General features: G+C 39.2%; 1 protein-coding gene across 2 annotated transcripts; it reads left to right on the top strand.

Annotated features, from left to right (window-relative positions):
• The first annotated feature begins 36,468 nt into the window (after positions 1-36,468).
• On the top strand, positions 36,469-124,080 carry cdh11 (cadherin 11, type 2, OB-cadherin (osteoblast)). Of its 2 annotated transcripts, XM_026191194.2 has the most exons (16): positions 36,469-37,003; positions 75,189-75,246; positions 92,798-93,212; positions 95,115-95,254; positions 95,924-96,218; positions 99,943-100,062; positions 101,583-101,750; positions 107,374-107,561; positions 114,760-114,873; positions 114,991-115,130; positions 115,567-115,703; positions 117,542-117,663; positions 117,804-117,921; positions 120,943-121,194; positions 122,682-122,833; positions 123,140-124,080. In XM_026191194.2, exons 3-16 carry the CDS (start codon positions 93,062-93,064, stop codon positions 123,503-123,505), a joined length of 2,463 nt encoding a protein of 820 aa, XP_026046979.1. In that variant the 5' UTR covers positions 36,469-37,003; positions 75,189-75,246; positions 92,798-93,061; the 3' UTR covers positions 123,506-124,080. The 2 variants fall into 2 exon arrangements, with proteins under 2 accessions (XP_026046979.1, XP_080144342.1); XM_080288216.1 differs by lacking the exon at positions 75,189-75,246 and having other exon boundaries at positions 36,500-37,003.
• Positions 124,081-144,179: the final 20,099 nt, after the last annotated feature.

Raw genomic sequence — 144,179 nt, 5'->3', positions numbered from 1 at the left:
GTGTGTGTGTGTGTGTGTGTGTGTGTGTGTGTGTGTGTGTGTGTGTGTGTGTGTGTGTGTGTGTGTGTGTGTGTGTTTATGTTTGCATGCATGGAAAAAAGTACATGTGTTTGTATGTGTTTGAGAGCAAGCATCAGAGGAAGACAGCTGCAGATGTTGCAGGACTGCTGAATACACACACACACACACACACACACACACTTAGGGTACAAGAACAGTAAGTCATTCAAAAGAATAAAGCAGATGTATGGGTGTGAGTAGCTGGTGTGTGTTTGTGTTTCTGTGTGTTTGGGAGATTATTGTGAGCTCCTTTCCAAAGTTTAAACTGTCAACATACTGATGACCAAATTCTCACTGCTAAATATAGTAAATGTACATATGTTGACTGCAATTGTTGCCTAATGTGGAAAAAGGAGGGGAAGATTAAAGAAAAGCAACGAAACGGCATTGGCCACATCGTTTTCTCATCCTTTTTAGAATTTCAGCTTTCTAACTCATAGCCTGAGGGCCAGAGTGCTTTCTGTCTCTCACACACAAATGCTCACATACATACACAACACACTTACTCATTAAAACACACACACGTTCTGACAGACTGGCACTTCCCCTCATTGTCGTGCCATGAATTATTAACTAATTGTGCTGGTTATGAGTGGTATATGATAGCATCTGTAGCAGCAGCATATGTTGGGCTTTTTGTCTAGCTAATGTTAATGCTTCGAAGCAGTCTTAAGATCCAATACTAAGCACAAGCTCAATTTGTAGCTACACAGTTTAGGAATATCAGTCTTCATTCAAATGATGCTTTTGTGTGACACAGCTTTATGTTGCAAAACAATAATTGCATATAACAGATAGTGCAAATTTACATTAGACAAGCTAGCTGCCATGTTTAGGACAATGTAAACGGCTTTGTGAGACTTGGGGAAAAAAGGCTTTGGTTTTGTTAAATCCTCCTAATTACAAGACATATCTACATGTTACTGAATATGATTACACAGTTCTCTACCAAAATGGTTATAGCAGTTATATTTCAGTTATGTATATATAACACAGCCTATTTACAACTAGAGTTTTATTTACTACCAAAATACAATCAAGGCATGCTGGTTTTACAGTCGGGTTCCACTTTCTACCTTAGTGGTTTGTATCACAGGAAAGATGGCTTTGGAACAGGAGACTGTCATCTTGCGGGCTTCAGTGTAGCATAAATTTTATAAGCTGCGTCCATGACTGCTTAACTCAATAGACAACTTGCACTGTATAAGATGGCATACAAATCTTACTGGGTGAAGCGAAACTTGTACTGGATCTCGCAGATCATTCAAAACAACCTCTTCCATAGTTGATGCTTTTCATTCAGCTAATTATGCCACTTCTTGTCCTCGTTCCTGCAGCCTGAGACTTAATCACTGAGGATTTTACAGGCATGTAAATGTGTTTCATAAGACAAGGGGTGAGGACAGGTCAAGTGGAGCTAGAATGTGTAGGCTGCAGTTTTTGTTTCAACTGACTGACAATTGGCCAACTTAATCTGTAAAAAGAAGTATACTGCAGTTGCAGAAACTAGCAATACTGTTATAAAATAATTTAATGATTGGAATACTAGATATTGGGCCAACTACCTAGAAACTGGAATAACATTTAACATTCACTGGAATTTAATAATTTAACATAATAAGCATTTAAAATTATTTATGTTTATTTGTAATTTATCAACCTTCAGAAGTTTGTGAACCAGCAAGAATCAAAGGTTACAGATGCTGGTTTTTCTTTAATAGCCAAAAAGATTTTCTTGTCTTCTTCTCGTGGTATTTTCAGATCAAATTCAGGAAATGTCAGTCCAGATATATATCTATATATCTATACATAGTCCCATTGGTGTCAAGGTGTCTGTTAAGCTTTACCTGAGCTAATTTAAGTCAGTGAACTGGACTTCTGATGTGGGTTAGTTTTGGAACGTTTAACTTGCTCTTTGGTTACTGTACTAAGCATGTCTGAAAAGATTGGTTTGCCTGACATATTTTACAAGGTTGTACTGCCTTCGGTCTTCAGAACTGCTTTAATTCTTCATGGCATAGATTCAAGAAGATGCTGGAAACAATCCTCAGAGATCTTTATCACTATTGACATGATAGCATTAAACAGTTGCACTGCACATCTGTTCATGCAGTCTTACACAATATCACCTCCATTTGGAGGAGTCAAAATAGTCATATTGGTAGTGAACATTGTTTCTTTTGCTGCTTTCATTAATAAAACTGCAAAGTGCTTTGTACAGTTAACAAAACAAGACATGTGAGTGTGGGAACCCTGTTCCCTCGCCTCTCCAAAATTACTGATTATTATTGGCTTCCATTTCTGTATCTGAGCGCCCATTTTTGTTAAAGCTTCATCTGTTGCATCTTCCGGTACCAGAGATAGTTTAGAAAGTAAACTGCCAAAATACTTAACCAAATGCCAGGTCAGGTCTTAGAGCGCTACTAATGAGCTTCATATCACATGTCTACTCTATAATAATCCCCTTGGGCATCATGTGAATCTACGAAGCCAATTTGATACTTAATGTTTTGGGCTCTAAAATTATGTCAGTACAGAATACAGGGACGAACCACAGATTTTATTAGACTAGAATAAAATATCAGACATAATGTCTTCTTCTATATGTGAATTTAAAACTATTAGTTTTACCAAGTTACATAGTAATGTTGAATGAACTAAGTAACTTGATGAAATAAACTATATTAACAACCAAGAATATGGTCCGTTCATATGCACCTTAGCTCTGCTGCAGAAGCCCCGCTCTCTTTAGGCTCTATTTGGACTCAGAAAATGATTCAAAATGCCAATGACACTGAATCACTGGGATATTTGCAGGCCTGCCCAGCCAATCTGCATCCTGCTGGAGTACACCGGTGAAGAGCATGAGGACAAGTATTATGTTTGAGACCTTTCTCGGTCTACTCTACTTGCTGGATGGAGACAGGAAGACAAGCAGAGCAATGCTATCATAAGATACATTACTCGTGTAGGCATAATAGACTAAGAAGTCACAAAGGATGAAAGGATTTGAGTGAACATCATGATGAAACAGGCATTGAACTTAAATATCCATTAAAATTGCTTGGTTTTTTTTTTGGTTTTTTTGAGTACTGAAAGGGACTAAAAAGAGAGAGCATATTTCTTGCATATCAGCTTCTCTTCTTTGGCAAAGGTTAAATCCAAAATTGAACTTAAACACAGACCCCATTTTATCTTTAAGACCTCATCACCCCAATAGAGCACTTTGGTCTAAGACTGCTGGTTCCCTGTAGTTATAGGGTATTACAAAGTATAATGGGAGGCAGAGCATTCAGGTTTCAAGCCCCCCCTTGGACTGATCTGGTCAGTGGACTGATTCCTATATAACACTTTTCTACTCTTCCGGAGCACTCAAAGTACTTTATACAACATGCCTTATACACCCATTCACACTTAATCACACAGGCACTTTTTCTATGTTTAAGTGCTTCAAGAACATTCACACTCTGATGGATTCAGTGCAGAGAAACTTGGGGTTAGTATCTGTAATGTCCCCAGTCCTCAAACCCAGCACCGCAGACACACACTACGATGTCTGCTAGTTGTGTTTGTTTTATTTACAGTGCAGTTTCTGTACAGAGCAGCTTTCCAGTCACTCCTTGTTGTCTCCGTGCCGGTCACTGCGGCACTGATCCAGACTCCTCTCTCCCCCAGGTTCTGGTGTCCTACTGAAATAAGGGGAATTGTGATTAGATGACTGATGTCAGCTGCGGCAGCCAACCTTCCTCCAGCACCACACCATGAACCCTTTGCTCCACCCCTCCACTTTTAATATTATACTTAAAACTTTCCTTTTTGGTGAAGCAAATAGTGAGGGGTTGGATCAGGTGACCCTGAACCCTCCCTTAGTTATGCTGCAATAGGCCTTGGCTGCTAGTGGCTTTCTTCTTAACTCACCTTGTCTTTACTCATAATGCGTGTCTATGCCACTTTATATTTAGTGATTAGTTATTATTAATCTCTGGCTTCCTTCCCCAGTGTTTTTTTATCCTGTCCGGTCGTGGCAGATGGATGCACAACCTGAGTATGTTTTTTTTTAGTGGGTTGATTCTGTTTTCTTCTTGCCATCGCCAAGTGCTCATAAGTGCGTATTGAGTGTTGGGATTTTCTCTGTATTATTATACAGTCTTTACTTCACAATACAAAGGAACTCTGATTTGGCAATATATAAATATAAAGAAATTGAGTTTAATTGAACCACTCTGTTTACACATTTGCTGGCTTTTAAAGATTAATTGAATTAGACATGTTTAAACAATGTAAACAAAACAAAAACCATTACAGAATTTTATCCTGCATGAATCTTACTTTTCCTGCTCCATACTTTCCAGTCTCCCTTTTAAATGCTTTGGCCTGTAAATGTGTTAGCACAAAGTCTGCCTCCACATCTCCCGTGTCATAATTTCTGTCCATTTATCTCATGCGGTTTCTTCCCATCAGCACAACTAAACGATCCAGAAGGGTTCTGGATTACTTTATATCAATTCCATCAATTCATTCTGTTCTGCTTATCCAGTTCTTGGTTGCAGCGGGCTGAAGCCTGTCTCTCTGGAATAGGGCAAGAGGTAGGGTAACCCCTGGACAGGTCACCAGTCACAGGGCTAACACAGAGAGACAGACAACCATGTGCACTCAGCTTTACTCCTACAGCCAATTGGGAACCACCATTTAGTCTAACCCAACTAACTGTGGGAGAAAACCCTCACAGACACTGTGAGAAAATTCAAACTCCCCATCTTTAAGTGGGGACCAGCAGGACGTTACTGCTGTGAGGCAACTGTGCTAACCACTTTGCCACTATGCTGCCCCACATTAAATTTCAACAGTATATAAAAGTAAAACATTTAGGTCTATCCAACCCTAATCAGGTTTTTGGCTTGCAGATGAGGAGACCTGAGATTAGCCTGATGAAAACTTTGCACACATGTGCATCTGCAGCCAACCAATAATATTCACAGGACACCAAATGAAATCTATAGATATGCATCAGTTAAAACATACCAAAAGAGAAGCAGTCTCTCTCCATAGAGCTCAAACAACATCCATAAATTAAATTACTACCATCTTTTCCCTGCAGTTGGAGAGTTGCAGTTACTACCATCTACTGATAGCTAGCTGTGCTACAAGCTATTGGAAAATACTAGTATAGTTCTAGCTTTTTTCACAAGCTTGTCTATGTCCCTTCAACTAATACTGTCACTGGAAAAGCCACTTTTTTATTTTTGATGTGTGTATGCATGTGTATTAAATCAGTGGTCTTTCACTACAGAGACCAACATAGTAGACAAGCCACTCCTTAGCTTGCATGGCTCTGAAATCAGTTACAATAAACACGGCTTTCTCTACATGTGTAACAGCGGAAGCACTAACGAGTAAACAACAAATTATGCTGTGATTTAAAGCTAGGTCAATAACTGTTTGGACAGTGGAACGGTTTTAAATTATTACATTTTGTCTACTTACAAAACCAAAGTGGTTTTTTTAAATCAAACAATCAACACGTGACTGGAGTGGAATCTTCTAGCTGTAATTCAAGTGGTTTATCACATGTGTTGTTTTTGTGTTTTGGGAATTCCAGCCATTTTTATACACAGTCCCCAATTTGGGGGACACAAAAATCCCCACACAACAGTTACATGACAAACATATGACACATTTCCAGATTAATGTAGATTCAACTGTTTTCTCTGCTTGGCTTGCTTTTCTTTTGAACCGGCTACACAAATGGTTCATACTATAGTTCATTCAAGGAAAAAAAGAACCAAATTTTTATGCATTGAAATATCAATCAATCAGATGGCATAAGTTAGAAAACTAATGTAAATGTAAATATTGAGTTTAAAGAGTGACACGTAACTGAAAACAGAGCTTTCTCGCCTTCACTTGCTCTTTTTATTTCTATCAATTTAGAAACTCATTTTATCACATTTCTTTGTGCTGTGTCATAAACTGTCTAATGTCATCTTTACAAACACTTTTTAGCAGCCATTATTAGAAACTAGGTTGTTTTCGGGGGTGGGGGGGTGTCCTTGAATGCAGTGTTCCTTTCTATCCAATTGATTATTTCTATGAACTAATAGCATAGAAAGCACTGCTACTGGTTCTTTCCTCTACACCCCTCTGTTCTTTCCACATTCCCTTCTCTGTCTGCCAGACTTTTCATGCATAACAATGAGAGGACCACGTTTCTGTTCCCACCACTAACCCCTTTCTAAAATGTATGCAGACTTTCTTCCCCCTTTTCTTTGCTTCTCATTCACCAAATCCCCACACTGTATGGGTATTAAAATATTCGTCGCAAGAAGGAAAGAAAGCAAGAGAGAGACGGTGAATGAGGGAAAGAGGAATGACACAAGAATATGTGCATGCTTATGACTGTGTGCAAGAGACAGGGATGTTGAAGAGTGAAAAGAAAGAGGAAAGGGAGATGGAACGCGCTTGAGACGGCCTGCTGGAGACAGCATGTTCGAGTTGAGGAGGCAGAGGGGGAGACGTAGACAGCAGGCTCAAACCGAGCTCAGTCCTCCCTTGCTAGCTTGTTAATCTCCCTAGACTTGACATTTGAAAACCTCCACCCCTCTCTCCTCCCTCTTCTCCTCTTCATCGCCCCTTATGTCCCCACACCCCCCATACTCCCAGCGCACTGATGTGTGTAAATCCAGCACTACCACTGAATAGACTACACCTCTCCTTGGCTCTAAATCCCTTTTGAAACCTGGTAGGACAACTATTTCTCAGTGGTAAAATTCACCTTGAACAAATGACTCTGGCTTTACATAGAGACTGTGATATTGTAATTGGACAAATTATAGGCAATGGCATACAGGTAATTTATGGACATGAGCAGTGTTGCCTCCAGCCCAGTGTCCCTAAGACGCATTCATACTGCAAATTCTGCATGATGCAGTGTGCTCTTTACATAGCAAGACTGAAAATAAGGATGTAGAGGATGGGAGAGTTGTTGGGAACGTGTCACCCTTAGCGTTCATGCTAAAGATCAGAGTTTTCATCAACCAATAAACCAAACCAATGAACGACTTTGTTCATCTTTTTTATTATTTTTTGTGCATAGATTTATATATTTTTCTGTACACTTTCAGGAAGGTCATCAACATTAAAGTTTATTTTGATGGACAGTAATGGATGATGTTTACAATCTAATAGGAAAATTCAGTTAAAACTAGTTTTAATTGTGCTTTATATATTCTGTTGTCTAGTGCCAACAGAAGCCCATCCACAGCATGTTAACTCTCTACATAGTAGAATAGCAGCTGCTACAACCAGAAATTCTATATTAAAAATGGATGTAGACACTATAACATTGTTTGTTCATTTATTTACTACCAATCTAAAGCCCGCAGTACAGGATTTTGGCTCTTGACATATTGGGTGTGTTTGCTTTAGAAGGTGGAGCTTATGAGCTAGCACTGTCACAGTGAGCAAGATGCTTTATTAACTGTGATCTTAATTAGGATTTGGCAAGTATTAGACACTAAACAAAAGATGCATGTGCCTTGTTTTTTGGATGCTCCCTTTAGGGATTGCCACTGTAGACCTTCTCACACTATCCCTAACATCCTCACGCCAACCCTCTCCTCCTTTACTACATCCATTAACGTTCTCTGTCATCTTTCTTTGCACTTTTCTAACTTTGTCTCCACTCCACTCAACCCTCTGACCACTCATTTTTTTTGTCCCGCCTGGTCATTCCCAGGAAAAATCTTAGCATCTTCAACTCTGCCATCTCCACCTCCTGTGTTTTCGTCACTACATCACAATCCTCTATATTGTCTATAACCAAAAAGAAGTGAAAACAAATTTATGCTGAAAGTATTTAGACACATAGATTGTGAAAAGCTCAGTGATAGGCAGGAGGATTTGGCCAGTTGAAAAGTGTGATAAAGAAGATCCATAATACAGACGCATATAGCCAGTACATTCTTCCAAATGCCCAGTGCTGGTCCACAGAGACCTAAAGCACAGAAATACCATTTGTTTTTTCACTCAGCACCATCTCTATTGAAAATATCTTTCTATCATTTCACATCATTAACACTATGTGACCAGTGAATTCTGGTATTACTTTGCATTGATCAACTAAATCCAGACATTATATAGAACAGAGGGCGGATGCACACAGAAAGGAATATAATAGAAAAAAGTGAACCTCAGCACTTTAAATATGGATGTAGTCTATCATCAAAGATGATACTCCCTTTTCATGCACATTTCCTTTATCTATGACAGAGATTCTGTAACAGACACGGTCTGATCCCTGCAGTCAAGGACAAATTACAGTCACCCTTTTAAAGTTTCACTTCATTACTGTTTGGTGTCACTGACATTTCACTTTTTTAAAATGCCGGCTGTCTAACTTGAAATTAAAAGCTGTCATGTGTTGTCAGAGTATTGCTCATTACTCTTGAATTAATTTACAAAACCAATTGCTGTTAGTCTGTTGGCACAGCTAAATGACTCTGAACAACAGAAGAATTTTAAAAATGCTTTGCACGGTGCATACAAGTTTGGGAAGTGTTTAAATGTAAAACAAATAAAACAAATAAAATTGATAAAGGATCTGCAGGAGGTTATCAATGTGCAACTTAAACAAAATAAATCGATTGTTTAGGATTTTCTAACAACATAACAACAATAATTAATTTAATAACATTTTCTGGCTTAGTTTGGCCTTGAGACGTAACAATGTTGGATTTCTGTGCCAATACAAACCCAATATTCCTATCCCGAATTGAGAACGTGAACTTTGTGCACAACCCTGCTGACATGTGATACATTTTCTTTATGCCATAAGTCATCTGTGCAGGAAAAGCATGAATGGTTTGTGTGAGTAGAATTTAAAGAAGTAGTGATCAGAGTCCTGCTATAGATTCAATCATCTCAGTGCTGTGGTGTGATATAAGAAGTGGCATTCAGATTGAAATGGTCCCATAGATTTTATCTGTGTGTGTGTGTGTGTGTGTGTGTGTGTGTGTAGGTGTGTGTGCATGTGTGTTTCATCTTCAGTGTACAATGACCTGCTTACATAATCATATGTAACTGAGCTAGCAGAGACTGATGCATGAATGTTCACTACAAAATGAATCCAATCATGTGACAACACATACACACATGCTTGCATACACAGCTGTCAGGCACAACTCCAGTTAGATCACTGAAAAATTCCAGATGGTATTTAGGAATCAAGTACATAGTTTTACACTGTATCACAAGCAAAAATAGGTGAGAATAAAAATAACAGTAACATTAGTGATATTGGCACTACAGTTTCTGAAAAATTGAATCACAAACTCAGTGTTCTGCTGTAAATTGAATCTCCCCAAACTGGCCTATGTTTTCTGTTTTTCTTTTTCTAAACATAAGCCAAGCCAGTAAAGTTAGCTTATATCCCTTCACTGTATATTCTGATAGGTACATGTTGCTAGTACTGGCTTAAAGCCCCTTTTGCCTTCACAGCTGCTTTACTTCTCTGTGGCATAGATTCAACGAGGTGCTAAAAACATTTCTCTGAGATTGTGCTCCATATTGACATGGTAGCATCACACAGTTGCTCTAGATTTGTTAGCTGTACATCCATGATGTGAATCTCCCATTCTGCCACAGTCATCCCAAAGGTATTGACGATCAAGAAACTAATTTGAGTTGATTTGAGCTGTGTGACATTGCTCGTTATCCTGCTGAAAGCGACCTTCAGAAGATGTGTTCATAAAGTTATGAAAATGCTCAGCAGCAATACAGAGAAAGGCTTTGGCATTTAAACAAGCTCCACAGCATTATACAGCCAAAACTACTCTGAACTTTCAATAAGGGTGGATCCCAGTTTTCATGTTATTTCTGACCCTACCATCTGAATTTGGCGTCAGATATCAAGCCTCATCAGGACAGGCACCATCTTCCTGAAGTTCTTTTGTTGAATTTTGGGGAGCCCATATTCCATCACTTAGTTAACAGAAGTGACATTCAGTATGGTCATTTGATGCTGCAGTATAGATGCACCAGTATGCAGAAGATCAGAGATGCTGTTCTACCTACCACGTTTGTAACGAGTGGTTATTTGAGTTGCTGTTGCCTTCCTGTCAGATCAAAGCAGTCTGGACATTACCTTAGACATGAACAGGGCATGTTCACCCAGAGAACAGACATGGTACTGGATATTTTCTTTTTTTTCTGTAAGCCCTAAATACTCACACCAGCCTGCCTGGCACGAACAACATTGCCACACTCAAAGTAATTTCTTAAATGACCATTTTCCCATCTTCACAATAGGTAACATAGTTGAAGTTTATACAGTAAAGAAATGCAAGAATGTATGGTTAAATATATATGTTATAAACTACAAAGTTTCAGCATGATGACCCTGAAATACCTGATGCGTTTCACTCTAGGTGAACAGCAACAGTGTAAGTGCAAGAGAGCTGCACTGTTCAATAGTGTGGTCTACATCAAAGACTCTACATGCCTGGCTGCAGCCACTGATTCTATTTTTTTTTCTGTCAGAATAGACGGTAAATAAAAGGACTGAAAAATAATTTCTGCTGAACTTCCCTTAATTTTTCTGAAACCAGAGTATTATGTTTTCCCAACTTGCAAGTACTGATAGCATTAACACATACATTATTGGTGGCACCAGTAGGTGACGGTACACACGGTCCTCACCCTCCAGATTTAACACCATTACTGCTACATTGAGCACTAAGATTGCTGGTTTGCACTCAATGCATCTTTCTGTCTCTTGCAGTCTATGTATGGTTTTTATCTAAGGCAGTTGGATGCCAGCTGTCATTCACTTAGATAACTGGCCTGACCACAAGCACACAGACAAACACAGGACCACCCAGGGCCAATATTTTAATGTGTGTGTCTGCATGTGTGTGTGCCGTGTCAGTGTGAGTGAGAGAAAGACAAGCCAGTTGTTTTCCATCCAGCTGAAGTCACTGGCCCTCACCCTGAGCCATCCATCACTAGACAGATAAAGATAGAGATCTAGCCAAACATAGAAAGAGACATAAAGAGAGTCAAGGGCTACTAAATGCTTGGACAGAAGGAGACAGTAAAGGAGGCAGAGGAGTGAGCCAGAATATGAGACAGATACACAAAACCACCGAGTGAGAGTGAAGTTACTCAACACTTTATCAAAGAAGACAATAAAAGAGGAGATAGCGAGACACATACCAAGAGAAAACTGTTTGTTTACACAACCCTTCTTCAATTTGGGGCCATGCAACTGAGCATCAAAATGTTTGTTTTATAATTAAGAAGTCAAATGCCAAGAATTCTTTCGAGGCCAAGCTGTAAAATGTCTCTCATTTGTGTGTTATGTTCCAGCTGGGGACTGCAAAAACAAAATCCACTGTTGTAGGGAAAAAAGAAAGAAAGAAATAACCATCTACAGTATGTGACTGTATTACAGTTTATTTTCTTTATATTTGTTTGTAGTGATTAGTTCTGAGCACTAAGAGCGTTAGTGACTGCTGACATTCTTTTAAGCAGTCATTGTACCCAGAATACGTCCCCACCTCAGTCCAACCAAAAATATTCCTCTCCTGATAAGCCAAGGATAGTCTGGGAAAGTGCCTTTACTTTTTTAATCTTGTTTCACTGCATATATTTTTGACCACAATCTACACTGATCTCACTCACTAAATTTGACTCGTTATCACATCCATCTATTCTACTTTTAAAGTAGACATAGGTCCTGGGCATAGAATAGGACTTCAAGGATGCAATCAAATATTACCAGCTACACTGAAAAGTTTCAAGTGTGCAGAAGAAGATAACCTTGTAAGGGACACTTGCCAAATCTAAATTAAGTGACCTTTGTGATTTTTACCATCCAAGTTCAGGAATTTTATAATCACCCTGTACTTTTACTGAAAACTACACTGGTGTTTGCTGTTTGTGCCCTCTCAGAGACCACTAATTGTAGCACCAAAGCCCAGGTGCAGATATGTTACTTAACTGTGATATAATTTACTACTACAGACGAGGAGCACTTACCAAAAAATATAATACTTTTCCCTGAAAAATAAGGTTAGAAAACGTGTGTGTGTGTATGTGGGGGGGGATCTTTATATGAGGAATAGACAATTACATTCTTACAACCTACAGAGAGTGCTGAATTATGTATTGTAGCCTTTTTGTTGCTAGGCAAACGAGTGCTTTCAAGTCCATTTACAGTGAGCCTTTCATAGTTAGTCAGCCATAGAAACATTTCATTAGCCTAGTTGAACCTCCTGGAGTTTCTGAAGGTCTGAAACTTTTTTTTTTTTTTTCCTGGAAATCAGTTCATGATGAATGCAAATGTCTTCTGTCATCTTTCCTAGAGAAAAGAAAAAGGGGTGAAATCAGTGAAACACACGAGAATTGCAATTGTCACCTATGATGATCAGGAGGCAGTGCTGATACAAAAAAATCTAATTTACAAAAACATTTATTTCTCAAAAGTCATAAAATTGTCTTACAGACAGAAATCAAATGGGTTCAATCTTTTTTCATTGTATATTATACAATGTTTTTTTTGTTTGTTTTTGTGTGTGTGTTTTTTTTTATCTTGGACACTTAATAAAATAACTAAAATATCTGTTAATAGAATATGTTTGCCACAATAAATTTCTTGTTTTGTATCAAGTCCTAACATGTTTGATTAGGAAGCTTATCCAGAATAGGGCCATTTATCTCCTCGTTGCTATCAGCGGTGAACTAAAAAGAGATATCACAGTGCACAGCTTTATTTTAATGATCGGGTATTTCGATGGTCTGCAAAACAATCAGCCCTACATTGGTTAGTAGTGAAAAACCCCTTTCTGTGCCCAAGATATTACGTGTTAACAGTATGTTCTGAAATGTTTTTTTAATTAAAAATGCATCACTTACTTTGGCAGAGTAAGTGATGCAACTTTTCTGGGGCATTTTCTTCACTCATCTGTTGCTGGCTATACTGTTCTTGAGAAGCAGACAGCTATGGTTAAAGAAACATGTTTAAAAGTGCTTGCTGAAGAGACACACAAAGCTGTCTGACAGAAACACTTCAGGTAAATGGGAGACATGCACATTGCTGCTTCTATCACACCTCGTGGCACTTGAAAACAATATCAACTTCTGATTCGATTTTCCAATTGACACCCATGCAATTCTGGCATTTTTCCTTTAGCAGTGGCTGTCTGACATTTTCTCACAGTCACTGGGTGCAGCGAGAGGGATGAATGCTAATCATTTCAACACTGCACTGGGATAGTCTGCGTCTTACACAAAATGTCGACACAAAGATGAATTTTAATGGATAAAAATGAATAAAAATGGCTGATTTGCTCCTACAGCCCACGTTCTTTTTCTTTTTTTATACTTAAAGCTTTCTTGAGGGTCTGAGCTTTTGCACAGAGGCGTGCTCTAATGATTTCACATTGTCCTGTCATCTGATCAGTGGCCTGTGGCAGGCTCATGTACCCAACATGCCACTTTTATTTATATACTTATTTGTGGATATGTGTGTGTCAGACAGAGAGAGAGGGCGTGACTTCTTATGAGGTTCTACACGGCAGCTTCATAACTCAACCAATTCCAGTGGGTGGCTGTGTTATGCTATTGTGTTACAAACATGACAAATCGCTAACGCACTGCTCACTAATTGTCCCTCGAGCCTGGAATACAAGCGCTTGTTGTGAGCTAATTGTCACCCAAAGGGAATGCACAAATCCGCTGAAGTGAGTTGAAACAATAAGCACATGGCTAAAACACTGTCATTAAAGGCAAATCTATAATAGATTTTTTTAAAGCTCTTAATGTAATGCAGCTGGTTTGATTGTACTGACCCTCAAAAATTAATTGAAGTTAAGTTCAGCTGAACAGTTTCATCTAATTTGCACTCTCATTCTAGTCATCTAAAGTGGCAATTAAGTGCTGCCCATTGGGAGATGCCTCATTGGAAATAGGAACGGTTGACTTCAATACTTTGTTCAAACAAAAGCATCTTATCTTTAACATAACCCCTAATACGCAGATAATAAATCTATCTGCGGCATCATTTGGGGGGTATTCAATATAAATGGCATGTTTCTGAGGAATCCCAACCAGTTATAATTCTTCAAGATCAAGATGGGTTATTGTGCAACTAATCTTTTAAATGTGACCTTTCAGACTTATTCTTTGTTCCCTTGAAGATTTGTATATTCACTTATTACATTTTAATTGTATAATCTTTCCCCTGGGTCAGTAAGCAGCTATTACATGTCCCGTCTTTTCTGGACAAATCCCACACAAGCACAAATGCATTAAAACACAGATAAAAACATGCTTACAGAGTATAACATAAGACAACTTAATACAAAAAAAGGTTTTTCTGTTACTTCTTCATTCCTCACTTTTTTTAAAGTCAGTCTTTCTCACATTAATGTGGTCCTCTCTTCTTCTTCTTTGTGTAAATGTTAGTTTTAACCCAGAGATGTCTACATCTTGCAGTTCTTAATAAGTGTGATTGTTTATGTATGTGTGAGTGTTTGAGTGTGTTTGTACAGTTTGGTGGTGTCTTGCTGTTAGTTGCTCTAGATGTGAGCCTCAGAAGGTTCATGTTATACAACACTTCATTAATTATTCTTTGCTACAGCATCTCCCACAGATGTCTGCCATGATAAAAGTGTAATTCTCAAATTAAAGAATAAAAGAAAACCACAGGATTAGATTCAGAAGATTTCTGTATGTTTATATGCCGAGGTTGCAGACAAAGCTTTCAGCGGATATCAGAATGAGTCATCACTCAATCACTTTATGTAGGGAGAACATTTTCTTAGTATAAAATCAATGCCATTTTATTATTCAGACACAAGACCTAAAAAACTTTGTCACATGGTCCCACAAAACCCTGACTACTGAGGCTCTGTTTCCACAGGTGGTGCCAGAATCATCAAATCTGCTTAGGTCAAATATGGTTAGGTCCATAATTCGATTGATTAAGACAGCATATTTTAAATCAAACAAACAAATCAATGAATTAAATCAAAGTGCAGATTTCCAGTTTTAATTCAAGGACTTCTGCAAAAAAAAAAAAAAAAAAATTAGCATTAACGGTTTAGGAATTACAGACATTTTTCTACATAGGCTCTCATTTTCAGAACCTCAAATTTAATTGAATAAGTTAACATAATTTTAAATATAAGAACTGATATAAATATACTTGGATGACAATCCTTCGTAGTCAGTGACTGCCTGAATTCAAATCTCATGGACATCACCAAATGCTACGTTTCTTCCCTTGAGATTTTGTTCTGCAGCCACCCCCAGCTGCTGCTTGTTTGTGGATCTTGCGCTGGAAAGCATGCCCTACTGGGCTAAAATCAAATGACTTTGTTGGCCTCTGAAGAGTATTCGTTTTTTTTTGCCTAAAGAAATTCTTAGGTTACTTTTGGAGTATGCTGTTTTTCCTTAACCATGGAAACAATTCTGTCATCACATACTTTCGGTGTAGCTAAGCAGAAGTTTATTGATTTGAACATGCCTCATTTTTATTATTTTTTTCAGCCTGATGGCAACTGCTCAACAATCTAACTTCAAATATTGTGCCTGCTTAAATTATCATCTTACTTGGCCATGAAACTGTTTTCCAGTCAGTCAGTTATTTGGCAAATTAGTTAAAAGTTCAAATTGTTCATTCTGAGCTTCTGAAAACAGAGGTTTAAAAATTACTGTAAATCCTCAACACGCAATTTTAAAAAAAAAAAACCCCTGCATTAAAATCTGCAGATCAATCACATCTTGACTGTTTGATTTAAAATCCACTGTGGTTGTATACACAAGCAAAACTGCAACACTGTTTCTTTAGCCAATAAATCAACAGACCTAACTGTATTATTTTCCACTGAGGCATGTTTAAGATATGACTTTTCTAGAGCTCATGCATAAATTGTATGATTCAATGGGTCAGCATCTGTAGCTTCAAAGTGATATTTACCTACAGAGATGAAATAACAGTCAGATGTTTTAGTTGGAGCAGTGGTCTGTGGCCAACAACACAAACCTGAACTCTTTTTAGGAGTTTCTTTATTTGTCTTTTAGCGGTAGGAGCTGTTTAAAGAATTCTGCTTGACCACAGGTATTAGAAGTGTCTGTCTGGGAAAAATGTGGGTGGGGAAAGTGAACAATTAACATCTAAGTGCATCTGAGCAAGGCAACACACCAGTGGAGTTGCTTAGAGGCCAGTAGGAGTGGGCAGTAGTTACACTGAGCAGTCCAAGGGGCAGTGATTTGCAACTTTACTCTTTGCCAGGAAAATAAACTGTGTTGTTGAGAAGAAAGGGCATAAATGTGCTATAAACTAAGTGTTCATGAAGCGAACTAGCCAGACAAACAGAGAAGCAGACAGTTTAAAGGAGGAGGTGTAGCAGCTCTGATGGATATTACGAAGAGGGATCAAGGTGCCTGTGTTTACTCATTCATTCCTTTTTTTTATCAGCTTCTCTCGCACATATGCAGGCATGCTCCACTCAGCCATCAGTGAGGGATAAGATAATGACAGGAGATGGACGGAGAGAGGAGTCATGCTGTGAGAGGAGATGCAAGAAAAACACAGGAGTGTCTGTGTGAGTGTGTGTCCTGTTTGGCCTGTGCTCAGCAGGGGGCTACATCTAAAGAAAACAGAAGTGTTTTTCACACATTAGCCAGTAACATACAACACACACACACAAGGAAGCACAAGGCACTTTCACACGTTAACTAGCCTAGTGGAAAATCAGATCTAAAGGAAGTTTTCTTTTTTTTGCTAGTTTGATGGTTATATTTCCGATTAACCTCCAAGTTTAATCAAAGTTGGTACTCAAATTCACTTTGCTGCTTTTAAAATAATCTAAACTCACAACCTGGTGAAAATCCAAACACACCTTTCACATCATCAAACTGAGTGGCTGATCATGTGATAACATGTGGGCATTTTGACAGCTTAAAGGTGGGCGTTCTGTTTTTCAAAGCTAGCTCAACAGTGTTGGCAAACACTGAAGAGTTTGATTTTAGCTGCTTGTTATTTATTGATGAAGGCAAAGAAAATCTCCCCTGAAGGGAAGAGTGTCCAGGTCTTAGCATGAACCTCTTTGTCTCCAGGCTATTTGTGATGGTGAGATTCATAAATACTGACTTGCACTTATGTGTAGTGATTTACAGTGTCAGCTGAATGCCTGAAAAGCAAATTTGCTTACCATCAGCTTAAGTGCAATGCAGTCTTTGTAAGCAAAGCCTTGACTTGAGCAGTAAACTGCACTTGTGCTCTAAAAGTGGTAGATTGCAACAGATCCAACAAAAGTTAATGTAGCTCTTAACAGCACTTTATTATTATTTCTAACCACATAAAATGTTTTAATTATTTTATCTAACTGTGAACCAAATACCCTGTGGTGTTTTTATCACCTCCAATTTTCTCAAAGACCTCATCACAACAGGCTTAGACAAGAGCAATGTCTGTTGTATGTCACATATGCAGCACACACACAAATCCCTCATTATTTATGCTAAAGTGAGAAATAAGTTGGTATTCATGTTGACATTAAGCCACTGGCAAAAGTTTGTTTTTCAAGGTTATGCAGAGTATCAGCAGGAATGAGCACTTCCACAGGAATTAGGAGTTGGCGACTGTGGCTCGATCAATTTTGGAAAACATTTACATCTAGTTTGTTTTTGGATCCCCATTGACTTCCACTAGAAAAATGCCAGCCACCTGCTGAAAGCTGGTATCTTTTAAATAAGTTAACCTTTGTTGAAGAAATGGAACAACTGAAGAGAAACCAAACAGTGTAAATGAAACAGCTTGCATGTGGCTTTGAGAGCGAAACACTTTGGTTTCCTATTGACAGTGACTACCAAATGCAAATTGACCACTGCTGCCAACTTCTCAAGCACAACAGCATGAAAATATGTTACATGTCTGGAAGAAAAGTGTGGTTTTAGTGAGGGGGGGGGTCATCATGGTAGGAATCTTTTCCTACCATGATGATGGGGGTATGTGAACTTCTAAACATACCCCCAACCCGTTGCATAACTCCAATGAGTATCAGCAGCGAGGCCCAGTCAATATTTTCTAATTGGGATGAATTGAGGTAGAAAATGGTAAAGGTCATGCTGTGTCTCTAAATGTGAGAGGAGCGAAGGGGGAGAAAAAGTCAAAGGGAGATAGATGGAGAGAATGACAGACCAAGACAAGGAGAGAAGGGTGGAGAGGCTGGATTAAGGTGAAGGGAAAGAGAGTTGCTATGCAGAGAATGATACTTAAACTGTGAAATCCAATTGTCAATATTTTGTCAGAAGCCTAATCTCCCATGTCTGGTGAACATATGAGAATCTCTTTTTTTGTACGGTGTGGTGTGTTTCGTTTGGTTGTGTGTGTTTGAAAGTGTGTTAAAGGAGTTTGTTTATTATGTCCCCGTTTCTTCTCTCCCTCTAGGATTTTAGTTTTATCTTGTAAGAAAGCCAGTTCTTGTTCTAACCCCTTGGATGGGTGAAACCTTGTAAGAAGTGTTGTTTTTATAAATATTATACTGTGTTGTTTTTTTAACGATTTACATTAAAAGTGTGAGGTGAAGACTCAACACCACATGTATTTGTGCAAATGTGTTAGAATATATAAGTACACCATAGTGTTGTTTGCTGCTTTCTGCTTTAGGAAGCGCTGGCCTAATTCTCACACCACTGTCTAACCAGCCATTACGATAAGAAGACAAGAACAGAGAGAAACAGACAGACGAAAAAACAAGTGCACCCACTGAGCGTCCGGAGCACAGATTGTTGTGCAGAACCAAGCAAGTTTTACTAGAAGAAAGAATAATTCAGTCTAAAAGTTAGGCACAAAAACTAAAGCTGAAATAAAGCATATGTGAAAGCACCTGAAATGCATTGCTGGAAAAAGCTGACAACTTAATTGCACTGCTTAAAACAAACTAGAAAACTTGCTGAGGTGCATGAGTTAAAGAATGCTCTCCAGAGGGTTGAATAAAAGCTGAAGTGCATGGAAACTGTTCGAGTTTCTTAGCAGTTGGATTGTAAATAAATGGATCTGGCTAAATCACATTCTCAGCAATAAGGTCAGAGCGACCATGACCTTTGACCTCCAATATCATGACAATTCATGCTCGAGTCCAAGTGAACATGTCTGCCTTTTTTGAAGAAAATTGTCCAAGGTGTTCAAGAGAGGGGTCTCCGTACCTCTATAAGAGCTTAAATATCATACTGTTGTCACGAAGACAGGCTGGAATTTAGAGTGGGTGCCTTAAGCCACGTAATGTGTGTTAAAACAGCTTTAAAGATTAGCTAGACTTACTGTATAGCGTTTAGCACTTGAAGAGACGGATATTTCTGTTAAAGTTGTTGAGTTAAAATCATTCACTCTAAAATCTCACTCACTCAACTTTGTCTATTTTAAGTGTCCTCTTTTCTCCAAGGTGAAGATTTGCCTTCATTTCCAAAAGCCGTTCCTTCTTCTATGAGTTGTACTGAATGCTATCCTTTAAATGCATCATTTAACAGTTTTAATCTGTATTATGTATTCAATTTATTTGTTTCACACCATAAACCGTATTTAGAATTTGTGTTTAAGTCTATCCACTATTGTAACCATTTATTTATTCTTACTTCACGTCAGGTTAACCCCTTATTCAACTGGTTGACATGTTTAGTAAAGGAGAGCAACACGTCAAAAGCCTCTTTCCTCTCTGTCTGTTCCTTTCACTCTCTTTTTTAAAAATACATCTCTTTAAAGCCCACTTCTCCCCTGCCCTTTCCATGAGGAAAAAGAGAAGACTTACACATAGTTAAAGTTCTCATTAAATGAGCTGAGAGTGTAGGAGGAGAGCTAATGTTTAGCGTTGTCTGTCTGATTAAAGCATAGCTAACAAGTGATTGCTATGCAGCTCTGCTCCTCACTGCTAACTCACACACAAGGCTTCTCTCTGTTCTCTCTCTCTCCACATCTCTCTGTCTCTGTCTTTAATTCTCTATGTTTGCCCCTCTGCCTGACTGATTCTCTTTGTCACTCTGATTTGCTATCCCTAAAAAGAAAGCTTCATTTCCATCTCACCATCCCTGTTTGCTTCTTCTGTTGTTGTTTTTTTGGGTGGGTTGGGGGTTTGTAGTCTTTATAAACTTCATTACAAATTTAAAATACACATAATATGAAGATATGAATCCCCCCCCTCTCTATTACTACTTCCTGGCTTCATGATCAATTCTTATGTGTCTTCCTTCTTTGTCTAGCTCCAAATGAAACTCCATCTCTCTCCATTGCTCTGTCCACTGACAGTCCCAGCTCCCTCAATTTCCTAAGCTCAGTTACCGTGCCGGCAGCCCAAATTCAATTACTGCAAACTGTGTGATAATCCCAAGCTACTGATTGGTCACTGCAGGCCTCCATTAAGTTAACACAGAAGGGAGGACAGAGGGGGATAGAGGGTTAAGTCAAAGAAATTATAAGTAAAATGTGAAATTTGACAAAGAGGGAAGTAAGAAAGGACAGAAGAAGGGAAGGGGTAAGTTAAGGCATAGGTTAAAGGAATAAAACAAGATTTATGTTCCACTCTTTTGTTTTTATCTCCTAAATCTCCTGGTATCCTTCAGGCCCAAGCTTAAACAAACAACCTTGCCCTTAAAAGCCTAGTTCATAATCCTTGTGTAATCATTTAGGCAGCCTCACCACATGTAACCAAAACATAAGACTAAAAACAGAGAAATACATATGTGTTTTTGTTTAGAATGAACTGGCTGGATTCAACATTAAAGGCAGAAAAGCTGAAACATTATATCATCTTGAACATTGGTTAATTTGAAAGCTATAGTTTGTTTTGCATGCGGCATTTGCAAAATATCAAAAAAGGGGGGAAACAGGAGGAAAAGGCTATTAAAACTACAAGTTGTGGGGAAAAAAATCTGAAAGCTTCCATCTTATAGACCAACTGGGAGCACACCATTACTTTCCCCCGCAATGCGGTCACCTGTATTAAGAGAAAGCTCAGTCTTTTTATAGAAACATGTCTAAATGACGTCTGTTTAGGTATCTGGAGAATAGTAGGAGAACATATTTTTTCTTCTTATATGGAAATATAAGCAAAGAGGTGTTGAAAAGGGTTAAAGACCACAATGGTAACATAATGCAAAGATGTTAACTTAGCAACAGATTGGTACACTAGTGCATGTGGGTTTTTAAAATGAATTTTATATAGCTATGGTTCCATTCATCAGACCATTTTCTTTTTAAGAATCTGTCAAAAGCAAACCTTTTAGGTTTGAAAGGTCCGGTAATGCCTTTTGCAACAAATATTATTCTTTTGTAAGATTTATGTCCCATTTTAAGCACTTTGTGTCTAACAAACATATAAACTATAGTAAACTCAGATTGCATAAAAAATAGACCTTTTAGGAAACCACTCAGCACTATATCGACTGAGCTTTTATTCAAATAAACTAAACCCACATAAATAGTTTCAAATGTCATTTCAGCCCAAGACAAAAACAAAACAATGGGAAACTCGAGCTAGTATCTACGGACTTTTGATCAACTATTTCCACAGGTTAAGGTGTTCAGGCACAAAAAGGTGAACATTTTAAAGTGCAACTTTAGACTTCACACAAAAATTTTGAGATTTGGAGCTAATTTTATTGCGTAATATGTTTTCTTTTAGACCAGCCACATTTGGCTGCTCCCTTGTCACAGGGGATGTCCGCAGTGGGTCACTCCATGTGTTTGATTTGACAGAGTTTTATGCCGAATGTCCTTCCCGACACAACTCATATTGTTTAAAAGTACTGAGCCATCCCCCATTCCCTCATACTTCCATCGTAGGGAGCATGTGATCAATTCAGTTTGTTTGTTTGCATGCTTGTTGGCAGTCTATCATCCAGAGTTTTCAACATGTCATTTTCAAATGTTTTACGATGGCACATACCAAAAACAGTTCAAGATGGTTTAATTTTGGAGGAAATTGGGTCAAGAACCAAGGTCAAAGTTGATCATGAAAAAAAAATTAAAGAAACCATATCAAGTAATACAAAACATGTTTTTATTTTTTCAGTACAACACTGTACAGTGTCACGATGATACCATAACAGGCTGATGTCATCATGTTGTAAACAAAACAAAACAAAAAAAACCAACAGGCTGACATCACCATGCTGTAATAAAAACATCAAAGTTTTGGTATTGTCCCTGACCTCCAGAGAGAGATGCGCTCTTTGAGTGCTCTTCTTAATTTATATTTTTCTTTCAAGGAGTTTGTTCTTGTTGATCTCCTTAACACTTATTTCTCAATAACTGAATTATGATTTCAAAGATAAAGTAGCAGGCAAAAGAAAAAAAAACAATAAGATATGTGGTCTTATGGAGTGATAAATCCAAATATTAGTCTAAGTCTAAGTCTTTTTGCCTCATAACTTTTGCACTGTCCACTTCCTGCTGTGACAAAACAAATTTCCCACGTGTGGGACGAATAAAGGTTATCTTATCTTATCTTATCTTATCTTATCTTATCTTATCTTATCTTATCTTAAGGAGCTTGGAAAGAAAGCTCCTTGGACTATGATGAACTGGATGACTGAGAACCTTCACAGACAAATCCAAATATTACTTTCTTTTTTTTTTTTAACTCATCAGTACAGAGGTCAAAACAGAGCAATCTACGAAACACCGTGGAGGTTCTGTTATTGTTTGAGATTGCATTTCAGTCAGTAGTGTTGGGAATCTTGTACAAATTGGTGGAACTGTGATTGCAGAAAAGGACCATCAATTTGTTTCCCACCATGTAAGAGCATCTGGGAAATGTCTGATTGGCTACCACTTGTTCTTTTTACATGACAATCATTTCTAACACAATTCCAGCACAATGAAAGCATACCTGGACAGAAAAAGGGGGGGAAAACACAGATTGGAACATCATTACTGAAGCAGTGTGGAATCAGAACAAAAGGAAGCCCACATTCAAAGAAGAGCTTTTGAATGAAAAAAAAAAATCTGGAGATCTATTCCTGAAGATTTCTTAAAGAAATTACAATAAGGGATGTTTAAGTGAGTTCAGGATGTGTTGAAGAATTAAGGAGGTCATACCAAATACTGGCTTTCAGGTTCAAATGCACCCATTTCCTATTTTCCCAGTAAAATACAAAGAAATAGAAGGTGACTCGTGACTTTTGCACAGTACTATGTATGTATACAGTATATAAAGTATAATTACCACTGTTTAAAAATACTCCAGTAAAAGTTGAAGTACTGATTCAACTTGTTTACTCAAGTAAAAGTGAAAAGTAGCTCTTTGAGCAACAAAAACACCGGCCCACTTTAACCCCTGACTTTGGCACAGGTAATCTCTTTTTATGCAGGATCCTCTGGTGAGTAATACACAAACAGGACTGCCACTCATATGTTACCATTTAGGATCAAATCGGTTTGATGTTTGAAGGCAGGTCAACGTGACAAAATAACTACCCTGAAATGTGTTAAAGCAAAAGTAATGAGCCTGTTCTGAAAATCTAAGGAGCAGAAAGTACAGATGTGTCATGTCCTGGGTCGTTGACCCAGCGTTTTGCGTTTTTTCTGATCTGTATTAGTTAGGGTTAACCTGAAGTTTGGTGTATTGTCAGCCCTACCTGTGTCTGTCCTTGGTGCTCTGTTCATGTCCCCGTGTTGTGTTGTACATCAGTCTGTTTCCTGTTTTATTTTGAAGGCTCGTGTTCTGGATTTCCTGTTCTGTTCTGAAGGTCTGTGTCTGTTGTTATTGTGTTCAGCTTGTCTCCTCCGGTCCCCAGGTGTATTAGGTTCAGCTGTTCTTCCCTCCTGTGTGTGATTACCTGATTACCTTGTGTGTGTATATTTAGTGGGTGTCGGTCTGTGTTCGTTGTCGGCTCGTCTGCACTCATCCGTGTATTTCTGCGTATCGCTGCATTCATCTGCGGTCCATGGTGTCCTGTCTCTGCGTCCCTCTGCCCCGCACCCCCTTTGTACGGTCTCAGGTTTGCTATTTAGTTTCTCCCAGTTTAGGTTTCCGTTTGTAAAGTACTCATACCTCGTTGCCTGTTTTTGTCACCACCACCTTTGTAAATAAAACATCACTTGTATCATCAGTTTGCTGCATCTTGGGTCCTCCTTTTCCTCCACACCACATAGCTCCCTCCGCCAGCCGTGACAAGATGTTTGTTTAAAAATGTAGACAGTAAAAGTAAAAAGTAGACAGAAAAAAAAAAAATTCAAGTACAGATACCTGTTCTTAAGTACAGCAACAAAGTATTTGTACTTTGTTGCTTCCCACCTCTGATTGTTTTCATTCCAGCTGTAAAGGGATTTCAGTAGTCATTCTCTGCAGCAGATCAATTAAAACTCACCTGTTCTTGCACCGTACAATGATCCATAAGTAAATGGCACAACTTTGTCCAAAAGACTAGCAAGATGGTATTAATGAATCTGAGGCTTAAATATATGAACATGACAGGATTAGTTTCACATAAACATACAAACATATCACTGTTTATTACTTAATACTCCCTTTTTTTTTCTTTTTTTTTTTTTCTTTTCCCCTTCCCTTTTTTCCCTCTTTTTGGGGGAGAAGGGCAAAAGACAAAAACCAACAGAACGGGCAGAGAAAAAAAATGCATATATCAATCACCTGGGTCACCTGCTGAGAAAGAAAAAAGAAAGCAAGCAGAAGAGGACAAGAGTAATAGAATAAACAACATCACAATGATATATGGGAATATGACAGTAAATACTAAATGTTAAACATTATTGTGCAGCACATAAGATCAACAGAACACAGTGTGCTTTGAGGTAGGAGCCAAAAAGGGTGTAGTTTGTGGGTGTGATCACCCGTGTGTACACCTGTGAGCATGGACGCGCTTGTTTTTTGTTTTTTAAAAGGTTCCTTCATGTAATAATCTGCTAGAGGGTGTGGGGGGTCCACAGCCCCGCCCTCCAGGGCATGAAGCAGGTGTGGAGGAGATCAAAACTCCAGACATCCAGAGGCCCCCAGAACACAAGAGACCAAGGAAGACCAACAGAGGGGCAGCTGCGCCACTGTCCCGGAAAGAGCTGAGGAGAGTCCCAGATGAGAGCTCACTCAGCAGCCGCGGAGCAGAAGCCAGGGGGAGTTGCAGTGACGCGCCCGTGAGCTCCGCCGGCAGCCAGCTGCGCCTGAGTGACCGAGCCCCAGGCCGAGAGGCTGAGGGCACCCCACCTCCGAAGTGGCCCGAGCGAGCCCCAGGCTCCAGGCCCCGATAAGCGGCCGCCAAGGAGTGAGCCGGTGTGTACCTGGACGCCCACCCCCGGACACAAAGAACCACCAACGCACCGATGTCTGAGGGGGTCCGCCACTGGCAGGGGAAGTGGTGGTAGGGGGAGATAGGCCTCCAAACCTTGGAGGTCCTGAGATGTCCCCAGAGAGGTGGCGCCTGACACCCAACCTGACATATAGACACAGACATACAGGCACACACAGATACAAACATCCATTCCCACCCTCATGCTCTCATATGCACTTACTCCACACTCAACCAACGTGGAGACAGACATAAAGAGACGTTGTACACACGATCACACTCCCCAAGCGTACTCTACAAACCGGGTCTAGGTGCCCCCGCCCCTGGAGGGGGGAACTGCACCCAGACCCAGGTGGTGTTTCCCTTTTCCCTGCGGTGGGGGGAGGCAGACCGCCCCGACTCCGCAGCAGCAGGAAGGCTCCACACTCCAGATCGCAGTCGGACGGCCAACTCCTCCTCCTAGCCCCCCCTGCTCCAGCAGGTCGCAGAGAATGGGGGTGAGAGAAGACTCCAAACCTCCCTCCAGCCGCTCATTGTAATGTTGATGCATGTGTGTTCTAAGGTGCATTTAAAACCCAGGAGGGCTTGGAGCTACCTGCCAGAGAGCAGCAGGTAAGCGCATGGTCCCTCCTGCTAGCCCTCAATGTCTACGTGTATTTAAAATTGAGAGGTGGGCAACGATGCCAGGGGTGGGGTGTACACCCTGATGGTACTTTGGACTCCGTGTATCGTGCCCACCCCCAAGATCCTATATGTATGTGTAATGAGAGTGTGAGTAATGTGAATGTCTAAGTTGTGGGATAAAATTGAGGCAGAGGCAGCCAGAAGGGGACAGAGGGGGGGGTAGCCTCCTCTGCACCCTGGTGACATACCCCTACTCCAAGGCCCTGCATGTGTGGGTGGTTGTGGTGGAGCGGGAAGAGGGAGGCAGCTGGAGATGGGGAGGGAAGGAAGGGAGGGGCAAGTGACCCCTCCCTGGGGCCAGCTCCCCCGCTGACCCCAGTAGGCACCCCCATACTCCGCGACCCGCCAGGGAAAGGGGGCCCAGGCCCATCCAGACCGGGGCCCAGTGCAGCAGCGCCGTCCGGCCCCACAGAGCCCGGGACAGTCCACCCAACCCCACCACAGAGAAAACTGCACCCACCCCACCATCCACTCATCTTCCAGACTACATAAGACAATAAACACCCAGGCTGAGATCTTCCTCCACCTCTCCTGTATCTCCCCCTCCTGCAGAGGGAGCTCCTGAGGAGAGGAAAGCTCCTGCAAGATGTGACAATCTCCCCCACCAGTTGAAGAGCCCCCCAGGTGGCTCGATGCACCGGCGGCACCCTGCTCCAGGGCTGGGCCCCCATGCACCCACCCGCCCACAACCCCGGCAACACACCAACCAGGACCCAAGCCCCCGAGGCCCGGTCCGGGTCCCAGCCCAGAGACGGAGCGCCCCCAGAACCTCACGCCCATCCCGGACCCACCCAGGGGCAGCCAGGCTACCAGGTCAGTAACCCACGTCCGTCAGCACAGACCCTCCCCTAGCCCCGCTGCACGCAGCCGCGAGGAAACAGTCACCTGAGAGCCAACAGAGCCCCTAACCGGACATGACCGCTACCCCGGGTTGAGCCCCCCAAGGAAGATGCCTCCGGGGAACCCCCCGACACCCTAAGCCTGTCCCTACCCCCACACCAATCACACCAGTGAAGGCGGGACCAAACTATGACCCCCCACCCCCACTAGGTGATGGAGCTGATCAAAGGAGCCCAGAGCAATTGATCTGATGTGGTGGCAGAGGCTGTATCAAGACTAATGTAATCTAATAGATAATTTCTATATTGGTTAGAATTAAGATTATTTTTATTTTTCCAGTTCATGAGGACTGTTTTCTTGGCTATGCATAGGGCAGTGAAAACCATATGGGCTATATTCTTTTCTGAAGTGACATTATCTAAGCTGCCCAACAAACACACTAAGGGGGAAGTTGGAATGTTACATTTCAGACACTTCAATAAGTCTTCACATATCTCGCGCCAAAACTTCTGAACTGGTGGACAGAACCAAAGAGCGTGGATATAATTGTCCGGTGAATTGGTTTGGCAGTGTGAGCAGTTGTTGGTAGACGTAAAGCCCATCTTGAACATCCGATGACCTGTATAGTGCACTCTATGTAATATTTTGTATTGAATTAATTGAAGACTGGGATTTCTAATTAGATGAAAGGTTTTTAAGCAAATCTGAGACCAGAAGTTTAGGTCTAAATTAACTGATAAATCCGCTTCCCATTTTGCAATAGGAAGTGATATTGATTCATCTGTTTTAGAAAGCATTCTGTATATTTTGGATAGTAATTTGGGGGGTTTAAGAGTAAGAAATTGAACCACACTTGGTGGTGTTTGTAGTTCAACTTGACCCGGTTTAAATTTCTTTTTTACTATGGATTTAATTTGTTGATATTCTAAAAATCTTGTTGATCCCATATTGTGTAACTAGTCCGTCAAATGAAATAAATTCTGTTCCTTCTAGTATATGTTCTAAATATTTGATTCCTTTATCACTCCAATCTGAAAAGTTTATCATATTATTGTTTTGTAATATGTCAGGGTTGTTCCAGATAGGTGTACGTTTGCATGGGATTAATGAAGACGCCGTCAATTTTAGAAACTCCCACCATGCTGTCAGAGAAGAGCTGATGTTGATGCTTTTAAAGCATTCATGTCGTTGGATGTTTGAGCTGATAAATGGTAGGTCTGAGATCTCTAGATTATTGCAGAGTGCTTGTTCTACATCTAGCCAAGGTTCATCTAAGAGGGTGTGTTTTAGCCATCCTGAGATAAACTGAAGCCTGTTGGCTAAGAAGTAGTGCTGAAAGTTAGGCAGTTCTAGTCCTCCTTTATCCTTGGTCTTTTGTAGTGTTTTTAAGCTTATACGTGGGGGTTTATTTTTCCAAAGGAATTTGGACATACATGAATCTAGAGATCTGAACCAATCTTGTGGCGGTTTAGTTGGGATCATTGAGAATAAATAATTTATTTTTGGTAAGACCATCATTTTTATAGCGGCAACCCTTCCCATGAGTGATATGGGTAGACATTTCCACCTAGCCAGATCATCTTCTACCTTCTTTAAAAGTGGGATATGGTTTAATTTAGTTAGATCTGCAAGCTTGGGAGAAACATTAATACCTAAATATTTTATATTTCCCGATTGCAGTGGTGTAAAAGAGGAATTATGGAAGGAGCAATTAATCGCTAGGACTGTAGATTTTGACCAGTTAATTGAGTAATCTGATATTCTTGCAAAAGAGTTTATCAATTCAATCACCCCAGAGATATTGGTTTGTGAATTTTGGAGAAAGAGTAACACATCATCCGCATAAAGGCTGATTTTATGTTCCACGTTCTTGCATTTTATGCCCTTAATTACTGAATTCTGTCTAATTGCTGCTGCTAGTGGTTCAATAAAAATTGCAAATAGTGAAGGGGAGAGTGGGCATCCCTGCCTGGTGCCCCTCAAGAGACAGAAGCTGGAGGATGTCTGGTCATTTGTTCTAACACAAGCTGTTGGGGAATTATATAATATTTTTAACCAGTTTATGAAAGAGGATCCAAAACCAAATTTGTGTAAAGTTGCAAATAGAAATTTCCAGTTAACTCTGTCAAATGCTTTTTCTGCGTCTAAAGAGAATATTGTATTTTCTAGGTTTTTACTGTATGAGTAGTCTATCAAATTAAGTAATCTACGTGTATTTGTTGATGAGTGCCTACCTTTTATGAAACCAGTTTGGTCAGGATGAATTAAGAGGGGGGTTATTTTCTCCAGTCTCTTTGAGAGAGCTTTGCAGATTATTTTAAGGTCTACATTTATAAGGGATATTGGACGATAGCTTGAGCGATATACAGGGTCTTTGCCTGGTTTCAGCAAGAGATTACTGTTTGCAGAATTCATATTTGATGGAAGTCTGCCCTTTTCTTTAATTTCCAACAACGTTCTGTAGAAAACTGGTGCTAGAATCGACCAGAATTCTTTGTAGAATTCTGCAGGAAAGCCATCTGGACCTGGAGCCTTATTATTGTGCATACTTATCAGGGCTTCCTGGAGTTCACCTGGTGTCAGTGGTGAATCCAGTGCCATTGCTTGAGTGTCCAATAATTTTGGAAGAGTTATGTTGTCCAAAAACTGATCAATTTCTTTTTTAGATGGGTTTATTTGTGGTGAATACAACGTTTTATAGAAATCCCTGAAAATGTTGTTTATTTGTGTCGGTTCATATAATGTGTTCCCAGATGAATCTTGAACAGCACATATAGTTGTTTTTTCTTTCTTTATTTTTAGCTGGTTTGCTAGAAATTGACCGGATTTATTACCATGTTCGTAATTTTGTAGGCGTAGTCTTTGTACTAAGAATTTTGTTTTTTTATCAATTATCTCATTTAATTCTAGTTTTGTTTTGCTTATTTTGTTCAATGTTTCCTGATCTTGGTGGGACGCGTAGGCTTCTTCTAGTGATTTGATGTTTTTTTCTAATTCCTGAATATTTTTGTTTTCTTTTTTCTTTTTATGTGATGAGAAAGAAATTATTTTACCTTATTACTATCACTGTCCATATCCCATCTTCCAGGAACAGTGATAATGTTTTTCCAGAAAAAAATATATTTTACCTGCTGATCTTTTATTTCAAACGCAACCTGCTTTGGAGCAGGTTATGTTCTGGAGCAGGTTAGGTCTGTGGCATTAGTTACCATGATGATGAACCCCAGTAAGAAGTAACCCACCGTCATAACACTGAAAACCTAAGGTTGAGCATGAAGTTAGACACCTTCCTAAATCCTAAGCCTGATTCATCATACACGGCTCTTGTGACTGCAAAGGCCATATGATATATTTTACTTCATTTTCATAGTCATTAAACCTCTCATGCCCTTTGAATTGGGGAATTTTCATCCTTGAAAGGGCCATTGCCATCAAGATAGAAATGGTCCATAATAGGATAAAGGTGATAACTCAAAACAACTTTGTATTGATTTGCAGTGTCCCCTTTGTAAGAAAACTACTGAACCCAAACCATGGCAGCAAAAGACCCCAAAAGCCCAAAGTATTGCCTTACTGTAGGGTCAAACACTCATGTTTTTCCATTTAACTTACGGGCTGTAGCTTAGCGTGTCACCCTTTCACATCCTCTGTATTTATTTTGCCTGCTCTTGCACTATTTCCTTATGTCTATATTGATTTTTATCTTGTGTTTCTGTTATTTTCAGTAAGTCCTAGTGTCTGTTTATTTATATGCATCTTTGTATGCGTGTGTGTGTGTGTGTGTGTATCCTGTGGGTGGCCCAGCTCACGGTGAATAATCCCTTACTGTTTGGGGTTTGTGGGTCAGCATGTACAACAACACACATCTTTCGTCTCCAGACCTCTCAGAAGTGCTGCCTCAGCTGAATGCTTACAACACAAGACTGCAAGCTCTCATTGTGGCCACTGCATATAGCATTACTGTTCTTATGAGCAATATGCTCACAGGTTTTAATTAAGTTCCTCTTCATCACATACATTTAGCATAAGCACCATGTCTCCTTAGAGTCAGTGATCACGTAAAGAATTAACAAAAAAAGCTTGGAGTCAATAGGTGGTATTGAATTTTCAGGGAGGATTGAAATACTATTTCATCTTTTTAGCCATTAGTCTGTTTTTTTTTTATTGAAAAGATGCTGATTAGAAAATCAGTTCTATCAGCAGTTCTATTATTTTATAAAAATGCTTGCCATTGTCCATCACTCCATTATGAAAATCAGGTAAGCAGAGGCTCTAGAAAATTAAGCTCAAAGCCATTCATGGCAATTTGTTCCACACAATGACACTCTAATAAGTCAGGTTTCTATTTAATTTTGGTTTACCCCTGACACAGCAACCCTCACTATATATGGCATTATTTTATTCTGGGATGCATGTTGATAGACACCAACAAGAAAACAAGTATGTCAGTGTCACACTGAATGTAGCATAAATCCTGAATGAAAAATAGTTGTATGTGTCACGATAGGGTGCAGGTGAGGGATGAAAATTGATGATGAGATTGTTTTTTATTAGAATCAGTAGTTTTGATGGATGTGTTTCAGAAAAGGAAATACAGGCCTACCTTCTGAAAGAACTTTTCTAAAATATTATAGAAAACATATATCCATAGTCTACAATAGGATACGGGAGGGATGGCGATGGTACAAAAATGCATACACACATACTGACATCTCACTGACAGGAATTTGTGTCTCATTTGGAACCATATTTAACTTTCTTATGTCATTTGCTCTTTTGTGTTCCCTTTCCTTTCCTTTCATATCGATTAATTAAAATGTATTTATATAGCACTTTTCAAAGATTAAAAATCACAAAGCGCTCCTCCCGGCCTCTGGGCCTGCGGCTCGGTTCACTCTGGCACAGCTGGCTGCCGGCAGAGCCGGCGGGCATGCCGGTGCAGCCCCCTCTAGCTTCTGCTCGGTGGCTACTGGGTGACGCCTCGTCTGGGGATCCTCAGCCCTTCCCATGAGGGTGGCACGGATGCCCCTCCGGTGGTCCTCCTTGGGCTCTCGCACTCTGGGGCCTCTGGATGTCTGGGGCCTGGATCTCCTCCATGCCTGCTTCATGCCCTGGGGGACGGGGCTATGGCTCTCTACATCCTCTTGCAGACCATTACATGTGGAAACCATTTGCTTTGGGTTTTTTTTTGCTTGTTTTCTATTCTTTTTCTCTCAACAGGTGATCCAGGAGATTTTTTTTCTCCCCCCCTTTCTCACTGTCCCTCTCCCCTTCTGTTTTTCTTTTCCTTCCTCTTTCTTTCTCCCTTTCCTCACTTTCCTCACTCATGTCTGTCCCGTCTGTAACATCTGAAAATAAAATAAAATAAATAATAAAAACAAAGGTCGATCAAATGGACCAATACGGCAATGCCACGATGATCCATTTGGCAAAATAAATCCATTGGGTATCCTTGTTGGTCTTCAGACAACAATTCTGATGGCTAAAGAACCAAATGGGACAGGCAAAAGAAAAAAAAAATCACAAAGAGCTTCATAATAAAACCAGAAATATAAAGTAATAATAGTTGAAAACAAGTTGAAAGTTGAAAACATAAAACACATTACTTTAATCTTACTTTACTTGATCAACAGCAACCCACAAAACTATTTAGTAGAGGATAAGGAAAACATGTTCTATCCGTCAATTTTTTCCCCATTATTCCAGTTCAGGTTTGCAGCAGGGCCTGGAGACTTTCCCAACTGTCACTCACTTTGTCAAGACAAAATTCTGACTTATTCTAACCCCACTACATCCATATTGCACACTTTAAAAAACAGAGCATCCAATATTGCTGCAGTCAGGGCATAAAAGCTCAGATTTCAAAAGAAAATGTGTTTTCATTATTGTAACGGTAACGGCTTCTGACAGAACGGCAGTATTAGACACACCAGGATGAGAATGTGTTAGTTAAAATGTACTGTTTTACATAGTTAAGCATATGTTACAAAGTTTGTTTTCTGTTTCCAGAGTGACAAGTTCCTCCTCATCACACATTCTACAGTGACTTTTTCATGTGGTCACTGGAGGTCACTTACCTTACATCTTCTATCATTTTCTTCAGCAAAAAGAACCTCACTGTAAATTTCTAATATGATCTTATCTCAGGGCATAGGATGATGAAGTCTCAGCAGATGTCACCTGCATCTCTCTGCTATGAGCAAGTTGTCCATTGGCATTTGTGCCTGGACATACCAGCCACAGACATATTGGCTGCTGAGAGATAATTGCCCTGCTTTAGAAACCTATAAAGTTCACATAGCTAGACTGGAGGAGTGGTGCTGGAATAACTCACAGGTGGCATAGGTCCCGGGTTTTTCGGCCAGGATAATGGCTTGCGCCCAGCTTGGGCTTATGTATGTTGCACTTGGTTTCCCTTTATTCAACTGTGTGTTTAGTCTTATTTTCACTGTCTTTTTACTTACTGTCGTTGGTCTTTGGTCCTGCCCGAGTGAGGCTTTAGCAATCCATTTTGATCACCAGCTGTTTCTGTAGCAGCAATTATGGCAACTGATGGTTGTCAGTACGTCACCAACCAGTCTTCTAGGTTAAGCCCATTTTCCATTGGTACCTTCTCAGCTTGAATGCACACAGCTCACCACAACTCGACTTGGATCAACTGGTTTTCCATTACGGTCGAGTACCACCTAATGTATGTGGTCAATCATTATAGCAAAATGACAAAGCATGCCATAACATCATATGCAACACAAACTTTACAACAAAGGTGGATGTTGAGGTGATGATACACCTGTTGCTCGGTCTGTGACTTTTTGTCTGCCTCGGGGAACACGATGTTATCTTTTGTAGACACTTCCCTCGTTGCCGGAATTCAAAAATGGTGGTTTTGATTTTCTTGAATGAGATGCTCTCATGACGCCACTGATCAGCCAATCAGTGGCATGCAGTCTGACGATGTCACATTTTAGAACCTACTTGAATCACTTCTTCCCCTTTTCATTAGTACCTACTTGGATTGATTTGGCATGGTTTTCAGGATTTTCCATTAGGTCATAGTACCTGGTACTTTGGTTTCCAAGCGATCTGAGCAGGTACTAAAATGTGACGTTGCCAGACTGCATGAGACCGATTGGCTGATCAGTAGCGTCACTCGATGAGTCATGAGATCGTCTCGAAAATCAAAACCGCCATTTTTTAAACTCAGCAATGAGGGAAATGACTACAAAAAACAATGCTGTGCTCCCCTGAGTCTGACAAAAAAAAAACACAGACAGAGCAGCAGGTATACATTTGCTTCGACATCCATCTTTGTTGTAGCAATTGTCTCCCATATTAATTCCATCGCGGAACACGCAGACGAGAAGCACGCAAACAAGGTACTACTGGGTTGTAATGGAAAACCAGTTGATCTGAGCTGAGCCATGTCAGTCCCTGGAGAGTCGATCCGAGTAGGTACTAATGGAAAAGGGGCTTAGCCTAGAAGACTGGTTGGCGACACACTTCCAACCATCAGCTGCTACAGTATCAGATATGCCAGAAAAAAGAGAATAGCCTAATATTTCTGTCTTTAGCTCACTAACCTTATCCCTCTACAGACTCATGAACTACCAAGCTTACATCAAACAAACTGCCTTTTTTTCAAAAATAAAAAATAAAGATTTTCCAGATTATAACATGAGATTTTCACAGCTGTGGGGAACCTTCAGAATAACCATACAGGAAAGCAGATAACCCTTGAGTTACGGTTGGTTTACAAATCCTTCTCTACATGGAGCTGCTAAGTTAAGAATAGAAAGAAAAATATATGGAAGGATTAAGATGAACTGTAAGCATGGTTTGATTCCATGTTTTATGTTTAATTTTAAACAAACAAAGGGTTTGTGTATTTTTTTATTTTATTTGAAACAGTATCTTATATGAAGAAAAATCCAGCTACAAGCTTTACCTTGAAAAAAATATATATCAAAATTTAAAAATGTAAAACCAATGAATTATGGCCTCAATGTTTGCTGTGCTGAAAATTTCCAAAACCATTTTATCCTCACTCAGCAGCAGTGAGAAAGGTGAGTGTGCATATAACTCCCCAAAAAACATGAAACTTCTCTGTCTTTGAAGAAGAGAAAAAAGTCCATTTCTTTTGTAGCATCACCTCGCTGTCCCTTGCAGGCTGTTGGCATGGAAAAGACTGGGTTTTGAACCAGAAGTCAGTGTGCATTAAGAATTTCAAATACATTCAAAGGCTGACTTTTTTTATTGAAACGTACCAGACTCTATGAAATGAAAAATTGTGTGCAAAAGGCTGCAGTTGTTTACATTTTCACTCATTATGGCCAGAAATACCCTGTAATTACATTTGACAACCTGCCCTTTATCTTAATCTAATTATGTCATTTTGCATCCAAAGTAATAAAGGCCTGCTGAATGCTATAATGAAAATATGCATTATCATCTACTGCTCCCCACTGAATGAGAACCCCTGCAAGTGAACCATGCTTGTGAGCCTTTTTTTTTACCCCTGCCATTAGCATCCAAAATACATACAGAAATTTACGGATGGGGGTGAGCAACTGGCAGCTGATACAGGCATTTATGAATGGCTCGATGTGGCACTTATGTGTCATCACTTGTGAAAGCTGTGGTTAAGATTTTGTTAGGACTGGCCAAATAAACAACTTGAGTAGGCTGAAAAGTCATGATGGGATTCCAAGTAAAATGAATCTTCCGAGAAAGATAAAACTATTGGAAATGTATTGGTTTAAAGGCTTTAAATTATTGTTTTATAGGTTCTTGTGTGTGTCTATCTTGTGTGAAATCGCTTCATTTAAGCAGACTTTGAATGTTTCAAAATATCAAAACATTAATATCAAAAGTAACAATCATTGGGTTAGTGTAATTGACACACTATCTATTTTTTTCTGAGACTAAGGGATCCATAATAGCAGATGTTTACAAGTCGAGCGTTGCTTTACGAAATACTCCTTCAAACCATTCATAATTTAGTTTTCCAGGTGTGGGTTTTTCCAGCTTTTTTTTTCATGGCCAATTACATCGTTTACACTGGACTTTTGTAGGCGACACTCTCTGTGTATAGCAGGCCTGCCGTCCTCTCCTTTCATTGGCTCTCTGTGCAATTCTAAATCTCTGCTGGTAGCGGTTGGAAGCTCCTCTTAGCCAATGAGGAAATAGCAACTGTTGCATTCAGTTACCCTCCTGCAGGGCTTCTTCTGCTGTAACCTCTCAGGGTGGATTTTGATGTGGGAAGGGTGTACAGTGTTACAATACAGATAAGGCTATAATGTGGCCTAAACCTCATTAAACAACGTATCCTTCTCAGTGCAAATGCTTTTTGCAACCACGGTCAAAAATAACTAAACAAATTATATTTCTACTGTAATAAAATCTGAAAATGTTAATGTGTATTGAGAGGTTTGCCCCACTTGAGTTTGTCATTTGAGGTGCCACTTATTTAATTCCGACGAATAACAAAATTACTACCGATACAGGAGTAAGAGGAGAGAGAGGATTACCAGTTTCATACGCCCTCCAACGGCAGCGACACCTCTCTCTCTCTCTCTCTCTCCCTCCCTCTCTTCTCTCGCTGCTGCTGCTGCGCGCCGTTCAGTTTCCCTCACATCGCTTCCGATGCTCCAGGAGGGAGGACGGATAAACGGCGCTGACGGTACCGGATTTGTTACCCGAAGGAGGGAGGGATGCTACGGTGATTTCCTCTCTTTTTCTCTTCCAACACCCACCTCCTCACCATCCCCTCCACTCCTCTCCATCACTTCAGTCTCGGACCTCATCAAGACGCATGACTGCTCTTTCATTTTTGTCCTCTCTTTTCAGTTTATCTTTAAATTCGCTTGACTGGTTTGTTTTTTTTTTTTATTATTTTTTGCCACTGAGCTCCAGCGGGAAACCCACTTGGCTCAGCTTGAATTTCTACCCTCTCATCTCCAAGCGCACGTAAACATAGAAAAACTGGGCTTTTAATCAGTGGATGTGTTGGACATCTGGTAAAAGAAGCAATACTACTTAAGTCAAGTGGCCGATCTCTACTGGCTTGTATGTATTGAGGACACTTGGGTGAACGAGCTGCGCACGGAGTCTCACTTCCAAGGTAAGACCACTGGAGTTTAAGGACTGGGATTTTGCCGTAGTTACATCAACACACTTCCATCGTATGTCTCTCTTCTCACTATCCGCGCATCTCTTCTGCAGAGGCTTTCCTGAGCGCAAAACACACGAGAGCCAGCGAAGTTAAAGGTTTAGGTTCCCGGGATGCTGGGGAGATTCTGGTTAGACTCTTGACTAAACCAAACTGTCGCACAAACACTTCTTATACATTATAGGAAGATTACTCGGAGATGATATCGGACTTGATTATGTTTGATTAACAATGGAAAATCTCACAAAACCCAAAGATCCTTTGCGCATTAAAGACAGCACTTGGTTTTATTTGTTGTGCTGCTGCCAGTAACAGTGCAGACTTTATTCGTTCCTCCGGGCCACTGGACGACGGTTGGATCTGTGTGGTTTTCGCATAACAGAGCGTGGATTCACTAAAGTTTCTCTTGCAGTGTTTCTGCATATTTTTACTTATTTGGTCTGCGAGTGCATCCAACTGCGTTTGCGTATTTGTGAGTCTGCCCACGTAGCCTATAGTAGCTAATCTAGGAGTAAGCTCCCTTTCGCTGTCTCCGTGTCTCCCGGCGGCTCCGCGTAACTGCGACGCAGAACTTTTCCTTGGATCACCATCAACAGAGTCTGGATGTGTGAGGGGGGGTTGCGGTCACATAATTCGGTAAACAGATAAATTCACTGCGTCCCTTTAGCCCACTCCAGGAAAGAAATATTTGTTAGTGTTACAGTTAATCTGCATTTATTTAACATATTTCTTCCTGTTTCTTCCAGAAAGCGTTTTCCCCCAACTTATCCTCCTCCTGTAAAATCAAAACGGCATATTTAAAATTCTCAATCCCCAATATTTTCCCCTTTTTCGCCATTTCCCCTTCTTTCATTCTTTCTCGTTTTCTGGTTTTTGCGGGGTCATTACTGATTTGGAAGCTAATTGATTTTGTGATTTTGAAATGTGAATCCCTGAAGACTCCACGCAGCTTAGTATTCAGTCCGTTTGAATACTTGAAGCGGAGCGGCGTTCTTGCCCTTTTGGTGTGCGCCAGCGCTGGTGAAACTGCATAAAAAATGCATACAGATCACTTGCCCATAGGCTCATTCAGGCTCGTTCTGCACTCAATTAGGTCCGTGCGTTTGGCTTAGCATCCCTGTAGGGCCACATTAGATCATTTTGTAAATTGTTGCATAGACATCCAGTGAAATTTGCTCAGTAGAGTAGATTTGTCCGTACTGGTTGGGTCTGTGCGCATGCTGGTCTGATATGAATAATTACAGATGGATTTGGAACTGGTCTGCTGCTCAGCCGCTTTCAGCAGAGAGTAAAAGAGATATCGGTGTGTAGTTTTGGGCATCTGCAATTCCGCTGCGTTTTCAATGGGGGAGCAAAGAGAGCTAGAGAGGTGTGTGTGTTTGGGGGGGGGGGGGGGGGGGGCGTTAACTCCAGGGCTGTATCTTTGGTATTCATGGCACAACTCAAGATTGCTGCTCTCAAGCAGGCAATAATCTCTCTCTCCCTCTCCCCCTTCTGTCTCCCACACTGTTGCTGTATAAAATGTCTCCCCTCTCTCCCGTACCTTTGCTCTCCCCTTTGCATTTCAACCCCCTCCAACTCACCATTCTCTCGCCCTCCTCTTCCTCTCTCTTCATTTCTCTACACAGCAATCTCTCCGACTCTGTCTGTGCGCTTCAGTCTTATGGGAGCCATTGAGAAAATCATTTGCTGCTGTTGTATTTATTCGACAGGGGGTTCCTAGCAGCCAGGCTTGGCTGGAGAGATGTTTTCTTGTGTTGCCTTGAAAAAAGTCTGCAGTCTACAATGGAGCAGGAAAGATGCAGAGAAATGGATCCATTAGATGCTCTAACTGCAGTTTAGTAAATAAGGGGGGAAAGGGTTTGGAACTTATTGTGTTATATTTTCGACAGGCATTTTTTTTTCATTTTTTAATTCCCTTCTTACAAGTGTTGTAACTGTGCTGTTGTGGTTCCCCCCACACTTCCTTATTATGTGGTTACTTTTCAGAGAGCGTTTCCCTGTTTATTTAATGTTTGCCAATTAGCCTACAGACCAGTCACTGCAGCGAAGAACAGCAGAATTCCCCTTTTTTATATTTAGTTCTGAGACACTGTGGCTCACTGGCCACTTAAAAGACATATTACACACAAAGAAGGTCCCTAATTTAGTAGTTTTGAATTGCTGCTTCTTATGTTCACTTAATGACAGAGCTCAACATCACAGCTGTCGCTCTCTGGCTCCACAAAGGGTTTTTGTAAGTAGCACAACAGTATCACTCAACTTGTGCTTTTGGATGTTTTCTTAATTCACCAATTAATTCTTCATTCTCCCAATATTTCACTCAAACAATAATACAGTGTGGGCAGAGTAAAAGAGGAAAAGATCAAGAGGCAAAAAAAGAGGTGCAGGAAAGGAAATGAGGGGATGTGGTCTGCAGAGGAGATGAGGTGCAGGGCAGAGAGAAACAACGGGGCAGACGGTCGGAGGAGCAGCAGCTGAGCAGAAAAGAGCATGACTCCTATCAGGATGTGAAGCAAAGGAGGAGGTGGTGGACAAGAGAGGAGGGCAGCGTGACGTCTATCAGTAGAGTAGTCAGTCTCATTCCTTTTTGAGAGTCACTGCCGTATGAGCTGAAATGAGACATGCGAGTAGAAACTGCCTGCCTTCACTTAGCCATTGCAGGAATGAACAGTTCCCGCAAAAATGTGGTTTTATGTCTGCAGAAGTGATTGTATACCTTAAAAGCAGGGCAGACACACATAATTCCCTTGTACCAGTACATCTTTGTGCTATTTAGGGTGAGCAGCATACAGAAACCTGGCTTGGATGACAGATGAAAGCGGGGTGGGAGAGGTATCAGATTTTTTCCCTGATGTTCAGCCAAGAAATTGCACAGAAACTGACACAGAAATGTCGTCAGATTTGTTGGTTTTTACTGAAGTGGTTTCAGAACCTGGCACTGGAAATACTGTGCATCATAGCTGTGCTAGTTATAGTTAGTAAAGATAGAATTAAGCTTAACGAGCTTTAGCATTTCTTCTGGAATGTGTGATAGGACATGAGAAGGCCAGAAGATATTTAGGTTAAGTTCAAACTCTCTAACTCAGAATTCAATCTGTGGGAACTTTCTCATGACTTATCTTAGACACTATGCACATTAGACACTATGTTTACCTATTATGTATCTATAGACTCAGTCCAAGTGTGTAGCAATAATTCCTGTTGATGTTATTTGACGTTCTTCAGAGTTTCACAAAAGAAGGAAAAAGAAGCAGCATTTGAAAATGTTCTTTAAATTAATGGCAAATGCAGAAAAATCAGACAATATAAAATTTGCTTTTTACTTATAAGTATTAATTTTGATCAGCTTTGAGTGATTTTTTAAAGATTTGATGGGACTAATTATGTTGATCTTTCCACATTCATGAAACGAGTAAGACAGAATCTTAAAAAGAGAATGAAAAGAAAACAACCTTGCTTTCTGGATTGAGTTTAAAGGCATCTGCCTGCAAGCAGTGCTGATGTAGCACCCTAGGGAGGAAACAAAATAGAGGGATTAATTTATTACACTGTAATCATTATATTTATTTTTAATTAGGCACCAACTGCTCATCCTCGTAAGTTATGTGATCGTAAAGTAGTTTTTTTAAATAATGAAAGGGAGGCTTAAAAGATAGAATAAAGTTGTGATCCTGCAGATAAAGAAACAGGACTCAAAAAGAAGACAGTAAAGGGGAAAATGAATGGAAGAGCTACTGGACCATTTCTAGATGACGACAGAGGGAGCTATTGGGCTTTGCTGCAGTATTGGCTCCACTGCTCCTTTTCCTTCTTTCTGCTCTTTATTTCTAATTCTTTTTCCAATCTCTCTCCTTTCTCCTGCTCTGTCTGTCTCTCTCAGGGGGCCAGTCAGAGAGATGGAGAGGTAGTTAGGCTCCCCAGGGATACAGGATTCAATATGAACGCCCCTAACAGACAGACCCACACGCGCACACACGCACAAATCTTGTCTGTCTGGATAAGCCTGTCCACTGTGACTGGTTTCTCTTACCTTCACATTCACGTTACCTCCCAGTGAGAACGGGGTGGGGGAACATTGGTGGAGAATTGAGTTCTGCCTTCTGCTTCTGGACTTTTTTTTTTAAATTTTGTTTTCTTCCAGCCCCTTGCTCCATGGGCTCAATAGAAAGCAGAGTCAGCACACACAACTGGTTAAACGTCAGCTTTTTTTCTCTCTTTCCCTTAGATCGATCTTCATCTATTTAAAACAGCAGAATGTGAGGCCAGATTGATGTTAGGCTGATATATAATTTCCTATGGCAGCGGAATGGGATTATAACTCTAATCTTTCATCTCAACCGGACTAAATGGCAGAGTCAGTAATTAGTGCCTTTGACCTCTAATCCCCATACTTGTTCTCTAGCGGTGTGTGGGGTGGGGGTGGGGGGTGGGGGGGTGGAGGAGGAAAAAAAAAAAGCAAGTTAATTTGTCTGTATTTGATGATTTCCTGGGTATTGGTGCACGTGGGGAAGAGTGAGACAACACAGGTGGCTTAGTAGTGTTGACATAGTTCCCATGCAGCATGACATACTGGGTTTAGTTTCTTTGGCCTTAAGCATGGCGTTTGTATGTTTTTTTTTCTTTCTTGAGCTCATGTGGTTTCAATTATTCCTCAATTGGTCTACATGCCAGCGACTTTAAATTACAGTGCACCCGTTCCAGTTCATGCACTTTAGTCTGACTACTCTCTACTTTTTGGCCCGTTTCCCTTCCTTCAACGTAGCGCATACTGTGTTTTGATTCCGTTCTCTGTATCCCTAAAAAGGAAAAGAAAACCAATAACTTGAATATCAAGTGAAAAATCACTAAATTGGAAAATGTTTTCAATTTTGTTGACCGAAACAAACTAACAAGCAGCGTGATTCATGAATGTGTCCCATGCTCTCATTATTTGATAAGCAAAGTCACATTGAAGTAATTTAGGCAGTGCAGACTAAAGCTGGATGGGATGCATGCAAGTACTCAGAGATGGGAAACTGCACCACAAGTAATACCACAAAGCAACAAGGACACCAGTTAGAGCAAATAAACAAAAACATGTGGCAGCACAGAGAGACTACAGCATCAATTAGGTGTTCACTTTTAATTGCCCTCGCATCATGCGCACCTAAAACGACATGCTGCAGCTGCAGCTGTGTTGGTTTCCAGTATTAAAGCTTTGTTAGCTGAATAGTGATCCTCGGCATGGTCGACCTTCTCACTCCTGCATAAAAGAGCTGAGCACTGGCAGAAAAGGCTGCGTGGATTTACTGCTAGGCGATGAGGCTGCAGTTTAATTGCAAAAACAGTGGAGTCTGGATCAATGTTAATTCAGGATTAATGAGTGATTTCATCGATTTTACCATTGATGATCGGAATACAGGGTTGACACTGATATTGATTGTATTGGAAATTGATTATTCGAGACAGCGATTTATATTGATCAGAACACCTTGTATGGGCACGTGTATAGGCACCTGAACTTTTCATCCAGAATATTCATTTGTGAAATCTAATTGATTGCAAATGTGATTCTTTTAACAATGGTTTTGTGTGTGTATATATATATATATATATATATATATATATATATATATATATATGCTTTAGATATATTGTATAGATGTAGGTGTATGCACGAGTGTGACAGAGTGGGCCTGAAAAATAAGTGTAATTTGTTTTCTGTGACAGTCCTTGGGTCCAGTCAGGTGCTCTGCTGTCTCGTGGACACCAATCATATTAAGGAAAAAGAAAACCATGTTTGTTATTTTATTTTAAACAGTCAAATGTAACTATATTTCTGCTTTGGCAGACAGCATGTCACAGGCAGAGACACTGAAAAAGAGTGAGGGAGCGAGAGGGAAAGGAAATAAGGGATGAAGGTCGAGAACAAAGTTCATCTCAATTATGAATTTCAGGAGATTTTCTTTACTTTTTGCGGTCGCTCTGGTACAAAAGTACTCGGGATTGGGGTCAAAGAGAAATTTGGGCTCTTTCTTTAATGCCAATTAATAATTCACAGCTGAAAAGGCGTCTGGTTTGACAAGTTTTGTATGAGGTACTGTAGAGTCAGTGAGAAAGAAAGAATGTGAGGAACAGTGGCTAGTTTCTGCGTGCGGGTCAAGGAGAGATTTAATGAGTCATTTGCTTCTCATTATTCAGGATAATAATTAACTCTGTGTGTGTGTGTGTCTGTACTTGTCCAGCTATCATAGTGAGCACCAGCTTGAGTTTTAGAGCATTGGTATGAGGACATTTTGGAAAGCAGAGGACCTTTTGGGTTGCTACCACATTGTGATAGTTGTTGAAAAGCATGTTTGATATTGAAGACTTTAGGCTTTATGTTTATGTTAATATAAGAAAACGCATTAAATCTATGTCTAAGAATATCCTCAGCAAGATAACCATTAAGTATTGTCATAAAGTTATTCATAGTGGGCTTGTCCACCTTTTTCCCTCAAACTGATTATGTTTTATAAGTTACTACACTTGTCATCAATTACTATGTTGTGATACTACATGCAACAAGTCATGGAAAAAACTTCCATAGCCTAAAGCAGTGTCTTCTAATTACTTTTAGGTATTTTTGTTTAACAAATAACTTAAACAGTTAATTGACTTTTGAACTTTATTTTATTTTAAATCACCTGTCAAACTCAAGCTATCAGTCTCATTCCCCATCTTTCTTTTTTTGTCCGTACCATCATTTTCTCACTCCCTCTATCATTTATCTCCACTAAACTTGTCAAACACGCACAGGCGCGCACAGGTTTGAGCATGTACCTGCAGTGGGTGTGCTGTTGATTACCATAATTAACACGGTTATGTTAATTGTAGCAAGTTAATTTTGCTGATGGAACACATTTATAAAGGTGAACTTTATGGACAGTTAGCTATGGTTTCAAGGTACAGTGTGTGTCCATGCTTTTCTGTTTGCATCCTGTTTGCATCATACTTTATATATGTGAGGATATGTGCACATTAGTGGCTGACAAATCAGTTCAAATCAGTTCAAATCAGGTTTAAATTGTGGAAAATGATTTATTTTGCAGGACACGTGCTGACAAAGACACAGCAAGTGGTGTCGAAACCAGAAGCTGAACGTACACACAAACACACAAAGTGTCAGTGGCCGGCCAGAAAAGCAAATGCTGCATATAGCTTATCTGATTATAAGCAGGGTTAGATAGAGGACTCTGCATTAGAGGGAGTGTTGAAGAGACATGCAGATCAGACTGATAAATAGTTTAACTAAAATGTGGCATTTCAGTAGCTCCACAGTCTAAAAACCATGTTACTGTGACCTCCATCTGGCCAAGAACATTCATCATTTGTCCCTCCCTGCATGTATTTCTGTTGTTTTTCTACTGTTTAAGAAAATATGAACATGAGAACTGAAACTGGATGACACAATTCATATGCGGCATAATGAGCTTTCCGAAGATGTAGCTCGAAGGCGGAATACACAAAAAAGTAGTTAAGTTTGCAGTCTTATGTCATCGAGAGAGGAAGGGCTCTGGCACCTATTTGCCGAAACAGGCTCTGTGAACATAAGTAGCGTAATAATCCTGTTGCATACGTTCACTTATTTCTTATCTTTTTATTTATGTCACATTGTATGCCTTCATATTTGGCTTATTTATCAGTAAAATTGCTTTTTAAGGTTGAATTATTTTAAAACAGTTTAAACAAACACGGTAATGGAAACCAGTTTTTCATGCAACAAATTGGCTCTTTGTCCTGTCTGCTGGCATATGGGGCTATTTATGACGGAATTGTTTTTCTTGTATTGTGATGTGAATGATGTGGGTGTTCAGTAATGGGATTTTAAACCACGATTTACCTGTCTTTAAGGCACATTAAAGTCATTAGATGGAGACAATCAGAATGCATGTAACTGTTAATGGTTGGACAGCTGCAAGACAATTAGATGTGACCATAGGTAGTTAAAATGTTTATCACTTTATAACGCATTAATCTCAATATGTAAATCCCTATGAAGTGGACAAATATGAGGAGAAGCTTCTTAGCCACACATATTCTAATATTTCAAAGTGTTTCTAGCATTAACCAGTCAGTATGCTGGCAAGGCCTGCATTTGATGTCAAAGTAATGCTTTGATCACACTGGGACTTATCTACAGCTTCTCATCCAGTTCTGTCTCATCCTCTCTTGTTCTCTCCTTCCTTCTTTCCTCAGTCCTCTTCTTCCTCCCCTTCCTTTCCCTCTTTACTTATCTCCCTTCTCCTGTCCTCCACATTTCATTCTCCTCCTGTCCCCTTCAGTATACCTCAGCCCCCTCACCCCCACCTGTATTTATTCCCACTGTGCTTCAAATGAACACAAGTGTTACTCTCTGAAAAATTTCCAAAAATAAACCCGGCCTGGAGAAATGTATTACATAGAGTTTTTTCCCTTATAACATATAGCAGCTTTCTGTGTAATTTAACATGATTGCTAAATTATGCACCATATTAGAATGCATGAATGATACTTTTTTCCTAGCTGCATAATTTGTGAGTTCACTAAATGAGCCAATCTCGCAGAACCCTGAATTTCTTCGGAATCCTTGCAGAGATACTGCGATCTGAGAGGCGAAGGTGTGTCTGTTTTCTGTGCACATCCACTCACACCGGTGCCACAGAAGAACCCATGAGATTAGATTAACTAGGTAAAATCTACATTTTACCAGCTTTGGTTTGATGGTGTCACGCCAGACGATGGCTCACTGACACGTACATAAAAAGACATGGGGGAAAAAACGAGATAACAGTGTACATGTGACGCTGACACATACTGTTGTACTAAGCCTATAGAGAAAAACCCAGTTTTCTTTTCTACAAGACAGCATTACTGCAAGCTTGACCTCTTTAGCATAATAACCTCTCTTCATTTTCCTCCCTCTGTCACTTTCTGTTTTGCTTCTGTTTCATTATTTTGTTTTATTTGCTGTTCTTTCTCTGTGTCATTACTTTTGGCTAAAACCCTGCATTCCTTCTTTGCATTTTTACTCATTTTTTTCTGTCCCTCCCCTTCTTTCTTAAGGTCCTCCACCCCTTTGCTATACTTTCTCTCTTTTTTCCTCTCCGTTTCCCTAGCCATGCTTCATTGACCGTGACACGTATAATAGTGTAATATGATTGAATATGACTGCAGCTTCTTCATTGGACACTATTAATTTCACTTTTTTCCATTCGACTGGTTTGACTTCAGTATATTCCCTCCCCGCTCCATGCCTTAATCCCTGACCATGGGTCAGTTTTATAGAGCAACATCATTTTTTTTTCCTGTCATCTCTCCTTGTAAGTTTTCATTTTTATTCCTCTCTTCTTTTACCTGTCTCCCCTCATCTAAATAGTTTACATTCCTCATCCTCTGACTTTCGTTAGCTCTCTCTTATACTTTCTGTTTAGTTGTGCTGTGACTGCATTGACCTTTTCAGTGAAAAGAGAAGAGTTGAGCAAAATGTATTGCCACTTCTAGGGCTGACTAATTGTTATTGCGCTACAGAAGGCCATAGCTATATATAGGGAAAGGTACAAGGACTGATATGAGGCAGATCCTCTTCTATTCAGTCACTGACACTTTTTCTTCACACTTCCACTAATCCCTTTGTGAAAAGTACTGCATAGGAGGAAAATGAAAACAAGGTTCTATGGGTTCTTTAAACATGAAGAGAATTTAAGCGAATGTTTAATTTCTCTTAACTTTAACATAAGCCAAAGCAGTGCTGACAATAAAGTAGGATTAATGTGTCACTGTAGAATAACGCACTATCACAGATTGTTTGTACAGGTTGGAGATTTTTACATTTAACCCAATATTTACACCTCTAAATATTTAACATTTGCTATTAGATGTTTAATATTCCTTGTATTTTTAAATGATCTTGCAAAATGGCAGTGGTCGTCATTACCACTACACCCAGTTGAGGTTATTTTTAAATCCAGTGAAGTAGCAGTTCCTCGGGGCCATTATCAACTATTGCGTTTTCAGTGTTTATGTGGAATGACATCACATTTGTCACAGCCATGTTTATTTTTATTGTGATATCGTGAAAGCAAATGTCATCAACATTGTTTAGATTCTAGTGGCCACGTTGAAGAAACAAGGTCACCATGTATGTGTGAGCGTTAGTCCAATGTGTCCATGCATGTGAGTTTTTTTCAGATATTATTGCTAAAGCTGACCACACAATGTCACACACCCTCTGCACGTTCGTGTGCCCATGCCCTTGCACCTGAGTATCACCATCAGCAACAAATAAAAGTCATTTCAGGCAGTCTGTCTGCATGAGCCCATGTCATCTGAAGGTGCAAGGTCACTCAGTGCTCAAACGTCATATGCAAGGCTCAGTGTGGGTGTAAGTCTAAGCAAGCATCTCACTTTACTCTTATCTTTACAGGAACCAGATGACTCCAAAGGCACAGAAAGACTTAAAAAATTCCAGACAAGGTTGAAGCTTTGAACAAAGTCTTCTGAGATTGTTGAAGTAATGTAGCATTAGGTTGAGTGGTGAAGGATACTGTGTGTATTAGGAGTCAAAGTGGATGTAGTCTGCATAAAAGTCCCTGCAAATATACTGTAATAACAGTATATTTGCGAGTGTGTGTGTGTCTGTGCTTGTGCTGGAGGGCAGGCATACAGCGGTACAGATCACTCAATGTATAAACAGATGTTTTGACCTTTGTATATAAGGAAATACTACCGATGTTTTATTCACTGAGCATGTTTATATTTTACTCAACCAGACGATGCACCAATCTTTAAGCTCTGTTTAGCGCAAAAAGAGCTGAATGTCATCTGGTTTCATTCTCAAGATGAAAAGAAGTATATCAAAGGAAATATCTTGCTGTGAAATTTTGAAGTGAAAAATAACCTTCTTATTTATTAGGATTTCCATTTTCGCTCGCTTTTATTCATATTTCAGGTGGAGTAACTTTAACACCTTCATTCAAAACAATTTACTTTAGCAGGTTCAGGTACTTAAGGACACTTTTTGAGTTTCATAAAGGGGTTTTACAGTCCTCAAGGATACAATGGAATTTCAAATATAATGTAGAATGAATAAGAATGAATTGTTTAAGTTGTTTCCACAGAATTTATACAGTGATTTTGTTATGTTCTATGCAAATGCATGTCTTACTTTATCTCTTTGCCTCTCTGGGAATGTTTGACTGTCAGTATAAATTTCAAAAAGATCAGCTACTACAACAAACATCAGTTTGGGAGAAGTTTAGCAAAAGGGACTGCTCTTGAGGAGTCGTCCAGATTGTTGGGATACGTATGGGTGTCTTTGCCTTGAGGGAACTTTGAGAACCAACAGTGTAGGCTTATTGAGGTATGGAACAACAAAGGTCTCTCTGTGTTAACCTGAAGAAATAAGGGAGGGGACTTGGCTTCACCAACCATGTAGGAATGAAAAACAAAAAAGGGGTGGGGGTTACTATACTGAGAATAGAGGCAGAGAAAAGAGGGGATCTTTTAGCATGGGAGGATGTTTTGGCACAATGACCCTTGTGTCTTCCAGTCTGTCACCGAGTCAAGTGGTTTGTGGGTAATGGGTGGGATATATGAATCAGAGTGGTAATAAGGGTCATTACACATGCATGGTAGATGTAATGGTCCGCAACACTGCTGATCAATTTCTACTGCTTACCTCCACCCTCAGTTTCTGTCTACTCGTTCATCTTTATAGAGTCGATTCCAAATTAAGTCATTATTTGAAAAATACGGGTATAGATGGTATATATGTTCAAGCCAAGCAACTAGACTCTACTAATATGGTATGACTGATTGATGTCATGTTCAAATGAAGCCTTAAGGCCAAATCGATCAGGAAGCAAACTATACTGCGAAATATACTCAGGCTTATTGTTCTAGAACTTGTTCTAGAAATTAGAAATGTTTCTAATTTCTAATTTTATTCCATGTTAAGCGCAACCGACACTGAGCAACTGACATGAGAGAATAACTGGCTATTAAATATTAATGAAGATTGTGGCTATCTCGAGGCCTTTACGAGTTTAATGATGCACATGCATCTTTGAAAATAAATCCATCTTCACACATTATCATTATGAATAAAAACGGCTTCAAAGATCTAAACTCACTAATGACTTCTAGGTGAACAGATCATGACCTGCCTTTGAGGCAAAGTTTTCAGCCTGTAAGGTCTCCATGGGCTAATTTGAATGTAAACAGTGTGCGTCAGTCACTGGATAAATACGATGGGGGGAGTACATCCAAGGCTGAAGGGTGGTCTTTAAAGGCTTAGTGATATCCACTAAGACCTTATGTTCTGCCCCTTGCCTCCTCAATAGTGCAAAGCTAATCTGGGGCTGCTTAGGGCTGCTTTTTTCGTCTGTTGGGGTGACCATCTCCCTCCCTCCATCTCCCTCGCTTTTCCATTTCAACCTAAGAGACTCAGCGTCTCGCTCAAGGACACTCCCGACTGGGCACATGCTTGCTGATGCACATGTATTGCAGTGAAAGAAGTGTTCACCTTTGAGCCAGGAATTCATCTGTCAAACCACTTGGCAAAAGCCTGCTGTTAGTGCACAGAGGTCTGTTTATTCTGTCTTCCTCTCTGTGCACACTGTGGAATACAGGTAATGTCTCCCAATTACTACACACAAATCACTGAGTCAGATAGTTCCAAGGCACTACAACAATACTCTTTCATTTGATTTGAGAATGATCCAAGAATATGTTATTCCAATGAAAATATTCCTTCTTATCCCCCCTCACTGGTTCATCGGGGTCACGGTGTCAGATGTTGGACAATAGGACAGCTGTATCCAGATCAGCTAAAGAGCCACAAACCCCTGGGGGTGGGATTAAGCCAATTAGTAGCTGTCAATCACTATGGCGTATCATGGACAGCTAAATCAATACTTGGATGAATGGGGAGAAGGAGGGTGTGGGAGAAGGTGGGACAGACACATGCATAGAGGCTGACGGTGAGAGATGCTGGGTGTGTGGATAAACTAAGCAGCAAATGTGGTAGGATGGAGGTATAAAAAAGTGGAGAAAGAAAAGTGAGAGGGATAATAGAGATTGGAAGCATTTGTGGACTGAAAAGGGATGGATATAGTATTGGGAAGGACACAACTCTGGAACACTAGTGTTCATTTTTTGAACTGATTTACAATGCAGAAAATTAAAGAAATTCAGGGACCGTGTAAGATATTGTTACTCATGAAATAATTGGGATAAAACACTGGGAATGATTGCTGCAGTACAGATAAATGTATATATGAAACAAAAAGATGGATCCATGAAAGAAAACTGCAAAAACGATTGTTGTGGAAATGAAAGGGGCTAATGCAGAGAATATCCAGGGAGATAAATAAAGACATGCGCCACAATAAAGCCTAGTCTCCACTCAAAACCCCAAGAGATGCAAAAAAAAAAAGAAAAGAAAGAAAAGAAAGAAAAAAGAATAGGTGTGCAAATCAGTACCGCCTCCCGTTTTCCATCTTTTCTGATCATCACTCTCTGTGTCCCATCTGTTTTGATTTCACCTATTTGTGGGTGTGTGCTCTGTATTCCAAAGAGGTTTGCAGGAGACACACAATTTGTTTATCATGGCTGGGGACATCAGAAGATCCCATCTCCTTCTGACAGCTGAAAGACGGGGGAAAAGGCCCCAGCAGAGAATCAATAGACCTCAGAGAAAGAATGACAGGCAGAGAGAGAGGAGGTGGTGGATGTAATGGGAATACGGGGGAAGGGGTGGTGGGGTGGGGGCGAGAAATGATGCAAAAAATGAGAGGAAATGAGAAAAGCGAGGAAATGGAGATGCAGATGGTTAATAAAAAAAAACATGCCATGATATTCAAGCAAGGTTTGGGAATGATATGAAGGATGCATCTACGCAGTCTAAAGCCTGTTCAGTCAATTAAGTCAAGAGAGACGAAAGAATCAAGAAAATAATGATAGACTAGCATGAAGGACGAGACATGAAGAGGAGTGGAAAAGGAAGGATGACGATATTAATAAAAACCTTTTTTTTTTCTTTTTGCACATCTGTCAGATCCAGAATATAATGAAATAATTGTGAATGGGTATGCTTTCACTACTAAAAAGCTGCTGTTCCTTTTTACATTTTCAGCTGATTGAGCGAAAAGTGAATGGACTGTAGAGTTAGACTATAGGGCTGCATTGATAGAAAAGGGATGGGGCGGAAGAGGAGAGGAACTGAAGAGGAGATGGATAGGGAAGGGGAAGAGAGGCAGAATAAAGGGAAGGATGAGAAGATGGTTTACAAACAACCAAACAAATTGAAGATGAGGGAGCAAGAGAGGGGTAAGAATGGAGCATGCCAGAGATACAATGATAACAAAAACACAAATGGAACAAAAATGAAGAAAATGGAGTGAAGAGGAGGCTTTTAAAAGCAATAACGATGAATACAAGGATGGGAAAGGAAAACTGCAAGATTAGGAGAGGGGTTGGAGGGGGTTCTATAAAAGAAAACAAATGAATAAAAGGCCAGATGAGTGAGAAAGGGGGAAGGGGAAACGAGAAGATGAGATAAAGGAAACATGGAAGCAAAACAATAAGAAGAGGATGTTGTTGCATGAATATGGAGCTCGGAACATCTGGTGTGACTTTCAAAAAGTTCTACGGCCTTTTGAATGTGTGTGTGTGTGTGTGTGTGTGTGTGAGTGAGAGAGAGAGAGAGAGAGACAGAAGTATATTAGGTGGGGGGGGTTTTAGTCTAAAGCAGCCATGCACATAGAGGCACACCGAGCAAGCCTGCCATACTCACTCATATACGCCTGGATGGATACAGAAAGAGAGATCAAAGCATTAAGAAAGGAGAAGGCTGGCTAGGAGACAAAAGAGATGCTAGATGGGAAGAGAGATGGATGGAAAGAAGGGACAAAAATAGGGAGGAGAAGGACAGATGGAGGGGAGGAGTGGGAGAGAGATGGGGAGGGAAGGGGTTTTGGTAGAGAATTTATTTTTTTATTTTTCTGATTGATTTACCTTAGTCTCCAAGGCCACCGAGTCATGTAATCATCGGAAGGATTTTTGATCGTTCGTCTTTATGGAAGAGATGTGTCATTTCATCATTTCATTCATGTGTCTGCTTGGAGGTGACACACAGGCTGTATTTTCCTTCTCTGACATTTAAAAAAATAGTACTCATCACAACTCTCAGATCTTCATAGAAATACTCTCTTTTTATAATAAAGTTGAAACATTTTAAACAATTTAATGCTTTCTGGTCTTAATTTCCCCATTTTTGGTTGTTGTTGTTGTTTAGTTTTTTTAATAACCCTTGAGAGTTGGCATTACGTGTTCTTTTCGTCATTCATTTTGTCCTTTAGTAAATTATATATTTTATTATATTGAATTCAAAAACTTCACAAGTGATATTTTTCCGCCTGTTTTCACTCTTATGGAAGCACTGAATAATTCATGTAGCATATTGTTCTAACTTTTGAAGGACAAAATACTCATCGTTTGTTGCTTTCATTTTGAAACCTTGTCCATCTGTTGTATATCTTAAAACCAAAAAACTATCTTTGATAAAAAAAAAAAACATTTTCTAAAACAGATTCCTTAGTTTTTGAAAATTTCTACCCTTTTTTTTAACCCTTCTTCAAAAGTGTATTCTTCCTGGTCCTTGACATCTTAACAAGCATATTTTCCGCCTGTTTTAACCCTTAAGGAGGGGCTGAATAATTCATTGGGTACTGCTCCCTCTAGTTTTGCTAACGGGTCAGTCACAAAGCCATACATTTGTAAATGAGGGTAATCTACCTCTATGAAGCTGTGTGCATGTGTATGTGTGAGTGTTGTGTGTTTAGACGGGTCAGGCTTTAAGACAAGGAACGTTTTGTCCGATAAGAATTGTGTGTGTGTGTGTGTGTGATGGGGGGGTGGGGTGGGGGGTTGTGTGTAAGTGTGTGTTAGCTGTTGAGTGCTGAGGGCTGCCGGGATTTGTAGCTATGCTACCACAATGCCCCTTTCATCCGAAGAACCATCTGATTGTGTGTGTACGCGCTCGTGCGTGTGTCCATGTGTGAGGGAGTGATTTTTGTAGGCCTCTTTTCTGTGTGATCTCTTTATTTGTCCAGAACAATAAAAGATGGAAGCCTGAAGGCACAGACACTAATAGAGAAAGGAAAGACACAGACACACAGCAGGAGGAGAGGCAGGCAGACAGAAACATGACTTAGATATACTGAGGTGTGTAATTCAGGTCACTGGTATGGCCTAAACACACATAATTTTAATCGCAATATGTGATATACATGATATCTGCTTCCTTATCTCACCTGAAACTCAGCTGTCTTTAAATGGAAGTGTTACATTGTGTGAAAGATCTAATATCAAAGCTTTTCTATTCATCAGAGGAACTACACAATCTCAGAGAATGCTCTTGGGAAAAAACAAAAAATCGTGTCCAGAGTGTGTGTTTTACACGGAACTGACACTCACAGCAATAAAAAAATATTGTAAAATTCATAGATTACAAACATCAGCAGCATTGAGTACTGAGAAGTGTAGTGAGTCAGAGCCACAGGAGGGAAATGAGAGCAACGCAGTGAAGTAGAAAAGCTTTTAGCTGCGAGATAAGAGCATATTAGGGCAAATACAGGTGGGAAAAGACGGGGCTGAAACGCTTTATTAGTTCTTGATGAGGCGGGTTTTCAACCAACAAGAATGAGTGACGAATGAAATGAATGACTGGAGATGTGACTGGAAAGGTTATTTCTACATCCGTGAAGCTAAAGAAAGATTTGACTTAAACCGCATCTACTCAAAATTATATATAGCTTTTTTAATAGCTACTAATCAGAATTTTCCATATAATTTTGGAACAGGAATGGAAGAAATATACGTAAGGGGAAGAGGAGGAGAGAGAAACAAAAATACATAAAATGAGGAAGGAAAGGGTGGACTACAGAAATGGAAAAGAGAAGAGACAAAGAATAGAATGATGCAAAAAAGGAACAAAGTGCAGGCGTTGCTTGATCACTGGCCATCTAAGTGTGGTGTGTGTATTTCAAGTTTCCAAGTTACCAACACCTCTGTTGAGGCAAACCAAGCCTGACAGCAATCACACACTCATACTACCTCCTTTGAGCTTTGAGGGGATGCCATTTTGACTTTTTTTTCTTTCCGTTTCTTTTTTTTCTTGCAGACGTGTTTTTTTTGGCCCTCTCAGACTCTAATTTGATGAGTTTTCCATGGCTGGGGCCTCCAGTTCTTCAACTTGCATGAGCGTGTGTGTGGTTTTGGATAACGATCAAGCTATTTTTGGCATTCCTGATTGGTTGGACATGCTAAGAAAAGTCTGGGTTTATTCACCACCACTGTTTCTCATATTTCATACAGTCTGTTGATTTCTTGAAATCTTACCTCTCCACTTACCTACTTTTAGACTCAAAATATAACCATACACAGTGCGGTGAAAGAAGTGGCCTTTGCTTTTAATAAAAGATCGATGGAACCGATTGAAGCACATACAATATGAGTAAGAAAAAAAATACTTTTAGACCTTAATTAATACCTTAAAGATAACGGAGCACTGTCCTCATCTGCATTCAGTCACTGCTGTGCAAAGTGCATCATGTGCACCATCACTCAAATGTGAACAGAAGTCCAGAATCTTCAAGATTTCAGTGAAACAGAGGCAAACTTCAAACTGATGAATAGAGTCAGGGAAAGCCTTTATGAGAAGTTTTTAAATGCCAACTCTAATGTCACCTAATTAGATTTTTGCTCTCAGCAGATCATTTGCCTTTTCAACATGCCTTAAAGAAACAATGAAGGTTTGTGCAAGACTGACCTATTGGTCACCTTGGCTGCTACACAATAAGAACAATCTAATCGATGCTCCTCCAGAGTTCACAATAGCAGTACAACAAAACACATAGAAATTAGAATGTAGCTAAACTTTAGAAAAACAAAAACCTTTGAGTTCACCTGGCCAAAGAGCTGGAACTTAATGGACACTGAAATTTATTATGTCAGTAATAACAGGAGAGTGTGGGTGGTCTTGCAGGAGGCGGGCTATCGTTATGGAAACAGTGGTTGGTTAAGACTTCCTACCAATTCATATTAGTGAAGGGTTGCTATTAAAGACAAAGCTGTAAAGTAGGAAAGAGCTTGGTGTGTGAGAGATGTCACTCATTTACATAACACTACTGCAGTCAAAGGGACACTTATTTTAACCCTTGTATGGTGTTCGGGTCTGTGAGACCCGTTTTCAGTTTTTCTCAAAAGAAAAATTAAACAATTAATTATTTTTTCAACCTGAAATTCATTGGCTTTGGCTTATTTTCTGTGAAGAGCATGAATCTGAACAAATTTTCAATGACCTCATACTGTACCTCCCCCCACGCATTTACATTACATACAAGGTGTTCGGGTCCACTGGACCCAGGCCTAATAAAAGTGTTGAAAGTGTAGGTCCTGTGTTCCCACACTCTGTCTTCCTCCTTTCTGGTGCTGCTGATAGTGTTTTCTTCCCCTCCTGCTCGCGCACAAAGTTGCAACATTATTGAAAATTCAACTATCAACACCGTCTGCTCTTACATTCCCACACATTTTACCCTCTTTCTTGAGGGATCCAAATTTTATTTTCTCATACCCTGTCCCACCTGCAAATTAGGGGCATAATACTATAAATAAGACTTTGCCAGTGTGGTTCTTTATCACAACTGATCAAGATGGCAAAAGAATATCTACTGCGAGGGCCATCCAATTGATTTTGGAAGAGAGAGGGGCTTCGGATGATGATGTTGACAAAGAGGTTTCAGAATATTTCACATTTCTGAAAATTCAGAGTCTGACAGTGACTTTGAAGAAGAGGATGAGGTTGAGCACCATTTAGTAACAAAACGAAGACGAGTACCCCATCAGCAGCCAGCTCCAGGACCAGAACAAGCCCACCAGACAGCAAGTGAAGAAATATGGATGTCAATAACTGGTGAAATTGAATGGTCTTCTTGCCCAAGAAATGAGCCACCCTGCAGAGCTGTTACTGTAATAAGCCAGGGCCAACACGGCTGACAGTTACTCATGTGCAGGACATCAAGTCTTCATTTGAGCTTTTCATCCCAGATTCCATCCAGAAAATTATTCTGGATTGCAGTAATCTAGAAGGAAGGTGTGTTTTTGGAGAGAGGTGGAAGGAGATGGACCAAATCCATCTAAGAACCCCAAAGGCCTACTTTGGGGGTTTTATCCTTGCAGGAGTTTTCAGGTCCGAAAGGGAATCCACAGAATCCCTGTGGGATGCAGAAACCGGCAAGAACCTTTCCGTGCATCAATGTTTCTGGAAAACTTCCACAAAATTTCCAGGATTATCCGTTTTGATAACCGAGACGACAGACCAGCTCGACGGCAGAGAGACAAGCTAGCTGCCATCAGGACAGTGTGGGATAAGTGTGTGCACCACCTCCCCCTCTTTTACAAACCTGGGCCTAATGTCACCATTGATGAGCAGCTGATCCCATTTAGTTGTGAAACATATTGCTTCACGTGTAAATGTGTTGTGTCTTTCCACTCACTCCACTTGATTATAACTGATTTATTTTTTTATAACATTTTATTAAAAAAAAGAACAAAAAAAAAACAAGAAGTACATTAATTCATAAATGTGATCTAACAAAGGTAAAGGGAAAAAATTAACCATGTTTGCTGTTCATATGGTTTGTAATTGGGATGAACTAAACATCTGTTGAGTAATTTAACATAAAATTGTTTGATAGTGTTAATTTGGAAAGCCAAAACTCTAGCGGGTCCACCAGACCCATGAACACTGGCTGAGTAACAAAAATATGAACACCACACAAGGGTTAATAGTACGTCTGTGTGTGTGGGTGTGTGTGTGCCAGACCCGCAGGGAGACACAGTAGGAGGTTAGAGAATACAACACACACAAATAGTAAATGGGTAACAAATGAGTTGACTGTGATGTAAATGGTTGTCCTTTTCATGGCCTTTTTTATGTCTGTTTGTTCCTGTTGAACAGTCAGGAGCAGCTCACCCTGTTCCCCCTGTCATTCAACCTTTACCCTCCACAGTGACAGAGAAGAAGACAGACTGTCTGCATTACAAAGCATGTGAATGTGTGTCTAAATATGAACAGTCTTTTCTATTTGAATTCTTTGTTTGGTCACCTAGTGTATTGCAACACATCAGAAAAGGGAACTTCGTGTTGTATCAAAATACAGTGGGATGCGCATTTGAACAGAGGTTGACTGTTTGGAGAAAGCCCTACTGCCCTGCACCTGTACAACCAAATTCTAAATAAAAGATTAGCCATAGATGTGACAAGTGTAGAAAACTGATGCTTTCATTGCTGTGTTGGCGAATTATTTGAGAACTGGAGCTGCTCTTGTAGAATTATGCTGAAGTTTGGGCTTTTTAATGAAACGGCAAATCACTTTATAGAATTATAAACTATGTTTTTAATGCAAACAATGGGATCAGCTACTGGCTCGTTTTAAGGTAGGGTTTGCAGCATATTGTACATCAGTATTTGGTAGGAGATCAGGCAGAGATGTGAATAGATAGGTATTGCATATGGATGTCATCATACTTACTTGCACTCACAGGTAATGATGCTTCTCCCCTTATCTTTGTCTTTGTGTGTGTCAGAAAAGTACGACACAGGAAGACAAAGTAGCCTTGTTCTACACATATAAAACATTTCAAAAGCGTTTGTACACTCACCACAAAGGGACCAGAGAAAACAGTAAGGTGTGAGTGTGTGTGTGTATGCGTGTGTGTGTGGGAGTGTGGAGGTGTATGAGTAGCACAGACAGAGAGCTGAAGTTTTGAGTCACATTAAAAAAGCCAGCGTTTGTAATTATGGTGTCCTTGGAGGAGCTATTGGATGGCTCTCTGCTGTTTTTTCCTTTAATTGTTTCACTTTTCCTATACTTGCGTCACATCTACTTCACACACACACACATGCACACACAGCAAGTTAACGGTGAGGCCATGTTATTCATCATCACAAGGCCAGAAAAATGACAACTAAAAATAACTGCCAGTTATTGCTGTGATGTTCTGCAACCACTTTGATTGACTCTTCCTTGGGTGGTTACATCATTCTGATCTGCAGTTCAGCAACTTTAATCCAAAAAGAGTGCATAACCTGGGTGTTTGAGCACATCTGTATGGATACAATGCTACTAGACAGTTTTTTATTTCGCTTTGTGCATGTTTCAGTCTCTGTTTTTAATACAAGTAACACTGTCTCAGCTCTTGGCATGTCCTCCAGGTGTTGGCTATTATCATGGCTACAAGCTGTCCACTGGCTGGATTGATTAGAAGACGACTGAACTAGGCTTTTGTTTTAAGACTACAGTGGAGCAAGAACAGCTTTGGGGATTTAAAATACCTCAAGCTCTAAAATAGCTCCAAAACAATCGGCAGGTCCCCAGAAAATTACATGGGATTGCAAAATATGGAGTGAATGTCCTTTAATTCTCTATTACTAGAGGCTGAAAACTCTTCATGCTCTAACACATTGTGAAAGAAAACTTTTCTCCAAATTAATTTCATTTATTAAATGTTTTACAGCATTTTTCACCTGTCTAGATGAGAATTTTTCAGTCGTCTATTGTGAAGCAATTTCTTTCCTAAGCGAACATTATTCTAACTACATTTCACTTGCCTAAAGCAGCCATATCAAATAAAATATTGGCTACCTTACTATTAGAGATTACACTCTAATGAGCTATATAGGTCTATGTAAAACCACTGAGGTAGAGCACGGAGAAAATTAGTTTCTTTGTGTGTCTCGGTGACTCCTCATCTGAATTCAGTGTCACTTCCTAACTGACACAGATAAATAACAGCCTTAATATCAGTATCTTCCTTGAAAATGCTTGGACATGTAGGAGTGTGAACCCACTGTGAACCTCCCTTAGATTGGTTTGATCTCTGGTCCTGTCCCTCCATAATCAACCTCTAATACTTCAAGCTCAGTCAGTTCCTGAAAGGGCTTCATTTCAAAAGGTTGTAGATCAGCAAACGCTATCAGGGATCCTAGAGGCCACCGCTAACTCGCTAATAATCTCACCGTTGTCTTTTAGCAAAGGTATAGATCCAAACATGCACAATTATTTTATAAGAAGGAAACTGGCATGTTAATCATGCACTTTTTTATGATACCAGGCTGCCAGCTAATGTCACAATTACCCTTAAGATCTGGTCTAATGGCCCACTAAAAATAGATAATTTCGCTTGGAAACGTAGGAGTGGGAGGAACAGGTGTTTACCCTCCTAGTGTGTTTTGTCCTGATTTTCATTTCCATAGCACAACCTCTCTGTGCTTATCTAGGGCCCAGGACACACCCAGGATCTCTGCTCGCTCTTCCCCCTCTTTATCTTTCACTCTCTCCCTGGATCCCCTGAGGCTGTTTAGAAAGGATCTGTGACAGATTCTACTGTGTGTGTGCGCGTGTAGCACTAGTAGCTCTAGTAGTAATGACAAGCAGATGGGGTTATTCATCACCAGCCAAGTCTCTGCAAGCAAAGCAACCATCCCTCTCTCTCTCTTACTCTCTATCCATCTATTTATCTAACTGATGTGTCTGAATAATGACAGATAAAAGAAAATCCTCTTTACTTTACTCCTAAGCTCTTTATATTCTTTGTTCGTCTTACACGACCTTCTGCGGTCGCAGGAGTATTCTCAGTCCACTGCAGTTCTTAACATTACTTTTTTGTGTGCTGTTTAAAATCAATTATAAACTCAGTCAATTCCACAGTCACGTGGTTGTAAACTGTAAATTAGGTTTATTATATGCAAAATCCATATGGGACAACTTAAGAAATAATTGTGAAACATACTTTGTATGTGTGTACATCCAAATCAGAGCTCGCACACCTTCTCACGCTGTCCATCTCAAACACACATTTGCACAACTGTCCTTGCAAATAGGTCAACTGCTTTTGTTGACCACAACCATTTATTGCATCACGGCTGTAAAACTACAAAATTGCACATTTTCTCACACAAATGCACGCACATACACACACTCAGTTACGCACATTCATAAGTTTAAAAAAACCTCCCACACATAGCAATGTACACTTACATGCTTCAGGGCTGCCACAGCTCCATTATTTTTCTGAAGTGCTTTTCAGTTCCATAGCTGGTGCTTGAGGGAGTGTGTGTATGTTTGAATGTGTGTGAGATTGTATGATACTGTGATGGGTGCTGGGTGTGTGCGTTGCTTGACAAAGATTGTGACATAAACCATTTATAGTGCTGCCCTAGTGTTTGAGTGTGTGATTGCTATTGACATTAAATCCTGTGTTCGGGTTAGTTTGGCACAGGGCACATGGAATGATGAGATTGTTTTTTAATGGGAGAGGAGAGGAGAGAAACTATGATTAGAGTTGGGCAGAGGGCGTTAGGACAGAAAACAATTTCCTGTATTTTGCTTTGAAGTGAGAAAAAAAAAAGACGTTTCCCATGTGCAAACTATGCATTTGCAAAAAACTTCCTACTTGCCACGGTGCATTTAAAAGAGACGATGATACATATTTACTTGTTTAAGCAAAGGTAGGCTTACACCTGCTGCATCACCATGTGTAGATAGCTTCAGGTTCCCATTAACATTACAGATGGATAACTGGCAGTTAAATTTCCAGACAGAAGAGAAACATGACAAAGTGTTGACGTGAGGCAGTATAATAGCAGCCAATTAAGTGGAAAAATATTTGACACTTGCAGGGTGTTTGGACCTGGCCTGTAGCCTTTTGATCAGGCAAATAAGAAAAAAAAAGAAAAGAAAAGAATTAAAAGCAGTGCAGGATAAAGCTGAAGGACATACGCAAACTGAAAGCAAATCTACCTCATACACAAAGTCTTGATTTGGGCTGCATGGTGCAGCAAAATGAGTCTTTGACTTCAAATTGCCCTGCTGTTATCTGTTTTATTCCAACAGAAAACACATCAGCTGGATATTTGGGAGCAATGAAAGTTGGGACATAAAATTTAAAAATTGAAGAGGGTCTTTTATAGCTTTTCTATATATAGCTACAATACTCAGTGTCCATATTAAACACGACCAACGTTGTAACCACAACTCATCTGTTGTTTAAATGTTTTTATTTCTGAAGAGGGGCAGTCATATCAGAAGAAATTTGGCTTAAAGGAAAAATGGCCCTAAAGAATGAAGAGCTGAAATGGCTTGTTTCAGATGATGAACTGAGATATCCCAAGTTCTCACTCGATACAATAAACTATTCATTGTATGTGAATAAGTTTGGGCATAACTCAGTGATATCTCAGTGGTTTAAATGTAATTTTTTTTCGGGCGATCTCTTTATATTTAAGCAGCGTTATCAAAATGAAAAAAAAAATTCATATGTGGCCGGAGATGCTCCAGTGGCTGATGTTTTATCATTCCAGCAGCAGTTAAGGTTCTAATTGATTACAACGATCCCTATTTTCTAACTGCAGTCTCTTCATTGATCCAGTTACTGCTGCTGCTCAGTTCTCTACGAGTGATTCTCCGAGTCATTACTGCCAAGAAGACGACAGTTTCAATGTGGCTCCAAAACTGACTTTAATGCAAAACCACAATCAACTCCTCAGCAATTCTTAGGTGGAGTAAAACAAGTTGATCAAAACCCGAAGACCTGTTGGAGGTTCATCAAATTAAACACATTCAATTAATTAAAGCTATTTCTTTTAATAATGCCTATAATGTGCAAATTAATTTCATTGAGGATGAAAACATTTTCCTCTTTTGTCATACATCAAGTATCCAAAGTTTATCAATTAGTTTGCAGGGAGAAATGTGTAGATAACATGAATTGCATTAATGATTTTCTAGGGCAGATTATATGTGCAGTTTATATAATAATTGGAGAATAGAATACAAAGGTGTGAGATCGAAGTCACATTAGCATTATGTTCTCATGTTCTGATACTTTACCTTGAAATCAATTTCATGTTCAGTTACAGTGTGTGTCCTCTAACAGAGGTCATAACCTCTACCTGCTGACTGCATCTCTTTTCCTAAATTAAAAGACTGCATCATATTACATGCAGATCCCCAACACACATACACAAATTGAAAACTAAGTGCACACACCACATCGTATTACCTGTATAAGGACAGCGCAAAGAAACTCAATAGGCTTTTAACAATCATTCAGCCTGGACAGGAGGGCTTACTATAGGTATACCAACTAGATCTGATAGCACATACAGAATGAGAGAGGCAAGAGAGATGAATCACAACTGACTTCATGGTTCAGCCTTCTGACAGGAGCTTATAGAGAATGGGGATGGGAAAGGGAAAAGAAAAAGGGTGGCCGATGAAGGAAAAATGACTAAAAATGTATCAATATGCTAAAAAAAGAGAGATACCTGAGAAGCAATGTTGTGTTGGGGTGTAGATCTACTCAGTGCATACTCAAAAAGCCAATAAAAGTAACAGCAAACAGCCTGACGAAGTAGATTTGTTTCCAGATTTACTGCACTGGAACACAGTAAACTGTCCTGTTTTAGGCTTTGATGCCTGCAGTGTGGGCAGACTAGCCAGCTTTTCTCACAGCCTCTCTAGTATCTCTCAGTGCATCCTCGCCTACAATGGGTGAACATGATTTCTGTGTTCATCATTGTGTTTTTGAATTTGTCTGATTCTAATATGCTGATTTCTGTCTTTGAGGAACTGGCTAGTCGTGTTATAGCTCTCACTGCAACTTCCAAGTTGCTTCAGTGGCACAGACATCATTATAGGAAAAGATCTGGAGGAGCAATGAAAATACTGGCATTTGCTTCCAGCACTATATTCGACAGCAGTTTGAGAACATGCCAAATTCAATTTAGTTAGGAGTTTACTGCCTGCCTCAGGTTAGAAGAAAGAGCGGGAGACAGAGGAGAAGTATTGCCAGAGATGTAGAGAAAAGCAGGTAAAGTAAAGAGAAGATTGAAAGTAATCAGGAGAGATAAATGAACATCTATAAACGCCGTCCAACTCAGCTGTGCTGCAGTGAGCAGCTGAATTATAGAACAAACATCTATGCATCTAATGGTCCTTTCTCATTTCTACTACTTCTCTAGATTAGGACCAAACATAACTCAAAAATAGTGCGGGTGTGTGTATGTGTCTCTTTGAATGTATATTAGTGTCTACGTGTAGCGTTAGATATCAGTTCCACTTTACATCAGCTCGTTTTCATGTGTATGAGACAAGAGGAGATTAAAAATAGGGGGTAGGGGTGGATGGTGGTGAATAGTATAAACTGTGTGTGTGCACACTGTGTTGAAGCATAGTATAATATGAAGTGTAAATATGTATGTTTAGGACATCGAGATCAACGTTCAGCATGATTGATGACATAAGAATAAAGTTTTTGTTTATATGATAGAAACTGACAGGAAACAATAAAAGCTCTGATGCCACCACGATACCCTGTAAACATTCAAGATAACACAATTTGTCACAGTGCAGCTCATGACTTTCCAGTTTCACCTTTCTCAGAATATTATGGTCGGGATAGTTCAATTATACGTTTTGTTGCACATTTAAAATTGGCACACACCCAGTTATACACCTACATCTGCAACCTCTGTTTCTTTACATGCTAGACTATTACACTTTTTACAAAATGAAAATTACCAATGAAAACAGGATTATGCAAGCAGGCCATCTGGTTCTGCTTGACATTATGATCAGCAGCTATTTTGAGAAATGACTGACAAAGTTTTCCCTTTCAACACACAGGGTGCGACGAGTAAGAGAGAGAAAAAAACAGATGTCATAAAAATACTTATACGTATCTTTGGTGGTAAATTAAACATGACTAAAATGACCTTAAGAAAGGAATAAACAAACGAAAACAGCACTGCTGCAAAATGAGTGAGGACTTATTTATGGCATCAAAATGACAAAAGATACAAAAGGCACAAATTCCTTCTTGCATTGATAAGCATTAATGCTGCTCATGGTTGCTCAGCTTAGCTTTCCATTACTCGGGCACGGGGTGGATATTTTTGCTGATTTATCAATGCCACAGGCTTTCAGCGGATCTTAAAATAAATGGCTAAGACGCTGTGAGCCTGGAAAATCACCAGATGTACACTAACTTTCATATCAAGCTACTTATTAAGTCTGCATGTTTTCCATGGTCTCAGCTTAGAACAGAAATCCATAAAACGTTTTGCAGCAGCTCTTTTTTCCCCTTTCGCTCCCTTGCTCTCCTTTTCTCTTCTCTCCCCAGATGCCTTTTAGAGTTGTCATTGGAGAGTGACCTGTATTATCTATCTCTGACTCTCTCTCCCCAGCTCTGTCTCTTTCTCAGTCTGAATGGAGATTTAGATAAGAGAGTCTGAGCTGCAAGAGAGTGGTCGCTGCATACCAAGAGACAGACCAAAAGAACAAGAGAGAGGCCAGAGTGGAGAGCCAGTGAGAGCCAGATTTACTGAGCCATTTGCACCTTGTTTCAAACTCATCCTGTGGCTAGAAAGCTTCATGCTTCCGCATCTTGCCTTAGTGGGGAAATGTCATTGTTGTTTGTGTGTCTGTTGGCAAGCCTATACGAAAACTACCAAGCTGAATTTCATAAAATTTGGGTAAAAGGTGAAACATGGGCAAAGGAATAACCTACATAATCAGATCAAAATCTAAAGCTTCAAAAATTGCAAACAGGGGATTTGCATCGGAGGAGGATGCAATCTCCCATCGCTCTCAAAGTACTGTTTGACTATCATCTGCAGATCACATTCCTTGTCATGAGTTAGATGCACCTTTATCTTTCATTTGCATGCATGGAAAAATTTTGCAAACAACAGCAGAATATATGATCAGAGTGATTGTGTATTCAGCTGCATGTACAAAGTTTTAGCCACTTTGCAATGTGTGGAAGTTTCTCCACATCGTAAGAGGAGTAGGTGTGAATAGGTATAAAAAATTAAGACAAATCTGTGGCACATACACATCAGGGTCACGGTAGCAATCTCAAATTTCCACATCTTCTTTGCACCTATATCTGTCACAATGCGTGCGTGTGTTTAGTAGGGGCACACTTCTTAAACAGTCTGATTCTGCATATCACACACACACACAAAGACGCACACACGGGCCACAATTTAAAATGTCCCCCAGGTGATCGATGAGGTAGTGATGGAAATGTCATCTGGTGCTAATACATTTATCATCGCTCATCCAGGCTCATGAATTTCTCCTTTTGGTATTCAATCATTTTTGCTCTTTTACCATGAGACTATTTGAATGCAGTGATTCACGGGGCTGTCTGCGGTTTTCTCTGAGGAGGCAGAATGCGCGTGCAGGCATCCAGCACTCTGACTGGACTCATTAATTAGTGGGCAGGACAATGATAGCCTGTGTTTACATGAACCCATGTGATGGAGCGGTAAATAAAAAGCTGGGTTAGGGCTGAGTATATCAGACCAGCAATCACCATAAAGAAAACAAATACCTACATGATCAAGTTAATTATGTATTTGCACACTACACAATTTCTGTGAGAAGCATTTTATCGAACAAAAAACACAGTGATTGAATAACATATTACGTTCAAGTGTTTGCTACTTTTGCTTACTTTAAAAGTTAGTGAGGCATAAATACTTCCTTGGGTTTGAAACTGATGGAAAAGCTGACAGGCTTTTGTTGCTGTTCTGGGAGCAGAGCAATGTTCTTACTCTTCAGGGCACTGTATTGGCCACCGGAATATTTGGCGCATGACCCACAGAATCTCACATATTCTTATTTATGTTATTTACTAGTTGATTAAGTCAAAATATACCGAATGTTACACCTATAACCACCAAAGTAGGCTGACTACTAAACTATGCAGCCTTTCTTGGATGCACTTATGAGTGGCTACTGAAGGATTCTTGATGCTTGCCATTTTCAAGGCACACCGTATCTTTGTCCTGTCTTCCTCCACTTACCCCATGGGGTGTGGTGAGGCACATGGTCGCCCCTCCTTGAGCCTGGTTCTTCCTGTTAAAAGGGAGTTTTTCCTTCCCACTGTTGCCAGATATCTATGGATGTCATGTTGCCATATGTTTACACGTGTGATGCTGTGTCAGCCGAAGCTATATGATTGCGGTCTTTCATTTTTAAGTCAGATTTGAGGTTGGCTGATCGTTTTATATGCCACAAACAGACTTTAACGAGTAACTGCACACTGCCAAGCTGGTTTTGTGAGAGATTATCATATATTCATGCGAGTACATATTTGTGTGTGAACTTGTGCCTGAACTGCTATATGAGTAAGAGAGCATGTCATACAATAACAAACTATCTAAATGAAAATCATTGACAAGTGAGGCAAGTCATAACTGGGTGTGCACATACATACATAAGTGGTCCAGCCATGCAGAACTGAATATGTAAAAAGCATTTTTTTTCCCCCTCCTGGGTTCTTCTCCTCTTCTCTCTTGAGTTCTCTTTATCCACCACCTCTCTCTTCCTTTGCTCTTCATCCCTCCTTCTCAGCCTGTCAGTTAAATGACTGTTGCTCATTTCTCTCTGTCTCTCTAAGTCAGCAAGTCACCTGCAATGTATCTCTCCCTTCACTCATATTGTCACTATTACACATCTTCATTAATTGCTTGTGTAAGTACTCGCTGCATTTAGATTACAGTCTTTGCACATAGATGCAGAGTAAAATTAGAGTGTAACTTTTGAACGTCACTGCATTGGTACCAGTAATGGAACCAATAATGATGTGACCACATGGTTGGTCATTTGTTCCACCTACTGAGTCTGTATCTGTTACTAGAGAGTGTCACTAACACATAAGATGAATCTGAGAAACTTGTGTGTGTGGTTGAAATTAAAAAGCAGGCCAACTTGAAGGTGAGCGTTGTCAGCTCTGTGAGAACTGAGTTGCTGTATAAGAATGATCTGAAAGCCTCACAAGGATACTTTAGTATGCAGGTATTATTATTTTATTAAACTGCCAAAAACGACAGCACAAAATAAACCAAAAAATATGTGAATTAATTACTCACCGACTAATTTTATTAATTTTTACTTTAATCCTTATCAATGTTTTACAGACATCTTACTATAATATAAAAAAAATCTTTGTCTGTGTTTGAGCTTCTTTGTCTGCCAACTTTTCCTACACGATCAAGAGTTGAGAAACCAAACTTGGCACACATGCACATCTTGATCTTGATGATGACAGCATGTTGCCAAGCAAACTGTTAGTAATGGGCTAAAATAACCTTAACCTTTTTATAAAAGCAGCAACACTATAACACCTTATAAAAATAACATATTTATATCATAGATAATAACTTCTCATTTATATCCACAAAACCTCAATTATGCAAACCTCTAGCCATCAAGGTGCCTGGCAACCATCTAGTAACAGACCACAATGACTTGTTTTCTGCCTTCATGCAACTAGAACATGTAATGAAAGCCTTGCATTGTCTTAGTGTTATATTGTTGCTTAGGAATTAGCAATGTGCAAATATTATTTTTTTTAAAAATCACATGATTTCAGATATTTGGTGGCCTAAAAATCCAATATATCGGCAATTTATTTCTCTCCTACACATGAAACAAACAGATTTCCATGATATTATGTTATATGTAGTTATTTTTTAGGTTTTTCCTAAAGCAATATGGCAAGAAAGGTTAAAGATATTCTTGTTTTAATGCTACAAGTCTTGCATTACCTGTCTACACTCTACCTGACTCTGCTTAGATCAGTTGCTTTTAGTTTTTGTCGTGTTCCAAACATGTTGCCCTCTTGTGTTGATAAAACTATTATTATTAAGCATGTTTCCCTTGTCTCTACCTTTTCTGATTTCCATTTGTTGGCTGTTATAAATGCCAAAACCAACATATCAGGAAATAGCTAGCCAGTAAACCAGTTACAGTGACATACTGGTCAGGCTATAGTAATAATATATTCTAGTAGTACAATACAAAATTAGAATACAGAAAAAAACTAGAGGTCTATCATAAACAGCATTACCAAATGAAACTTTGTTCGAACTGCTTGGTGTCCCACTTTCATATATCCTCCACTCCACATTTACACATAATTATCTTTGATTAGTAAAATGAGAGTTATACCTTCCTTATTGTATTTAATCTGTGATATAAATGGAAAGGAGGAAATACTAATCCAATGAAACCTGCAGAAACAACAGATATACACAGAGCAAAAACCATTTAGTCCAAATACGAATGTGCAGTTGCTAATTAAGGCTCTGTACATTAATGAAAATGAAGAAGCATTGAAATGCTGAGTGTGAGGAACACAATGACTTTAAAATAGGTTTTTGTACTTTCTCCCAGGTACAAAATCAAATAGGAGGGCAGAATCAATGTAGCATCTCAGAAGACAATACTGATAGCTCGGGTTTCAGCCAAATTGCCCATCTACAGTATGTTGCCATCAAATTGCCAGTGCTCCATGGACTTGAAATGTAATTACAAAGTCTAGGCAATAAAATCAGCTCACAGGACAAGTGTCCTTGTAGACTTTCCATGTCATGTAACGAACCTGCAGTGTCATTAAGACACAGTGACAATTTGTTTGTGCAGCCTGGTAGAGCAGCACATTTTTACAGACAGGGATGAGCAGTTTGCCCACTTTGGTGGAAAACTAATGCATTTTGTGAACTTGTAATTGTGCATGCAATGTATGGTGTTTGAGGAAAAAGTCATTACAGGTGTTGTACTTGGTCCTAATGGTTTTTCAGAGTATTACCGAAGAAAAGATTTGCTACATACTTTAAGAATGTAAAAAGAAATCAATTAGAGGCTCTGAAGGGAAAAAAAAAAATCAATACTCTTGAAACTACACAGTTCTCCATCTTGTCATGACTGTTAAGATCAAACTCTCCTTTTAAAAGCAGACGGTATCAACATGTCTAACAGTGACCTTACACCTGCGCCTGCTGTTCACACCTTCTGCAGATTTAGTGTTAGCACTGAGTTGAGTTTTCCAGTGATTATAGCTTTGTTCAGCAGCTGAATTTTAAATATGCATTTAATTGTATGCACTCTAACATGTACTTGTATTGTGTGATAAATGGAATTTAAAGCTCTGATATTCTGCAGCATGGCATATAAATTAGTACTACAGAGTCAAAAGATTCATTTGCTGTGCATTAGCTCAGTATAACTTCAAGCCAGTGAAAATCTAAATTCTGAACATAGGACACGTTCTTGCTTTTGGACATGGAGAAAATAAAGCCTTTCTGGCTTATCTAACCACAGAGATAATTCAGAGTAGCTGACAAAGAAACAAGTGTTTTCAGAGAAGAGGAAAATGCACGACTGTCTAGAGCAAGTGTTGTAGGAGTAGCACTAAAGTAGGAGCAGGCCGTCTGAGCTCAAAGATAAAAAATAGACCTATAGTTACCAACCAATCCCCTGCAAAATGACTGCCGCCACTTGCACCTGCATCTCCTGTGCGTTTTATTTTAGACTCAGTAATGAGTCAGAGTGGAGGTGTGAGGAAGTGGAGGAGGTAGAGGCGAGCTGGAGGAGGATACCTGCCTGAAGATAAAATTTATTAAAAGGAACTGTGCACCAAAAATAAGTTGAAAGAGTGTATATAAAGAGGGGCAATATAGTTCAAACAAAAGCATGTATTTATTTTACAATAGGATGCCAGATATGGACAGGCATCTAGCCTGTCTGACCCTTTGCTTCAGCAAATGAGCATGCGTGTATGTTTAGGTGTGCGCTGACCACTATATGATAATGCATCATCAACTTTTATGCACTCATACAGTGTCGTGAGTTTATGTGGGCCTGCCTGTGTCCGCATGCACCTGTGAATGCACACTGGTGCATGTATAATACTGACACAGCTGGGATCCACCAGTCCTTGCCAATGTGTGTGGGTATATATGTGTGTGTGAGTGTGTGCGTGTGTGTGCACGGCGACCAGCTGCGTCCACTGTGCTGATCCTCAAAGCCGCTATCACATTCTGCTTGCATCATTTCACTGCAGTCATCCTGACAGCATCAAACTTGTGAACACATGCCGTTACAAGGCCGTGTTCACTCACATTCATGCATATCACTGTCTCACACAAACCCATTTGCTGACATGAGATATGATTATTACATTTCATTGGTGTTTTAAGCTGTTTTAATGAGTGCCAGAGGGGGGGAAGGTTTGTATTTCAGGGCAGTTTGAAATGACAACCCCTTCTCAATACATCCATTACTGTCAAAATGCTTCTTAAACTTTGAGTCAGGAATGTCTTCAGGCTCCTCAGCTGTAGCAGAGTTTCCCCATGTAAAGGTCATCTGTTACACTGCCCTATAAAGCCAGAGAGCAATAGCTATGTGAAGAGTCAGACAGTAAAAAATAGTACCTTCAATGTGTATCTCCTGGCCAGACAAAATATCAAAAATTGTTGGTTGCTTTTATACGACTACATAAAATCGGTCTTTCCTCCACTTTTGTAATACTAAGATTCCAGTTGGCTGCTATCATGGAATAAATCCTAACATCTTGATTTAGAAACCACATGAAACACCAGATTTTAATCTGGGGGAGTATAATGTGTTTGGATAGAGCTCAGCTAGAGGACTATAATCAGAATAATTATTCTGGTTTCCCTCCAGCTTGAGGCCTTTTAGCTAATGACAGACACAACACTGATGACTCGATTTTAAGCTGTCTCCATTTGTACATGACACGTGTGTGTGCAAATATTGTTTGTGTCTATTTGAGCAGTTTGACAGGGCTACAGCATTTGCAGACCAGTTTAAAAAAAACACATTAAAATACACTTGTGGTTATTTTCTGCAGTAATGGGGAACTGAGAAATGTCTTTATCCTTAAATAATGTCTCTCCTGCTGACAGCTGCAGTCCCCGCTGTTTCATGTCTGTTTTTTTTTCTGTTTTAACTAAAGAGAACAGGAATCATACGGCAACATATCACAACCACATTCCTAAAAATGTGTTCGGAGCAAACAAGTAGCTTAGATCCTCATAGAGGCACTGAACGATCCTAACAGGAAGCATGCAGACCATGTAGTTTGCATTAATTAAGATCAAAATACACAATCTGTACATCAAAGAAGATGTTGGAGTGCGGTCGTCATCATATCATCTTTCAAAGTTTTTTTTTTTTTTTCTTGGGTATTATTTATTGCCGATCCCTTCTTAGATCCCCCTTGTGTTTATCTTCAGAAAAATCACTTTTCAGAAATGAATGCAATTCATCAAAATAAATCAATACAAACTATTATCACATTCTAGAGGTTGTGTGCATGCAGTCAAACATGTACACAGAGTTGCTGGCAGTGGCCTACCAATCAATAGGCCGTTATTCAAGCATTTCACATTTCACACAAGAACCAATTCAAAATGTGACAGTATTGATAGTATTGTCTCAGGGTCCCTAGCAATACCACAACATGGTAAAATCCATTTTCCCTCTCATAACGAGCTGTCATTTTACGGTTGGACTGAGCTCAATCGTCTCTGCATATAAAGCAGGCAGATTTAGCTGGAGAATGATAACAATAGCACAATTGCCATTGGTATAAATTTCCACCGTGACATCACACAATAGTGATTAGTGCAAAGCTTCAGAAAGCATGCCTCATTTTAAAGGTACCCCTGGTGTTATTAACAATGTAGTCCATTGTTGTTTATAAGTACATGTGCAGTGTCAGCACATGTTGCTCATAATACTCTGACAAAAATCCATTTTTCTTTAACAAGGTGAAAGGAGCCGGTTCTGTGCATACAAAGCAGGTCGATCAGCTACATGATTCTAATGATATCACTATAATGATTTATACAGAAGGAATATTACCAACACTGAATAATGATGATTTGTTATGTTCTGCCGATGATGGTGTTTGTGGCATGTCAGTTATGCTGTGATGCTGAGGATGTTGATGGTGCTGTAACTTTTGATAGTGCCGCTGCTGTCACTTTCACGTAATGCAAACAAGAAAATCCGATGTTTAGCGACAAATGATTGACATATGAGCAGCGGTGTTATGTTATTAAAGTATTTTCGAATTTTGAAGTGTTTGAGCGACTTATTCAACAGCCTTGAACAAACAAGAATAAAATTTGCCCCCAAACAGAATTTTCCATTAAGTAATTATTGTGATCGAACCACATTAAGCACACCATTGTGCATTACTGGTCCCCAAAGGATAAAGTGATATCCTTTATGGTTATACGGGTCATTGTGTAAGCTCAAACCACCGGTACCTTTCAAGGCACCAACATTTTATCCGTGTGTCTAATTTACAAAACAAATGTTAAGCTGAAAACATCATTAAACAGGTGCACTACATTTCTTCTACACATTTTCTTCCTAAGCTACATGTACTGATCTTTTGTTCCTGTGAAAAAAATATGAAGGAGCAGTTAATTATTGCAGTGTCTCGGTCCTTAGAGCTGTGTGATCTCTCACTGCACATTTATTAAGATGTGGATAAAAGAATTGTGGCACTGAAGATAAAGGCAGTTTTGGCCTTTTGATATTTAGCTATTACGTTATAAAATATCTCCCTCGCAGTATTTTTCTTCATCTCTTAACCCATGTGCCATCACACCCACATAATTACTAGATGGAAAGGAACAAATTTAATGTTGCTGGACTGCTTTCTACTGGCTTTCACCCTTATTCACCCATGAAGGCTTGCAGAAATCACTAATTTTCATTTTCAGCAACACTCTGCTTCACACTCATGCTGGGGAATTGCACTGTACAGCCACTCAGCACCAGCACAGGCCCGGAGCAGCTCCACTGGGACCGACCAGGGTTAAGTAGTTTGCTCAAGGGCTTCTCAGTGCTGGTTACTGACAGAGGCAAGAGCACCTCCCATTCAATTCCCTGCTCGGATAACATTTCGGGGTGATGTGGGAATGCAATGGATGCATAAAGGCATTTCCTTAAAACCATTCATTACCAGTTCTGATCTTCAACCTTGCTACCTTTTGGCCCAAAACTCAAAGAGACATCGCATATTGTGACTTGCTGCCCTACACTCACGTCATGACTTTTTGTTTGTCATACAAATATTAGAGCAGCTGTGGCTCAGCAGGTAGAGCAGGTCATCTATTGATTAGGAGGTTGTTTTCATCCTGAGCTCCTCTTGTCTGCATGTCAAAGTATCCTTGGGCAGAAGTTGCCCCTGATGCTTCCATTGGAGTGTGTCTGCATTAAAACATAACATAAAAGAAATAAAGGATAGAAAAAAGCGGGGGCGGAACAGTAGCGGGTTGTTAGAACTGTTGCTTTACAGCAAGAAGGTTCTGGGTTTGAATCCACTGGCCGGCTGAGGCTCGTGGGTTCTCTCTCAGCCTGTGTGGGGATTTTGCATGCCATGCATGTTAGATCAATTGGTGATTTTAAATTAGGCGTGAATGTGAGCGTGAATTGTTGTCTGTTTCTCTGTGTTAGCTATATAGATTAATTGCCAAGCTGTCCAGGGTGTGCCCCACCTCCTGTCCAGTGACAGCTGGGATAGGGTCACGCCCAACTATGAACATGAATTGGATACGTGGAAGAGGACTGATGCACAAATGGATGGAAGCTACAATGATGATGTTTTCACATCATTATAGCGGCATTATAGTAATCAATATGTCAAACACTTATCGGTTAATATTCTGAGGAGGGAAACTGTTAGAGAAACAGGCCCATAATAAAGGGGCTTAGTTGCCTGTAGCAACAAGACTGAGCAACAGCCAGGCTAAACGAGCTTATGGCTAAACAACTAAGACTTATAAGTACATATATAATAAAGTCATTACTAGTTTGGGGTTTTTTTTCAGTTAGTGCATCATAGCAATTTTTGTTTTGTCCAGCCCATGGGCTTGGAGACCTCTATTCTGGTTATACAGTAACAAAGACACGCCCCTATCTCAATGTGTTTTCATCCCAGGGTGTCAAATATTGCTGCCGTGTAAGAAGCTGCGAGAGTCACAAAGATTCGGTGTCGGTGCTTTGGATCCAGCAATACTGAATGCAGGGAGCTAACAGTGTTGTTTGAAAGAGCAACAAATTCTGCATAAAAGGGCAGGACAGTTGGCAGTGGCATAAATCACTAGTTTGTCACATTTAGAAGCTTAGTGCTTTGCATTGTGTTTGTTGTTGTTTTCACTTGCTGTGGTCTGGTTTAAATGAACCGTCTTTACAAAATGATCCATGTAGCTGGAAAAATTACCTGAAAGCAGTGCATTTAAATGTCACAGGTCTTGAACAAAAACCCATATGTAACAAACTGGGAATGGGACCAGGCTCACCATTTGCCGCAGGGGATGTTTAATGGCACAAAAGCAAAGGACACCTCACAAGCTTCCATGTTTTGTTTTGGAGGGTTTTTTGGGGGGTGGGGGTTTCTGTTGTTTTTGTTTTTTTTACAGTATTTGATGACCTTAAAGTGAGATTGGGCTGTCCAACCATTTTTCGGGGGGTTCCCCCCCCCCTTTTCCCCCCTTGGCATATAAACTGCAATAATTCACGAACACAACTGTAAAACCTGAACTGAGTGATCTTGGTTACTCGTTTGTAATGTTAGGCAAGTGCAGTGTGTCTGCTCTGTGCTCATACATCACACTTTATGGTCAAAGTTTTAGGAATACTAACCCTAATGCATAAACCAGCTGCAGGCTGGTGCACTGTACATACAGGCAATGGTTTAGAACAGAAGTGGCTAAGTCAGCAACTGAATTGCATGTTTAATTTACGCTTACTCATTCCATCCATGTGTAGCCACAAGTTGCAGTATATTTCAGGATATATTAAGGGCAACAGCAATAAACTCTCAGCATGTAAAGATTAGGAGAAGTTTGTTTGTGGAGCGCTTAAATTAATAACGACTATTTTGGGTTATGCTTCATCAAAAGGCACATTTTAAATGTACAAGTTCAACTTCTTACTTCTGTATTTCTTCTCTGCCTTTTTTCTCATCAGTATTCTGATGTGCATCCTCTTTTTCTTTCTCCTGAGCTATACGTTGATGCACAATGTGATGAAATATGCAGCACAGCTAATGAAAACATATCTAATTACATCATGGCAATATAATATGTAATGTCTTTCAGCTCCTTTCTCTCCGGTAAATGGCGGGTCTTACATCTTAATAATGTAAATTTTCTCTCTCTCTTCTTTGGCAGATCTCTGTCACTTAACGGGAAACAAAGCCTTTGTATTCAACACAGTGATGAGCTAAAGGTGCGTCCTGACATTTATTTCTCTATTGTGTACGTCTGTGTGTTTGTGTGTTAAAACAAAAGGCCTGTAGAGTGCCATTAAGACATCAGCCCCACTAGCCTGTTTAGCATTACATTTAACTGGCGCTCTTCCATTAATTTTCCACCCTTCCCATCTTCTTTTCTTTCTTTCATTTAGACATTTTGCAGTTTTGCCTCCATCTCTCTCAGTAATGATCCCTATCCTTCATGATTAGTAGAAAATTATTCAAAAATGTTTAGCTTGTATTTGCCTTCAGCAGCTTGTTAAGGAGAACTTGTAAAAATTCATATTTAATGTGATCTCATGCCTGAAAATGTAGCTTACAATGCATTTGCCCTTTGGGCACATGTTCTGAAAGTCACTGTATCGCACACCTCACATCTTCCATACTAAGCATTTTTCTATTTGCCTGGAAAAAGTTGAATAGATTAAAGGCAGATCTAATCGATCGTGAATGTGCTTATCTGTGGCTAGCAGGCTGACAAGCCGATTCCAGAATGGCACAGTCTAATCATTCAATTGCAGGCTGCAGACGGGAAAAAGAGAAATATGCAGAAGGACCCAAAAACAATAAAAACAAATGCTTGAATTATTTGATGAAGCCTAAAAGAACTGAGATGCCATGGATGATGAAGGGCAAGCAATTTGAGAAGCCTGATGGCTTAAAAACATTTACATATTCAGGGTAAAAAAGGCCTATTTGGGGTTTTTTTTAAGGAAAACGATAAATTTCAAAAGTTAAATTTGATAAACCAATTGTTCTGTTATTACTGGACCACAGGGTCTGTATGGGTTTTAAAACTGGACATAAATTTTTTCCTTCATCTCAATCTGCTTAAATTTGCTTTGTGGCTTCCAATGAACGGTGTCTCCAGTCACAACTATTGATTATGCTCGTAACTCATTATGAGCCTTGGTTTCAAAAGGTTTTAGCTATGCTGTGCGCTGATTGGATGTTTAACCTTTTGACCTCTAAATCAGCATCTGAGCACACTTTCTATAATAGAAGACACATATCCAGATGACCTCTTCTGTCACTATGACAATTTATTGACAGGGTTCTCACAATGTGTGCCTCAGCATTATAAAATAAAAAAAACCTGAAATTGCACTAAAACGTGTATCTGAAAGATTCTCAGGTCACACGCAGGTCTCTTTTACTCGCTCGCTCTCTCTCTCTCTTAGCCTATTCCTTCTAAAAGAAAAAAACTAATTTATTCTGTTTTTATATGGCTATATGTCCACGCATGTGGCTGCCCTGGGCTATTTTTTTCAGTTGCTTTTTTTTTTTCTCATTCCATACCAGTTTCACACAGAGAGAAAGCAGGACATTAGGACTAGCATTCATTTTCCCTCTTCACTCGTTTTGCTTTTTTATGATACGGGGAGATAGTTTCTAAATTACACTCTATTTCAGCTTACCGCCAGTGCAGCCACAGAGCTTTGCCTCATCCAAAGGCTTGAGGCTTGGGAGAATTAATCTTGTCAGGCAGCAGAGCTGCAAACTTCTGCTGCACAATCGTCAGCACAACTGTTTTAGGTTCAATGAGACACGTTGTAGTTTCAAGTATTAGTTGGGATTTCTCATGAGAGTCTAAGCTGTTGATGTATACTTTGGCTTTGTTTACACGAAGCGCATTCTTTGACTCAAATGCATATTTTTCAAGCAGAAACTAACAAACTATAATGCTTACAACAGCATCATTGCAGATGAGGTCCAGTGACAGTGTAACAATCCCAAAATGAAATATTGAAGTGGGAATTCCTTCAAAACAATAGCGTAATTTTGCAAAACATCTACATCGCAATGTATTGATAATGTTTTCTGATCAAGTAATGATCTGATTTGCTGTTTACAATACACGAAGTGCACCAGTGGGCTCATGATTGCACTTCTCAGCATTTTTGCTATACGAGTTGTGCATTTGGGTATAATAGACATTTGATCTGGATGATCTTAAAAGCCATGAGCTCATGATCATTCAAAGAGAATTATGTCACCCAACAAATACAAGGATCTACCACCCAAAAACAACCAGAAGCTGCACATCTGACATCTGATTAATTCAATTATTATTATGTATTATTTCCCTTTTTCCTCAAAAGAGCTCAAATGTGTGATTGAAGGAAAGTCTTAACATATTGCTTTTAAAAGAAGCAATACAAGTTAGACAAACTGTGCTCTTAACAGAGAAAAATATAAATGTTAACACAGTGAGCATAGAGTCAGCGGTAGGTGTAACCCAGTACTGATAAGCCATTCCCGGGAGTGTAAAGTAGAGCTGCAAAATGCTGTTAAAACTCATTAACTATCAGGCTCATATATCTTTAAAATGTGACACTGATGGGGGTCTGGGAGGACAGATAAGAAGCAGGAATTCGGGACAAGGAGATTTCTTTCCACGGATTTACACAAACACACACACGCAGAGTTTTAATGTCCTCTACCAGTATTGATTATCCAGCTGTCTGACTGATTGAGAACCAGATATAGAAAATCACACATCAATAAAATACTAAACCTGAAGAGTTTAAAGGCACACCCCTATTCCAGCCTGCAGAAAAACACAAACAGCTAGCGTGCAAATAAATTATTCCCGAGATCTACTGAGCTGCAACAGTGACAGTTTGAGATGTGAGTAAGTAGTGAGTAAACACCTGAAATCTACTTTTGACTGGTACTAAGAACTAAAAGTTCAAAATCAAATATCCTTATCCAAGCTGCTCCATATTGCACACTAAAATAGCAAAATACTGAAGGTTTGAGTTGAGTAATGGTAGAGGATTTGCTTGGTTTGAGTTTTATGGAAACTGTTGGTGAGTGTTCTGAATAACACCATCAGCTTAACTGCTGAAAACAAGCTTGATGAAGATGTATCAGAAGTCCTGGAGACAGACTTTCTCAGCTTTAGAACAGAGTGAGAGGGCTTTTTATCCCCTTTAGATGACACTCTAAGTGACAAATGATGAAACGAGTGTGTGAATTGATTTATTCAGCAAATGGCATAATTGCTCATTTCAATTTATGACATTTTTTTCCCAGTGACACAGCAGACTTGTTATGTGATTTCTGCAGTTTCAGCCACTAAGCATTTTCAGCTATAAATGTTCCTTAAAATATGAATCCTGCTTGTCTATAATCTTGTGAAATAATAAAGGCTGTGTGAGAGCTTGCTGAGACACAAAAACAGAAAGAGCTTTGTTGGTCAAATAATGCGTGCCTACTAATTCTTACTGAGGAGCAGTGGGGTGTTCCTCTTTGTTGCAGTGTGATTTTGTGAGAAAAATCAGACAACTGATGATTGCTTATAAAATAGTGACACAGGTGATGATGCAATCATCAAAGCTTTGGGAACACTGCATCAGGTAACAATGTTTAATTTTGAAGCTTAAGGGATCTAATATCAGGAGAAAATGGCATTTCGGAAGAGAGGGAAATTGCTTTTAGGTGCTCAAAGGATGCAAGAAATGGAGTTATCCTTCAATATGAGATTACAGGCTCGGCTTGATCAACCAAGCCTTCCATCACAAAGCCACCTGCACTGGATTGTCGCGAGAACGAGCGAAAAAAAACAATACCTTATGACCCAAATGTCGTGTTTTTTTGTTTTTTTTATTGCTTTTAAAACATAGATCGCCCATTACGTGTGGCTCAAATGGGATGGGCAGACGGACAGAGGCATAGTTTTATGATTTAGATTTTAAATGACAGATAAATAGATTTTTCCTGATCCCTTAAATACAGACCTTAGATGGCTTTTCATTTTAATTCCATTCTACTCCGCTTTGGCATTTATCTGTTTTATTGTGTCCTGAATTTGTATTCACTGCTCTGTTACAACTGTTTCAACTTGCACAGCTCTTCATTGAGCTGTTCAGCTCTGCATTTCATTGCTCGGTTTCTTTCTCTTGTTCTGTCACTACATTTCACTGCACACCATGCAGAGATCGAATGTAAATATCCTATAAGCATCAACACACATCTCAAAACACAACTGAGCAAAAAAAGAAAAAAAAAGAAAGAAAAGAAAAAAAAAGAGTGAGAAGAAACAGAAAGAATGAGCAGATAAATGTGTGCAAAACCGTGCATCATAAACCCATAAATCCCGGACGGAATCGGAGAGATGGAGGGGAAGAGAGAAGGATGAGAGAGAGAAAGACAGGGATCCAGGGAAATGAGGAATTCAACAACAGAAGAATATGGAAGATTGGAAGAAGAGATGCAAATATGGATGACTGTTAACAGAGACAGAGCTGAGAACTACAAGCAGAGAATGAGATTGAGGCAAAGTGAAAATCAGGAGGGAGCAAAGAAAATGTCAGGAGGCAGAGATACAGAAATACAGAGAGATAGAGAGGGAAAAAAAAAAACAAATGTAAGCCCCCGAGGATTAACTCTCTCATTTCTCTTTGGGGAAGAATGGAAAAAAAGAGGATTTCCACCTTCTATCCTCTCAGGCTCCCTTTGATATCTCTCTCTTTCTGTCTCATATTCTAATATCTTTAGTCTCTATTCATCATGCTGGAACACTCGTTGAGCTTGCCAAAGCACTAGCACACATGGCTAACCTAGCTGGACACAAATCCCTCTCAGTTGCTCTCTTTCTTCCTCTTTTTTTTTCCTCCCTACTGCTTGGCAATTTCACTTGATCTTTTCATTTCTCTCTCTTACCATTATGCATTATTTGTTTCCTCATAATGCTACTTGATTCTCGTGGACTTGAAGCCGGTATTAGTTCTTTTCACCTGCCTCTTTGTTCTCCATTTGCGACTGTTTGGCAGCTGTGTAACTGTTGCACGGGGCCAATAACACACAACAGCACTCATTGCTGTGGTCGCTTTAACGAGCATTGTTAATAAGATAAATTAGCTTCCTGCTGATCCGTTAATGGCGGCTTCGGTAGTCCTCTGCAGTGTACCGATTCACAGCTTCAGCTGTATACATATAAAATTAAGGTTGAGTTATAATGCAGTACCACTAAAAACACACATTCAAAAAATGATAAAGTTTTACCAGTCGAACTCATTGATTGTGTTATTCATGATAAATGATTATCCAAACTACAAAAAAACAGATTGTCCTTACTTGTGAAATATTTTTAAGCCCGATACCAGTATTTGTTTCTTTCAACATACAAAACATAAACGTTTTTCCCTAAAATTATTATGTGCATTAATTTATTTACTTAGTTATGATCTGACCAGCTCTGCTCGGATCAGCCAATGGCTGTGTTTGTGTCATTCCAAGCATGTATCAACATCAAAGACTGCCCTCTAGTCGACGAAATAAACTCACTGCATGGTTGAATGGTGTTTCTCCTGTCTTCTTCTTTTATTTATTTTTTAATTTGATTTATTACCCGTTATAAATACCAATCTAAAGAGGTCATCAAATAGCTAATTTTGGATGATAAATTGATCAAGCTTTACTGACGATTGCTTACTGAAAAATTCAAAAGAAATATACAGAAACTATGAAATTATGCATTATAGCTACTCAAAGTAATATTGCAGAGTAGTTATTGCAAAGACGTGCGCACAGTTATCTTTAAGATTACCTTAAATTTCATCATTATTGTTTATTATTTTCCATTTTGCATTGTCACCTGTTCAGCTCGGTTTGTATCCTCCTGTCACAAAACAAACCTCAGCATGTGTGTGGATCACAGAAGCTGTCACAGTAAAGAGCTGGATGCTTACACACTGCTGTTGAAATTGGATAGAAAATAAACAGTTTTACAGCTGTAGTGTGAAATGGGTTTTAAAGTGAATCTCAAGGCACTGCAGCAATGTCTCAGGTTACTCGCAGTCTCTCCCATTCAACCTTCACCCTCACTCCCTTCACACAAGTTATATACCGTGTCCTAAACATGTGTGTGTGCATATAAAATATTTCCTCTACTGTTTCCTTAATATCAGAAGCAATTTTACCCTTTAATGTTTCTTTCTCGGCTGCGGGAGTCTGTGACAGAACCTAGGACATACCCATTCTTTTTGACTCGATCGCACTCTATCACTACCACCAACTTGTCAAAGTTGGAGATTTGTTGAAGAAGTCACTTGGAAGAGTGACAAATGTTTCTTTCACTGAACAGAATCAACTTTTTGGGAGACACGAGTGTAAATCACAGTTCTCCAAATGTCTTGTATAACTCTTTGTGTTGTTGTGCTTTAAAAACACAACACAAGTTTTTCTTCCACTATACTTATGGTGAGCTCAGAGATCTTTTGCAGTGGTCTAAATCCTTTATGCTAGCTTTGTATCCCCTTATTTTATGTTGGGTTTCTTTTTAAACTTGTGGTTATGTGGCCTCTTCTCTCTCTCCTACCTTTCTTCATTTCTTTGCGGTCATCTGTCCCTGCTCCTCAAGCCTTTAAGAATCCAAAGTATTTTATTTTTCCTTTAGCCTCAAATCGATTCCAGACGCCACCGTTTCCTGCCCTGTCTCTCTTTCTCCTCCTCATTTAGTGGGGGGGAGAAAAGAAACCACACACACACAAAGAAACCGAGTCAGATAGAGCGAGAGGCACAAAGTTTCAGTTTTTCTTGCTTTTTTTTAATGCATTCCTCAAAGTTTACTCCCTTTTCCATTTCTAACCCAGCAGCTGTGTAATTTTGTATTTCTATTCTTACAATGAGTAGAATATTTTCTTGACTAGTCCCTTTTTCTTTCTGTGTTAGTCTTGACATGACCCCACCCCCACCCCGCCATCACACTCATCTGTCTTATCTTTGCCTAGCTCTCTGATTAAAGGATACAGTGACAGTGTCATGAATCTCTTGTGATGTAGATTGTGTCTGACTGTGAACTCTAAACCTCTACAGATGTCCTCAATGACTTGTTTTTGAAGTACTTCAATCCCTTAAACCATATGCGAGCGTGTACATAGCAAACAATAATGGGGCTGTTTGATAGCCGCGTGAGAGAAATATCTGGCTGCATCTGAGGAGCCATTTTCCCGAGTGAGAGATAAAAGAAAAAACTGGATAAACAAAAATGAAAATGAAGCAAACCTGTGAGGCTCTGCTCATGTTTTGTGGCTGAGTACATTTTTAAGTCTACTGCAGTAATTACAGTGTCATTCTGGAGCTGTATTGCAAAGCTATATTTTGCCACAATGGATCCTACTGGACTGTGGCAGAAAACTGAAACAGGAAAGGAATAAAAGGGACAGATGTAGCGAGCCGAAGCAGAGGAAAATATAGAAAGAAAAACAATAAGAAACAATAGCAGAGTGAAAGAAGGACAGGGCGAGATAGAGAGGAAGAATTTGATTGTTGTTTAATTAAAGATTAATTTCTCAACCACATTCATAAGGATTTATGTTTAAATGATTACCAAGACAATTGGAACACAGTTGTCACTGCAAGGTATTTACAGACAGTCCCAATGTCAGAAATAAAGGGACTCGGACACAAAGTTTAAGCCTGAAGAGGGCATTCCCATGCAAACCAATAGCCAATAAACGGTGGTCAGCAGGCTAATTGGAACTGCATTGTCTTGCCTCGAGCTTAACTGCATCTCATCAGCTCGCCCGTTGTTTTACTGTCTATTCTGGTTGCTCATTTGGAAGAGCAGAGAGAGTTGATTGGTTGAGTCATTAACTTCTTTTCACCCTGAAGGATTTCCTTATGAAATTAAAGGCCAAATCAGGAACAACAGAGTGATGCACCCTGCTGAAACATTCACCCCATTATCGCCTTTGTTTATTTTGCCGTTATGATTTTTTCTTCTATAAATTTGTTGTCTTGTTTTATAAAAGCAAGATGTCGACAGCAGCAGCAGCAGCTGTTGTTACACTGTGCCCAAAAACTATGGATTCAGTATTTAATGTACAAGAATGTTTCTAACTAAATAAAAAAAAATAGAATTGTATTGGTACCACAATCAGCTCTTTGCGAGAGAAATTCTCGTTGTATGTTGCAATCAGTTTATCTCTTGATGAACACAGGTTATGAAACTACAAGGCAGCTGTCGTGATAGGGATGAATCAAGTGATTTAAAGCAGCAGAGAACAGTATGTTTAAATGCACAGAACATGACGTTGAAGCGATGTAAAACGCAACCTTCCGCTCATCACAGAAAACATGTTGTGATTGCACATGATTTATAATCATTTTCAAATTAACACGATAAGGAGTAAATGAGGATGCTAATCAAAACAAAAATGTTTTCATGTAAACAGAGTGTTATCTTTATGAACTAAAATTCTTTTGACAGAATAAATTAGCTGTGGATGTGAATCAGACTTAATTAGATGCTAGCTAGCTGAATGCAAAAATCAAAAAAAATATATAAATGTCAGAGCTGTCAGCACATTGTTTTTCTTCTTCATTTTCAGCTTTGTTCATTTCATTCTTGAAATTAACACATGCTACCATGACTTTGTTGTAGCTTCCAATGTATTCCTCTAAGTTCAGTTAATTTTATTCATTAAATGAACATAACTGTGCTACTGCTAACTGTCAAAACACAGAGAATGCCAACAAAGTAAGTGGATCCATATCTTTCTATATTACGAGTATTACGAGCTCTCTACAGCTTTAAAACTAAACTGAAACAGACAGGATGAAACAACAACAACCTACCGTTCAGAAGTCTGCACATCGAAAATATGTTTCTCTATAATTGGTCTAAACTAAGATATGACTCAGCTGTACCCCTATAAACCTGTTACTGACATCCGGTGCAGAAGTGTTATTGGGAGCCATAAAGCAATGATTGGACACTTTGGCTGCTGTATCTTCAAATGATGATGAAGATTGGTAACAGGTTTCTCTCTGCCTGTGGCTGAATTTATGGTCCTGCTCTGGTGTCGTTTGCATGGCTTTCTGGCTACGCAGACACAAGGATCGTGGGAAGAGTTCACAAAAAATAAAGATCAAGTCAAAGCACAGCTGACAAGAACAAGAAATGGCAGAAGTGGAAAGTTTACAAGACTTTTTTAATCACTCTGGTACAAAGAAGTGATTGTATATTCTAACTTCTTGCTTCCTGGAGCAATACCAGAGCAAACAAGAACAAGAAAAATGCATATTACTAATCTTTTCCTCAGATCATTGACCTTTTCTTACAAGCTGCTCCCCAAGAGCCACACTGTTTAATTCCTTCAAAGCAAAATGAGCCCATATTCATTCACAGTGACTCAGCTCTTTCCCAACGATGGCATCAGTGTCCTTGCGGAAGATGTTTTTGTCTTCCAAGAGGAAACAGATCTGCTTCACTGTGGAAATTGAACCTCTGCAGACTGTTCTCTCCATCAAAAACCTATCAAAGCTCCATGACAAGAAGCACATTAGCTTCAGAGAGATGGATACCAGGTGACAGGATTTGGTTGAGACTAATGTTTATCCTTACCAAATCTACTAGCGGTGCATTGATGCTTGTTTTTCCGCTGCGTCACGCACCTCTAACTGTGGAATTATCAGCGTCAGGGATTGTGGTCTGTGCAGCATTCCATGCGTCTTACGCTCGGTCTTTGTGTTGTGTGCCACTCGCTCGTTAAAAGCCACACAAGATCAAATCCAAATCGTTATTGCTCTTTGATTGATGTCTTTCATTCTCTTCCAAGACTTTTCTGTTAAAGCCAAATGTCTCATGAAGCAGAAGCGTTAAGAAAGCATCACATAAACTGCACCATAACGCCATTACATAATGATTCAATTAGCTAATGCATATAATTTAGAAATCCACGTTGTGGATCTCATAGGGCCGGGACAGTCATTACTTCATTCTTTTCCAAGTAATTTGATATTAATGATGTTGAAATGTGGTTGATTAAAGATTTTAAAGATCTGTACATAAAGCAAGTGTGCGTGCGTGTGCACATGTGTGAAAATGGCAAACGTGGGTTCTTGTGGGTGGTAATTAGCACTTGAATCTCACTAATGGCTTAATAGAAATCAGCAGCCTACACATACACATGCACAGACACACACTCAAAGCGAAGACTGCGTCCTTTGTGTGTGTGTGTGAGAGAGAGAGAGAGTTGTTAGCCTCTCATTAATACCTATTTTCGTGAATGCTGAGAAAGCTTTGGAGCTTTCTTTGTAATTGCCTCACCACACACAGACACACACATGCACACCTATTAGTTCCTCTAATTGAAAGGCAATTAAGCCTCAGGTTTCGTGGTGTGAGCTAAACGCTGGGTGTCTGTTTTCAGCACCGCTCTGTTTTTAAGCTTTTAACAGACCACAAAGACCCGGTAACCGAAATAAGATCCCCAAAGTGAACTTTAATACACTGACTCTCTGTCTTTGTACCTTTTAGCTTTCTGTGCACTCACTTCTTTGGCTCTCACTCAGTAATCTGCAGTTTCCATATAATCACACTTTGTAGTCTAAGTAATGTATTGCACATTTTGGGGAGAAATAATAATAACAGGGTTAAATATTTGCAGCATCTCAAAAGTTTGTGTAAAATTCAAACGACGGTTGGACTCAAACACAAACCCTGTTTATTTCTGTTAGCTGTTTTTCTCTCTCCATCTCCCTCCTTCCTCCTGCTCTGTCCCGTTTCATCTCATCTATACTTTGTCTTATCAAATCTCTCCTTGTTGAATATGTCACTTCAAGGAGCCAGAGTTTACAACAAAAAAAGGAAGAAGGAGGAAAAAAAAACTTTACAGTCCAAAGCTTTATGTCTGCCACAGCACAGTGAAGGGATTGATTTGTATGGGAGAGTAGGAGTGGATTTTTACAGTAAGAGAAAATCTCTTTTTAAACCTCCCTTGACCCCCTTTCACATCCCAGCATATATGTGGAAAAAAATGTATCACATCTGGCTCGAATAGCGTGCAGGGTTACAGAGGGGTCCAGTGGTTATAGTTTGGTTTTGGCAACAGTCAACTGTTGTATTTTTGTGGTGTCCTTGAGTGGACCTCCTCAGGCAAGACCTTAAATGTTAATTTACATGGTGCAATGATGACACATGGGGGTGAAGTTGCATTGTTTGTCATATCTATAACACAGATGTCACAGTTAACTATCCAATCAAGCGGGGCAAAAACTGTGTGAACCTAAAATGATTCAAATCTAAAACAATTAAGAGATGTTGCTTTGACTTAGTTTAAAGCAATGAGGTGACACAGTTTTCTGCTGTGACGGCACCTTGTTTTCTGTCAGGAGGCTAAACACCATGGCGAATGACACCAACATGGCAAGAACTAACAATGACACAGTATCTGTGAGAACACAAAAGGGACAAATGTCGCCTTCGGGCTGTGATGTGGGTGCAAGCAGCACATTCTGCATCCACTTCTGTTTCATGCCGGCTACTTAGCTAATTCAGACATAATCCTTTGGTGTCATAGCTCGGGGATGGCCGCTGTTGACCGAGGTCAGTCCAAAACAGCGACTTTACAAATGCGTGTCTGCATCTGGATTACATAGAAGTTGCACAAGTCATTGCAGCTAAAATGTGCTAAAACTTCAAACATCGTGCCAACAGAGTTTGTCACAGTCAACATCCATTGTCTTTACATGCAAAGATAATAATTAAAAAATGCCTGACTGTGCGTCTTCTCTTTTTTCTTTCTTCGATGATTCAGACGGCTTTTGATTTACAAAACCACGCTGAAAGGCTTTGCCCAATGTGAAAAGGGAAGCTGCCGCAAAGGGGAAAAAATACAGCACATATAAACCTATCTCATTCCTTCTCCTTCATTCCTCGTGTATGTCTTATTCCTTTTGTTCACGTTTTTCACACGAGGAACAGTGAGACCATTGTTTGCCTACACCTACCCAGCACAGGCAATACGTGGAGACACGGAGGAAAAGGCGAGAAAAGACCCACACTGTCAGCTACATGCACAATCACAAACCGTGCACTACGCTAGAGAGAGGTGTATATACACCTTCATACACGAATGAATCACCTTTATTGTCACTGACCCTTAGAGAGAAAAGCAGTGAGGGAAAGTTTGAGAAGACCAAGGAGAAAAAAAGTGGGGTCAAGACTATTTTTTCCCCTCCCCTATACTTCACAGACGTTTTCCAATGTTCTTTTGGCTGCTGTCGACGTTTGGCTTACAAAGGAGGGAAGGCATTGGAAGCACAGTGCAGAGAAACAATGACAGAGTGTGAGGAGAAAGGAAGAGGCAGTGACAGAGAGAAAAATAAGTACATACTCGGGTTTTATTTAATGGTGACATTACAAAGACAAGTCTCCTGTGTCTAACACAGCAATACAATGATTAATTACAGCGGCTGAGAAGTTTGTTTTGGGGAAATGTTTAATGAAATTGTGTATTTGTCCCAGTTTATGTTTCCATTTTTACTTATCAATGTCCAACAAAGGAGTAAAGCTTTCCAATGACTCGATAAAGTAATGAACTTTCATTTATTTATTTACTTAGTTACTAAAGATTTCAGCATCGACTGCTTAAAGTACTGCATTACATTTATTACTGTGGAGTAATTGTTGCCTTTCAGCTCTTTACTTGGTGGAAATCTCTTTTGTGCCTCGCTTCAGTTCTGGAGGTACTAGCTGTGATTCCAGTAGGGCAGCCAGTACAGCTACTCTGACTAAAGAGACACAGCATGAGAAACAACCTGTGTGCATGGAAATAGAGAGCGAGAGGAAAAAAACACTTTTTATTCAACATCTACTTCTACAAAAGACCCAAAATCTCAGTCTTAAAGAATTTGACTCCTAATCGTCACACAGTGTGTTCCATATTATAATGAGTTCTGGTTAAAAGTAAAGAAATATAAATATTAATGAACCAAGTCAAATTTCAAAAAGTCAATATCAGAAGAGCAAAATCTAAGCAGACCGCTGAACTTATTCTGTTTGTCTCGGCGCTCACTTTAGTCACTATAAGAAAAGAAATAGTAAACACACTTTGGGGTTTTCAGTCATAACAGCCCAGATTAATAAGATTGCATAATCACAGACAGTCATATACACAGATGCACATTCACAGCACACCATTAGATATAAATACAAACATCTTTAGAGACATATTCAGACTCTTAAACAGGCAAATATCCCCCCTGTTGAGTGAGGACATGTCACATTGATTTATTTTAACCCTATGCTCTGACCTCTGTGTGACACATTCAACACACTCACACAAACACGCACACATACACACACACAGTGTGTGGAGCTACACTCTCGTGTTAGCCAATGAATCACAGTAGCCTACTCAAACACTTGACTCATGGATTAACAGCATCTCTACTAACCCCAAGGGAACAGTGCATATGCGTTCACACACACATATACAAACACACACAAACTCAAGTATGCTGTTCACTATTCTAACGTGACTCTTGAGTCATGTATTCTAGACATAGGAAACGGTCTGGCCAAAAGGCATGCTTGCCCTGGGGAGTCATTATCACTGTCTGTTTCAGCGCTGCGTTTTCTGCTTCTCTCGCTTTCTCTCTGTGTCTCGCACCGTCAGCCATTTGAGATATCGGAAAACTTAAGAAAACAGCAAACGAATATGAGTCATAGAAGGTACGGCCATGTAGTATTATATAAATTCAATAAATTGTGAAGTTGATCTAATTTTAAATAGACTGGCGCTCTTAATCTTCAAGAACGGTTTGGGTTTTATTTTAAGAAATAGTATTATTTTAAACAGAAAAAATTATTCCCAATAAAAAAATGACTAAAAATCAATAGTGAGAGAATTTTGTTTTCAGGAAAATGTGTGAGAGTAACAGTTTGGTACACTTTTGAGTGCAACTCTACAGGATTGTTTCACATCTGTTAACTTCATGATGAAGGTGGTTAGCATATGGAGCAGCTTTTGTAAACACTGTTCAGAGGATTTCTGTGTCCAGACTTTCCTGCAAACAATGTGGATTTAAAATCCTGAACAAGTAAGCAAGGAGCGTGTTCTTTTCTGATGCATTTCTTGTCTGTTTTGTACTGTTTCTACCAATGTGTGGCCTTATAACCATGTAACATATTTTCAGTACCAGCTCATCCATCCAACTGCTTCAGCTTCTCTAACACTGAGCTGATTTTCCCTATGCTGTCTGTCCCTGATAGCTGGGCTTCATTGGTTAAATACTACTACTACTAATTATAACTTTATTTATAAAGCACTTCTTTTCAAGAACAAAGTGCTTCACATTTCAACAAAAGCACGCATTTAAAATAAAACGTTTTCAGCTGTCATTTAAAGCAAACCACACATTTAGCCGACCTACAAGTCTAAGAGGTTGTTCCAAAGTTTAGGTGCTGCAACCTCAAACACGGAAGAACTTCTGGTTTTAAAATAAGATCATGGAACAATTAAAAGACCTTGATGAGCTCTTCTGGGAGGTCAACTGCTGTTATAAGGTTTCAGTAGCCCTGATTCGTATCCCAGGCCTATCCACATAGGGCTTTATATGTTATGAATACAACTTTAAAATGGCTTTTATTACAGAAAGCCATTAAAGCACACCAGGAAGAGGTGTAATATGTGTACACTGGCAAATTTTTGTTAGCAGTCTGTCCATTCTGGACTAACTGAAAATGGTCAAGGGATGACTGAAAAATACATTAAAATAACCAAAGTTGCAAAGTTTCTTAAAAGAAAGAAACAATACTTGATGAGTTTTTAAATTTCAGGTTCAAATTTCAAATATCGGCGAAGAGACATAGGGTCTTAGCCGATGACTTCCAATGCACGTGAGGGGGTAAAAGTACTGACTGACCTCCTTAGAAATTGTCTGGGTCAAAGGAAGAGCTTCAGTTTTGCCAGAATTAAAATGAAGGGCAATTAAAGATGTCCAGTTAGTAATGGCAGAGAGCACATTCATTAAGGTAGGGAAGGCTGTTGAGGTTATTAGGCTCAACTGAAAATTACAGCCGTGTATCATTAGCATAGCAATAATATGCCTTTGAAACTATCAAGCAGGTGGCTCAGGGATAACTTGTATAGTGAGAACAGAACTGGTCCGAGGATAGATCCCTGGGGGACTCCACATACAAGGGGTGCAGAGGAGGACATACATACATGGGTTTATATGAATTTCTAAGTGTATGTATGAAGTATGATGACAGCAATATGAGACCAGTGCCATTCGTAATTTAATAATGCTGTTTCAGTGCAGACTGGAATTTGTCAAATATATTGTTTCCTTCTACCACTAGCTAATGTCTAAGAAGGAGAGTAACAATCAGATCTCAACGCATCTGAATAGATGGAGAGAAAGTTTTAGTAAGGTAAGAACCTACTTCATGAAGCTCCACAGCTTTGCAAGATATCAATATGATTTTTCAGTTAATTTGAAGGGGTGCTCCAACAAACTCATCTGAACTCACTATATAAATAAAAACCAAATAAACAGAGAGAAAAGTTGCAAAAAATCTGTATTTTTAAAGGTGCTTTGTTTGAATTTGACAGTGGGGTCACTTATTTGTCACCAAGCAAACCACACAATATCATGCTGGCTTACACACTGATCATTCCTGAGCTGTCACTCTGTCTGCTGCTATCAATCTAGTCTGTTATTTTTTTCTTGTGTTTGACCTGACACGCATCTGACAGTTATTCAGAAAAATAACAGCGGACTTGTAGCAGGGAACCGGGATACTGGGGAAAGCAATTTATTTTGGACTTGATTTATTTTTACTTGTTAAATAAAGCTGACACTTAATTTGACACATCAATGACAGTTTGAGGTCCTGTTAATAGATTCTGCATAGCAGGTGTCAGCTCGTCGCACAACAAGTGCAAACGAGAGTTCATTATTTACGGGGTTTTTGTTGTTGTTTTGCTGTTTTTAAAGTTTTAACTTATTCTCTATTAGATACAAGATGTCAACAACCATTATTTATTTCGATTTTACAGCTATTTATTACTATAACTGTACAATTAAGAATTTTTTTCAGGCAATTATCAGGCAATTTTTCAGCTTAAAGAATTTTCCGAAAAATTATTCCTTATTTTCACAGGTTTAGTCGCAGATATGTTTTTATCAAGGCACCATTTTTCAAGGCAAGCTGTGAAAGAAAAAACAGCTCCGAGGCTTTTACAAATGAATGAAAGACAGGCACAAACACACATGCATACACACCCACACACAGATATGTGCATCAATCAGAGGACTCGAGGATAATTAGCCAGATGATGAGCCGGTATGGGATTAACTGTCAACACTTCCTGGTTGGCTGGTCATGTGGTCAGCATGAGCCAATGAGCCCTGGGGGAATTTTCTCATCTACTGATCTATTGAATATTAAACACCCACACACAAACACATTCACATGTGCATATACAAATTTTGCTCAATTGGTCCATGCCAAGAAAAATAAGAAGCACAGTACGGAATTTACAGTTAGAATTAAAAGATTACTAGCACCTCTAGTTCAGTCACTCTAACTGGTACTGGTACTGCACTGGTACAGTAGTAGGCCTACGTGCATCGCTGCACGGACGATGTGCAATTAAAACACAAATCACCTCTCAAGTGTGCCAGGTGACTTACTCATGTTGGTGCAAATGGCGCATCAATATATAACCACTGGCTGGGGAAAAAGCGGTTTTAGTGTGGTTCAGTTTAGTGATATTATTTTCTTAAGTGAAGAATAATTAGACACACTTGTTTGCACATTTGCACTTGAGTAAACTTTGTTGTCTTTTGTTTGACCTTTTTTTTTCTCTCAATGTTTTACCTTCAAAGACTGCCATCTCTCTTCTGTCATGAACAGAACATCATAAACCAAACTGAAGACAACAGATAAAAAGCTTCTGTATTTATCGTCTGTGCTAATTGGTTGCTTAAAATGACATTTGCCTTTTGCATTCTAGTGGCTCCAGCTTTTCTTGTAATGGCATAGTAGCACAAGTAAAAGTAGAGTGGTTCGGTTCTTTTTTTAACAAACACTTTCACTTATCTTTGCAGATAAAATCTACCTGTCTGTTGTAGGGCTATATATAATGAATGGCGTTGAGTTGAATCCATCACATATTAGTTCAACTTTTGGTTTGCTGGTGTAATAAAGTGATAGACAAACTATGTTTTCATATATTATGGTTAAATCAGATATTAAGAAATGCAGCAGAGCAAAACCTATGATGCTTCACTGCAGATCCAGTCCTCTCTAGTCTCTCTCTAGGTGAAGATTGAATACATTTTTTCATTGCTCTTATTAAATCTACTTTGCAACATTCTCATATCCACAGATTTCTTTTTAAAACTACAGTCATTGCTTTCTGCTGACATTCATCGAGTCTTTTCTTGTAATGACCAAGCAGTTTACTTTACAGCTCACCACTACAGATGGACAAATCAAAAAATGTATCACTCCTACTGGCATTGTTGAGTCATCACCTGTGTGCTTTTTAATAGATTTGATCTATTAAATGGCATGATGCTGTCAGTGTATCCAAAAGAGCTGTAAATAGTGATCAGGTTTTACCTGAGCATTTAGTCTGAGTGAAATGTATCCGTTTGGGAATCATGAATTTTAATAAACCATCAAACCATATTTGCCTGCAAATATTTTGTTTGCTTGTTTGTTTTGACTATTTTTGTGTCACTGACCAAACCTGCTTTCCTTTCGCTCTCTTTCAGGCTGTTTGGCAAGAAGAATAAGACAACACAAACTGTGAGAGGAGAAAAAGAAGGCAGAAAAGCTAAACGAAGAAAGGCAGTGACGTGGCAAGCTGGTGATGAGTATCTACAACAGGCCCCATTTCAGCTAATGAACTAGGAAGCTCATCAACAACATTTTGGTTAAAAAAAGCAAGATACCACCTCAGTGGGAGCAGAGCTCCACTGAGAGGAATCAGAAAGTAGGGGGCGGAGCAAAGTGCACAGTTTCAAAGGTTTGTCAAGATGGCAATGCTGATGATGAAGCGGCAGGGCCTCGGGCTACTGAGGATCTTCCTGGTGTTGCTGGGAGTTTCTGCACTTTGTAGCGTTGCATTAGGAACTCGGAAAGGAAATGCTTCCTTGGATCAAAGGGGACACAGACACAGACATCCAGGTATGACAAAGCAATACTTCAACGTAATCTTGCAGCATAAATTCATAACTGTGAACATCCGAAAAACAACATTTTGCTCATCTTTTCAGAGGTTGTGTTAGTTTCATATTTTAAAATGATCAATTAGATCTGTCAGATTTTTACTTTTTGTGAATTTCTTCATGCAGCATTGCAAAGTCTTGGCAGTCTTGGTACAGCAACTGATACAGAAATAATTCCTTTTTATAAATGTAACTGTTATAATCACATGAGGGATTTGAGAACTCACTACATTTAAAGTTTGCACTGAGCATCTTCCTAAATATTTTGTATAACCGGGTCATCCACCGAGATGATCCTCAGATTCATAGATATGTGATCTATCAAGTTATGCCTTGTAGTTAATGTATTATTAAATATCATATTAAACCCATTTCATCAACCTAATATATAACACATTACCCCCAAAACATTTTGTGTTCTAGCTCAGAATACAAACCAATTAGGTACTCTGTCAAGTAAGTATATACCTTATTTCAGCCTTATTCCAAATTAACAGTTTCACAGTCTGTAGCTTTAAATGCAAATTTAGTACTGCTGTCCCTTCCACAACAAGGCAGGACCGCATGTCAGCTGATGTAGACATGAAAGAGTGTCTGAGAAGAAAAAAAAAAGAAAAAAAAAGACGTTCTGACGCTTCTAACATTCAATCTGAGTAACTTATTTTACATGTAAGTTCCTCCTAAATCACAGCACACAGTAGTTGTCTTAAACTGATGTGCCTGGTGAATCTGTCAAATGACAAGGTTGTTATAAAATCAGCATTCTAACAGTGCAGAACAGCAGCTTGGAAATAGCTTAGGTATAATGGGGTGCATTTCAGTCACTATTTCATACTTGCTCTGTTATCTGTCAACAGAATCTGAAAAATATGCAAATAGGATCAGGTTTATTTGAATTCAGCTGTATTAAATATGAGTAAAGGTAAGCAGAGAAAGTTAGAAGAGAATAAAAATGTAAGGCCTATAAAGTCAGCTGAGTTTCATTATCTAAAAACTTGCAATTCTGACTCAACTTTACAATAATCAGAAGGCCCTGGCCTTGAGCACAACCATAAAGCTAACGGTCTGATTATCCACACTAACCAAAACATCCTTAAGAGTATTATGCTATTGTTTTGGTTATATATCACCATCTCAGGTGCTGGAAGTGTGTGCAGATGTATGCTGAGCATTGCAGACAACAGCTGAAGACTCCAAGGAAACTCACAAGAGCCTGAAAAAAATTAAAAGTTCTTTTGGACACATTCTTTATTTTTCCCCTCTCTAGACACACTGCCAACATGCAATTATGTTCAAAAACAATCTTTTTTTCTTCATTATTTTCCCTTTAATATTTAAATATTAATGGTAATTCTTCCACATGTTCAAACATTGCTACTGCTCACTGCAACCACAGACTGCTCCTTCTAGCCACTGTGGAGTTTCACTACAACAAAAGAGGTTAAGTGACTTGCAAAGATTCCACATAAAAATCGACCCATTAAAGCATGTGTTCTTCATACAGTCCACCCACATTTTTCAGCTGGGATTTGAACCAATGATCCACACTTCTAAAACAGGCCACTCTGCTTACTCCCTCTCACACACTTTTAAGCTTACTAAAAAATACTGGAAAATCAACAAAAAAACCCAAAAAAAATATCCAAAATATAACATAACAGCTGTTGTGGTGATAATTCATTCAACATAACATACAGAAGGTGGCCGTCTATTTAACGTTTAACCATGAACTTACAATTCATAATAAACATGTTGTGGACTATAATTAAATTAACTAAAAGGTTTTGGTTATAACTGGATAAATATAGGTGTGGTTTATATATATATAAATATATGTATATTGGTGTTTTTGTATTTGTAGGTCACTTGTCACTACACAGACACAAACAAAAGGTTGGAAAGGAAGGCCAAGTACTCCACAGGTCCAAACGAGGATGGGTCTGGAATCAGTTCTTTGTCATTGAGGAGTACACTGGACCTGACCCAGTGCTGGTGGGCAGGGTGAGTATAACAGTGCAATTTAAAAAGAGAATCCTTCTTCAAACAAAATTAGCCTCTGAATAACTGTTTAATTAAAAGCCACGTTGCCCTCCAGTGGCAGTCATGGTGTGCAAGCTGACAGCAGGATTTAAATGTGGTTTTAGCATTTATCAAAGAGAGAGTGGGATAAAGACAGAAAAATGAAAGAGGTCATGTTCTCATTCAAGGGTGAAGATGATTGGTGGTACTCCTCCAGAACAACACCATCGCTCAAACTGAGCAGCGGCTCTCATAACAAACAACAAATTATGTTTACAGAGCACCATATTTCAAAGTCTAGGAGCTATAAAGGAAGAACAAGAGTTTAATTGAATGTTGAACATTCTTCATTTTTATAATAATATTTTAAGTCAGTAATTTATTAGTGTGTGCCCATCTAACATGCAGCATTTCCAGCCTGTCTATCCCAGTCACTCGCTCACTTTAGTTTGTAGACTTGGGAAATTGCAACCTCATCTGGCATCTGCCAGGCAGCCAAGCTAGTCTGTGTCTTCCAAATTTGCCTTTTGACCAGACTTTCTGCCTTTATGTGGAACTGCTAGTCTCTCTCTCTTTCTCTTCAAGTTTCACATATATTGAAATATGTGCATGTAATTCAAGCTAAATTCAGTTTTGTCTCCATTTTTTCAGCTCCACTCAGATGTTGACTCAGGCGATGGAAATATCAAGTACATCCTGTCCGGTGAAGGTGCAGGAACAATCTTTGTCATTGATGACAAGACAGGCAACATCCACGCCACAAAAACTCTGGACCGTGAGGAGCAGGCCCAATACACGTTAACAGCCCAGGCTGTGGCAAGAGACACTAATAAGCCTCTGGAGCCGCCATCAGAGTTCATAGTGAAAGTTCAGGACATCAACGATAACCCTCCTGAGTTTCCACATGGGCCGTACTATGCCAGGGTGCCTGAGATGTCCAATGTTGGTAAGTAGCAAAAGAAACATTAAGAGAAATGTGGGGGAAGCAAGGTTTTGTATTGAGACAAAGTCAAAGAAAACAAGGAAGGGATACATTAAAGAATGCTTAAAAGTCTAAGAAATCTACAGCTGGTAAGAAGAAAGTTATATTAGACACAGAAAAGCTTCAGAAAAGTTTGGTACAGCTGGTAAACATACAATTTGGGGGACTTTAAATCGTATTCACGCAATATTGGGAAAATATTTGTACCGTCATCAAGGAGTGAGGGATGGTGACAAAGAAAGATAATGGATAAACATAAAGAAACACAATTAGTCCCAATTGGCTACCTTTTACTTTACCGGTTCTTTAGCAGGTTTGGAGGTCTTTTTTCTCCATATCATTGTAAATCTATGAAGCCTGGCTATCTATACAAAGTCCCCAGACTGGAGACTTTCTCTAAAAATATGACTTTTTCAATATTTTATTGGTTTATCTGTAAGCCTTTTAAAAGGCATTGTCCCTATTTCAAGTCACGTCTTCTTCCTTGTGCTAATATAGCACATTTAAACAAAATCAGAGATGACCCAAACTACTGTTCATAGTCTTCACTATAAAAAACAAAAACAAACAAACCCCACAAAAACAACCACAAATGAATTTTGACATAAATTAAATACAAAGTGATAAATAAATATAATATAGAATTTCACTGTCATTGTTTTCATTTATTAATGTTGAATGAATTGAATGAATGAATGTTGAATTTTATCTTATTCTTTCCCAGTTAAATTTACCCTTCATTCTAATTTGTGTTGTACAGTTATTTCATTTTTAACCTTAATTTATATTTTATTCCTTCCTAGTTAAATTTACCCTTTTTAATTTATCATATTTATTTCCTATCTTATTCATAGCCGTTTCCTTTTTTGTTTTCTTCAGGTCACGAGCAGTTGTCCAAGCATTTCACTACATATCGTACTGTGTATGACTGTGTACGTGACAAATAAAATTTGAATTTGATTTGATTTGATTTGAATGAGAACTGGGCTCCAGAAATATGTTCTTGTCTGAGAATAGCTAATTAATTAATTAATTAATTAATTAATAACAACCTTAATGCATAAATATTAAACAAATGTAATCCTGGTTTTGACATTGATTACCAGAGCAATGGTTTCAAATCCTATGTCAAAAATGTCAACCTTGCCTTTTAACAGGTATTTTCTTAATTTAGCAGTAGTTTTGGTAGTTGAACTGAAAATTTGTCTGCATATTATTTTTCTGCTAAACAACACCATTTCTATATTAATCACTGAATGTGAATGCAGGAAATGTGACAGAGAAGTGCATATCAGGTCACCTCCTGAAAAATCCTCTTTTTTTCTTAAAAGTTGGGCTAAACTACAAGCAGAATTGTGGAATTATTTAGTACCATATTGGCACAGGCAAGAGTTTCTACCACCCCCTTAAGAGTCTCCCTATTTAGAACTTCTGATCTTGGAAGATTTTCTTTCCAAAAATTGTGTGGTATTGGAGTGTTCAGCCTCTAGATACTGACCTGAAATGAACCACACTGGCAGCGGTAAAGCCTGAAACAGTGGAAGCATAAGAAATCCCTTCCCTGAATGGACTGGACTTCCAAAGAAAGAAAAGAAAGAAAAGAGTTCTGTTTAGGCTATTTTTCACCCATCTGCTACATAATCTGAAACCTGAATGCAGAAGTCTGGCAAAGAGAGATCACCAGTTGCCATGAGCCACAACCACAGAAGTGGAACAGAAATAAAAGCTGTAATTTGACTAACTAGGTCTATGTAGCCTCATCGATATCAGACTTAGAATGGATAGAAAAGCCAATTTCTTTCAAATTATCATTCTTGGTAATTTATCACAGTGTACTTATAACCACATTCAAAGCCATGCTGAATAAAATTTCATTGCAGTTTTCTGTTATGCAGAACCTGGTTAATTTTGCATGGAGCACAATGGTGGTGCTCACATGGCTGCAGCTGGAAAGGTAAATATTAAAATAGAAGATGTAGTGGAAAAAAGGCTGTAAAGAAGCCAAATGAACAATTCAATAACACGTGATTGATGTGAAGCACCCATTATTCCAGCCAAATTCATGCTGTTGCAAGAACTTAGTAACAGCCATTTTGAGCTTTTAGTCCCTGAAAGAAACAGTTTCTACATTTACTGGGGTTGCTTGGTTATGGGGAAAAACAAATGAAACAAAAAACATTTCACCTATGTAACCTTTTGCAACTTTCACTTTTTCTCGATTGACCTTGCTAACCAAAAGCTTTTACTTCTGTCCTCTGGGCTCAAGATGAACTGTGTGAGTTTGAGCTTTAGTTGGTTTTGAGGGGTTTTTTTTTCCCTTTCAAGACTAGAAATAATACAAAGCTCTTAAACATATTTGAGTCCTTGTGTGGGCCCTCGTGGTTACTTCATGCAAAATAAAGGAGGTTGTAATCAGATTCATCATGGATATTGAAGCTCATGAAAGAAATTACTGATTTATCACAGGAGCAGATTACGGTTGGAGTTTGATGCCTAGGCTCTGAGTTTATCACTACCCACAAATAGAACATAGAAATTGGAGAGGGATGATTGAACATCCCCCCCGGGGCCTACAGGTGGATGCTGGGGTGGTGGAGGGGTTGAAACAGCAGGGGGTAATGAAGGAAAGTATTGGCACTGAAATGCCAGAGGGAAAGATGAAACGAGTTTGAATACAGCACCAAATTGGGAAGTTGTGCTTGGTTTGTGACAAGTGTGGTGTATTGGGTGTACGTGCAGTGCAGCTCCAGTTGCTTGACTAATCTCCCAGGCTACACTCCATCGAAGAAGGACAAAAAGAGAAAAATATGTAAAAATGAAATAAAACTAAAACCAACAAAAGTAAAAGTTAGACTCAGCTCTGATTTAATAGTGTAAAAAAAAAGTTTAAAATAATATAACTTTATAGTCACAAGGTAAGAAAATTTGGACTTGGGTGGCGAAAAAAAACCAATATGTTATTTGCCTGTTTTTATTTATATTTATTTTATCAGAGCTGGTAATGATACAGGTCTGAAGCACTTTTATTACTACGTTTCTTTAGCAAGTAGCAACAGGTCTAGCGAAAAGAAACACCTTTCTGAGTCACATCGGAAAAGCAAAACTTAAATAACGCAAAGTTAATAGAATGTATTTCACACTTCTGCAAATTTAATTTACTTGGTCTATTTGCTCAGCATATCTGTGTCAGCTGAGTTAACAGGGATTTACTGGATGCAGATGCTTTGGGTGAAAACATATCTGTGAAATGTCCATTTTTTTTGTGGGGGACTAAGATAAACTGTCATGTTTCGGGCTCAACAACCATGCATTTTTCAGATTATCCAAAGAATTTTGAAAGGTTTGCATAAATCCATGGGGTTGCTGAACTCTGTCAGAGCACGGAGGAAATGCTGTTTTATTTAAAACATGAAAATCACCAAAATTGGAGACTGGATGTTTCCACCAGACAATGATGAAATGTAGAGAAATAATAGTGGAGACCAGCCCCACAGGAGCCCCTTCAGCCGCAGTGTCTGAGAGACAGGAGAGTGTTTTTCATTCCCTTTCCCATCCGGCTGGTGCAGGCAGGTGAATCGGCGCACATTTTTGTGACAAGCTTGTTTGTCAAACCATTCCTGAACCAAATCACTAAGGTAGAGCTATCTCCTCCTGACTTTTTTGTCATGTCTGTGTTTCTGTCCTGTAGGTACGTCAGTGTTGCAGGTGACAGCTACAGATGCTGATGACCCCACCTACGGCAACAGTGCCAGACTGGTGTACAGCATACTGCAAGGACAACCCTATTTTTCTGTGGAGCCTCAGACAGGTAAGGCTGCAAACAAAAACCCTGAACTAGGCTTATAATTGTCTGCAACACAACAAAACACAATAGCTCAAAGGCCTTGATGTTACAGTGATGTAGTATGCACACAGGTCTAAGATCAACTACAAAAACAGCTTGTCATGGACGATACGACAATGCGTTTTCATTTTATTTTTCTGCACGGTGTTTTTGTATCACCTGGAGTTAGGATGTGTGTGTGTGTGTGTGTGTGTGTGTGTGGGGGGGGGGACACAACTGCCAAATCAATAGGAATTAAGACCGCTACAAACAGTGAACAAATTTTAACAGTCACAGAATTTTAAATTGAATATAATTAATTAGGAAAATAATCAATGCAGTTGACTTTAAACTCTAATATTGTAGTGCCATCTGCCAGGCGTCTCATCAAAACTGATTGCTGCAAAAACCAAACTCAAAACTTCTTTTTTTTTATTCTTTCACATTTCCATCTACTGCTCTTAATGTAAAAAAGCCAAGAACTCTGTGCTAGAGGGATCGTGTAACAAGACATCCTTTCCAATGAAATTGGTGAGGAAAAGAAGGCAAGCTGTAGAAAGAGGTCCCCAGCGGACATTCAGCTTTGGTCCCTGCAGAGCTGAGGCCTAATATTTGGGTTTGCATTAAAAGAGGAAATTGGATGTAAGGAAAGAGGTTAGGGCAAACACTGAGCTATGCTAGGTCAGAGAGAGTGAAGAAGAACTGAAAGTGAGAGGTTAGGGTAGAGAAGGAGAGAGAAATTGGTTTACAGAGAGATAGTTCATGGAAAGTGAGTGGTTAGGGCACAGAGAGGCAGAGAGATTTGGGCAGAGTAAATCTGGCTAATCAAACCAGTGTTGGGTATTTGACTGGCTCAAATCCATAGCTCACATTTCTAATTGGTTTGGAGATTATCAGCTTTCCATGCTGTCACAGACATACGCACACACTTTTGGCATAATATGACAACAGAAAGCCTCTCTGACACTGCAGCTAGACATGTGCAGAAAGAAAGAGAGAGATGGAAAGAGAGTAGTGGGTGATGAATTAAACAGACAAAAATCACTGGGGCTTGAAATAGATAAAAATAAGACTTCACAAATGTTCTACTAGAGTTCTTATTTATTTAAATGATGAGTGATGATGTGTTCTCTTACAAAATGAAGAATCTTGGAATAAATTCGTTGTAAATTGGTAGTTTTTACTTAGCAATGATAGTGTTTTCAAAGTGGGATTTGTTTAACATTTTCATTTATTAATTTCAACAGGTATACAATTCCTTATTGTAATTCTTAATAATATTAAATGACATGACGTAAAATGCACATGTTGTACATGGTGTGACAAAACACGAGTACAGTAGCATATACAACACAAGAGTAGATATGCAGACATCTGCTGTTTTTTTCATCATTCAAAAATCCATAAAACCTCACCCACAAGCTTCCAGTGGTTGTGTTTTCCAGAATGGCTAAAAGAAAGCCTTATTTTAGCATTAATGTCATGTTACCACTCTGTCTGCTCAGGTATAATTCGTACTGCCTTGCCAAACATGGACCGTGAGGCCCGCCAGGAGTACGATGTCGTCATCCAGGCCAAAGACATGGGTGGTCACATGGGAGGGCTGTCAGGGACCACAGAAGTTAAAATCACCCTCACAGATGTCAACGATAACCCTCCAAAATTTCCACAGAGTGAGTAAACGCCTACGTTTTCTAGTTATCCATCGATAATATATACTGTATTGTGTAGCTGTACGTCATTTTCCTTGGGTTAGGCATTTCCATTAGAGGTGTGAAAGTGTCAGACCTTTTACCAAATGACAGCAGAGCTATTACACTATCTGAACTTCCAGTCTGCATCTTCCTAGCCTTTTCTGCACTATGCAATAATCACCAAAGGTCAGTGCAAGGGCATTCAATACACATCAAGTGCATGGTGTCATTAGTTTGCAACTTACAAAGTAGTGAGGTAACTTTAGGCAAAAAAAAAAGAATTATTTAAAAAGAGTCTTTATTGGGATCCTGGAGTATCCCCCAACATGTATGACTGTCTTTGGATACTAGCTAGAAGTTCCCTAGGGCATTGGTTGAATTAGATATTAGCAGCGCAATGAAAAAAGCAGATCTCTGGATTTGTGAAGAACAGTAGATTTGATGCGAGGAAGGAGACAGAGGCACAAAATTTGAATATTTTTTAAATTCTTTTTTTTTTTTAACATTTTTTATGAGAAGTTTATATTTTTATCTGAATCTATTTCTCTGTATGAAAGATGATACAGAACTGCCAATGATTCTATTAACTGATAAAAATTATTTTATTTTATTTGCTCGGTGACAAAATACACAACCAGTACAATGATAGTGAGTTCTCTAGTTCCATTTAATACTGTACAAATTCAAAAAATGCCCATCTGCTGTAAATCCATTCTATATGATTTGGAAGTTTTGGAAATGGACTTCTAAAACTCATCAACCTTACCTCGTTTGGATAATGATGATCTCCCATTCAAGTTTTGCGAAAGTCTGTACCATTTCCACCACGGTTGCCATGTCCTGTCAGGTTACCTTTTGCTTGTGCCTCTGAGTATCCTGCTGGATCCTCCAATGTGATTTAAATCTCCAGAAGTGGATGCAACATAAATATGGAGAGGAGGGGCAAGCGGTGAGCAAATATTGTGTGGTAAGTCCAAAGAACTCCTGCATTTTCAATGTGCTCTGTGCTAGCACATAATGGCACACTGACATGCACGACAGTTCAGACCATTTCCTCTGAATGTTTCCCCCAAATGCCTCAGGACAATACAGTAAAACTCTGTGTTGACAGTCTCACCCCGAGGAACCAATTATTGGTGCACAACTCTGTGAATGCTGAAAAAATGATAAGCATTCTCTGGGTCTTGTTCCACACCCAACGTGCTTCCTTCAGGCTTGGGAACTCAAGACTTTTTCACGGAATCCCTTCGGAGAGCCAGCTCTCATCAGCAGCAATGATCTTCCATAAAAATTCAGATCAGTTTGGAAACAAAAGATAATGTTTGTCATCTGTGTAAGTTTGGGGTCTACAGTGCAACAGCAGAGTGCACAGTGTTGTCCAAACGGGACCTAGAGAGTGCAATTTATATTTAAAAATGGCAGCCATGCTGGAAGTTTTCTTTGATGCCTGAGAAGAAGTTGAAAGAGAGATTGGCCAAATTTATGTCAGGTAAGGTTTTTTGAACTTTCTGATCACATCTCATGCACAGCCAAATAGCAAATATTCATAGAACGATTTAACCTCTCTGGTTCTCCTCAAAGAGAAACATCCTAAACCTCAGCAAGGATTCACACCAATGCATTTTTCTTTGCAACCACTTCCCAGCAGACCTTCATGTCCACCTTTCCATATTATATCCAACTTTGCCATTTTGTGCTATGGCTCTTTTTTCCTTCATCGTTCTGTCCTTCCCTCCTATAGCGCTGAGCAGAAGGGCTCCTGGCAGAGATTCTGCAGAAAGCCTCAGGAATGTATGGAGAGAAGAAATGGGGAGAAAACAAGAGATGATGGATCAGGATTTAGCCTGTGGAGAAGCTGAATAGGCAAGAAAAGGGAGAGACATGAACAGAAGCAGTGAGGGAGATAATGTAAAAGACAGGGAGATGCAGAGAGAGAGAAAGTCAAAACCACCACTCCAGTTCCTGTATATTATAACAAGCTGACAGCTGTGTTGCAATGCAAAGCTGAAATGTGATGCTGTAGACCACAACAAAAGGACATTTGAGGGAGTTTAGATGGAGAGTTTTATGAGCAATGAAAAACTGCTCAAAAGGCAAGACTTCATCTCCAGCACGAGAAGCATATATAGAAGTTTCCATACTGGCATATGCATGTTTCTTTAATAATGCCACATGTTCTTACATAGTGACAGATGGTGTAAAAGTGAAGGGAGAGCCTAAAACCGTAAATGGCTGATTTGCTGACGCAAATTTTGTAGAAAACTCTAAACAAAAGACTAGTAACTGACCTAAAAAAAAAATTTAAAAAAAAGTAACCCACTTCATAATCTCCTTTAAGCCTGCATATGTGCATTACCAACCATGGAACGCTTTGCAATCCACTTTTCTTCATGAGCCAGGTGAAAAATATTCGGGAGACAGGATCAAGTCACACACATAGGCCACATTATATCTAAATAACCACATTATACTTGCCTGTGCATCACTGGCAGTTTTACATCTGCAATGCAAGACAATGTACCAAATAACAATATGTTGTGGAACTCGGTACCCTTGTCAAAAAATAAATAAATAAAAAGTAAAAGCAGGACAACCACCTGCAAGAAAATTCTCCCAGATGGTGTGAATGAGGACAGTGATTACTTATTTAGTAGTTGGGCAGAGTGAGAGAGAGGAGAGGAAGAAAAAAAATGGAAAATGAGATAAGAGTCACGAAACAAAAACGGAGTCTGAGAGACAGCAAAAATAAAACAGATACAAAGATGGAATAAAAATAAAAAAGATAAAAACACACCGAAAAATAATGCATATATATGGCACAGCTAGACTCCCTCTTGTTGTCTAGCAGCTTTTCAGCTTCCATTCAAGCTGCTGTATTTTTTTCTTTTCGCTCTAAGGCTTGATGTCTCTTTCTCTCAGAGACTTTCTGTCCCTGCAATTCTCTCTCTTTTCACCTCATTATCAAGCGTCATTCGTTTGCAGCCTCGAAAAATCCATCACAGCACAGACAGGAGTAGGAGCAGAAAAACAAAGGCAAATAGCAATTGATTGTTCTTTAACTCTCTCTGACTTCAGTCTTTATTAGGCTGACATGACAGAGATGGTTTTGTTAAATACTGTTAATATATGTCAGCTGCAGCGCTTCTCTCTCATTCTTGTTTGAACAGGAACAATGGAGAACAAAGCAGATAATAAAAAGGCATTTGAAGTGGTGAAAGATCTTTTGGGCGATATCTATTTGAACATCATTTACCTTCAGTGACTTCTATTACAGAACTGTCTATTCTCATAAATCTTGGAAAGATTAAACTCACCTTAGAACTTTAGTTTTAGCTCTTCTCTCAGATTTAAGTAGAATAGAATGCATAACTTTTTTTAACTGCTTTTCCAATGTGGGCTAGCAGGGGGCTGAAGCCTATGTCAGCTAAGACGAGTCAAAGTGTGCAGAACACTTTAAACACGAATGCTATGAAGACTTTGAGTGAGTTTAGTCAGGAAACAGCTGCATTGCATCACACAGCAATAGTGATGTGCCCCACTCTCATCGTGTCCTATCCAAATGTGGTGGCCTGTTTAAGCTGCAGAGTTTCCCTTCTCTCCCTCTGCCTTGTCAGCACCATTGCTGCCCACTATTAAACTCCTCCACAGTCCCACCAGCCACCTGTAGGCTCCAGGGGACAATATTGTGTTACCATTCCCCAATCCCAAACGCTAACTATATTCTGCTGCTCTAATAAATCAGTAATTTCAAATGCAAGTTGTTTAAATGAAATAAAGGGCCCAAACACTTATAAAAATATCAGGAGTGACAATATTTTGAGTAGAAATCTCCTCAAACGTGTGCATAGGTGGGATTACTGTTGATAGTTTAAACAAATATGCTGTTATGCAATTTGGTTAATCTTTATAAACCCAGGCTTTATGTGCTCTTTAGGCACAGACTATTTAATTGAAAACTCAGTCCACACCCACCACGATATAATTAACCACACCACAGGCATATTTATTTTTCAGACATCAAACTTTGCTTCTGAGTTTAAATTCCATATATCGCAACACATCAAAATCACAAGTCTGACTAGGAAATTACTGAGTAATAAAAGACATCATTGTTCTAAAGTCAGTCATCAGATAAAATTCCCGACCCAAGAGATTGTGGTCATTACACAAATTACATTTATTAGATGTTTCATTAGTGTTTATATTTGAACATGGCTGGTTTATGAGCTTATAGTCTGTGGGAGTAATGACAGTAGCCGAAATCTCTCTCCCTCTCTCTGGTATGGGAGACTAACCTGTGCCTGACTTTTTGCAATAATGAACTCAGTGAATTCCTATTTGCTTCAACTGTCATCTTTAAATGTAAATGTACATTTCCTGTATGTGACGCGCTTCATTTTAGCCTGCAGCCAGGTATGCCAAGCTGCCTGTGTGTTCTGTCATACAATGTTTAACTCATCCGCCAGAAGCCATTGATGTTAAGCTACTTAGCAAAAGCAAGAATAGAATGACAGGAGAAGAGAGAGAAAAGGGGCAAAGTGGGGGGATAGGGATGAAATGAGCTTTTAGCCAAAATGGTACATAAAAAGAGGAGGAGAAGAGGACAGACAGGGATGCGAGAAATGGAACGATGAGGGAGGAGAGGTGAGGATGAATGACGAGATTTGGGAGGATGGAAAAGGGAGAAGCACAGGAGAGATAAAGAGGGCAAAGATCTTAGTAAATAGAGTCAAACAGCACAGAGGAGTTTAAAAAGCAGGGACAGAGATGAAGACGAAAGATGGAGAAGAGGGATTTGGTGAAGATCGATGGAGATGTGAGGAAAAAGTAACAGGCCTGAGGGTGGCAGGAGGGATTTAGGCTGAATGGATCAAGTCCTGTGAATCGCTCAGAAGCCACATGACAGACTGAATTTCATGATTCACAGGTTTGCCACACCTGGACGAGCAGGATAAACACGCTAACGGTGTACAGCCCATAAATGTAGAGTTTACTTTGTGTTCAATGCCCAAATCTTGGTGTAGGAAGGGGCAAAGAAGAGGCGAGGAGGAATTGAGAAAAAACAAACAAGAATAGTAAAGCGTGGAAAAGATAGAGGAAGAAAGATTTGGGAAGAGAAAATAAATAAGATAATAGCGCTGAGAGGAGAGCGGGGGGGGGGGGGGGGGGGTTAGGGGGTTATGAAAAAATAAGCAGAGGCTAAAGTAAAATTAGATGAAATGGGGATGAGTGGTTCAGGTTGAACTGAGGGGAGAGATAATAAGAGCAGAAGAAAAGGGAAAAAAACCAGGGGAGCGAGTAGACATATGGTCATACTGTTCCCATTCTTGAAACCAGGTGTCTGCTTCTTCACATACCCACACACACACAAACACACACACACCTGACACTACAGGGGATATTAATATCCTTTGGGCCATATGAGACAGATGGTATAGTTCATGTTAATCCCTCACTGCCCTCCAAAACTGACCCTGCCTCAGATAGTAAACACAGTGGCAACCAGCCAAGAATTGAACAGTGTTGAATACAAAAGCAAGCTGTGACCAAAAGTCATCACTATCATCACCAAGAAGCCGACACACATATTTTTATATTCCAGGTGTGTACTCGATGTCTGTGTCAGAGGATAAAGTCGCAGGAGAGGAGGTGGGCCGTCTTAAAGCTAAAGACCCCGACCTTGGAGACAACGGGCTGGTGAATTACCGCTTAATAGATGGAGACGGAATCAACATGTTTGAACTGACCACAGACTCCGAAACCAGAGAAGCTGTGATTAAACTGAAGAAGGTAAGAAAAGAAAGAAAGAAACTTAGCAACTTAAAACTGCATTTTCTCCCTTGGATTTGGTCCATCAGATGGAAGTTACTCAATTATCTTAACTATTTTGCCATCTCTTTAGACCCCAACTAATTCTTAAAATATTTAGCCCTTTAGTTATGCTGACTGTATTTGCTGATTATGACAGTTTAGAGTGGGTTTTTAGTAGTTTTTCAAAGGAGTAACGCATTGGTCTGGACAACCAAACAATAGGGTGAAACTCAATTTGAAGCTCAGTGGATTCTCAAATGATTCCCATGGGTTTATGAGTAAGCTCATTTTACTTTATTAGATTGTGGTTTATCAAGTGATAAAATTAAAACAAAGTTGGGGCAAAGCAATAGACATGATCAGCAACAATTCTCGAGTAGGGTGTGTCATTTAAGTTATAATCAGTTGGTACTAAGAGGCAAATGTGCGAGGAAATAATTCCCCCACATCGCCATCTTACATCACCATCACCAGTCTGAGCCAGTTAATACAAGGCAGGATGCTTTCATGTTGCCTATGCCAAATTCCGTCACTACCTTGGTTATGACAAATCTTTTTTGGACTGCTTTACCCAGTCTGGCCATTCTCCTGTGACTTCTCGCATCAACAAGCATCTTAACCCAGAAACTGACGCACACTGGATATTTCGTGCTTTTTCGACTATTATCTATAAACCCCAGAGATGGTTGTGTGGGAAAATCCCAGTAGATCAGCAGTTTCTCAAGTACTCAGACCAGCCTGTCTCAGACCAGCCATGCAACATTCAAAGTCACTTAAATCACCTTTCTTCCCTCTATTGTGAAATTTAGTTTGAACTTTAGCTGGTTGTCTTGACAACCTGCTGTAGTTGCTCTCATGTAACTAGCCAGTTTGCTGTTACATGCAGCTGAAAAGGTATACCAAATAAAAAATGGCTGATGAATGTTTATTTGATGTAAGCAGTGAATTGCAATGCATCTTATCAGTATGTTCAGTTTGATACTGTCGTGCTAAAAAAAAAAGGAAATTTCCTGTGAAATACATCATCTTTTGGTCCTCTAAAGCCTTTTTAATTAGACAGTAATAATGGTGCCTTCACAGGAGGGCTGCAGTTAACCAAAGAAAATAAAAAATTGACTGAACTCATTCACAGCTGTTCTAGGGGAGGAGTGGGAAAACTGGAGTCAGCATAGTTTTGACATTTTTACTGCCATCTTAACGGCTGTTGAACTATGTTATGCAAACTACTGAAGAATTTACACAAGTAAATGTACATGCGAAAAAGTTAGACTAAGCACTTTCTGTTTGGGTAGTTGGTAGTAGGTTAGCCTTTTGGTATATCCTTCCTTCAGTACAGAGATACCCATGTGTACTAATAAAGTAATCCAGATCTATCACCGGTGCTGGGTTTAGAAATGGGTGCAGATAATAAGCCCCAAAATCCCTGTCCTTGTGCTCCTCCATGATCTCCAAAAACACTTTCAACTTTTATTTTTACAGTTGGATAGTTTCTCACTTCACCCGAGTTCATCTTCAATGTCCTTCAAGATATAGGAGCAGCTTTTCTGGACATTATTTATAAACAGTTTTTTTGCATGGTTGAGTTGAGTTTTAACTTACATTTGTGGATGTAACATTAAACTGTTTGCTGACAGTGAAATTCTGAAGAGTTCCTGAGCCCATGCGGTGATTTCTGTTACCGAGCAGTGCCTGTTTTTAATGCAGTGCCACCCAAGGGTCCGTAGATTATGGCCATTCATTATTGGTTTTTGACGTTATGTTTCCCTACAGAGATTTGTCTTGATTCTTTGAATCCTTTAATGATATTATATAGTTTAGATGATGAAATCCCTAAACTTGCTGCTAATGGTAGATTATTACATGTTCATCTGGAACTATTTACCCATGCAGTCTTTTACATAGATTTTAAGCATTTTAAAGCAATGAACATTTTGGAAAATGAGAATGACATTTCTCCTTTTCAACATTATTTGTTTTATTTTCAATTAAATACAAATGTCTAAAGGATTAGAAAGTTATTTAACTCTGTTTTGCTTGCCTTTTACACTGAAAGTTATAGTTATATGACTTTCTGGTAATGAACGTTTTGTCAAAGGTCTGTTATTTGACAGTGGCTGCTTCAACAGCTAGCTCTTATGGAAACTATGTGTGCGTCATTGCACACTTTTCAATTTGCCAGCAGAGAAATGTAGTTGAGGCAGCACTTTTTCTATAGAAAAAGCAGTTTAATGTTAACCTCAGCCAAGCCAGACTTAAACCACTGTCCATATTTGTGTGTTGAAGTACTGCATTAGGAAATAAGTGAAGCCAAGTAAAGAGAAAAAAAGAAATAAAAATATCAAGCAAAGGGTTGAAGCAGCTCAGAAATGTTGTTCTATTCCCTTCTCTGAACCTTCACAGTTTCATATTGTTTGATATGACCACCAAAGTCCATGGTTATGTCTGTGAGAGTGAGAGTGCATTAACTTTCATGCTTCCCTAGGCCACAGAGCTCATCTTCTGCACTGTTACTGTAACCCACACATGCACACACACACATACTACAACTGTGGCTTTCAGTGATCCAGCTCAGCACACACAATTACTTTTTCTCAGTCTCTGTCTTTCTAATGCCTGCACACAACCAGTCCCTTATTCTCTCAACTGTACCCCGTCGATCCGGCCATCAGAAATGCACACAATGCTCTGTCAGACACGCAGAATTTCACTCATTTCTTCTTTTTCTCTCTCTCTTTGACGAACAACACACACACACACACACACACACAGAAGCATTGTTGTATATGTAGCTTCAGGTCAGGATTATGAGCTGAATCTTCCACTGAGCTGTACTAGTCTGCTTCTCCCTTCTAGGACATCCGACCTCTGAATCTCTCAGTTAAAAAAAAGAAAAAGCCTTTATGGTCATATTGTTAATGTGTCAGGAAAAATAGTAATGAAATGTACACTCAAATCTCTCTTTGTTCAGAATGGGACAGAAAGACTTTTCTTCCTAAATTCCAAACCAAGTCCAAGTTTAGTAAAAGACTTGATATTGAAATATGTAATTATATGCTTGGATGATTTACGATGCCATTTGTGGTAAGTTGCATTCCCTATCCAGACAGCAATGACGTTACTTAAAAGAACAGCCACCCTTAACCCACAGTTCGCTTTTACTGATGCTGTGGGAAAATCTCTGTGTGAATAAATCGATACAAGTCAGTTTCATGTTTTTTTTTTCCTCCCTCACAATCGTCTGCATGAGTGAATCCTTTCCAAGTCAGAACTCTAGGATGGCATTAAGACTGCCAGGGTTAGGAGTACTCTTCCCACTGGTGTCACTAAGACTAAGCATAGAAATGAGTGAGTGATAATTCTGCTCTCCTCTCTTGATAGCTACCATTCGTGTTCCCTGAAGCAAAGCAGTTAACTCACAATTTAGGCATAACCTAATAGTATACAAGTATGGTTATGACTGAAAGCTCTCAGGAGAGCATTATTAGATTTGAAGAGAATCTGAAATACAGACTGGAACAGTCAAAATACTGACACTTTTATCCATGATTCCCCCAAAGAAGTTGTTAGAAACCCCTGGCTGAGCGGACAGATTAGGAAAAAAGCAAGGGATTCCAATCAAAGAAATGAGATCAACTGATTACACTAAAGTGGTGCACTATGTTTGCGTGGGTGCAGTTGTGTGTGGACATGTGTTTGGCTTTATCCAACAGCAAGCGCAAAGAACCCTCTCTGCTTGTGAAATGCTAAAAGCGATGGTAAACATCTTACTCAACACAGCTGAAAGTATAGACAAGTGACCTCATTGTAACAGCAGTGTTAGACACATATGCAGATGTGCATACATGTGTGCAAGAACAGAAAAAGACACAGACATTCCGAATTTAATCTTTGTGACACAAAAATTAGACTCATTTAAATACATGAACTTGTTTAAACAATGACTGAATTTAAATAAGTTGAAACATTTGAAGGCTTTGCTCATATTTCCATCCATCACTTATCCAAAATAGGTCTACAGTACCTGCGTGCTAGGCACAATGTCTTTCTACCCAGCAACACTTTTTAGTTACTCCAATGAGATAAGATATATAATCTCTGCTCTGTCATTGCATTTGACAGACAGATCCTCCCTTTGCTCATCATGCCGAAACACCAGGATAGCAAACAACAAAAATGCTCAGCTTGAGAGTTCACAATGGGACTTCGCTAACCAGTGGGTGATGTCATGGTGACCGTCTTTTATCTACAATCTGTGGTTAAAATGTCCAAGTAAACTAAAAGCAGATTTTAAAGCCTGGTGCTAAAATAATGTTGGCCTCCATGGATACTTTTCCCCTTTATAACAACCGCACAGACACATATGGTTTTAACTGTGAAACTTTGATTGACAGGTGTGAAGACATAGGTAGCTATCATCAATGGCTGTCAAGGTCTTGTCAATGCTAATGCCAGTAACTGCCGTATTTGTATAATTTGTGGAATTATCCCACGAATAACAAGGTGCAGACCATGTAACCAGTTTATGTTTATGTTTTGGTGAGTGAAAGTCTTGTACTTTATTTTGTTACTTAGCACGAATTAGTGGTTGCATGTGTCTGTGAGTTCGACCCACACAGTTTATGAAGCTAGCTTAGCACCCAACCCTGTGATCAAAATTTGGTCACTTCTGGTTCCAACAGCCAATGCAATGGCAGCCAGACTGCTAATGTTGAGACTTTAACATTAGCAGTCTGGAGTCACTGTAGCTGTGCCAATCTCTTATATACAGTTTATGGCCTTGAGCTAATCACAGTTCCATGCCCATTTAAATGCTGTTTGTGTGCAAGGCCACTGACTGACATGAGCATCCTTTGTCACAGTTCCCTGTGTCTCTTGGAATAACAGCTTAATAGCCTGATGGTGATTTAAACTGAGCATTAGGACAAATGAGAGGTGCTCTCACCTTGCTAGCCTCACTTACACTCCTCTCAATCTGATGATGGCATCTCAGCTCAGGGTTTGTGTAGTAATTTTGTGTACGTGCACGTGCACATTTGAGATTATTGGGTCTTGATGCCTCTCGGGGGAAATCAATGCCTTTTGCCCCCCGAAGGCAGTGCCACGCAAAATTAAAGGCACTCATTTGCACACACAAGAGCACGCATGCAGACTCACACGTCAAGAGTAGCCTTCGCTAATCTCTATTCTCTCACTTTCTTCACAGACACACACACACACACACACACACACACAGGGATGAGCTTTAATCAGCTATTCTCTTTCAACTGTGTCCTGACGAAACCAGTCCACAGAATATTAAGAAGCTGTGTGTTTGCTTGTGTTTTCAAGAAGGCAATAGGAAGGGGGGACAGTATAGTGAAAATTATTATTATTATTATCATCTCACACTGATTACAAAAGTAGGGAGAGAATGAAAATACTGGATGTGGGGTAAAAAAAAGAGAGTGCACAAACGAGACTGTGAGAGTGTGACGCAAAAGGGAAAATGAAAGAACTGGGTCACATCTATTCTACTACTATTGTACCTATCATCACACTAAACACCTTCACTGACAACAGCAGTGGAATAGTACTGCAACTGAATGAGTGTGGAAGAATCCACTGAGAGAAGGTATTATCTACCTGCCTCCATGTTGGATCACAGACCGCACTTTGGATTTTATCCCTTCAGTGCGATATTAGATTCGGCAATGTACCCGTGATAAGTTGGACTGCCTGCCTTCAACACACAGCAAAGGATAATCATTTCGATCAGCAGCTTAAATCCGTAATATTTACTTTCGGTAGACTTGTTTAGCATCCAGTTTGTCAACCTCATAAATCTCTAGTAGCTTCTCTCTGCTTTTAACGGTTCACACTGTGCTTATGAGCCCTCTCTCCCACTGGGATTTCATTAAGTGTTGGTAGCCTGAAAATGAAAAGATCAAGCTTGCTCCTGGGACTTTGCCAGTTTAACGTCCCCATACCAGCTGGAAAAATAGTAGCGAGGGAAAGTGGTTATTATCTGGGTTTATAATATAGCAATGATACCCAGAAGAGTGTTACTACTATGATTATGGCTACGACGGGGCTGCAGATGAAGTCACAGCCAAGTGCTGTTGGCAACACACGAATCCTCGTAATAATAGCAGCGAAAACCTCTTGGGTATCACAGCTTTTATACAATGCTTGCCAACACATTTGTTGACTCCAAAGTTTCCCCTGCAGTAGCATATAGCCTGTACATCACAAAAGGAGTCAGTAGGATGGAGAGGAAAATTCATTAGATGCATACCATGAGGCTGACTGTTTGGATGAGGGTCATGGCTTTATAATTGATGTGCTAATTATTTAATGACTGAATGGAAATGTGATGAGAGGAAAATGTACGCTTTTGACATTGAGCATAATACCTCAAAGCACACACTCAAATCAATTCAAAATCGAAGCTATTAAAAGTGAGTGGGTTTTCTACCAATACTCAGTAAGTGAGCTGAAGCTGAGTTCAATAAGAGCGTATTAAATCTAAGGGTTTTACATCGGCTTGCCAGTGGTATTGTAAATCAATGACAGTGACTTTAAATGGTAAAGTAAGGCTTAATTTACCTCTCTCTATCTGAAGGATGGATATTTAGATGATATTATTATAGATAAAATAATCTAACTGTCACCTGCCTGCTGTTCTTTTGGTCTTAGATTGAAGCTTCATCTCCTGCTTTCCATTCCCTTTATCATGTGGTGTCCCAAAATCCCAAACCTAATCCCAGCTCATTAAAGGCAGACAGGTATTGTTTTCATCTGGCGATAAAAAAATTTTTTTAAAAAAAGCCAGGAAAGAAACAACCCAATGATTCATTCTGGTCCCAAAATAATCATATCATATGCTATATCATGGATAACAAACCATCTGGAAATTAAAGTTGGTATTTGGATTACTTTTACTTTTGTTGGTCCGTGATAGTTGTAGTACTGCAACTAACGTGTCTGCTGTTATTCGTGCAGCAACAGCTCCCCCTATCACAAGGCCTTAAAAGTGCACAGTGCGCACATACGCTTCACAAAGCAAATGATGTAATGTGTGTTTTCCTGCAGATAAAACTAATTAAAAGACAAAAAAAGAAAAGAAGGTTTCAAGTGTTTACAGTTAAAAACAGGAGGGGGCTGTTTTAATAGCTTCTATTTCCTTTCCTTTTCTCAGATGGTGGACTTTGAGACAAAAAGGTCATACACTCTGAAGGTGGAAGGATCCAACCCTCACATTGACCCCCAGTTCCTTGCCTGGGGCCCTTACAAAGATGAAGCCACAATAAAGGTACAGATAAAAACAACAAATATATGACACGAGTTTGAGACTTAAAAAAAAAAAAAAAGACAAATATCAGAGAAACTCCCTTACAGGTTGTTGCTTATTGTGTGTTTATGCTCGTAGATCTCAGTGGAGGATGCAGATGAGCCTCCTGTCTTTATAGCTTCAAGTTACACTTTTGAGGTCGAGGAGAATGCCCCTCCAGGCACTCCGGTGGGGCGAGTTCATGCTAAGGACACTGATGTTGCCAACAATCCTGTCAGGTAACAGAGATGTTCACGCTATAAAAACACACAAACACGTTAATTAAGACAGGCTTGTGGCAGTGAAAGAAACTGCCTTTTCACTGTGGAACATCACAAAAATAAAACAAAAACTTTCAGCCTTCATTCAGCCACACTGAGCAAACAATATGACTCACATCAGCCTAACATCATATGATGTTAGGCTGTAGAATATTTTATTTAATATTATCTATTAAAGATGTTTTCAACAGAGCAAGGATGCAAAATAAGACAAAGGCATAACAAGACTCATTTTGTAAAAATGGATTTAGACTATTAGACTCTCAAAATAGTACAAAACGAAAACACTGCATGCTATATGTATTTCGTATTGTAGTATATATGTATTTTGTTTTTAATCTATTAGTTCGTATGTGTAATGCCGATAACTCATGAGTCCTAACTTTCTGTATAGGTACATGATCCCTCGGTACACAGATGTAGAGCAGTTCTTCAGTATAAACGCAGAAGATGGCATGATAACCACAACAAAACCACTGGACAGAGAAACACAGCCCTGGCATAATATATCTGTGTCAGCTACAGAGATTGGTATGTATGCACTCTGAAATACAAGACAACTGGGACTGATTCTGATGTGTGGTAAATGAGTCCCTATAGATCTGTTAAATATGGCCTACACAGACACACTTCTATTTATCATTATATGCATAGCAAAAGTTAATATATATACAGTTTGGACTCATAGACCCTTATGATACAATTGAATGTGAAGTGAAACAACACCTAAGTGCAAATTTTATTTTATTTTCAGCCATTCTGGGAGTTAATGAGCTTCTCCCTGTGTTTGAACTTAGCCTTTGTGTCATTTCTGTTACTGAAACCACACACGCTGATGTAGTATGAGAAGAAAAAGTCAAACAAGAACAAACAGATGGAAAATTCCCAGATAGCCACCAGGCTGTACATTTGCTGGCATCCGAAGCCCGGGCTGTCGTCCTGTGGTGCTGGATACACTCCATGACATCTTATGTACAGACTTTAAGTGGATTCAAGCTGCGGGCTGTAATTTTTTTCTCCTCTTGGTGGGACTAAAGTTAACCCTTTTGCTATGTTTGTCAGCAGCAAAAAGCCTAAATCTTGATGAACTAATTACATGTCTGGAATCAGAGGGGGTGAACTGACTTCACGCTTTACAGCTGAGACTTAGTGGTATCATTCTGATAAGTGTACCCATCTATAACTCAGTGGAATGTGTCTAATGTTAGTGTATGCAACTAGCCAGAAATGAAAACTAAGATCTGCTACACTGAGCTGGCTTTTGATAAATGTTAATTGTATAAGGGGGCAAAGAACAAGTAGAGAAAAAAGGCAACAACAAGACTTTAACTATTATTATTATACCTAAACTGTTTTCCTTAATTTTAATTGTTTTTTTTAAATGAGCTTATTTTTTAGTTTACTTTACATGAAAATTAGAATTTTGGTGAAAACTCCACAGAAATGAAAAGAGAAGTAAATACAGTTAAAGCACCGCTATAACTTTTAATTATGAGCTCCACCCTAACAGTCTACTGTAGTGCATACGTGGGGAAGAAACAGGGGAGATGCCAGTCAACCCACAGGCCCTCTGGAGCTTTCCCTCCCTGGCTTTATCCCCAACAACCCTCCCTCAAGCCACAGAGGCCCCACCCTGGTATTCTGTGGTTGGGGCTCAAACTAGCAGAGTGCTGCGTGGTTTCCCTGTGGTGTGCTAGACGCCAGACGGACAGATGGAAACGGACTTGCCGCCCACAATGCTAGGACCATTGCAGGCTATGCTAACCACATACAGACCCTGGGAAGCTAAATAAATGCCTAGTAATGACAGGGTAGTGGAAAATCACACTGACTAAAATTGCAAATATGCAAGGCAGTACAGCACTGAAATGGATGGGTTTTCTTTTTTAAAGATGAAAAGCAAGAAAAGTGCACTCCATCTTTCTGAGTTAATATTCTGGATGTTGTATTTTTTGTGTCTATTTTGGCTGTTTAGACATCATTCTGTCTGCATCACATTTTTTTTTCTTCATTTAATCTTCAGCAGGCATAACTTGACATTTCTGGGAGCTGCAACTAAATGAGTGCCATTCTGTTTGAGTGTATTTTTTTTTGATGTCTCAGAAACTCGTCTATAATTTTTGCAAATCAAAATAATAAATAGCTGGCTGAGTGGCTGACTGATTGACAGGCAATTTAGATGAAAAATATTCACAGTCTTTCCATTCACTCGATGCCAAATGCGGATTACAATACAGACACACAGACAATCACAAATAATTCACATAAAAATGACATTGTGGCTTTAATAACTTTAACACTGCTTTGAATTTTTATATGGAGCAAAATACTGATGATTTTGCACTGCACTGTGTGTACTATACATGCAGGGGGCCATCACCAAGACACCAAAGTGCGGGTTAACATCAAAGTGAAAGATGTTAATGACAACCCTCCAGAGTTCGCGACCAACAATGAGGTCCTCATGTGTGAAACTGTCGCACCGGGAAAGGTGAGGCTTTCTGTGTGAGATGATAAATTTTTTTTAAAATGCACGTGTTTGGTGGGATGATGGTGAAGCTAAATGTATCCAGAAACAGTATTTACATTCATTTGTTTCCTTCCAATTGCATTTTAATTTGTTTGTATTAGGTCATCGAAACATTGAGCGCAGTGGACAAGGATGAGATGGCTTACAGGCAACACTTCACATTCAACCTTGCTCCAGAAGTTGCTCATAACCATAACTTTTCCCTCAAAGACAACAGAGGTAGATGACCTTTAAAATATTTTCTCCATCCCTTCCAATTCTTCGCTTCCCCCCGCTTTTTGATTGTTTCCCCTTCCTCTTTCCATTCTTTTCTTTAGCCAGTCTAACCGTTTCTTCATCTGCTGTCTCCTTCTCGCTCTCTCTCCCCCTTTCACTCAGATTAGATCAAAGCATAACCAGATGGAGGCTTACAGTACCTTGTAGAAATCAGCAGGTGCTCTGAATTTCACACGCACATGAATGCACACATGTCCTGCGGGCTGTATTAATTGCAGTGGGGTCTCTGTCCGTCTGTACATACATCTTCGGGGGCCAGCTGATTGAATTAAGTTTTGTTAGTTCTGGGAGCAAGATGAAAAAAAAGGAAAAGAGAACGAGGTAATCCGGAGAACACTACTATAGATTTAAGCCACATGATACTGAAAAAAAGGTTGTTTCAATAAACTGCAATATGGAAAATACAGGTATTTTAGGTGGATGAGTAAAATTACATTTTAAGAATAAATCACTCCAAAATAATTGGAGAGACTATAGTACATATGTAAAGACCTTTATTTAATCCCATAACAACCTTTATTACATTAAACACTGGAGAAGTTCAAGTGTTTCTTCAGTTCAATTCAATTCATAAAGCACCAAATCACAACAGCAGCCACTGGAGGTGCTTTATAGAAGTAAGGTAAGGTAGGAGACCCTAGAATAATACAGAAAACTCCAACCATCACATGGCCCCCTGTGAGCAAGCACTTGAAGACAATGGGAAGGAAAAACGTATTTTTAACAGGAAGAACAACAGGCAGAACCAGGCTCAGAGAGGAGCAGCCATCTGCTTTGACATGTTGAGGGTCATGGAAGGAAGACAGGTCAAAAAGAAAAACACGCTGTGAAAGAGACTGATAATAACTATTAATTTAATGCAGAGTGGTGTATAAACACATATTTATGAAAAGGGTGAGTGGACAAGAAACACTGAGTGCAACCAAGAGAGAATTCAGGGTCACCTGATCCAGCCTTAACTATATACTTTATCAAAAAGAAAAGTTTTAACACTAATCTTGAAAGTAGAGTCTCCCAAATCCAGACTGCAAGCTGATTCCACAGAAGTGGAACCTGAAATGTCAAGGCTCTGCCTTCCATTCTACTTTGAAATATCTCAGGAACCACAAGTAAACCAGAAGTTTATTTTTCATTTGAGGTATCCGTCTCATTTCCTCAGGAAAGGGGCTGTTTCTTCCATCAGCACTGCTCTATGTAGTAGTACATAGAATTCCACTGTAAGGTGGAGGCTCACCGCAGACCTGTAATGTGTAGCCTTTAATCAGCCTCCTCACTGAATAGAGTAGGGGTGGGATGCACAAACGGACCCACTCTGAATGGCTGTGGGAAAGCAGAAAGAGTGGAGAAGAGAGAGGACAGGCGAAATGCACCCCGTGCATTTCTTGCATTCTCAAACTAACCGAGCCCGAGTCCAATCTAAACTCACCTCACAGACCCATACATTTCTTTTCAACTAAATGTTCCTTTTCTGTGATTTTTTCCTGTTCTTCACTCATTTCGCCAGCTGCACAGAGAAATCAAGAGTCGTAGCATGCGTTTTAGTTTTCCTTCCTTTTCACTGCTGAAATTACATATTGACCAGCCCTATTATTTATAGAAGATGATGTGAAATACTGAAGTACAAAGCAATAACAAGTGGAAATGTGATATGTGTTGAACTAAGATTTATATTATCAGAAGTCTAGGTGTGTTCTTAAAATGAGCAGCTTGAAATGTGTGCGATTTCTATCATTGAAGAACACTGCAAAAGGGTGACCTTTTCAGTACCACACGGTAACAGAAACGCAGACAGACAGAAAAGAGTCCAGAGCCTCTCAGAGGACTGAGAAGCACGCACCTGCACACTGCATCACACATACAACTTTCAGACAGTGGCTGTGTTGGCAGGAGGCAACAAATGACATCAGTAACAGAAAGATGTTTCTATTGGGGAGTGGGGTTTGGAGTAACTTTCATAGCTTTTGGCTAGAAGTTATGAACCTTTTTTTTAATCTTCCTTTTCTTTTTCCTGTAATGTACTGGAAGTGACATGTAACATGTTTTTTTGCATGACTCAAAGATTTTATATTGTAAATCTACAGTAAAGCTTACAGTGAGTCACCATTTGACTTCTTTGTAAACTCTCTGGAAATGTTAAGAGATTTCACGGAAGTATAATTCTTAGATTGTCGTTACACCTGATCACACGTAAAGAACAACTGGGAAGCATGAAAAGAGAAAAAAAATGATGAATTTAGGAACAATCTGCATAACCTGTAGGTTTTTAGGAAACACAAAGCAAGATGGAAAAATAAAGGTGGATTATTAAAAATGACATGCAGTGATAAAAAAAAAAATAGAACAGAGCTTGAAAAAAATTGCTGTCTGTCCTAAATTTTGTAGGTTTTAGGGTTAAATTCATACTAAATTTAACCTCCAAGAGGAGATCTGTCTGCATTTTATACCTTATTATTATACATCAGTAGTTTGTACATTTTTAACCTGTATGGCTTTGTTATGTATTTTAATATACAAGTTAGACACTGTTTTTCCTGCGATATAGCCTCTGAAATGCCTCATATTGTGTAATCCTCTGTTGGTAATAAAATATAAATGCGAAAGAATGGCATGGGAGGGATGGAAAAAAGGCAGACAAAAGAGGGTACAAAGGCAGAGCCAGCAAGTTGGTGTCGTAACAGCAATAACTGGTCTTTGATTACTTTTGAACTGATGAATGGACCCACTATTAAATATAAATCTAATGTCATCAAAGTCACACCTCATTGGCTGCTGTGTTAGGGCAGCAATAGTTGTGTGTGTGGACAATGCTAAAGAAGAAAAATGTGTGCAAAGGTGGATTATGTGAGTTTTTGCACATAAAAGCCAAAACATTCAGCAGCATGTGTTTTTTATAGTCCTTTGGAAGTTGAACAACCTTCCATCATTTCATCACATTCACCACCTTATTTCTCTCTCCATCTACAGACAGCACAGCCAGTATTTATGTGCTCCGTAAAGGATTCAGTCGTCTCACCCAGGATGTTTACTACCTTCCCATCGAGATAAACGACAACGGTATTCCCGCTATGAGCAGCACCAACACCCTGACCATCAGAGTCTGCTCCTGTGACAGCAAAGACACAATTCTGTCTTGTAATGTGGAGCCCTACGTCCTTCCTGCTGGTCTTAGCACTGGAGCCCTGATAGCTATACTGGCTTGTATTGTCATTCTGCTTGGTAAGGAACAAAATTCTTAATTCTTGAGGGGGGATTACTAAAATATATGACATTTATTCATTCCTGGATCAAATTTTAGGGAGGCCACTCTAAAATTGCATAGGGTGTGTTTATAGACTGAGCCATTTAACTGCAAACCTTTCTAGTAATACCAAAAAGGTTGACATTTACTTTACACTGAGGTGAAACATCAGCAATTGACTCAGGCCGCCTCCTATTTTTGACTCCTCATTCAAACTGTGCTGCATCGTTTGATCTTCTTAAGAGTAGAGGTCAAGGAATCACTTATGTATAAGCACTTACAGAATCACTCTCATACCCCATCCATGCATAATCACTTAGTGTGGGTTCGCACATTGTACTTGGAAATGTTGCAATAGCAGGGCTTGACATTTACTTTCATCTCCAAGGACCACAGGTGCCCCACACTGAAAAATTTGGGAGTACATGAAGAACTTTAGTAGTGCAGTAAAAAATAAAAATGTATCCATTAAAGTAAGATCAATTATTCACAGCCAAATTATTAAATTAATTTGAACTGTTTTTAATATGTAACTATTTATATAAAAAGAAACGGTACAAAAAATATTAACATTTGACTTTTAATGTTTTTTAGCCTTTTCCAGAGGTTTCTGGAGAGTTTAGGAGGCAAAGCCACAGGGATGCGTTTGTAGGGTTTTTTCATAGTCAGGGTGTACCTATTAGGTGGATGGAAGAGCTTGAAAGTACCACTTTTGTCAGTGTTTAAGCCTGCTGAAAAGGTAGTTTGGTAAAGGCTTTTTTTTAGCCGCTAAGGTTTTGATTGTGCTTACAAGTAACAAGCGCAGCTGTCAACTAAAAAAAAAAGAAAAAAGAAAAAAAAGAACAGTATCTTTCACTTCAATTGGTCTCCATTGCCGCCTCTTTGCTGCCTACTGTATGTGTCAGACAGAAAAGCTGCAGCTCAATCATAAGAGAGCAGCGATAGTCGCTGTTGTATTGTTATCCTTTATGCGCAGGAAATATATATATATATATATATATATATACATACATACACACACTGTCTGCTTGGGTTGAAATTTTTTTTATTACAACACACATGCACACAAGACAGTTCTTTAGAGTACACACACACACACACACACAGAAACACATCTATTTTTAGCCTTATATCTCATCATAAATATGCTTTCAAAACAGAAAATCTTTCACAAGCCATTAGCTGATTCTTCAACCTTAATTTACACTGCATTTTACACAGAGTACAACACATTTGAAAACCTTTGACGAGTTTGACATGTTGATGACAATTTAGAATTAAAATGGCATGCGTGTATAACATAATACAATAATGATATGAATTAAAATGTCCAAGGTGCAACCTCCCACAGTGCACACTAATTATCCACGATTAACTTGTCTACTACCTGTAATCATGAAGGTTTTTGTAAAATGTTTTTTAAATGGAAATATAAACCCTTGCATTTTTGTTTTCTATTTGGCAGCAATAGTAGTGTTGTTTGTTGCACTGAGGCGTCAGAAGAAAGAGCCACTGATAGTTTTCGAGGAGGAAGACATCCGGGAGAATATTATCACTTATGATGACGAGGGAGGCGGTGAGGAGGACACAGAGGCTTTCGACATTGCCACACTGCAGGTAAGGGTGAGAGGACGAGTGGCAATAACCATCTTGGTATTAAAGATAAAAGTCTATGGGGAAAAGAGAAAATTGAGGGTCTGCTGCTTCAGCCTCAGGCAGGTCAAAAGCAATCTGTGACTGTCAGTTTCTGCTTATGCATATAAACATTACACTAAAAACCTACAAGTACTTAAGGTGGAATATTAACCAGATTTATCTGCCAGCAGATAAATACAATTCTTACGTTTGTTCATTCTCTGCAATATACATCTGTAAGCTTATAATTGACGGTAGTGTCCTTTCTCTCTTTCTCTGACTTTTCAGAACCCAGATGGTGCCAACGGTTTCCTGCCAAGAAAGGATATCAAACCAGAACTTCAGTATCCTATCAGGCCCGGCATTGGCCGTCCTGCAGCCAACAGCGTTGATGTGGATGACTTCATCAAGACTCGAATTGCAGAAGCTGACAGTGACCCGACTGCACCTCCTTACGACTCCATTCAGATCTACGGCTATGAAGGCAGAGGATCATTGGCCGGGTCATTGAGTTCCCTCGAGTCTGTCACAACAGAGTCCGACTTGGATTATGACTATCTGCAGAGTTGGGGGCCGAGGTTTAAGAAGCTGGCAGATTTGTACGGGACCAAAGACTGCTCCATTAATGATGCTGATGATGGTGAAGACTCTTAACAGTGGTCTCACTGAGTGGACGCCTCCCCGATTTCTGATTTCTTGATTCCATGAGGATTTGTTAACTGAGGGTTAACACTCCCCAGTTCCCAACTGTTACCAACTACCAACTGATCAGTTCATGCCAATTAGTCAACAAACGTTAACAGCTCCCCCTTCCATGGCAACGCTCCAGTCCTCCAAAATGATTTGTCAATGGACACATTGTGAACACCTGGACATGAAACACTCCCGGTTTTCCCAAATCTTCCTTGTCCTTTCTGTGTCTCTTTCCCTCCTTCTATTTCTACAGACTTGAACATTGCAGGGCTTGGAGATTTGCTATGTCAGCAATTTGTCTGTTTGGGAGTAATTTGATGGAAAAAATGTTGCTGTATGGTCAAAATGACTTGCTTTTAGCAAAATGTTTAGTTTATTAGAGGTTCTATATACTTTTGTGGACTGGATTCACATTCTTCTTTTATGGTTGTTGAGGGAAATTTTATTCCCTTGAAAGGTTTCTGCGTGGAGTACATCCCCTTTGTTGATCTCTCAAAGACAAAGAGGAAGGGAGAGAAATAAATTAAAGGAAGAGCTTGTTTGGATTCCAGCAACTGCCTGATGTTATTAAATAGAAATAAAATGTACAGATGTGTTAGTAGGGTCAAAAATCAAATGGAATGATTTTGCCGACATGTCGTGTGTGCCGAATTCAGCAGGTACTGTCGTTTTGATGGCATGACCGACTCTGGGTTGTTGATACTGTGAAGATGCTCACAGCATCTTCACAGTATGGTGGCCTTATAATAAATAAACAACAACTCCAGGGGTAAAAACACAACAAGAGTAAGGAGTAAGAGAATGCTATCTTCAGTAGCTACACAAAGACAAAGGAACACACAAGGACTGAAAATGCTACACAGATAAAATTTTTCTACTCTCAAAAAGAGACAGACTCAACAAGGATTCAATTTTCAAACTGTGGATGATTCTTTGTTTTCATTCTTCACTGCAGAGAAGACCTGAAAAGAAAAAGCTGCCCTTCTCCATGCCCTCGCCCTGTGTCCCCATTCCTCACAACAACAATCACTCCCCATACCGAGTCTACCAACGAATGATCACTTCCTCATTTGGAGTCCACTGATGATGATCAGTCACAATGAGTACAAACCTGTGAGCTCTAAAAATCGCCTTAAACTTAATAGACACTCTTGCAACGCAGTGCATTCTCTTTTTTTTTTCTCCTTTTGTTTCTTTTTGTAACTTGAGACGTATATTCAGAAAGCAAACTATTCTCCATGTTAGGTGTGTACAGAGCAACGTGCTGACGTGATATATCACTTTGATGATCCAACCTGCGCCCCGCACAGTCTTTAGATGGGATGTACTGAGTCTGCCAGCACAGTAAATGTAGATTGGTAAAATGTGCATTGTGTCTTTTTCCAGTACCGTGCACGGCATGTTGGCGGCAACATCTGTTGTATCAACATGTGTTGCTATATAGAGATAACAACACTGGAAAATAACATAAGTATGTTTTCAGAACCACATTTGCTGAGGCTGAAACCAAAACATCCTTTTTAAATGTGTAGGTTCTTGGTCAATCTCTTTTTTTAATGTTATTATATTATTATGATTATTATTGTTGTTTTCTATTCTTATTGTTATCATTATTATAACTGTTCTTTTACTGGCTGCAGCTACATGGGAAGAAATTTTGGTTTAACTCTTTGCAGCTCAGATTTACTATCTGTACAGTTGCCTAAACGTGGAGAGACTACACGGTATTCTAGTCTCATTTTTAGGCGGCCGTAAGAAATGTACTGCTTAAAGTTAAACAGACTTGGTTTATGCCTGTGTCCATACAACCTCTCATTTCTTTCATTTTTGTTTCTCTTTTCATTGTTTGGCATTTCTTTGTTCTTTCTCCCTGTTCAAGAGGAAAACTAGCAATCTGTGTTTGTTGCAGTGAGAGAACGCCTCGTTTTTATTCTCTGTCAAGTTTTATGGTACCAATTTGTACAATTTTAAAAGTTCTTATTTTAGTATACATGCAGAATATTCCAGTATTACAACAAAAACGTGTTAAGAAGATAAAGATTAAAAAAAAATGTTACAGCATCACACTTATATTTTCTGAACATTGTACTGTTGCTTTACTATGTGCTTCAATCTCCGAAGCAAAAAAAAAGAAAAAAAAAACCTTTGAAATAAATGCTCTTTTTATAAAATGATACTGGACTGTGTTTGGGAGTCAACTTTGTGTTCACTTTGGAAACTGCAGTCCTTTCTTTTTTTTTTAAATTAGGAACATGTAGTCTTCTAAATATGTATATATAAAAACAAAATCACATTTTATGTTTGGACCCACTCAGTTTGAGTCAAATGCACAAAACTCATTATTTCTATGCTTAAAAGAAAATAAATGAAGTCATAATTGTAAGCTACTCATCATATTAAAAACATATCTTCAGACCAACTTCAGTTCTATTTCAGTAAAATCCTAATAAAGACATACCTAAAGCTGGCTCAACTTTTGCTACTGACCTACAAACAGATGTAGTTGATACTAAACCACAGAGCTGAAAAACACACTGCCACAAACATAAGTTCTTCTGTTATTTTAACTTTATGACTTGAGAGTAATAACATGGTAACAACTCTCTAACAATGCACTTAAGCACAATGGTGCTTGGAGCCCAACACTTGGACCTCATTCATTATTATCAGGAATTGATTAGTATCACCCATTGGTTACTGAACCCCATCCTAAAACTTAAAGCAGTGCATTCTAGCCTTTGCCAGATTAAGGTCAGATTTACTAAACAGAGCAAATTAGCATGAAGTCCCAAACACACTAATGGGAATGTAAAGTCCTGTCATGGGACCTACTAACAACGCACTAATTTATAAACACAGACATGGCCAGCTCATTTCAAAAACGACCATTGTAGACAGCCGAGAGCACCCCTGATTAGCGGCTCAAAAATGACCTGACCAAGGAACGAGCAATCTGTTTATCAAAACAACATAGTACAAGTATAGATTTTGCATGCATGGCAATACAGATCAATGTGACACCACTGAAGGGAACAGATAAAAGCCAAAGTCTTCAATTGGACAATGAGGGATACTGTCTGTGGCCTTGGACCATGGGGTGCTACTCTCTGTATAACTCTGACAGCTCCATATTTTTCCAAAGAAAGGTAAACATTTAAGGTCTTATCATGACCAGTGTTCAATGTAATGAAGTTACTGCTATAATCCTACATTTACACTGTGCACATTGTTCTTCCTTTTTATTTTTGTTTTTCTCCAACAGCAGTTTACGCGCACTGATACTCATTTAAGTCAACGAGAAGAATTTGACTCGCAGCCATTTTAATGGGGAACTATTCTCCCTCGCCCAGCAACACTCCACATAAACTTTTGTTCTTTTATGACACTGAGGACTAGAAATATGCAAGGAACAACTCTAATCATTTAGGCTTAGGACTCAGTAAAGAACTACAGGACAAAGACAAAATTATGGCACCCCACTAAGAGCTCCGAGCCATCCACCCACTGCAATTATGTGCTCATTCTGATAACGTCTTGCTCCAGGAATTATCACAGCTACAGCAGGCCCAAAAAACATGCTTTAGCATACACTGTGTAATAAAGTGTTACCAAAAAAAAAAAAAAAAAATCAGTTTCATTTAAAAACTCACCTTCATAACAAACACATGTGCATTCTTCTCAGCAAAGATGACTGTGACCAAACCTTTCAGTTCAAGTTTAGTGTGCACACAGACAGCAAATCTGGCCCTTGGTCTTTTAAAACTGCATGTGATATGTGCAGGACAGATCGGAGCATGGAACAGAGTTCATACAATAGTGAATAGTCGCTTGCCCTTAGAGACGCTTGCCCTCACATATGAACTTGTTTTATCTACCTTTTTTACTCTAATAGGAAACATAAATTACAAGATGAACTTTATTTTAAATCAAACACAACCTTTGGAAAGACAGTACTGTATTTATTCACAATCAAAATCAAATGGCAAGCACACATGCAAACACATACACTCAAAATATACAGACAAACATAGAGAGAATTCATTCACCAGCTCCAAAGGGAGCACCACTGGGAAAGGTCAGGCAGCACTTTGGATGAGCAACAATGGAGAGGGCATACTGTGAAAACAGAGAGAGGCACAAGGATGACACAAAGGAAGATGAGAATTAAAAGCAAGGAAATAGATCAGGGAATGACAAGGGTGGAACGGAAAGGTCTGGTGCAGAAATGTTATACCTTAGCTGTTGCAGATGCAGTTTTGTTATCGATAGCTGTTTAGACTAGACGAAGAGAACCGACATTTACATTTAGAAAACCAATAAGAGATGTTTTCATATTTTGCAGAAAAATACTAAAAATATTGATTTGTTATAACTGATGGATACTGAGCTCAGGGCACATAGGGAGCTCCATGTATGAAGGCAACTGCTTCAAAATTTTTTCCAGAAAAGAGACAAACTCAAAGATAAGGACTATCAAGTTTAGCTGGTTAAAGCAAGAAAGAACAGCAAACGAGCTAAATGTGCCCTTTGTCAAGCATGTAATCAGATATGTTAGAAGTTTAAATAACCAGAAGAAGAACAGCATATCATCGCCCTATGTAGCTTCATACACAAATACATTTAGTAGTATGTGTGCAGTATGATGATGATTAAGAGTACTGACTTTGACTTTGAGGTTACTAAGATTCAAACTCCTTTTTTTTTTTGGTACCCTACCTTCTGTATTTATCTTTTTTTTTCCTCTTTTTTTGTTGTTGTTCTATTTTGTTGTTACCCCCTACCCCCTGTATAGTGTTTAAAGAAAAATAATAAAAAGAAAGTAAAAAGAAAAAAAGAAAAGAAAAGAAAGAAAAGATTCAAACTCATCAGAGATTTTTAGTGGATGCACAAATAATTAGAGATGGCACAATACCACTTTTTTATGTCTAATACAGCAGTAATTTGCCTTTATCTGTGAAGTCCTATACTGTGAAAACTAAATATGCTGACATTAGTCAGTACCCCTTGTTTCCACCATGCTGATACACTAAGGAATGGTCAATGGACATTGAAGCTCTGCTAGCAGAATTGCAGAGCCACACACTTTGGGCAAAAGACAGAAGCAGCAGTTAAAGCAGAGTGATTGATTGCAGTTAAATAAGTTATATTTATGATATAAAGATTGGTAATATCCTCCTAGGCTCAAACAAATGAGGATTAAAATCAGTGAGAAAGACAAATGTGACCTTCAGCACATTTTGGTTGAAGGTAATTATTGTGTGCAAGTTTAATTACATTTTGATCAATACTATAGTACAAGTCGCAATTCTTGTATATTGCAAACATACAGACATTAGCTGCCTCTCAATGGCATTAGCTCATTGGTCCAATGCCTGGATGAGCTAAAGATTACAGTTATTTAGAATTTCAGACTGTGTGCATTATTGACTCGACTGACACGCTTTGCTTTTAAATACTAGCATTAGTGTTATAGTAGATACACAGTTATTGTGACACCCCTAGAAATAAAAACAAATGACAAAGGGATGAGTAACTTGTGCAAAAAATAATTCTTATTTTGATTTCAAGTGGTTATCCTTGTCGTTTAGTTTGTCTCCACACAGCAGGCCTTGTGCTGCAATACCCTGGTCATTTGAACACTGTGGGAATAAAAAAAAGGATGATTCAGCAGCTTCAGTGAGAGAAGAGTGGAAAAATAACTGCAAATCACTGAATGTGGTAGTCCTAGTTCGCACGCTTTCAAATAATATTTTCCCTTTCATCCCATTTACCATTAAACTTCTTAGATGAGCTTTTGACCTACATGTGTAATTTTAAAAAATATCTGATGGAAACATGTTTGAGCTGAGTTTCAATCTGCAGCTTAACCAAACATAAAGTTGCAATCTTGCACAAGATTAACACAGTGTGGCTAAACGCTGGAGCTAAGGTGAGAAGATACGCGTTATCACGATAATTAACTGCTTTAAATTTTAGGCGTTGCACACTTTTACTCTTCTCCCCTCTGTTTACTTCCCTTTATCTTGGCTCGGACCACTCACCTTCTCCTCACAGTTATGTTTTTATCCTCTTCTTTATTCTCTTTTATCCCCCTTCTCTTTCTATTCATGTCTCCCTGCCGCTCGCTTCTTACTCCACAGTTAAGATAATTACAGTTCATTCTGTGTCAGTGTGTAGGGGGATCCCAGCCTGGCTGAAGCCTGATTAGTTTTTAATCATGAAGTGGCACTTGAGTAAACAGGGAAATATTCTTCCCGTCACTCCAGAGAGGAGAGATGTCTGTGAGTGAAATAGTTTGTGTACAAGCTGGATGGATGTCCTTGGGTACACTACAAACAGACAGACAGTAAGTTAATTAACCAGTCACACAGCCAGTCAGTAATGTAGTTATTCATTCAGTTTGCCAGGGCGTCTGTAAGTTGGTTAGGTGCATGGGGAGTGTTTTCTATCAGCTGGATGTCCTTGAATGCACTGAAAACAAGCACACAGTAAGCAACCATTCACATGTAAAATTAACCCATCAGCCAGTCAGTAAGGTAATAAGTGAAATGCTAATTTAGTTAGTTATTTAGGGAGGCCACCAGTTCCTTGATAATTAAGAGAGCTTCTACATATTCAGTTAAATTGTTTGAATAGTCGTTCAGCATAAACTTTCACTCATGCTGAAAAACTGGTCCAAAAATCAAACCTTACCCCTGTCACGGTTCTGGGTCATGTTGACCCAGCTTTCTGTTTTTCATGCTTTGGTGTTTTTCTAGATTATGATTTATGATTTGATTAATCAGTGATACTGTTTTGATTATGATTATTATTTAGTAGGCTTTGGTCAGTGTCAAGTCTGTCTCTCTCTGTCTAGTCCGTGTCTTAGTAAAGTGAGTTTTGTTTCCTGTTTTACTTTGAAGGTTCTTGTTCCTGTCTGATGTCAGTGTTCCGGCTTTGCTCTCCCTGTTTCGTTAGGTCTTATTTCTCCCAGCTGTGTTCCCCTTCTGTCTCTAATTCCTTGATGACTCCCTCAGTGTATTTTAGCCCAGTGTGTCTTTGTGTCAGTGTTGCGTCGTTAACGTCTGTTCACCCTCGCGTCCTCTGTGTGTTCCATTTGCCAGCATGCCAACCTGTCTAGTTATTCTGTTCACCCAGTTTAGTTAGTGTTTTTCCTGTTCAGTTTCATACCAGCAATAAAGCTGTGTGCTTTGAGTTACTTGCGCCTCCGTGAGTCCTGCGTTTTGGGTTCTCTCCTCCTGCCTGCCTACACACAGACATGACAACCCCCCCTCATTAACAAAAAAAACAAAAACAACAACAACAACATAACTTTACCATGGTGAGCGGGATTTTCTAGGAACTATGTTGACAATTTTCTTCTGGTACTGCAGGGTTACCTATGCCCAACTGGTCCTGAGTGAGGAAAGCTTATGGGCCAACAACAGGTCACACTTCCTAGCCTTTTTGTCCTAGCTTGGGAATTTCATTGCCTACATGTTGTTCTATTGTTGGACTGCACCTTTCACAGATTGTCCACAAAAGACCATCATTTTCGAGCATAAAACTGTGCATTTGGTACCAGGACACCCTAGACCAGCGGTCCCCAACCTTTTTTGCACCACGAACCGGTTTATGCCCGACAATATTTTCACAGACCGGCCTTTAAGGTGTCGCGGATAAATACAACAAAATAAAACTAGTACCGGTACCGAAAAAAAGAAGATTTATTCATAACACACGTGAAAAGACCCAGGAAAACAGAGTTAACGATAAAAATGATAACAAAATAACGCTGAAAACTGATAAAAACCCTTAAAACCATACATTTCACACCTGAGCCTCAACTCTCGCGGCCCGGTACCAAACAACTTACAGACCGGTACCGGTCCGAGGCCCCGGGGTTAGGGACCGCCGCCCTAGACCATAGGTTGATTTTGTAATTCCATCACAAGACCTATGACTCTAGTATTGGACCCTAAGGTACTGCGCTGTCAACCGATCAACTCCTAATGATGAGATGTATCAAGACGAGGATCACAAAGTGCTTCACAACAAAATAAAAGTGCATAAATAAAGTACTGATGCACTTTTGCACAACATAACAGACTATAGTCATGTAAAACACAGCAGACCATATGCAAGATCCACTAAGTGATTTAAAAGAACATGTCTCTCCATCTTGTCTTCTTTTGCAAGTATCCCACTGTGCCAAGCTGAAATTTATGCTGTGAAAATGGCCCTTAGTGCTCCAGCTACCGAAGTGATTTTATGCAAACCTGTAAAGAATTGGTAATAAATAATCATTCAAACGTTATTTCCAGGGGCCCACTGTCACATTAACTGCCATAATCAACAGCAGCTACACAAGCAGTGTTGTAACATCATGACATAAATTCAGACAGAAATAAAAAATTAAAGCACATTTCTGAGTATGTTTACACTTATAGCTACAGGAACTACACGTTAGAAAATCAATTCAGCGTTGCTAACCACAACCCTGGGATCCCAATTTCTCAGCATAGTCTTGATCTTAAAAGATCAACATAAAAGCCTGTGCTACAAGTAGGAACAATTTACAATAAGCGAACCATAAGTTGACCATTATAGTTGTTATAACAGTAATATAACACTTATATCATTTTTTTTTCCAAAAACCTCCAATGTTAGCCATTTATGACAGCTACTAACAAAATAAACATCCTTAAAGCAAGTTCACTCGCTGGGCCCATCCTCATTTTAGGTTTTATAGTGTTTTTATTACATAAAGGTGAATGGCTTAAACATGAATTGAGCAGCGGTTTGGGCCTAGCAGATCCCCATGTACTAATGAGAAATGTATAAGTGAAAGAACTGAAAATGGGGATTGAGGGTGGGGCACGGAAATGAGAACGAACAGCTTGTAGAACTGGGGGATCAGATATAGATCAGAAGTGGAGGGGGCATGTTTGGAGGCGTGGTCCCGCTCCTGAAATTCAGATACTTTAGCTTCAATATATAGAAATCAACTGTGGTCTGTCCATCTGAGCCTGCCTAGCATCAGCACAATCACCAATATCAGCCAACTAATATCATACTTGAATACTAAGTAACACACCACCTGTTTGTAAATACTGAGTGTGAGTGAAAGCCTTTGAGGCTGAGCTCAGGGTTAATGAACCCCTGATTTAAAGACAACTCTCACACATTTTGCACATATATGTAGGTCTGTTACAGCAGTAGTGTAGCAAATGTGTAGAAAGACAGCCAGTTAATGATGACTGACTTTGAGCAAAACTTTAAGACTTTTCAGCCATTACTATCTATTCACACATACAGATTTATTTACGCATTTAAAAATCTGATTAAACACACATTCTGAACACACATTTGCAGATTCACAAAGCTCTTTACAGATTTATTCACACATTTAAAATCTGACTTCACACACAGATCACAGTACACACATGGATTATAATACACAAAGAGAGATCTGAATACACACAGATTGAGAACAACACACACACACACACACACACACACACACACACACACACACACACACACACACACACACACACACACACACAATTCTTCTACAATAACAATTCCATAATATCCTTAATCCCACTTACACAGATTCTAGGCTATTTGGTCCCTTGGAGTCATAATAAGACTGTTGCATTGTTAGCATTAGGTTTATTTCTGGGTGTAGGACCCAGTCAGAATTAAAGATTCTGCTCCTAATTTTTATGGATTGAATTTCAAGGAACAGCCAATGGGTGGGGGTGTGTCATATTAGCAGGTCTAACAGTCCTGAATCAGCTTTTTGCAGATGATGTGGTCCTATTGCCTTTATTAACCCTTTAAAGCCGGTCGGAGCGGGCACGCTCTGTTTTACTATTTTTAAATCCCGGTAGCTCTGCAACCACGTAAGCTAGCGCAATAATTTTTTTTGCATATGAAACCGGAGGAGTTGTACTTACATCTTATGCCATCAGCTTGTCCTAGGTCACGGTTTCCTTCCACATAAAGCTTTGCAAAAACTGCATAAAAAGCGCTTGCAGGAACAAAAACATAATATTCCAGAAACACGCTTTGCCGATCCGATCAGCTGTTCATAACACGTAAGACGTCAGCGCAAACTTTTGCATGTCCGCCATTACCTGCCCGAAACCGGAAGTGACGTCATTTTTGCGGAAATGTAGTCTTTTTTACCATCAGGGCCTATACTGGTCTTTTTAAAAGTTATGTTTGACTTTATGACTTTCTGTGTCGTTTCTGGGATGCTTAGGACTCATATTGCACTGCTGGAAATAGTTTATTTTGATGCATATGCTGCTTTTTTGCAAATTTGCAGTATAATATTTATTTTCGTTTTTCCTGCAGTGTATAAAAATTGGTGTATTTCAAAAATAAAACCATGAAGACACTCAAAATAAATTTCCTGTGGTGGGAAACTATTTTGTGCAACTCTTTTGTATTTACAGTTTTGAGGGATAAGCCTCTTAAATTTCTCTAACTAGAAATATATGTTAAAAAAGCAAAAACGATTTTCAATTTTTTTGTATTTTATTGCACTTTTTTGCAATTTATGTAATTACTATGCACTTAATGAATACATATTATTAAAATCTGGGCTATAATTGTTGTATTGATGTATAGCAACTTGAAATGCTCCCAAAAATGGCTCCACAGCATGTAAAAATATAATATAAGCTCTGGCGGACTTGGTTCTATAGTAGGTCTTAAAGGGTTAAATTATTTCTTCCCTACAGTCAGTACGAAATTACCAATCAGTTATGCTAATCATTTGTATTTTGTCAGTGTCCAACACTGGTAAACCAAGTTGTTACAATGCCTCTCTCTCTCCACAAGCCAAGGTTATGCATGAGCAATGGAAAAACTACAGTATTTAATAGAAACTAGCAGTCTTATGTAGGCTTTGTCAACAATAAATTCGCAAATTTGTTATCACGAACAAACATATTCAGGTATGTTTGCAATTCAACAGAATTCTTTTATAATAAAAAAAATTCAATTGATCATTCAATAAGCAAAACTATGTCTGTGGTGTATATGAAAGATTGAGGAAGTCATTTTCTGTCTCAAACGTTGCATGTATGGCCAATCACAATTTCTATCAAAAATATTTTATTAGAATAAAAATAAATACAGTAAACTGCTTATGCAAACTCTCATTATGTTGCTTTTTTCCGAAAGTGTTCCTTCTATTTAATGAGTTTGGATTCACACATTCAGACATTTGATGAAGGTGGCAACTGCTTCTTGTTGTGGAGACAACAGTCAGTATTGTTAGTAGTCTCACGTATTACATGAAAACACGTTGGTGCCATGGACACATGGTTACAATGTTTCTATCTTTTAGGTATTTAGATCTCAAAGGGTGGCACCTGTGAGAAATTTCCTGCTGAATATTCTGTACAAACTCCCAGAAATAGAAACTCCTTCAAAAAAACTGCTGCATGTTTGTCATGGACATGTAACCTTTGTCTCTCTCCTGAATGTTGCGGAATTTGCAGTTGGTTTGTTTGAAGAGAAAGGCTGTTAAACCTATAAATAATGTTTTGGAAAACTGGAGGCAGAACAATATTCTGTTATTTTGTTGTTAAGAAAAAAAAAACGTAAATGCTTTTTGTTTTAGTTTGTTTGCCTGTGTCAGATCAATATTTGTTTTATTTCTGGGTATTATGTACACATATTTATGAAATTCTATTGGGTTAGCCCATGGATGAAGAAAATTTTCTTTCTCTTTAGCCATCTGATTTTCCACCATCTTCTCCAACTAGTTATTTAATTAAGTCTAATAAATTTGCTGATGTTACCCTCTTATAGTACTGTTTCACGGATAAAACAACATTTAAATAATGTTTGTGACTGATAAAAAATAAATAAATAACTGAATGGTTTATATGCAATGTCATTGTGGAGTGAAAATGAAAGTATCACATATTCTCTGTGAAAAATGTCTAAAGTTACATTTTATTTAAACAGACAACAAGCACTTGAAAAATTCCTCGTTAAATCTACTTAATAAATGGTAAATGGTAAATGGCCTGTATTTGTATAGCGCTTTTCTAGTCCCTAAGGACCCCAAAGCGCTTTACACAACCTGTCATCCACCCATTCACACACACATTCACATACTGGTGATGGCAAGCTACAATGTAGCCACAGCCACCCTGGGGCGCACTGACAGAGGCGAGGCTGCCGGACACTGGCGCCACCGGGCCCTCTGACCACCACCAGTAGTTGTTGATCTGCACACAGCTGTTGCTACGAATGTCCCACTTGCTTACGTAATTGTCATGAGACACTCTCACAAAAAAAAAAAAAAAAAATCACGGTTTTAGTAACGCAGTATGCTTACGGGAAAGTAACAGAAATCAAATTACTTTTTTTGCAATAGTAATCCCTTACTTTACTTGTTACTTGAAAAAAATAATCGGATTACCGCGTTACTGCCCATCTCTGGTGGCAAGTAAGCATGAACATCAGAATTATAGTTTTTCTATTCAAATAACTAGATGTTATTAACAACTATTGTGTGTGTGTGTGTGTGTGTGTGTGTGTGTGTGTGTGTGTGTGTGTGTGTGTGTGTTATTCAGTTTTGTCAGAACATGAAACTGAGCAAAACATAGCTTTTTATTACTGACTGCAATGATGTCCCCATGCAGTCAAAGTTTCTACCAGATGAGGTCCACGTATAGTACTTATAGTCACATAAAAATCTAATCATCTTTATTCAAAGATAAACAGAGGCAACACATCCCATGCTTGAAAAAGAAGCTTTGTTTGTTTTATAAATTTGTTGATGCTGAAAGGGAAAACTCTTTGTTGATAATGATGTTGACTGTCAGGCGTAGCCTCAGGTGGGAAACTTTTTATTCGCAAGGATCAACACAGCAGCCAATTCTGCCCCAGTTGTAACATCTGTGTGATGCACCTGCTTCATGTCCTGAGGAAAAAAAGGGGGATCTCATACAATTATAGAAAAATTGAAGGTTGTGTTGGCAATTAGTTGAGTAAAAAGCTTATCACTGTTTGAAGCCACCAGATGGACTATTGTGTGTCAGAATCAGGGTTTGTACTCAAAGCCGTATCACGGGAAGATTTAAAGAGGTCCCCAACCATTTTGAGGTCCAGCTAGAATTCAAAGCCTATTGGCAGAAAATTTTTAAAAATGTAACATTGAATGATGCAGCATGCATGTAAGTCTTTGTTTGTCAAATAAGTTAAACACGTGCAGTCTTTATAAATTCTACAGGCAAGAGCAACAAACTTTATACAAAAGAGGGATGATAAAACACTTTGCTTTATCATCCTAGTGGCCATATTTTGGGAAATAAACATAGCACAGTATTCAATAACACATAAAACTATTAATTGAAAATATTAACTGAAAACAGGAAATTGTTGTTGTTGTTTTTTATGCCGGCAGTCATTTCCCTAAAGACATCTACCCTTCTTTTTGCAACTGTAAGTCACCCCTTAATGGCCATTAGAAATGATGTTGCTTAATGCATTTCTACGTTGGCTTTGCTTTTCTATGACCATCTGTTATCAAGTCTATATCAGGAACTTATGACATTAAATACAATCAATCTTATTTATGGATTTACAGTACTGTCCTCTTTAATGAGACACATTTATTGGTAGGTGAAGTCACAGTGGGAAGCCTCCACCAGAACATTTTCTCTATTGCCTTCTTGGTGTTTTGAAACTGGATGCGACAAGCAAGGGGTGGATCTGACTGAGAAACTAAGCATCAACGCAAAATTTGCTGAAGACTTGCAACCGACAACATCATCATTAAATAAGAATAGCCAGAATAATTCTTCTTTGTGACTAATAATGACTATAATTAACAAGATGTCCTTAATGTTCTATTCAATATCACCTTAAACTAGTGATTGAGCACATAAAATAATCAGGAACGTACTTACTAAAGTTACTGGGAAAGGGACCTGACAAACATTTTCCCCAGACACATTCAAACTATTAAGGAAGTCTATTTGCAATGAAGAGTCATTCCCAGCTGCCCCTTAAATTTTTTAAAAACTGACAACTTTAAACACATTTTTTTTGGCTTCAGTTTCAAACCTATACCCAAATCTATACCATAGACAAACAAATTTTCCTTCTTCTGTACTATGTTATCCATAAAGTACATAACATCAAAACATGCAACATTATAAGGGACATGTCTCTTAATTAAAGTAGTCTGTAACTCATTCTTCCCTTTTTATTACACTAATGCACTATTACCAAGATGAACCTTCAGGCACACATGCCCTGTGCTCACTGCCTGGCGCTGTGGAGCCCAAGTGGCATTTGCCATATGTAATATATATAATACCAGAATTGCCATATGTGATATATATATATAATACCAGAATTGGAAGGTCCACCACTGGTACCCTGTGCTTTTATACATGAGAGCAAGTTGACCCAGAGCTCATGTGACACACTTAAAAGGGTCTGGACAGGCCACGGAGAACATTATGCAGCCTGTAACATAATTCAGCATGACCGGTTTGGTGGTGGGTCTGTGATAGTCTTGTGAGGTATATCCATGAAGGGATGCACAGACCAGTGCAGGGTAGGCTGACTGCCATTAGGCACTGGGATGAAGTATGCAGGCAGTTCCTGGAACATGAAGGAATTGATACCATTACCCTACCCCCACAGCCACCTGACCTAAATCCAATAGCACAGATCTGGGACACTATTTTGCCAAGTTGCACCTCAGACTGCCCAGGAGTTCAGCGATGCCCTGGTCCAGGTTTGGGCAGAGATCCTGCAGGACACCATCCATTATTTAATTAGAATCGGGCCCTGACATTGTCAGGTTTGCATAAAAGCAGGGTGGGCTATACAAACTAATGAACTAGCCCTGCCACTATTTCACTTTACATTAAACATGAAATGTAAGTACATACCATCTCGGGAACTTTGAAGCTATTATGTATCCCAAAGAAGTTGTTAGCTAACAATGACTAAATGAGACTAAAGAGGCTGTTGAGGATATTAAGGCAAATACAAGTTTAGCTGAAGTGATCCTAAGTCATATGATTTAAGTATAGTTGGTTTAAAAGTAATCATTTCACCTGGAGAGACTGTATCCAAATGAAAATGAGGTCTCTGAACAAATTGTGTAAATATCACAAACTGATTTCTCATAGAACTATTTTATTTACCAACAAAACAGAAGTCTGGAAAAGTTCCAATGACTGGCACCAGGGTGATGATAACTTCTGAGCTGGCCTACAAAACCGCATATCCTCTCGAGGGCACGCTATAGAAACAACAGCATTACACCCGTGCAAAATTATGCACACAGAGAATTGACAGCAGGCTCTCTTATGGAGCATTATTGACCTCTGGGGTCTCATGACTCAATCTGCAGCTGTCCGCGCTGTGTGTATATGGCAGTGTTTTGTTGTGTGTCTAAAGCTCGACACAACAAAGGAGAGGTTGGAAAGAGGGCACTTTTACACAGGAGAGACGACACACAATGCACCGAGAAAGGCAGAAAATGTGTGTGTGTGTGTGTGTGTGTGAGAGGAAGAGTGACAGAGCAAGCCTGTGTGTCTGTGAATGAAGGTTATGTAAAAGCAATCAGTGGCCTGTTTAATCTTTCAGAAAGAGAGCTTGCTCATTTCCATAATCATCATCTCTCTTTCTCTGATCCCCCACACTTCTTTGCCGAAAAGCCAACAGCCCAAAACAGAGAAACAGTCTATGTGGAATCTAGTGGGACCACCTTTTCCTCATCTCTGGATCTCTTCTTACAATTTCTGATACATTAAAACTTTCAGTGGTTTCAATTTTAATAGTCAAAACAGTGACAACATTTGTGTGTGTGTGTGTGTGTGTGTGTGTGTGTGTGTGTGTGTGTGTGTGTGTGTGTGTGTGTGTGTGTGTGGATTTGTAATTTTTTATGAAATGTCTTGACATCGTGCTTGCCTACAAGTGCATGTCCAAAATATACTTTGGATTTGTGAACCACTGGACCTGCATGAACCATTCAAATGAGGATTTGTTTTTCTTACAATGTAACAGCTCAGTGTGCAGCAGTTTATTTGCAACTCTATGCAATGTTCTGCCCTTGTCTCCCACTGTCACCAACACAAAGATAACAATAGTTATGCAGAGACCTTGCAGATCTTGCATTCCTTGTCTTTTTCTCACATAATTCAGCTCACAAATTACCTTCCTGTCTTCTAAGGAAACAGCTGTCGGTTTTCTAGTCTGCAGTTACATTTTTCCTTTAACTTTGACTATCATCCCATCACACCAGCATGGATGAGGTGACAGGTCATCATATTTTTTTCCCCCCCTTTCACCTCACGCTGTTATTGGATTTCCAGAACAATACATCCAAGAACCCTGTTTGCATTGTGATAAGCAAGTCTTGGTACGTTTGCCTGAAAGCAAGCCAAAATGATTTAAGAATGCATGGACACAGACTTGAAGACATACTGCCAATACCATTTTGGCAAAATGAGGGCACACACCAATGATCTCTGCAGTTTAGATCAACATACCAAAAGTGTATCTGCAGTCAGATACACCTTTGTTGTTGTTTTTTTGTTTGTGTTTTTGGATGGGTTTTTTTTTTTAGCTAGCTGTAATATGAATGAACAAACAAGACATCTCCTTCATCTGACAGGAACAATTGGACCTTTGTTGTTCAATTTGCCAAATTCAAAGCATCCTGATTGGACCAACTATTGTGGGTGACTAGCTGTTTGTACCCAAAGCCTTCTGATCAACAACTGGACAAATTATTGTATTCAATGAGTGAAAAGGCTCAAAGGATACCTCTGCATAATTATGGCTACATATGACGCTAATTCTGATATAAATGAAGACTCGCAGCCATTTGACGTGTCATCATGCTGGAACCAGAAATGTCGAGAAGGCAGGAGCAAAGAGGAGGGGAATGTAAATGGAGAGGGAAAAAAGCTAGATTAACACCCCCCGTCACCATCATCACCACACACACACACACACACAAAATATTTAATGCATTTTTAATGAACTGATTTTTCATTGCAAATCTAAAGCTAATTCGGTGTGTTATGAATCCACTGGTTAGCCAATGTGCTAAAGCTGACAGTTGCTATGGTATGTGTGCGTGAGCCTGCGTTAAACTAAGGTTGTTTCGCTGATCTGTGTATGTGCCAGTGGTTATGGTGTGTGTATTAATATGGCCTCGGCTATGCCTGCGTGTGGCTCACAGATGGCTTGGATATGCAGACTGGGCACAGAGGGTCTGGCTGAGCTACATGCCATATCAGCCAATAGCGTCATTACTCACAATTAGATACTAAACAGATTAAAGAATAGGGTGACAACCAGTGAGCTAGGCAGTCACATGGAAAGAAAGAAATTGTATCATTATTGGCGCTGTTTTAGTTTGTCTTTTGTGTCGCTCCTTCCATCTGATCCCAGAACCACAAAGTGCTTCCTTGTTCTTATTCATTATGATGCTTTTAAGTCATATTCACTGTATCTGCCTTCATAACATCGACTTCACCTCTAGACCTTGGAGTTGTTTTAGTTCTAATGGTTACAGATAAATGCAGACTGGAACTCTCTCTTAATATTAGTATTATCAAGAGAGGCTAGTAATTTGGTTTTGCCTGTGCTCACCGGTAATTTTAATCAGCCATCCAGATGGTAAAATAATTTAATGAAGGTTTATTGATAACCAGGGACGCTGCACACCACAATGCCAACACTACAGCTAAAAAGCAAAACTGTAATGACTGTTGCTGCTCAAATCAGCCACCAGTTTTATTGTACCATGTTGTAACTTGTATTATGCCAGCGAAAGAAGTCAGTAAAAGAGTACAAAGCACAACTCCCTGACGACAGCTCAGATTCCCCCCTTGAACGTGTCCAACAGGGAGGATTTATACACCTATGAACTTAACTATAAGTCTTGGGCTATCCAGTTCAGATTGTTGTCATTCTTCCTCTTTGTCTATCTGTCCTGTTCTCTTTTCCTTCTATCCAGTTGTTACCATTTACCTTTCTGGGTTTGGGTTTCTACCTAATATTTATATTTATTTTTGTTTCTTGTTATTAATACACAATTGACAGCCAATCTGATCAATGCACTTTTTAACCTCATAAAGAAAGAATTGTCCAATTTTGCTTCTTCATCCATGACGTTTCTTCCTTTTGGCCAGGGTTGTACAGACTAATTACTGGTAACCTAAAACTCCTGGATGTTTAAAAAGGTAGAGGTTTTTCAAAATAAACTTTCGTGTACAGTCATGTAGTCATTATCCTATTCATTCCTCACTTTACTCAACTCGTCCTCTGCAGGGAAAGAACAACCATTAACCAGCTCAGGCTTCAATCTATGAAGTGGTTGAAGTGTTATATACTATTTATATGTGGTGTATATTTATAGTGCATACAAATAGTGGATAAGCTGTCATGCCAGAAAAGCATACCTATTCCATCACTCCCTTGCATTTCTTTTTCATTTGTCAACTCTCTACATATATTTGTTTCTAAAATAAAGTTTGTACTCCTATATAATTAGTATTTTTAAAAAATCAAAATTTTAAATTTTTTAACTAATAAATATTTATTATTTACATTTGTGTAGACATAAAACTGCTGCTCTGCATTTTTGTTGACATAAAACGGTGCTGCTCTACTAAAATCCATATTTTATAACCACCAGGTGGTAAGACAAAATTGCCCCCAAAGCAGAGTCAGTTCAAGACAACAGCTGTGCTACCTTACACTATACTTACATGTAATATGATCACTCGAGTTCCTTGCTAATTTCTGAACAAGTCACTTTTTAACTGATTTTTGATGGCTCTGTGAGAATTAAGCAAAGCCTCTTTATTAATCTCTTACACTGACACATAAATGTGGAGCTGCCAGGCAGAGGAAGACCAAAGTGAAGATTAATGGCTGTAGTAAAAGAGGACATGCCGAGGGCTGATGTGACCGAAGAGAATGCTGGGGATGTGGCAACCCCTAAAAGGACCAGCTGAAGAAGACGACAATGGCAACATGCAAAAACATAACCTATAAATCACCTTAGTTCTGCACATTATATCCAGTAAAAGTAAGGGAAATGCATTCAGTCGGAGAGATTAATTGAGAACACACAATGTCTCTAGAGGTTGTGGTGTGACAGGCTATACTGACATCCATAATTGAACCTTCAGGCACAGAGTACCTGCAGTTAAGACATTCCTAATTGATTTGTCATAAAAACTGCAGAATGAATAAAAACTGGTCAAAATGGGGTAAATGACAGAGGACTGCTTTATGTGTGACACTGCATTAATAAGTCAGCTTGGATTTGCTTTACAGTCACTTTTTCACAAGTCTCTAGGTTCAGCCAAATTCCCTGTCATAGGCCCCGGATATTCACTTTTTCCTTCAGGTAAAATAAAATGAGACAGAGGCAAAGCAAAGTTAGATACTTCTAAATACTAAGGATATTTATTTTGGTAATGTAGACTTGATTGAGGTGGGTTTTAAGATGGGTGAGTACATTTTAAAAATATATACATAAAGGTCAAGGACTACCATTCAGATTTTCAAGTGCACCGAATGTCTGACTTTGCTCTTTTAGCTTTCACAGTGACTTTGAAAGCAGGACATGTATGGAAATTACCTACTGCTGTTTAACAGTTATCTATCATTTCAGTCAAGGACCTTAAGACACAGAAAAACTATTTAGCGCTGCCTCTGGGAACATGATTAGGCACTGTTTAGCTTACGCTGTTTGATAATAGATTTCCCAATGCCCTTTGAGAGCTGTGATTCATTTCCACTGTAACATCTGGCATAAATGTCAAATTGCACAGTGCAAAACTGTATTTTCCAGTTTGTCCTGAGTCTTGAGCCACCCCTCGTTTCCCTGAATTTTGTTTCCAGGGAACCACGATTTCTTGTTATGTTTAATGATATCGTGAGCAAAAGAAAATTCCAGGATGTCCAACTATCTTTCAGACTCTGCCTGTCATCCAGGCCTTGTATCCGAGCAAAGCAGACAACTTAGCAAAGAACCTATTTTAAATTGCCATTTTGTTACTAGAAGCCTGACATTAAAAACACATCATTTGCTCCATTTTCTTTCAATAATTTAACAAAGTAATTCAACAAAGTGACCCCAATGAGCTATTAGCTGAAAACCTGACAAATGTCAATATGGTGTCTGGTGTGTCCTTGTAAGACAAAAAAAAGAGAAAATTAGACAAATGGAAGAAAAAAGGAATGATAGACCTAAAAAAACAGAACTGTATCTGAAAAACATGCCTTTAAGAAACCGGGGGGGGGATCCAGCAAAGACCTGACACGTGACCCTATCACGCCAAAATTAATGGAATAATTAATGCAGAAAAGTTACATTTGCACATGCTTCAATAAATCAAGGCACCCATTTTCCCCAAAAAATAATCAGAAGTGAGTTGTGGCTCGAGACATTTGCACAGTACAGTACAAATGATTACAAAGCCTTTGGAATATCTGTGGTAGATGTTAGTCTCACTTGTGAATTGTGGATACCTGCTGAAATCTGCTTTACATGCAAAAACCACAAACTGATCTTTACTCACTCACACAGAAGTGAACAGGTAAACACATTTTTTGCAGTTATTTTTCAAAA

Source organism: Astatotilapia calliptera, chromosome 13, assembly GCF_964374335.1.
Source record: "Astatotilapia calliptera chromosome 13, fAstCal68.1, whole genome shotgun sequence".
NCBI lineage: Eukaryota > Metazoa > Chordata > Actinopteri > Cichliformes > Cichlidae > Astatotilapia > Astatotilapia calliptera.
This window is presented reverse-complemented; position numbering and strand designations above follow the sequence as displayed.

Coding starts and splice junctions, on each gene's coding strand:
- cdh11 (XM_026191194.2), top strand. CDS start 93,062: ATGGCAATGCTGATGATGAAGCGGCAGGGCCTCGGGCTACTGAGGATC. Junction 93,213..95,114: donor ACACAGACACAGACATCCAG/GTATGACAAAGC, acceptor TTGTATTTGTAG/GTCACTTGTCACTACACAGA. Junction 101,751..107,373: donor CCCTCCAAAATTTCCACAGA/GTGAGTAAACGC, acceptor TTTATATTCCAG/GTGTGTACTCGATGTCTGTG.